Genomic DNA, 140,603 nt, shown 5'->3' on the forward strand with positions numbered 1-140,603 from the left:
GGAGCAAAGCTGAGAGCCCTGGGGCTGGAGCAGGCTCACAGGGGACCTGAGGGGACCTCAGAGGGGTGGGGGGCAAGAAGGTGCCAGGCTCTCTGTGGCAGCTGCTTGGCATCATCTGGGCCAGGAAGATCCAGGACAAGGTGGTGCTGGAGGAGCCAGAGGCTGCCATGCTCCAGGCCTGGCCCTGGATCTTAAGCCCCCTGGGGTACCAGCTGGACTTGATGCCCTCAGAGGACTTCTCCAGCCCCAGGAGCTGCCCTGCTCCAGGCCTGGCACTGGACCTTAAGCCCCCTGGGGTACCAACTGGACTTGATGCCCTCAGAGGACTTCTCCCTGCTCCCTGCTGCCCTGCTCCAGGCCTGGCACGGGGTGACCTTTCCAACCCATTCCAGGATTCCACACCAGGGATTTGTGTCTTCTTTGGCCTCATCTGGGCCAGGAAGATCCAGGACAAGGTGGTGCTGGAGGAGCCAGGACCCAAGGGCTGCCCTGCTCCAGGCCTGGCATGCTGGGGGCTGTGCCCAGGCTGTGCCAGCTCCCTGTGGAATGAGGGCTCTGGGATTTAAGGAAGAGCTTCTCCTCCTCTCTGCTCACCACCAAACTTCCCACCCCAGCACCTCCCTTCCCAGACCCCAGCAGCATCCTCCCCAGGCCCCTCTGGGCATCCCTTGGCTTTGGGCACCCTCCAGACTCCTGTGGGCATCCCCTGGCTTTGGGGACCCTCCAAGCCCCTCCAAGCATTTCCAGGTCCCTTTGGGCACCCCCTAGGCCCCTCTGGGCCCCCCCCCGGCTTTGGGCACCCCCCCAGGCCCAGATAAGGGAGCCTCTCCAGGCTCCTTCGTGCCCCTCCATGCCCTCCATGCCCCTTTGGGTGCCCCTCAGAGCTCCACCACTCCCCTCTCAGTGGCTTTTTGCACCCCCCCAGACCCTTCCTCCAATCTCCCACACCCCAGGGACAGCAGCTTTGGGTCCTGCCCATGGGGACAGTGCCCTCCCCGTGCCCCTCCACCCATCCCCCACCTCCTGAGGTCTCCTCGGCCTCCTTAAGGGCCCCTGGCCAGCGCTGGCACCGTGCCCAGCCCCTGATGGGCAGTGCCAGCTGCTTCTGCAATGGAGGAGAAGTGAGTGGCCCCTGGGTACCCCCAGCCCTACGCCCACCCTCCATGCCCTCCATGCCCCCCCAAGCCCCTCCATAGCCCCACCCTCATGCCCTTCCAAGTCCTTCTATGCCCCTCCATGCCCCCCACCCATGCCCCTTCATGCCCCTTTGGGCATCCCCTGGCTCTAGCTTGGGCACCCCCCAGACCCTTAGGGAGCCTCCTTGGGCCCTTCCATGCCCCTTTGGGTAGCCCCAGCCCTGTGTCCAACCTTCCATCTCCCCCCATGCCCCTCCATGCCCTTCCATGTCCCCCCCACATCCCCTCCATGCCCCCCATGCCCCTCAATGCCCTCCATACCCGTCCATGCCCCCCCATGCCCCTCAACATCATCCTATGCCCCCCCCATGTCCCCCCATGTCCTCAATGCCCCTCCCTGCCCCCACCCCCCCTCATGCCCCCCAACACCATCCTTTACCCCCCTCAAAGCCTCCCACGCCCTTCCATGCCCCTCAATGCCCTTCATACCCCTCTTATACCCCCCCCACATCCCCCCTCCTCCCTTCCCATGCCTGGTGCCCACCTGAAGCCCCCCTCCCCGCCGTTTTCCCCTGCCCCCAGGGTGCCCTCGGTGGCTGCCTACGAGGCTGCGCTGGTGCTGAGCGGGGTGGGCGATGCCCTGGGCTACCGGGGGGGGCTGTGGGAGTACTGCACCCAGGGCCCCCTGATCCATGCCCAGCTGGCAGAGCTGGGGGGGCTGGAGGCCATCAGCCTGGAGCCCCCCCAGTGGCCGGTGAGCGATGACACCGTCCTGCAGCTGGCCACGGCCGAGGGGCTGGCCACAGGTGGGGGAGGGGCTGGGGCGGGGCTGGAATTGGGGGGGACCCACCGGAACGGGGGGGGCGCGGGGGGGTGATTAAAGGGGGGGGGGCGATGGAATCGGAGGGGGATGGAAGGGGGGGGTAGGAATAGTAGGGTTGTAATGGGGAGGGGTGGAATGGGGGGGCTGGAATTAGGAAGGACCAGAATGGGGGGTGCTGGGGGCCTGGACTTAGGGGGGGGGGGGGGAGGCTGGAATGGGGGGGTGAAATCGGGGGGGTTAGAATCAGGGGGGACTGGAAGGGGGGTTTGAAATAGTGGGGTTGAAATGGGGGGCTGGAATTTGGGGGGGCCCACTGGAATGGGGGGCTGGGGGCCTGGATTTGGGGGGCCTGGATTTGGGAGACGAGGCTGGAAGTGGGGGGACTGGAATGGGAGGAGGGATATTGGAATGGGGAGGGTGAAATCGGGGGGGGATGGAATCAGGGTGGGCTGGAATGGGGGTGCTGGGGGTGCTGGATTTGGGGTGGAACTGGAAGTGGTGGGGCTGGAATGGGGACACTGGGGGGAGGTGAAATCGGGGGCTGGAATCGGGGGGGCTGGAAAGGGGGGGTTGGAATAGGGGAGGAGCTGCAATTGGGGGGCAATGAGGGGGAGAATGAGGAGGGGTGGAATGGGGGGCTGGAGTGAGGGGGTGGAATGAGGGGGGATGTAATCAGGGGGGCTGGAAGGGTGGGGAGTGGGATGGAATGGGGGGAGCTGGAAATGTGTGGGGGGGGTCCTTGTGTACCATTGGAACTGGGGGGTGCCTCAGCAGGTTTGGGGGGACCTTGTCTCCTGGGCTTTATGGGGGGTCCCTCAGGGGGCTTGGAGTGCTCAGGAGGGGTCCCCGTGGCTCTCGGCCCCCTTCCCCCCCCTGGAGTTTTGGAGTCCTTTTTGAGGGGGGGTCCCCTTTGCTCACCACTCCCTGGGTGGGGGTCCCTATGGAGCTGCATTCCCTTCCCTCACCCTTAGGGGGTGCTGCCGTGAGGTCACTTTTAGGGGGTCCCTGCCCGTGTGGGTATTTGAGGGGGGGTACTCTCACCCTCCCCCACTTTAGGGCTGGCAGGGGAACCCCTGCTGCAGGGCCTCACCGTGGGGGTGTCTTCCCTTTCCCCTTCCCCTTCCCCTTCCCCTTCCCCTTCCCCTTCCCCTTCCCCTTCCCCTTCCCCTTCCCCTTCCCCTTCCCCTTCCCCTTCCCCTTCCCCCCTCCCTTTCCCCTTCCTCTTCCCCTTCCCCCTCCCCTTCAATTTTGGGGGGGTCCCCACCGGTGTGGGTATTTGGGGGGGTCTTCACTAAACCCTCCCTCACTTTAAGGCTGGAGGAGGACCTCCTGCTGCAGGAGTTGGCTTGTCCTGGGAGGGGTCTTCCTCTTCTCCCTCCTCTTCCCCTTCCTCTTCACTTTTAGAGGTCCCTTCCACTTTTGGGGGGTGCCCTGCGGTGTGGGTATTTGAGGGGGGTCCTCACTGAGCCCCTCCCCAGGGCTGGAGGGGGAGCCCCTGCTGCAGGAGCTGGCTCGCCGCTACGTGGCTGCCATGGGAGACATGGAGGGTCGCAAGCCAGGACCTAGCAGCATCCTGGGTGAGTGGGGGGCTGTGGGGGCTCTGTGGAGGCTTGAAGGGAGGGGAGGTGTCTCAGAGGGGGTCTCACAACCCCGACCCCTCCCCCAGGCACCTCGCAGCTGCGTCCCGGGGAGCCCCAGGGCTATCGGATCCCCTTCAACCCCAGCGGCACCGGCTGCGGTGCGGCCATGCGCAGCCTGGCGATCGGCCTCCGGTGACTGCCGCGGGGCGACGAGGGGCGGGGGGGGACAGGAGGGGACAAGGAGCGGGGGAACGACGTGGGGATAAGGGGGGACAGAGCTGGGTGTGTGGGCACAGGATGGAGATGGGGACACGGAGGTGGCAGAGCTGGAGGGGACATGACCAGGGAGGGGACAGTGGTGGGGACGTGGTGGGGACGTGGTGGGGACGTGGTGGGGACAGAGCTGGAGGGGCCAGGGCCAAGAGGTGATTGGGGGAAGCATGGGGTTGGGGACATGGAAGTGGCAGAGCTGGAGGGGACAGGGATGGGGACAGGAGCTGGAGGGGATGGGGACAGGGCAGGACAGGGAGAGGAGAGGTCTGTGCTGCAGAGAAGGGGACAGGAGGTGATGTGGTGACAGCCAGGGACACCGCGGGGAGGTTGTGGCAGGGAAGGAGGAGGATGTGGCCAGGGCAGCCTGGGAGCTGGAGGGGACAGGGACACGGACTGGAGACATGGGGACATGGGGGGCTGGAGCTTGGGGACGTCTGAGCCGCAGGAGGGAGGACAGGGAGCGCCAGGGGACATGGGGACAGCAATAGGGAGGGGTCGGGGGAGGGACACAGAGATGGTGGGGCCAGGGGGATGGAGGGGACAAGGACAGCGGTGGGGTGGAGGTGGAGACAAGGCTGGGGACACAGGGATGGGGAGGGGACAGCAGGGCAGGGTGGGAGGAGGGGACAGAGGGGGACACGGAGGTGGCAGGGCCGGGGGGGACAAGGACAAAGAGGACAACGTTGGCGGAACGGAGCTGGGGACACAGGGACAGGGAGGGAGGAAGGGACACAGGGGTCGGGGGAGGACACGGCCGACAGGGACAAGGACAAGGGGGATGGCAGTGGTGGGGTGGAGGCGGGGACAAGGATGGGGACACAGGGACAGGGAGGGACCAGGGCAGAGGGCAGAGTGATGCCCCCACAGGTACCCACACGCCCGGGAGCTGCCCACGCTGATCCGGGTGAGCATCGAGAGCGGCCGCATGACTCATCACCACCCCACGGGTGGGTACCAGCCACGGGGGGGACACCGGGGGGGACACTGGAGCCACACACACACACACACACCACCCCCTGTCCCCTCAGGCTACCTCGGGGCGCTGGCTGTGGCCCTGTTCGCAGCACTGGGGGCCCGGGGGGAGCCCCCGGAGCGTTGGGGAGCAGAGCTGCTGAGGGTCCTGCCCCTGGCCTGGGAATACGTGGAGGGGACAGGAGTGGCCCTGGAGGACAACGCCAGCGCTTGGCCCTTCTTCCGCGATGCCTGGCAGCGGTGAGGGGGGCGGGGGGTGCCGGGAGGGGGACTGGGAGCACTGGGAGGGGCTGGAGAGGGCACTGGGGGGGGGTTATGTGGGGCACTGGGGTCACTGTGCCCTGCCAGGCTCTCTCCCAGTGCCTGGATGTCCCCAGTGTCCCCTGGCTGTCACTGCTGTCCCCAATGTCCCCACTGTCCCCATGCCCCATTGTCCCCATTGTCCCCAATGTCCCATGTCCCATTGTTCTCAATGTCCCCATTGTCCCCATGCCCCATTGTCCCCATTGTCCCCAATGTCCCATGTCCCATTGTTCTCAATGTCCCCATTGTCCCCATGCCCCATTGTCCCCATTGTCCCCAATGTCCCATGTCCCATTGTTCTCAATGTCCCCATTGTCCCCATGCACCATTGTCCCCATTGTCCCCAATGTCCCCATGTCCCATTGTCCCCAATGTCCCCATTGTCCCCATGCCCTGGTGTCCCCATTGTCCCCAGTGTCCCCATGCCCCATTTTCCCCATGCCCCCACTGTCCCCATGGTCCCCCTGACCCTGTTGTCCCCATTGTCCCCATGTCCTCACTGTCCCCCTGTCCCCTCAGGTACCTCTCCTCCCGGGGGCTGCTGTCAGGCCAGGGCCCCCCCCAGCTGCCTGCACTGAGCTCCGCAGCAGAGCGGGACGAGGCCTACAAAGCCTGGGCCCTGCAGGGCTGGGCCGGCCGCAGCGGCCACGACGCCCCCATGGTGGCCCTGGAGGCCTTGCTGGCGGCCGGCGGCTGCTGGGCCGAGCTGTGCGCCCGGGGGGTGCTGCACGGTGGCGACAGCGACTCCACCGGCGCCATCGCCGCCGGCTGCTGGGGGCTGCTGCACGGCCTGGACTCGGTGCCCCCCGGGCTGCACCGCAGCCTGGAGTATGGTGACCGCCTCTTAGCCGCCGCCCGCAGCCTGCACCGTCTGGCCTGGGGGGGGCGCTGAGCACCACCCGCAGCCTGCACCGTCTGGCCTGGGGGAGGCGCTGAGCACCACCCGCAGCCTGCACTGCCTGGCCTGGGGGCGGCGCTGAGCACCACCCGCAGCCTGCACCGTCTGGCCTGGGGGGGGCGCTGAGCACCACCCGCAGCCTGCACCACCTGGCCTGGGAGGGGCGCTGAGCACCACCCGCAGCCTGCACCGCCTGGCCTGGGGGGGGCCCTGAGCACCACCCGCACCCTGCACTGTCTGGCCTGGGGGGGGCGCTGAGCACCACCCACAGCCTGCACTGCCTGGCCTGGGGGGGGTGCTGAGCACCACCCGCAGCCTGCACCACCTGGCCTGGGAGGGATGCTGAGCACCACCCGCAGCCTGCACCGTCTGGCCTGGGAGGGGCGCTGAGCACCACCCGCAGACTGCAATGCCTGTCCTGGGGGGGGCGCTGAGCACCACCCGCAGCCTGCACCGTCTGGCCTGGGAGGGGCGCTGAGCACCACCCGCAGCCTGCACCGTCTGGCCTGGGAGGGATGCTGAGCACCACCCGCAGACTGCAATGCCTGTCCTGGGGGGGGCGCTGAGCACCACCCGCAGTCTGCACCGTCTGGCCTGGGGGGGGCGCTGAGCACCACCCGCAGCCTGCACCGCCTGGCCTGGGAGGGGCGCTGAGCACCACCCGCAGCCTGCACCGCCTGTCCTGGGGGGGGCGCTGAGCACCACCCGCAGCCTGCACCGCCTGGCCTGGGAGGGGCGCTGAGCACCACCCGCAGCCTGCACCGCCTGTCCTGGGGGGGGCGCTGAGCACCACCCGCAGCCTGCACCGTCTGGCCTGGGGGGGGCCCTGAGCACCACCCGCAGCCTGCACCGCCTGGCCTGGGTGGTTGAGCAATGCCCACGGGCATTACCTGCCACACCCAGGGGGCACCTGTGGGACCTCGAGGTGGCCTCACTGTCACCTGCTGAGCCCCAAGGTGTCACCTGCTGAGCCCCTGCCATGCCCTCACTGTCACCTGCTGTGCCCTCACTGTCACCTGCTGAGCCCCTGCCATGCCCTCACTGTCACCTGCCATGCCCTCACTGTCACCTGCCATGCCCTCACTGTCACCTGCTGTGCCCTCACTGTCACCTGCTGAGCCCCTGCCATGCCCTCACTGTCACCTGCCATGCCCTCACTGTCACCTGCTGTGCCCTCACTGTCACCTGCTGTGCCCCAAGGTGCCACCTGCTGAGCCCCTGCCATGCCCTCACTGTCACCTGCTGTGCCCCAAGGTGCCACCTGCTGAGCCCCTGCCATGCCCTCACTGTTACCTGCTGTGCCCTCACTGTCACCTGCTGCGCCCCAAGGTGCCACCTGCTGAGCCCCTGCCATGCCCTCACTGTCACCTGCTGTGCCCCAAGGTGCCACCTGCTGAGCCCCTGCCATGCCCTCACTGTCACCTGCTGTGCCCCAAGGTGCCACCTGCTGAGCCCCTCTGGTAGCTTTAGGCTCTGCCTTTAGCATCTTGCCAGTTTCTGAGCAGCAAATTGTCTCTCGGTGGCTGCTGGGTGAGGGAGTGGAGGACAGAGACAATTCTGAGGCATTCCATGGCAGAGAGCTCTGCTGCAAGGCTGCTGGCACCAAACCAATCTTCCCTCTTCTCATTTCTCCTCTGCTCCCTTCGTGCTCTGCAGGGAGACAGAGCTGCTCCTGCCTGGCTGTGCTGCTTTGAGCCTGGCCTGGAGTTTAAGAGCTCAGACGGTAGCAAAGGAGAATTCCTCCCCCAGCCTCTCTTCCCTGTCCCTGGTAAGGAAAGGGAGAGGGAAACCCCAAGGGGTAGGAGAAAGGGATGGAGGTGAATCTACAGAAAAGAAAGAAATTAATCTGGAGCTGGTGTGGAAGAAGTCAATTTTTTAACACTCCCTGCAGCTGTGTCGGGGGGTGGGGTGGGGGTGGGGTGGGTGTTGGTGTTGGTGTTGTGGCAAGGGTGAGGGATGAGGATAAATAGGGAAACAGACAAACCCAAGCCTGGATTTCCCTGGATGTGGATTTAGTCCTCTCGAGAGCCTGGGAGCAGCTTGGAGAGAATCACAGAACTGTCAGGGCTGGAAGGGACCTCAAGGCTCATCCAGTTCCAAGCCCCCTGCCATGGGCAGGGACACCTCACACCACAGCAGGTTGCTCACAGCCACATCCAGCCAGGCCTTAAACACCTCCAGGGATGAGGCTTCCACCACCTCCCTGGGCAACCTGTGCCAGGCTCTTACCACCCTCCTAGGGAACAACTTCTTCCTAACATCCAATCTCAATCTCCCCACTTCTAGGTTTGTTCCATCCCCCCCAGTCCTATCACTCCCTGACACACTAAAAAGTCCCTCCCCAGCTATCCTGGAGCCCCCTGCAGATCTTGGAAGGCCACAATTGGGATCCTTCTCCTCTCCAGACTGAAGAGTCCCACCTCCCTCAGTCTGTCCTCACAGCAGAGGAGCTCCAGCCCTCTGCTCATCCTCGTGGCCCTTCTCTAGACACCTTCTAGCAGCTCCAGATCCTTCCTGGCACAGAGGCTCCAGACTTTGCCCCTGGTCTTGTTGAACCTCATGAGGTTGTCCTGGGCTCAGCTCTGCAGCCTGTCCAGGTCCCTCTGGATGGATCAGCTACACCACGTGGAAGGATCAGGAGAGCTGCTGCAGCTTTGGAGCAGGCAAGGCAGGAGAAGAGCAATGCAGCAGAGTCCTCCTCTTGCTAGGCTTTGCTGGGCAGGAAGGGGGAGTGGAGGAGACCACTCCTGACCCACGGGACTCCTCCTCCTGGGATGGGGAAACCAAGCCCCTCTCTGCTCACCTGGATCAGGTTTTTTTTTGTCCTCCAGGGCTGGAGTGGGAGCAGGGCTCTCCCAGCCCTCCACCCAGGATGGCTGTGACCCAGCACACCCCTCTGACGTCCTCAGTGTCAGCTGCTGGATGCCAAGGTGTCACCTGCTGGGCCCCAAGGTGTCATCTGAGACCCTGAGGTGCCACCTGAGCCCCTGCCATGCCCTCGCTGTCCCCTGCTGGACTCCTGTGGTAGCTTTAGGCCATGCCTTTAAAATTTTGTCACAGATTTTGAGCAGAAAAGCAGAAAAATTGTCCCTCCATGACTGCTGGGTGAGAAAAAGGAGAACAGAGACAATTCTGAACCATTCCATGGGAGAGAGCTCTGCTGTAAGGCTGCTGGCACCAAACCAATCTTCCCTCTTCTCATCTCTCCTCTGCTCCCTTTGTGTTCTGCAGGGAGACAGAGCTGCTCCTGCCTGACCATGGCTGTGTTGGCTTGGGTGAAGTCTAAAAGCTGCTTTTTCCCTGCTCCTTTCTCCCTTTGGGACAGGAGTGGGGGGCAGAAGGAGAGCTTCCCTTGGTCCTCCTGACCAGGGGTCCTGGTGGTGGTTGTTAGTTGTAAATGTCTGTGGATGTTGTCAGTCCTGGAGATCTTGCACAGCTTGATCACAGGATCACAGGAGGTGAGGGGTTGGAAGGAACCTCCAGAGATCATCAAGTCCAAGCCCCCTGCCAGAGCAGGAACATAGAATCTGGCACAGGTGGCACAGGATCACAGGATCCAGGAGGTGAGGGGTGGGAAGGAACCTCCAGAGATCATCAAGTCCAAGCCCCCTGCCAGAGCAGGAACACAGAATCTGGCACAGGTGGCACAGGATCACAGGATCCAGGAGGTGAGGGGTGGGAAGGGACCCAAAAAGATCATGAAGTCCAAGCCCCCTGCCAGAGCAGGGCCAGATCTTCCTTGCGTTCCACTGGAGACTGGAGTCCTGCTGTGAATGCAGCTGCCATTGGCTGCCAGTGGAGCTGGGCTGGCAAAGGCAGTGGTGGGGGGAATCCAGCACACCACAAGGGGTCACGGAGGCATGGAGTTATGGAGTCATGGAGGGATGGAATTATGGAGTCATGGATTCATGGAACCATGGAATCAGGGAGGGATGGAGTCATGGAGGGATGGAGTAGATGAGGGATGGAATTTTGGAGTCATGGAGTCATGGAATTATGGAGTCATGGAGGGATGGAATCATGGGATCATGGATGGATGGAATTACAGAATAATGGAGTCATGGAATCATGGGGTGACAATGGAATGGAATTAAGGAGTCATGGAATCATGGAATTATGGAGGAATGGAATCATGGAGTCTTTGAATGATGGAGGGATAGAGTCATGGAATCATGGAGGGATGGAATTATGGAATCATGGAGGCATGGAGTCGTAGTTGGATGGAATTATGGAGTCATTGAATTATGGAATCATGGAGTCATAGATTCATAGTGGGATGGAATTATGGAGTCAAGGAGGTATGGAATATTGGAGTCATGGAGCCATGAATCCATGGGCTCAGGTCTTCCAGAACTTTATGGCCATGGCACCTGGGGACATGTTTTGGTAGCCATGGTTGGATTGAGGGTCGGACTGGATGACATTGGAGGCCTTTTCCATCCCAACCAATTCTCTGCTCCTCTGCCAGCAGCCATCAGAGATCCTTTTTCTTCCCCCACCCAGCCTTTTCCCAGACCCTGAGCTGCTGCCCACCCAACCCCAGGGCTGGCAGCACTCACAGCTCCCTGTGCCCATGGGGATTGAAGGCGGCAGCCTCTTCACTGCAGACCTCTCCAAGGTGTTGCTGCAGTACTTCTGTGGCTGCTGCCAGACCTCAGGCTCCATCTCTTGCTCCTGCAGCTCCTCCCGGTGGGGCTGAAGCCTTCTCCTGGCTGCTTGGTAGCAGCCAAAGCAGCGGCACTGCAGGAGGCAGCATCAGAGGCACCGCCGGAGATGGTCATGGAGCTGCACCTTGCAGCTGCTCCCTGCAGGGCAGGAGGGCTCCAAGGTCACCAAGCTTGGGCTGTGCAGATCCTGTGGCTGGGCATCTCCAGCAGCTCAGCACCCTCCCAGGGCTTGGAACCCTCTGCCCCAGCAGGGTGCCCACAGCAGGTGGAACTGTGGTTGGAAGCTCTCCAGAGGAGACTCCACAACCTCTCTGGGCAGCTGCTCCAGGGCTTGGAACCCTTCAAGCCAACCAGGTGCCCAGGAAGAGAGCAGCTGGACAGGGGCACAGGACAAAGGGCAGGGCATGAGCCAGGCTGGAGCAGAGCTGCTGAAGTCCAGCCAGGACAAGGATGCCACTGGTGAATCTCTTCCCCTCCTCCCTCCTGCACACCCCCTGCAAGATGAAGCCACTGGGCGAGGTCTGCACAGCAAAAGTTCCCCAGGAGGAAGCCCGAGGAAAACCTTCCTGCGAGGTTGGGATGAAGGCAAAGTGCCTGGGAGTGGCTGTCAGTGCACAGAACTACCGGCAGAGGGCGACACAAACCGTGGGATACTGACTGGAGGGCTGGGACCATGGGCAATGGATTCCAGCTGGAGGAGGGCAGTTGTGGGTTGGACAGGAGGGAGAAGCTCTTCCCCATCGTGGGGGGAGGCACTGGCAGGGGTTGCCCAGGGGGCTGTTGGAAGCCTCATCCCTGAAGCTCTCCAGGCCAGGCTGGATGTGGCTCTGAGCCAACCTCATGAAGTTCAATAAGAGCAAGTGCAGGGTCCTGCATCTGGGTCGAGGCAATCCCAGGCACAAATACAGGCTGGGCAGTGACTGGCTGGAAAGCAGCACTGAGGAGAGAGACTTGGGGGTGCTGGTGGACAAAAAGCTCAACAGGAGCTCTCAGTGTGCACTTGCAGCCCGCAAAGCCAATCAGATCCTGGGCTGTATCAGGAGAAGTGTGGCCAGCAGGTCGAGGGAGGTGATCCTCCCCCTCTACTCAGCCCTGGTGAGACCCCACCTGGAGTACTGTGTCCAGTTCTGGAGCCCCTATTACAAGAGGGATGTGGAGGTGCTGGAACGTGTCCAGAGAAGGGCCACGAGGATGAGCAGAGGGCTGGAGCACCTATCCTGTGAGGACAGACTGAAGGAGTTGGGGCTGTTCAGTCTGCAGAAGAGAAGGCTCCGAGGTGACCTCATTGTGGCCTTCCAGTATCTGAAGGGGGCCTACAGGAAGGCTGGGGAAGGACTTCTCAGGCTCTCAGGGAGTGATAGGACTAGGGGGAAGGGAAGGAAGCTGGAGGTGGGGAGATTCAGGCTAGATGTGAGGAGGAGGAAGTTCTTCACCATGAGAGTGGTGAAACCATGGAATGGGTTGTCCAGGGAGGTGGTCGAGGCCCCGTTCCTGGAGGTGTTTAAGCCCAGGCTGGATGAGGCTGTGGCCAGGCTGATCTAGTGTGGGGTGTCCCTGCCCATGGCAGGGGGGTTGGAACTAGATGATCCCTGTGGTCCCTTCCAACCCTGAATGATACTACGATACTATGATACTTAATGTATAAATTATATTTATGGTTTAAGGTTCAGCTTCTCTGTGACCGGTGCCTGGGATTCTTTTGGGTTACAAGATACAGAAATGTAACACTGAGCACTCTGCCAATTGAGATAAGGGAGTTTAAGATTCCAGTAGGTGAAAGAGTAATTTTTAGTGATGGCTGTGATCCAAAGGTGATTTATTTCATGTGTGTAATCGGGCTGCTGCTGACAGTGATTATATACTTGTTATATGCTCTGTACTGGGAGAAAAAGGTATCTAAGGCCTGTTTTGTTATTAAGCATAGATCAAAGAGAAGGAAGCACAGCTCTAACTCTACTCCAGAGGCTTCTAGTGATGAGGAGAATGGAGAATCTGTATCAGTTAAGGATAAAGCTATAAAGTCTATCGGATAGGCTGCTTTGAATGGTGGTGTTGGTGAGTCTGGCAATCAGCCAGGAACAGCGGCAGCTCCTAACATGGTGGCTCCCACAGCCTCAGCAGCCATTGAAGAGGCAAAGTAATTTCCTCATTCTTCCTTGGCAGGACCCGAAGTGTCCTCCACAGCAGCTGGTCCATCCCCAAACCTTTCAGCTTCTATTAAGGCAGCTGTAAATTCAAACACAGCTCCAATTAAGCAAGTAGCAGTTTTAATAACAAGAAGTGGAAAGCACAAAGCTGATCCAGGAGCTGATGGGGGAGAACAGCAAGATACTGATGACGGTGAGGGAACTTCTGATAGAAAAGAGCCTGCTGAGGAGGAAGAGAAGGTTTGTCTTAAAGATATAGCTGAGTTACTGAGATCATTACAGGATGGAGATGCAGGTCCTGCTAGGACAGCAGCTAGTGGTGGTGCTTCTCAACTTAAGGAGATCTTTAGAAGAGTGACAGAAAGATTATGGGGACAACAAGTTGAGGAAGAGGAGGCAGAGGAGGAAGAAGATGATATTCAGAGTTGTCCTTCACCCCGGGAAGAATTTTGAAATGTGCATAAGGATTACATCAGAGCAGATAAGGAGCCAGTTCTAGCTTGGCTTGGTAGATGTTACAATACAGGCACTCCAGCTCTAATGGTTGGAGACAAGTCATCAGCTCAGCTAGGAACTCTCTCAAAGGATAATGGAATGGATAGACATCTAGGCAAGGCTCTCAGTAAGGTTAATCTGTGGATACACCTTCTATTAGCAGCTCTCAAGAAATACCCTTCCCGAGATGATCTTCCATGGAATCCTAAACCCTGGACTGCCATAGATGAGGGAATTAAGCATCTGAGAGAATTTGCTGTTAGAGAGGTACTCCATGGTGGCCATGAAACTCTGAATCCTGATGACATTCCTGTAGGAACCGGCCTTGCTAAAAAGCTCATCAAACTTGCTCCTTCTAATTATGCAAATATCCTGGCAAGCAGAATTGTGGCAAGAAATTATGGTGGAGCTCCTCCTACAGTTGGCCAATTCACTGATCAAATGAGACAATTGGATGATAACATGACATGGCTGCATCAGGAGAAGTGTGGCTAGCAGGTCGAGGGAGGTGATCCTCCCCCTCTACTCAGCTCTGGGGAGACCCCACCTGGAGTACTGTGTCCAGTTCTGGAGCCCCTATTACAAGAGGGATGTGGAGGTGCTGGAACGTGTCCAGGGAAGGGCCACGAGGATGATCAGAGGGCTGGAGCACCTCTCCTATGAGGACAGACTGAAGGAGTTGGGACTGTTCAGTCTGCAGAAAAGAAGGCTCCGAGGAGACCTAATTGTCGCCTTCCAGTATCTGAAGGGGGCTACAGGAAGGCTGGGGAAGGACTTCTCAGGATCTCAGGTAGTGATAGGACTAGGGGGAATGGAATGAAGCTGGAGGTGGGGAGATTCAGGCTGGATGTGAGGAGGAGGTTCTTCACCATGAGAGTGGTGAAACCCTGGAATGGGTTGTCCAGGGAGGTGGTCGAGGCCCCGTCCCTGGGGGTGTTTAAGAGCAGGCTGGATGAGGCTCTGTCCAGCCTGATCTAGTGTGGGGTGTCCCTGCCCATGGCAGGGGGGTTGGAACTAGATGATCCTTGTGGTCCCTTCCAACCCTGAATGAAACTATGAAACTATGAAACTATGACATGTGTTTCTTTGGTTTCAGCCATTGAAACTCTGTCTGGTGAGATGAAGAATTGCATGAAAGAGCTAAAGGATGAATTTAAAAACACCATATCCCAATTGGCACCAAGGGATAATTCCAATTCTTCCTCCAGGTGGATACAAGTTTCATCTGTGAGGAATACACATCCTCCAAGGAGGTCATTCCAAAACAGATTAAACTAAAGCAGACCACCAAGGCAATCACGTAGGACTGTTTGGATAACTCTGCGTGATCAGTTTGGTGAGAACATGAACCGCTGGGATGGCCAACCAACTTCTAATCTTTTCAGGAGACTGAGGGAACTGCAAAGTGGCAGAACCCAAGGTAGCAATATGTTGCAGTTTGAGCTGGGTGCCCCCTGCTCTGTTCCTGTGTCCAGAAGTCCAGCCCAGAGGGGTGGACACAGGAAATGAAGTATTTCTTACCACAATTCTTTGCACCACTATAAGATCCAGTGCGGGGTCTGGCACTTCCTCTTTCTTCCTCCTCCTTCAGCCGGTAACTGGGGGTCTTGGGTGTACCCTCATGTGGGGATGGGATGCCTCTGGGTCTGTTTTGGGATCTTTGTCACTGTGCTTCTGGTTTTCTGTAAATGTTCACTGCTTTCTATTTAAACTTTCCATCACTTTTGCAATCCATTTGTCTGAGTTGTTTATTTCTGCTCTTTGTGGGGAGGGGGCTGCCTCAACCCAGCACACAATACCAGAAGGGTAGCTGTTACTTCCACAGTTTCTCAGAACAACTCTAAAAGCTCCAACAGTCGCTCCAGTACTAACACTGGACAGTGTGCTCATTGCACATGTGGGCATATTCCCCATAACTAGGGGTGCCCTGCCTCCTGCCAGGGGGAGGAAAGGGATAACAGAGATAACAGAATCTATTGGGATGTGTACATCCAGTGGCCTGGCACGTCACAATTTCGGAAGTACAGGGCCTTGGTTGACACAGGAGCTCAGTGCACCGTAATACCATCAAATTATCAGGGGTCAGAGTCTATAACTATTCTGGGAGTCACTGGTGGATCTCAATAGTTAACTAAAGTAGAGGTTGATATAAGTTTAACTGGTAAACAATGTAGGAAGCATTCAGTTGCGACCGGACCTGACACACCTTGTATTTTGGGAATTGATTTTCTGAGAGAAGGGCTTTTCAAAGACCCTGGAGGTTACAAATGGGCTTTTGGAGTAGCTTCTGTAGAAACTGAGGGACAAAAATTGAAGCTGTCTGCTAGACCTGAGCTTTCTGATGAATCTGCAGTTGTGGGACAACACATATGTGTATATATTCACTGCATTTCATCCTGCTTGTAAATATAGCGCATAATTCATCTTTTGCTCCTCTGACTGAGTTAGTTGTGGTTTCTTTGTGGAGGAGGGAGAACTGAACTTTCTCTCACCACCACAGGCATTTATTTCAGGATTTCTCCTCGAGATTGACCTGCCCCAAATCCAACCATTAACCAGTTTGGCAGAAAATAAATCGCCTTGTGCTCCAGCTTACCCTGAAATATCAGAGGGGCTGGGCTTAGATTCTGAGTGATGTCCAAGTCCATATAGTTACAACTTCAACATTTAATTAATGCACTCAGACAATAATCGTTTCCCAGTAAACAAAATACAAAACATCAAGGGTGCAGATCCTCAGAACCAACAGGGCCTCCAACCCCACAACCAAATAAATGGCTTTCTTCATACAACTTAAGTAATATTTTTTTTCCCCTTGTATTTTTGCATTTCACACAAAATTAACTTTTGGTACTCCTTTACACTCTCCAGTTTATCAGATTTATAGCACACAACTGACATTGTTATTGCTACCATAAATTATCACCCTCACAAATACTTGAGTCCCGGCAGTTGGGTGCTCCCCACTCGACCTTATGTCCCAGATGGTAAGACAATTACAAACACAGATCCTACAATCCTGCCCCCACAACCCTGCTGTGAAGACATTTGATGAGCTCTTTTGTTTCCCTGCACCCTGAGGCAACCCCCCCGCCTCCAACACTCCCCCTCTCCCTGCCACCAGCAAGGAGGGCTGCAGGCCCAAAGTCCTGCATTATTTCCAACTATTATTTCCTTAGTTATTTCTGGAAGAATGTGTAGATTGTGCCACAATCTTAACATTTTCCCTAGAGGACTTTTGGGGAGTATCCCAAGATCGTCATCCTGGCCTGGCTTCTGCCCTCCCGGCATCATTTCCATTATTACCACCCTCCCTGGATGTCTTCCCTTTTTACTCCCCAAAATTCCCATAGTACTCCCCTCTGAGATTTTCCTGTGGTCCTTTCCCTCGGGACCTTTTTAACAGACCTCCTTGGTCTGTCCTGCGGCTGTCCCACGGACCCCCCTGGTCCATTACTCATCTGTCTCCTGCATGGTTTCAGGTCTCCAATCAAGCCCTCAATGCCAGCAGCCACTGAAGGGAATTGATCACCGAATTCTGGTGAGGCTGCCATCAATTCCCTTCTCCATCTGCCACCCCTGACTGGTGTATAAGATCCCGGACGAGCCCCCAGTTGTTAGGAGAAATTCTCTCTACTTAGAAGTCCCTGTTCACAGGGGAGACAGAGGAGTTTAGTAAGCCTTTATTTGAATAAAGGGAGAGTCCACAGGACAATTCCTGGTGGGGTTTCTCAACTTGCTGGGAGTTGCAGCTTCCCTTTGATCCTAGATTCCCAGCTGCCAATTTCCCTCTCCCTTTCCCTACAGCTTCAGGTACTCAGGATTTACAGTCTTGCCCGAAACGCCTACTACATGTCCCTCTTCACATGCAACCCCCCTGTCGAGGGTTGGAGGGGAAGGCCAGGCCTTCTCCCCCCCCCCCATAAAGTGAAGGGAAAAGAAAATTGAAAGGAAAAAAACCCACAGCCGGATTAGCAAAGGGATTGTGTGCTGTATTTACAAAGCAGTTTAGGGAATGCAGGTTTATATACAGAATTTACAGTATTTGCAATATATACACGGAAATATGCAACAAAGTAACACAGAATGAGATTCCCTTCCCCCGTCTGGAGGAAGAGTTTCCCCCTGCACCCTCTTCTCTCCCCTTTTTCCCCAAAGAGGGTTAGAAAGAGAGAAAAAAGAGCAAATGTTAATTAAAAGCAGTTATGTGTTAGAAGAGGCCTTATCTGCTCCAAGGTCAGTCTGGCCGAAAGCCCAGAAGCTGTGAGCTGCGGGAAGGAGGGGGAAAAGTGCAAGACTGAGTGAGACAAGTCCCACTGGGTATCAAAACTCAAGGCAGTGCTTCTGCTTCTCCACCTATGAAATTAGTTTAGACCTGTCTTGTTTATAAAACATTCGGCCATGGTGTCCCTTTGTTAAAGGCACCGCCTCAAACGGTCACACGCCCCTACTACATACACTGTATGTTCATTTAAATTAGGTTCCTCACGACTTTGGGTGGAGAAGTTAATATTGAGTAGTCTATTAAGCCTGCACTCCGGTCTGTGTGCAGTGTCTTGTCATCCTCTGACAGACTCCTGCTGATTTACCTTGAGTTTAAGAGAAAGGTCTTTTGCAGCTGCTGCTTCGTTGTTTATACACATAGATAAGTGAAACTGTCTGGTTTTCCACCCTGCTTCGTCCAATCCCCGTTCAGACAATTCTTCCTTTGTCAAGACACTGCTTACTTTTAATCCCATCATTGTAGTCCCCTTCAGATACTGGAAAGTCACAATAAGGTCTCCTCGGAGCCTTCTCTTCTGCAGACTGAACAGCCCCAACCCTCTCAATCTGCCTCCACAGGAGAGAAGCTCCAGCCCTCTGCTCACCCTCATGGCCCTTCTCTGGACACCTTCCAGAACGTCCAGCACATCGTCCCTGTCACTGCTTCCCCCTCAGTGGGAGGACTTCTCACACTTCCCATGTGTTACAGGGTTCTCCAAACACCCTTCCCCCACCTCCATCAGTGGAGGTTTGATGGGGAAAGACAAAGGCACAAAATTATCTTCCCCTTCCCCTGTGGGACAGGTCAAAAGGCTCCATTCCTCCCGCAGGGAGATGAAGTCCCTTGGGGGATGCCTGTGCTCGGATTTGGAACTGTGGTGGGCTGGGCTCTTCATGCCCAGGATATATTGGCACTGGACACATTCTCTAGGAAAGGCTTAAACAGAGTAACCAGAACGTGGCCTGGGCTCTTTCATTTGGAGCTCTGATTTTGGCTCTCATTTTTGGTGCTCATTTTGGACTGGCTCTGCTCTCGCTCTGGATTTGTGGCAGAATTGGAGAGAGCAGCACTGGGACCTGGCTTATCCCCAGACCTGCCTGCCCTGGGGTCCTGCTTCCTGCCTGCTGTAGAGCTGCGTCTGTTGGCTTGCACAGGCCAGCACTGCGGCTGCTCTTGCACTGCTCAGGCACTGCTCAGGCAGTGCTACCCGCAGGAGTTTTGCCTCGTGGCAGCTGTGTCCAAGGACACTTTGATTTTGGCAGGTCCCTTTTCCTTTGGATTTGTGCCACATTATCCACACATTGGATTATAAACCTGCAGTTCTGGAGCTTGCCACTGAAGAGAGACCTGGGGACCATCTCCAAGTTCCTGGCCTGTCCTGGCAAGTACAGCCTGCACTCTCAGCTTTCCCTAGGGTCAATCCTGGCTTGCCTTTGTTTATCAGTGGGGTGAAGCTATTTTGTGGCTTAGCCTTTTCCATTTTCTGAATTCTCTGAATTGTACTAAAGTTGCCCAGAAGCATCCTGGTAGAATTCACAACCAAACAGAACCTGTAAAGAATTTAATCAGTTTTGTAGACCATTTTGGGGCAGGGTTTGGGGAAAATAAAAATAACTATATTTTTGTAATCCCCACCTCATTAATTTAATCCCAATCAAAACACCCAGCTCCAGTCCCTCCCATGGCAGATAGTCTCCATGAACTTCTCCAGCCTGAGTCCTTCCCACAGGCTGCAAGCTCTCCACGAGTTGCTCCAGTGTGGGTCCCTTCCACAGGGTATCACAGTATCACAGTATCACTTAGGTTGGAAAGGACCTCGAGGATCATCGAGTCCAATCTATCAACACAGACCCCATGACTAGACCATGGCACCAAGTGCCACGTCCTATTTCCCCTTGAATGCCTCAGGGTCGATGACTCAACCACCTCCCTGGGCAACCCTTTCCAATGACTAATGACTCGCTCGGTGAAGAACTTCCTCCTCACCTTGAGTCTAAACCTCCCCTGGTGCAGCTTGAGACTATGTCCCCTTGTTCTGGTGCTGGTTGCCTGGGAGAAGAGGCCAACCCCTTCCTGGCTACTACCACCTTTCAGGTAGTTGTAGAGGGCAATGAGGTCACCCCTGAGCCTCCTCTTCTCCAGGCTAAACAATCCCAGCTCCCTCAGCCTCTCCTCATAGGGCTTGTGTTCAAGGCCCCTCACCAGCTTTGTTGCCCTTCTCTGGACACGCTCAAGTGTTTTGATGTCCTTCTTAAACTGAGGGGCCCAGAACTGGACACAGTACTCAAGGTGCGGCCTAACCAAGGTGTAGTCCTTCAGGTACAGACTGCTCAGGTGTGGATTCCCTTCAGGATCATAAGTCCTGCTGGCAAACCTGCTCCAGTGGAGGCTTCTCTCTGTATGTCCACAGGTCCTGCCAGGAGCCTGCTCCAATACAGGCTTCCCATGGAGTCACAGCCTCCTTTGGGCACATCCACCTGCTCTAGCACCAGGGTCCTCCATGAGCGACAGGTGGATATCTGCCCCACCATGGACACCAATGGGCTGCAGGGGGACAGTCTGTGCCACAGGGTCTTCACCTTGGGCTGCAGGGCAACCTCTGCTCTGGTGCCAGGAGCATTTCCTCTCCCTCCTTCCTCACAGAGCTTGGTGCCTGCAGAGCTTTTTCTCTTAGACAGTCTCAAGGGCCTCCAGCATCTCAATCCACCCGCAAGTAGACTGGGAGCCACAAGAATTTGGGAGGAGATGCAGGCAGGACAGCTGTCTCCACATGGCCAGAGGGATATTCCATCCCATAGGTGTCATGCTCAGGATATAACCCAGGGGACAGCTGGCGCGGCCTGCTGCTCAGGAACTGAGTGGGCACTGGCCAGCAGGTGGTGAGCAGTTGCCACATGTGTCTTGTGCAGATTTGTCATGGGTTGAGGTGATGCCTCGTTAAAAAAGCACAGAGTTGAGTCCTCTAGGATGGAGTGGAAAATTGTGCCTTTGTTATTCAATGGCAGGATTCTGCTCTCTCTTTACAGCTGGCAGCAAGGCCAACTCGCTCTTGTTCTGCTTCCTGCCAGCTCTTTGGAGGGAGTCCTTATCTCCTGCTAACATGAAGGGCAGACCTGCAGAGGCCTGACTAATTTTCTCCTGTGCAATTATGGCCTGCTTAGGCCAGGGAGACAATGAGTGGGGGAGAAAAGGAGCAGCTGGGGTTTGTGGTTCAGTCTGCTTGGGGGATGGGGTTTGTGCATTTTCATGCATTCTGTATTTTTTCCTGTCTATTTTTGAATACAGTTTCTGTACTTATCTCCAGTTCCACAAGAGTGTCTTTGGTTTACTTCCATTGGGAGTAAAATGATCTCTGTCCACTCTTTAAACTAAGACAACATTCTAATTAGATTTGCATCATCATCATCATCATCATCATCATCATTATTACATCTCCCTTTCACTTTCTGTCCTATTAAACTGTCTTTATTTCAGCACACAAATTTGACTTTTTCCCCTCTGCTGGGCTCTGGCACATGGAGGATGATGTTAGCCCACTGTGCACCCTGTAAAGAGCTGGCTGCATCCAAAAGGGATTGTCTGAGGCAAGCACTAGCAGGTGGCCATTACTTGATAGCTCAGAAATAACAGCAGGATCAAGACAGCTTCTCCTGCGTTCATTGCTCCCAGCGTCCCTCAGATGGGAAGGGTGAGACAGGAGCTCACTGCTGAATTTTGAATACAACCAGTTTACTATAAAATAAAGGTAAAGAGTGCTGGGCACAGAGCAGATTCGCTAAGAGCATAACCACAGGAGCTGAGCTTCTACAGACGCCACACACACATCTCCATACACATCTCCAAAGATCCCTCTGCACGCTCCCACCCCCCTCCATCAGGGCTGGGACAAAACTTGCACTCTTGACCTGGCCAGGCTTCAGACATCTCCAGGCCTCACCTTGCTCTCCCAATACACCTCCCACACAACACAGACTACAAGCAGCCAATCAGCTTAAAGATGGAACCCCACGGTCCCCAGCAATTCCCCTTGCCAAAGCCAAATATCTCAATTTCTCACAGGAAGCATCCATGAGAAGTGTTTCTATATCAGCATCTCATCAAAGAGCTTCTCCATACCAAGTGCTGGCAGGAAATGTGTTCTGGAAATGGCTGCACCCATCTGTGTTTACACTGAGGCAGAAGAAGGGTCATTATTGCTGGTCCATATTCATGGCCTATGGAATCATTATTATTATGATGGGGTTATGAGAGGGGGTCTGTGCCCTCTGTGTGATTGTGGGGGGCATCTCTGGAGTTGTGGGTAGGCTGTGGGTAATTGTGGAGGGTCTGTGGGGTGAGGGGGTGGTCTGGGGAGTTATCACAGTATCACAGTATAACCAAGGTTGGAAGAGACCTCAAAGATCATCGAGTCCAACCTGTCACCACAGACCTCATGACTAGACCATGGCACCAAGTGCCACATCCAATCCCCTCTTCAACACCTCCAGGGATGGTGACTCCACCACCTCCCTGGACAGCACATTCCAATGGCTAACGACTGTGGTCCGTATGGTTGTGGGAGGGGCTATGGGGTTGCGGGCTTGCGGGGGTGGGAGGTGTGCAGGGCTGGAGGATGCTGCCTGTGCTGTCACGGGAGAGTTCTGCGCAGCTATGGAGCAGGGCTGTGGGGTTGGGGATGGTCTGTTGGGCTGGGGAGGGTCCTTGGTTTCAGGTGGGGTGCCTGTGGGGCTATGGTAGGGTCTGTAGAGTTATGGGGACCTATCTGTGGGGTCGGGGGTGGTCTGTGGAGTTGGGGGGGGGGGGGGGGGGGGGAAGGGGTCCGTGGGCTTGCGGGGTTCATTGTTCTGCTTTACTGCTAAATCCAGCTGCTAGGGGCAGTGCCAGGCCCTCTCTGGCTGCTGCTCTGTTAGAACATGGAGCCCCCCCCAAGCCCTCTGCCCCCATGCGCTGCTTCACAGGAGGCTCCAGAGTCCCTCTGGAGGGTTCTTCCCGGTAGCCGAGGGAGAACAGAGCGCAGTGGGATGGAGTCCCCGGGCCAGCCCCGCCCACTGCAGGGAAGGCTCTCTGCCGAGCGGCAGTGGAAGTCCCGCCCATGACTGGGCAGCGATAACCAATCAGAGCCACACCCCCCACTCCCCCGAGGCAAAACGAGGAACAGCCACATCCGGCCGCGGCTGCCAGCAGCAGCTGCAGAGCGCTGCGGAAGCTCCTGGGGGTGCTCAGTGCTTGCTGGAATTAGTGTTGGACAAACAGACCTTCGCCACCCTCCTGCGTAAGATCCTCCTAGAGAAGCTGTTGGCTTTTGAGCTGGATGAAGCATGAGGTGGTCATCAACCAACTGCACTTCAGCAAGTTGTCAGTGACACCAAAGTGGAAGGAGCAGCTGTGGTACCACCCAGGGTCCTGCTGCCACCCAGAGAAATGTCATAAGGCCAGAGAAGTGCACTAAGAGGAACCTCATGGGGTTCTACCAGGGCAAGTGCAAAGTCTGCCCCTGGGGTGGCACAGCCCCCAGCATCAGCACACAATGGCTCCGTAGAAAAGGCCTTGCTGAACCCCAAGTTGACCATGAAGCTTGAACCCTTGTGGCAAAGGCAGGTCATGATGGAGGGTGATGTTCCTTCACTTCTGTGATGGTGAGGTCACATCTGGAGGCTGAGCCCATTGCTGGGCTTCAAGCCCATGATGCTTTGCTCCAGCCAACACTTTCCTTTGGAAGCTGGAAGGACATAAGCAAGGGATGGAAGAGCAGCAGCAGATTCAACCCAACGCAACCCAGGATGCTTGGGTTTTGGTTTCCATCATCATGGACCTGTCCTTGATAAGCCAGATCCATTGGGATCTGGTGAGATTAACCTGACCAACTGGGACAACTGAGTCTTCACCAACAAGCTGGTCAGACCTCTGTGGAGAACTTGAAAACAGACTTAGGGAGATGCCACCAAGATGATGAAGACAGTGAAACGTCTCTTCTAGGAGAGGCGGGTTGACCTTGGCCTTTCCTGTTCCTGACCACCCATGGAGGCCAGTGTGGGAAGCTCAGGCCTTCAACTCCTCCACCACCATCTCTCTGAAGACCACATGAGCCCCATGGTAGCCCCTGGGAACCTATGGCACCATCCAGGTGCCCTCCACCACGATTTTGGGAACGACATGAAACTAAGATGGGACCAAATGATGTTTAATGGTGCAGCAAGGGTGAGGAGGGACCAGGTAGGACAGAAACCATCAATGATGGGCAGAGGGATGCACAGAAGCAGCTCTTGAGCAACACTGGGGTGGTAGAGAAGCTCCAGCTCCAGTTGGACAACTCAGGACAGGGGCAACAGTGCTGGGGATGTGGCCATGGGTGTGCTCTTCAGCTTCTTGCTGTGGCTTGCCAGGGTTGAAGGGATGAGGACACTTGAGGTCTCCCAGTGGTCACTGGTGGGTCCAGGTGAGAGCTTCTCACCCAGGTTCAGGAAGAAGAGAAGGATTTGGGGGGTTTGGAGGCTCAAGCTGTTCCAGGAGCCCACGTGCAGCTCATGTGTGGATGGTGGGATGTGGGGTAGATGTTTCCTCTCTGTCCACCAGTGAGGACAGGGTGAGAAGGAGACTAATGGCTGCCTTGGGCTGGTCTCTCCTGGCCATATGCAGGGAGATGGATCTGGCTGGTCCTGGCAGCTGTCCTCCAGACAGAGAGGATGTTCTTGACACGAATGTCTTGGCCCAAGGCATTCGTGAGGGTGTCCACAAAGTCATCAGAGACCTGATTGTCCTCCAGGAACCACCTGAAGGCATACTTCAACCTGGGGGTGAGACAGAGCAGGGGATGAGTGAGTCGAGGTGGGATGGATGTCCCATCATGCCCAGCCATCAGCCATAGCCAGTGTCAGCTCTTAGCTCTCTTGGTCAAGGCTGCTAGTCAATGGTGGCCAACATTGCTGGTCAGTGGTGGCCAACATTGCTGATAAATGTTGGCCAAGATTTCTAGCCAGTGGTGGCTCTCAGTGCTGGCCAACATTGCTGGTCAATGGTGGCTCTCAGTAGTGCCTCTCAATAGTGGCCAGCACTACTGGCCAGTGGTGGCTCTCAGTGGTGGCCATGGCTGATAGGCAGTAGTAGCCAACATTGCTGATCAGTGGTGGCTCTCCCAGGTGGCCAAGGTTGCTGGTCAAGGATGGCCACCACCTTGTGCTAGAGGCCACCCTGAGGTACCTCCAGTGGCATCAGAAGCCAACAAGGCAGCTGATACTTGGAGAAAGGAAAAACCTCTTCCCATCAGGGGTGATGCTACCATGGGACAGGCCCTTCCAAGATGAGCATCTCCAAAGATGTAGATCCACCAACAATGAACCAGATGAGGCCTTGAGGCCTTCTGCCTGGAGCAGAACCCTGAGCAGAGAACTCCAGAGGCCTCTCCCTAACCATATTCTCCTGAAATGCTCTGACTTCTGCCAGTGCTCTGACAGTCCTATGATATGACCTGGACTTACTCATGTTCAGGCTGCAGATTGGACAGTGCCACCATGATCATCTCATGCAGCTCAATGAGGAAGAGGTCGAGGTTGGTGTTGGACAAAGCCAAGGCCAGGTCCTTCACCTCTTTTGCATCCAGCTGACCTTGGAACTCCTCAGGGACCAGGTAGAAGGGATCCTGCAAAGACCAAGCAGCTTCATCATCAAGGACACCCCAGCACACCCCACCCAGATGGCTCCAGAGGTCACATCTGGTGGATGGAGAACCACAACCCTTCTTGGGTCTTTGATCCTCTTATCTGGGCCACCAGAGAGCTTCAAAGGCAGAAGCCAGGCATGAAAGTACCCAGGGAAGTGAATTCTCATTTGACTCAGGGAAGGGATGAGAAGAGGACATCGCAGTGCCACCTGGTTGTGATGTCCTATTTCCTTTCTCCTCTGGGCTGCCCAATCTCCTACCTCCCCTCCCCCTCCTTCATCTGCCTCACCTGGTTCATCTGCACCAACAGCATGGACTTGCGAGCTGCCAGGACCTTCCACAGAGACAAGATGTGCTTCAGCTGGGTGTTGGGCACCACCTGAGGAAGAGGGACAGAGAAGGACCTTAACTCCTGGAGGAGGACATGTTGGGCCACCAGCATCTCCTGATAGCTGCACCTTGACTGTTCAGTTCAAACATCCAGGTTAGCACATCTACAAACCATCACCAATGTCCCCCATGGAGGTGTCCCAGGCCATCTTCTGTGCCCAAGGTGTTCCCAGAGGTGGATATGGCATGAAGACATGCCAACATCTAGCCAAGCTTTTGAACCCTCTCAGGTGTCCAGGATCTTTTTGCTCTGAGCAGGAGACCCCCAACTCCCCATGGACTTGGGGACCTTGGAGCATGAGAAGGTGGTGGAAGACATGGGAGATGAAAAGCTTTGCCCAGAGAGGCAATAGGGTGATGAAGGCATGAAGGTCCTGCTTCCCACCCCACCCCTTGCCCCTTGCCCACCGGCAGGTCCTGGAAATGCTTGGCATTGGTGTCCATCCTCAGCTCCCGACGGACGTAGTTGGGCAGTGGCTGCTCTGGGTCACCACCTGTCACAGCCAGGAACTCAGCAGCCACCTTCAAGGTGGCCAAGGCCTTGGAGAGGGCATTGACCGAACGAGCTTCTTCCATGATGCGCTTCTGCTGGTTGATGCTGAGCGGCTCCTGGCATGAGAATATCAATGTTGGGACCCAACGAGGCCTGGGAGCGCCACAACATGATGTCCTGCCAGAGTCCTTGTCCCCCTGGAGCAGGAGAACTGGGTCCTACTACGTTTCCAACCCTCTACTTGAGTTGGGCTTTGGGATGTTCCTGCATGGCAGCCTGGTCTCCAAGGCCCCATTGTGTCATGGGATGTGAGGGGAGACCTCAGGGTCGGATGGAGAAGACCAGTGGCTTGCTTCTTACCTGGGGCAGCTGGTCCTTGATTTTCATCTTGGTGTCCTGGAGGGTCCTCACATTGTTGAGGTCAACAGATGGAGCTGTCTGGAAAGGATTTGAGACAGATGGTCATGAACCTGCCTGGGGTCACTTAACTGGGGCCAGCAGAGAAGCTCAGCTGGGCAGGTGTGGGTCCATGGGATGGCCCCAACGGTTCTGCAGGAAGTAGTTGATGGCATCCTGAGTATCCTGTGATACTCAGGAAGTCAGGGGAGGTCCCTGATGGCTGAGGTAGACATCTCCATGGAGACATCTTGCCTCTCCAGCAAGATGGTGGAGAAAGTCCTCTTGGAAACCATTTTGAAGACCAAAAGGGTCCAGCATGGGCTGATCTCCACCTTTAGGAGAACATGGACACTTGCTGGTGCAGGACAGCCTGGTTCTGGTGTCCTCATGTTCCCCTTTTTCATCATCTCCAGGCTTTAGTTTCAAAGGATGGAGACCAACAGCCCAACCAGGGATGTGCTCCATTAAGGTGGCTCAGAGTTGCACTTTGGACCCTCTTGAAGTTCTTGGAATAACTGCCAGCTCCTCAAAGAAACCAGGCAGACAGCTCCTTTCCAGAAGACAGGGATGGAGGTCCTCACCTTCCCTCTCTGGCCATCATTTCATGGCCAGAGAAGTGGTTTTCTGACTACAGAAGTCCTTCAAAACCCAAGGAGCAGAGACAGATGTAGAACAGGCATCTGTCAATGATTTTGCTTGAGTCTGATGGCTCCAGGGGAAGCTGGAAACAGACCTCAAGGCCACTTCTGGCCTGGGACAACCCAGCTTGGCCACTGCTGAGCTCACCTGGCTCTTGATGATGGGCTTCCCGCTGATGAAGCGTCGAACCACTTGGCGCTGCAGCAGCTGGAAGTCGAAGTAGGTCGTCTTGGTGCCATCCTCCTCTATCTCATACTGCAGGTTGGCCAGGGCCATGGTCAGCAGGTCACTCTTGGTGATGGCCAACACGGAGGAGGGCTTCACTTCTTCTGCTGAGATGGACCTGGGAGGGAGAAGGTTGCTCTGTGTGGTTGCAGCACCTCTCACCTGATCCTTCTCTGCCATCAAGGACCTGCTCTACTGAACACCAAGCCACCAAGACATTCCAGCATCACCATCTGGCCACCACAAGTCCCCTTCAGGTTGAACACCAGCTCTGGAAACCTCTCCTGGTGAGGGGAAGAGGTGGACAAGACACCAGCTGAGCAGATGAGGACCTACCGTTGCCTCTCCCTGGTGACCCGCGCGGCCGTGTCCACACAGCTGTTCTGCAGCTGAATGAGGAATGCGGTCACCAAGTGGCTGATGGAGAATTGGGTGGGGAGGAGGCTCAGGATGGTGGTGGTGCTGGTGTTGATCTCATGTGGCGAGAGGTCTGGCTTCACAGTGATGCCTGGAAGAGGGTGGGAAAGGTCTTCTCCTCACTATGGATCCATGAGGAAGTTCTCCCTATGTGGTGGTTGATAGCCTAAAACTACCATGATGCCCTGAGGGTGGCCACGTACCTGAGCTGGGTGGGTTCATCTTGATGTTGCTCCAGACTTTCTGGATGGTCTCTATGGCTCTGCTGAATGCCCAGCATTGGTCCTCTGTGGACACAGAGAGAGGAGAAAGGAGCCCCACCAAGGAGCCATGTCAGGTCTAAGGATGACTTCTGACAGACACAGTACTGCAGGTATCACCTTGGGTTTCAGGACCATGTGTGACATCAGCAGACACCATGAGTCTCAATGGGCTGCTCCTGGGCTGGCTCCACCACACAAACTACTGCGGCAGCTTCTCAGTGGAGCACCTGGGTGCTGTCCAACACCCACATCCCAGCCATGGTGGCATCCCATAACACACCTGAAAGTTCAGGTTGCTGCAGGAACTGCTGGACTGTGTAGTCTTCTCCTATGTGGCTGCTCTGGAAGAAGTGGATCAGGGCGTTCTGCAGGCGCAAGACATCAGGCAGATGTTGAACATGTTGGATGTTCTCAAGCTGGAAGGCAATATCCAGAGTGACTCAAGAGACAAGGACCCCACCTGGAGGAGGACCTCATCTTGCTTGGATGCTCCCAAGAAATGTGGAGTGGGGTGGATAATAGTTGTCCCAGTGCCACATGGACATCACCCAGACTGACTCTACCACGTTTTAGAGGGGAGGAGATGTTCCCACAGCCAACCTTGGAGAGGAGCTCCAGCAGGATGGGGTAAGGATTTCCAGTGCCTCCTCCATCTTCCTGCAGCAGGAAATGCATCAGGGTCTGGATGGTCATCTTCTGTTCAAACCTCCACATGCAGGCCTGGTTGATCAACCCCTCAGTTGGGAGGTCTTGGAAAGGTGGTGTCTGGCCATAAGCTATTTTCAGGAGAAGGCTGGAGCCATGGGGACCTTCACTCATCCTCTGCTCCTTGACAGAATTCAGGAGCTGCTTCAGTTCCTGCAAGAATGACCCAATGGTCATTAGAGGCCACCCCTTGTCACCCAAGCAGCCGGGGCATTCATGAGGTCTTAGGGTAAAGAAGAGCAACTAAGGCTCTGGAGAAGTTGGGGGCATGAGGAGAACTTGCCACCAAGGAGACAAGAACAGAACCACCCAAGGAGAAACCCACAGGTGGTATTCTCCAAGGGGGATCTGAATTGGCTTCTAAAGCCTCCAAGAAGCCAGTTCTCTGCAGGAGACCACACCAGGATGAAGTCCCAGCTCAAAACCGAGGGCACAAATCTCTTCTCTTCCAGGTGGGAACACCCAGAGCTCAGCAGATGTATCTGGACATGGACATAACCACCAGCAAAGGTTGGTCTACCTGGAAGAAGGGCTGAGCCAGGGCTTTGAAGGACATCTCCCATTCTTCTCGGTCCCTTTTTTCAAGCAGGATGTTCAGGGCTACACTGCTCTCTGCAGAAGACACAAAGGAGGACTCTGTAGAGCTCATGTTCTGACCAGAGCTTCCTTTGACTTCTTGACAGGGAGGAGTAAGAGGAGGTAGAAAGAGGACCCAAGAGCAGAAGGGATGCCACAGATTGAGCCAGCTGTCTCCCAAATTGCTTGTGCCCTCAAGCTGGTCTGGCCTAAGTGCTCAGGGTCCTCATGGTCCTGCTGGTGACCTCCTAGAACTTCCCAGCTTTGGTCACCATTCTCTACCTGCTGGGTTGTCTTTTCACCAGTTGCCCAGGGTGGGGACTGTCCTAGTGTTACGCTTTGAAGGTGGAACTTTAGCCTGGTTCCTAACTGCAGAGACTTAGAGTGAAACAAAGGTAAATGAATCCCCATTGGGTAGGGAATAATAACTAACAACTGCTAGGTGCAGATCCTTGCAGGCATTTGTTGAGCAGCTTCTGCTGCTTGCACACAGAGCTCCTCCTCCTTTCCACCTTCTGTGGCTCCTGCTTGCAGCTCCTCCCTCTCCCATGGCCTCGCCAGGACAATCACTGCTTTGACTGCTGAGGTACTGGGAAGGAGGGAGGGAGTGGGGGTGGAGGTGAAAGGTTCCCCTGGACCGTCCGGGGGGGGCTGGGATTTTCTGTGTACTTTATAACTTGTAACTCTATATAACAATGTACCTCTGCTGTGGTTTGTACATATCCATTGCATTTCATACCTCTAGACTTTGGGTTTATTGTAAATAGAGCTTCAGCTGCTTCCAACCCAACTGAGCTGCTCTGGTGATTGATCCTGGGGCTAGTTCCCAAAATCTATTGGGGGGTAATTTAAACCCACCACACCTAGGAAGGAGGAGGCCATGACCCTGCTCTTGGCTGAGGCCCAGCCACCATGAGCCTGCTGGTATCACAGTATCACAGTATACCCAAGGTTGGAAGAGACCTCAAAGGTCACCAAGTCCAACCTATCAACACAGACCTCATGAATAGACCATGGCACCAAGTGCCACGTCCAATCCCCTCTTGAACACCTCCAGGGATGGTGACTCCATCTCTCCCTGGGCAGCACATCACAATGGTGAACGACTCAGTGAAGAACTTTCTCCTCATCTCGAGCCTAAACTGGCTCAGCTTGAGACTGTGTCCTCCTATTCTGGTGCTGGTTGCTTGAGAGAAGAGACCAACTCTTTCCTGGCTACAACCACCTTTCAGGGAGTTGTAGACAGTACTAAGGTCTCCCCTGAGCCTCCTCTTCTCCAGGCTAAGCAACCCCAGCTCCCTCAGCCTCTCCTCATAGGGCTTGTGTTCAAGGCCTCTCCCCAGCCTTGTTGCCCTTCTCTGGACACGTTCAAGTGTCTCAATGTCCTTCTTAAACTGAGGGGCCCAGAACTGGACACAGGACTCAAGGTGTGGCCTAAGCAGTGCAGAGTACAGGGGCACAATGACTTCCCTGCTCCTGCTGGCTACGCTATTCCTGATGCAGGCCAGGATGCCATTGGCTTGCTTGGCCACCTGGGCACACTGCAGGCTCATGTTCAGCCAGATGTCAACCAGTATCCCCAGGTCCCTCTCTGTTTGGGAGCTCTCCAGCCACTCTGACTCCAGCCTGTAGCATTGCCTGGCATTGTTGTGGCCAAAGTGCAGCACCAGGCACTTGGATGTGTTGAATGCCATCCTGTTGGACTCTGCCCATTTGCCCAGCCTGTCAAAGTCCCTCTGTAGAGCTCTCCTACCCTCTAACAGATCAACATCTGCTCCCAACTTGGGGTCATCTGCAAACTTGCTGATGACTCAACCCCCTCATCCAGATCATCAATGAAAATGTTAAAGAGCATGGGGCCCAGCACGGATCCCTGGGGGACACCACTAGTGACTGGCCACCAGCTGGATGTAGCACCATTTACCATCACACTCTGGGCTTGGCCCTCCAGCCAGTTCCTAACCCAGCACAGAGTGTTGCTGTCCAAGCCATGGGATGACAGCTTAGTGTGGTGGTTTAGGCTGGGGGCTGGCCCGGATGCCACTGCACAGAACACACCTGGGAGGTCCCAAGGGGTGGGCCCAGCCCAGGGGGTGGTCACAGGAAACCAGGTATTTCATTCCCATAATGCCCTGCTCCCCCATAAAATATCCATGTGGGGTCTTCACTTCCTCTTTTGTCCCCAGCTGCTGCCTAGGCAAAATGGAGTGAGCCACCTCCCTTGGGCCTGCCCAGGCCCAAGGCTGGGTTGGGGGGGAGGAAAGAGCCCTGGGGGTTTGGGTGTACCCCAGGTGGGTATGGGATGTTTTTGGGTATGTTGTGGGGTTTCTCTCTTTTGTCACAGTGCTTGTGGTTCTCTGTAAAGCTTTCATTGGTGTTTGTTGTTAAATTGTTTCTCTTTTTAAACTTCCCATCACTTTTGCAATCTGTTTGTCTGAGTTGTTATTCCTGCCCGTGGTGGGGAGAGGATTTGCCCCAACCCATTATACTTAGCCAGCAGTTTGCTATGGGGGACAGTGTCAAAGGCCTAGGTGACCTCCTAGAACTTCCCAGCGTCTCCCTACCTGTTGGGTCATTATTCTCTACCTGCTGTCTTCTCACCAGTTTCCCAGGATGGAGACTGTCCCACTCTCCATGGAAGGAGGAAGCCATGACGCTGGTCTTGGTAAGAAGCCAACCACCATGAACCTGCTGGTTCCTCCCTGAGCGTCTCCCTACCTGCTGGCTTGTGCTTGCTGAGCTGCTGCAGAAAGAGGTGGACAATCAACAGAGTATCCTCTGTGTTCCTGCTGAGAGCTTCTGCCAGGCACTCCATGTCCTTCTGAAGATGGCCCCAGAAGAAGGCCTCCACATCCTCTGGTTTCTCCTTCATCAGGTCTAGAACTGCCTGGAAGATGTGACAGGCTCCACCATGAAGCTCTCCAGAATGCCTCCCTCCAAGCACAGCTGAAGTCTCCCCATGGCCTGCTGTTGGTTGCTCACCTGTCTGTCAGTGGATGTCCCCAGCAGAAGGGTGGAGTGGAGCAGAGCTCGTGCGAGCCCGACACAGGCAGGTGACAGGGACCTCTCCAGATCATTTCTCCTCGTGCTGGGGCTCGCCAGGATGTAGCCCTTCTCCGTCTGATCTCCAGTGCTACAGACCGAAGGAGCCATCACCCACTGCCTCTTTGGCTAGGCCCCACAGGACGTAGAGACCTTTGCTTGGGCCAGCCTCAGGTCCTCTACTGGAGGGTTGGGTGAATGGGTGAAGACCTCTGGGACAGTTGACTTACATCATCTTCTCCTCAAAGCCTTCTGCAGGATTGTGCCTGATGCCCCCAACAGCAGCTCCACACTTGCATCGCTTCACTTCCGTGGGACGCCCACACTGCAGGTGGACAGGAGAAGGTGGAGTGAGAGAGAAGCTTGGATGCCCAGCCAGGTGCTGGAGGCATCCAGCAAAAGCTGAGGGCACCTATGGAGTTTCCACATCCTCCACTTAGCTTTCTGTCCTGGAAGAGGCATTAACAAACCAGCTGAACCTGTTTGGCCACTGCCCTCTCACCTCCCTCCCCCACGCAGGGTCCAGGGTGTCCTGGAGGAGCCAACAGGCAGGTGCTGCTCAGGCTGCCTGGGGGAGTACAACCTGAGCCCTGATATCTATTAAATCATGCTCAGATTTCATCATATTTCTGGCTTGTAATTTTGCTCATAAACTACAACACTTCCTACGTGGGGTCACTGTAATGGCTAACAAGAAGACAGGAGGAGATGGAAACATCTCCAGACCAACCAGGTCCTTCTTACAGCCAGCAGCATGTGGGTAGGCATCAGCTTGGGGTTGAGACTAACCAAACCTGGAATCACCTGCTTGGCTCTACTGCTGCCATGAAGGGACACAAATCCCAGCTCCATTTAGGTCAGTGCCTCACTGGGAGAAGAACCCAAATGGCTTGGAGAAGAGCCCACCTGGCTTGGAGAAGAGCCTACTTGTTTGCAGAAGAACCTACCTAGCTTGGAGGATGACCCAGCTGGCCTAGGGGAGAATGTAGCTGGCTTGGAGAAAAACTCAGCTGGCTTGAAGAGGAGCTCAGCTGGCTTGAAGAGGAGCACAGCTGGTTTGGAAGAGAACCCAACTAGTTTAGAGGAGAACCCACCTAGTTTAGAGGAGAACCCAAGTGGCTTTGAAGCCTTGCAGCTGCTCTTGCACCTGAAGGACCCTCTGGGAGTCAAAAGAAGACCTAAGCAGCTCATTCCAAGATTGGTGGAGATTGCAGAGATGCAATAAGAAGCAAGAGACAGAGCTACAAAGCTCCCCCCCCAGAGACACTTACCTTGGTGACAACCCAGAAGGAGCCACACCGACAAGCTAGGTGTGCAAGAGGACATGGTTAGTCAGTCATCTCCCACCAGGATGGGAATGTGGCCAGCTCACCAAGAAGGTGCCAGGCCTGACTCCCACCTCCTGCCTTCCAGCCCCACCATGTGCCTCCCACAGACCAAAGGGGCCCAAAGTTGCTCCAGCAAGGTAGAGATCATGGATGACTCAGCTGAAGGGGAGAGATGGCCCTCAGAAGTCTTTCATCCCTTCCCTCCATCCCATGCTCCATCTCAAGTAGCTTCTGGTGGATTCTCGGCGTGCACCAGAGCAAGGAGGCCCCCCAGTACTTACTCCAGATCTTGTCTGTAGCACCAATTTTCCAGTTCTTCTCATCAAAGAGAAGGTCTCCAGGCATGGTGGGAAGGTAGGACGCCTTGGAAAGGAAAGTGAGAGGTGGAGTAACCATCTGCCAAACTCTTTCCCACCTAGTTGAGGAACAATTCTGCTTCTCAAGCAATAAGAGGGAAGAAGAGTTCTCCTTGATGGCCACTGTCATCAGGGAGAAACTTCTGGTGAAGGAATGAGGACTAAGTGAGGTCCATCAGACTGGGAGATGTCAAGCTGGAGTGACCAGGCATGAGCAAAGTCTCCCAGAGAACCAATTATTGATGAATTTTGACTGTGGGCCTCAAGTGCTGTGGGCCAGAAGTTGCCTTGATGGGAAGACCTAGAGGTGGCTGATGTCTCCATTCCAAGAGAAGCAGCAGGACCTCCTGGTTGGCTCCACAAGTAGCAGGAACAAGTACTGCATGGACAGGCCCCTGGGGAAGCCCAGCTCAGGAATGAGCATCTCCACCACCATCTGAGTGGTGAAAGACTTTTGGTAGAAGAAGGCTGCTCAAACTGGGCTTGAAACAACCTAATCTTCACCAACTAAGCTCTACTAGGCCCCCAGCTCCCCTTGAGCAGAGAGATGGACATCTCCCATGGACCATCCAGCCCATCCCCATTTGAAGTAGAACAGGATGGAAGGTCACAGTTACTTCCCAGCTCAAGGAAGGAGAGGAACAACAACCCACAAAGCAACGAGCTGAGCAGCACACAACCTGTCTGCTGGGACACCTTGGGCCAGAACAGTGGCCTGGGGAGATCTGTGTCCCTCAACCTCATAACTCACCTTCACCACATCAGGCTTGAAGCAGATGTTCTTCAGGAGGTAAGTGATGGGGCTGGAGGACAAGGCCAGGGTGAGTGCGGTGTGGAAGACCACCTCCAGCAGGCCTGGGTCTTCTTTGTCACCCAGCGCATCCATGATCTTCTTCAGTTTGTCTTCCAGCAGCTCCTCTGGGACTGGTGGCAGCTGGAGGATGTTCTCCATTTGTCTCATGACAGCCTAGAGAGGTTGAACCAGACACAAGGGAAGGCAACCAACAAGTGAACTCCCCAGGAAGGGTCTTCTGACTTCACCACTGAGGTTCAGGGGTCATGAGATCCTCATTTGTGTCTCCTGGCAGCAGGAAGCCCCCACAGCTTTTCGCCAACACAGATGGAGACCTCCTGCTTCCAGGAAGGTGCAGACCAACAAATAGTTCCAGAGCAACCAACAGTCCCAGAGCAACCAACTGTTCCAGACCAAGCAGTGGTTCCAAACCAAGCAACGCTCCCAAATCCCCCAATGCTCTCAGATCAATGAATGGTTCCAGGCCAACCCCCAAGGAATCCTCCACAGATACTCACTGCCAAGCTCTGGTTTTCTGGGGACTCTTTGTTCTTCAGCAGGTTTTGCACTCTGTCCAGCACCGAGAACATCAGCATGGTGTTTGACCAGGCACTTCTGTCCTGAAAGCCACAGAGGGACATTGTCTCCCTCATGCACAAGTGAAAGGGCTCGAAGAGGAGGCTGGCATCACCCTTTGAGGACCCACCTCAGCTCTTCTTTAGCTCAGCCCACCTCACAACAACTCACCTGGGAAATGTCCACCCCTTGGGGTAAAATCCACTTCTCCACCTGAAGGATCTTCCACATGGAGGTGAGTCCATAGATGTCACAGAGGTTTCTGATGAGGAACACCTGAGGCCATGGAGTTGGAGCCTTAGCAACCAGCTTCTTCATAGCATCCACCAGGTCTTGGTCTTTCTGCTTCTCCTGGGCAGAGGGTGAGCTGGGATCTGCAGTGGGGTAGGAGGTTTCTCAGGCTCCACAGGTGGCACCTCACAGGTGTCCTTCACCAACAGCTTTTAAGGCTGCAGAAGGACCATATTTGGTTTGGCTGAGCTGAAGTTAATTCTCCTCACAGCATCCTTCTAGTGCTGTGTTTTGCAGCAGCAGTTGATAACACAGCAGTGCTTTGGCTACTGCTGAATAAGTCTCCAGGCTGTGTCCTTTCAACATTTCCCTGCCCCAAGAGTACACTGAGGGGTGGGCAAGATCTTGCGAGGGGACAAGGCTGAGCCAGCTGACCCAGACTGGCCAAAGGGGTGTTCCATGCCATGTGAGGTCAGCTCAGATATGAGAATGAAGTGAAAGAAGGAAGGGGGGGATTGGTCCATGGTGTTTATCCTTCTAAGGAACCACCAAGCTTGGAGAGCCATGCTGCCTGAGACCAACCATGGTCCTGCTGGTGGAAATTAGAGACCAACATCTCTCTCTCTCTGCTTTCACTTCCACACAGCTTGTTGCCTTTGCTCATTATTGTTATTAAATTGCTTCTATGTTATTCCTGGCTTTTGTTATATTTTTTCCCCTCTCACCTGGGAGAGGGAGTGATAGAGCAGCTTTGATGGGCATCTGGCCTCCAGGCCAGGGCCAAAACACCACAAGAACGTAGGATGTAGTAGTACCTAGGTTGCAGTAGGACCTAGGCTGTAATAGGACCTAGGCTGCAGCAGGATCTAGGTTGCAGTAGGACCTAGGCTGCAGTAGGATCTAGGTTGTGACAGGACTTAGGCTGTAGTAGGATCTAGACTGTAGAAGGGCCTAGGCTGAAGTAGAACCTAGGCTGTAGTAGCACCTAGGTTGTAGCAGGACTTCAAAGGCCCTCCAGTTCTCCACAGCCTCCCTGAGGACTTGGAGACCTTCAGTCTGGAGACCAAAGAGCTGGGAAGTTTCTCCAACCCAAATTCCATTTTCATGGAAATTCCTTTTTTTTTGTTCCAGCAGAACCCTCCAGGTTGAACCTTGTTTTTGTGGTGGGACTTGCCCAAGACCTTCTGGTGTGAGCCCAGGCTGAAGGACTCACTGGAGAGCAGCTGCCTGCCCAGTGTGGTGGCCACGTGGCTGATGGAGAGGCGCAGTTGGGCAATGGACTGGAGGGTGTTAATCCTGGAGACCTCGGCTTGGCAGAAGGTGGAGAGGTCCATGGTGGAGAGGCAGCTCTGGGCAAGCTCTCTGACACCTTCTTCATCAGAAGGATGCATAAAATCCTGTTCAAAGAGGCAGCTTTAAGAGCATGAAGGTGGGTTCTGACCTTGGATCACAAGATCACAGTGTATCAGAGGCTGGAAGGGACCTCCAGAGATCATCCAGTCCAACTCCCCTGCCAAATCAGGATCACTTAGGGTAGTCTGCACAGGAATGCATCCAGGTGGGTCTTGAAAGTCTCCAGAGAAGGAAACTCCACAACCTCCCATGGCAGCCTGCTCCAGGGCTCTGTCACCCTGTGACCGTTTGAGGCTGTCCCCTTTAAGAAAGGGAATATTGTGGTCGGATGTTTGTAAACGAAAGACGGATCTAAACTAATTTCATTGGTAGATTGGGAGGAAGCACCTTCTGAACTGGGAGTGCAGCAGAGTATCCTGGGCATTCCTGCACTTTCCTGGTCAGTCTTGCTTTTCCCCCTTTGCAGCTCACAGCGTTCTGGGCTTTCGGCCAAGGCCTGACCTTGAAACTGATAAGCTGCAAGGCCTGTATTAACTGCCTTCCAATTAACACATAACTGCTTTTCATTTTTTTGTCTTTTCTCTCTTTCTAACCCTCTCTGGGGAAAGGGGGAGAGAAGGGGGAGCAGAGGTGGGGAACCCCCTCAGCAGAGGGGGGAACTCTCATTTCTGTGCTACTTTATTGTATATTTCTGTATATATGGTAAATTCTGTATATTCCCCTGTGTTTCCCTGCTTTGTAAATATGCAGCACCCACTGCTTTGCTAATTCAGCTGTGAGGGTTTTTTTTCCCTTCACTTTCCCTTCCAACCCTACGACACACCCTCACTGTAATGAAGTTTCTCCTCATGTTGAGCTGAAACCTTCTCTGTTCAAGTCCTGTTGTTCCTTGGCTTCTTGCTGTGCACCCCCCAAAAGAGCTTGGCCTCCTCCCCTTGCCCCCCAGCCCTCAGCTATTGATAGACTATGATCAGATCCCTCTCAGCCTTCTCCTCTCCAGACTAAACAGTCCCAGGGCTCTCAGTCTCTCTACAGAGGGGAGATGCTCAATTCTCCAAATCCTCCTCGTGGCTCTCCCTTGGACTCTCTCCAGCAGTTCTCTCTCTCTTGAACTGGGGAGCCCAGAACTGGACACAGGAGTCCAGGTGTGGTCTCAGCAGGGCAGAGTAGAGAGGTAGAAGAACCTGTCTAGCCCTGCTGGACACCCTTCTTGGTGCATCCCATTTGCTGTCTTGCCCACAAGGACACATTGTTGTCCCATGCAGAACTTGCTGCCCACCAGCACCCCAAGGTCTTTCTCCGTGGAGCTGCTCTTCAGCAGGGCAGCCTCTAACCTGTCCTGGTGCCTGCTCTTACTCTTCCACAGGTGCAGGGCCCTGCACTGGGCCTTATTGACCTTCATGAGGTTTGCCTGCAGCCAGCTCTCAGCCTGTCCAGGTCACACTGGATGGCAGCACAGCCTGAGGGGTGTCAGCCAACCTCCCCAGATGTGTATCATCAGGAACTTGCTGAGGGTGCTCTCAATCTCCTCATCCAGGTTGTTGCTAAAGGTATTGAACACAGCTGGGCCCAGTACTGATCCCTGGGGAGCACCACTGGCCACAGGCCTCCAAGTTGACTCTGTGCCACTGATGACAACCCTCTGACCTCTGCTGTCAGCCAGTTTTCAATCCATCTCCCAGGCCAGCTGTCTGTGCCACATCTCCTGAGCTTTTCTACAAGGATGTTATGGGAGAGAGTAACAAAAGCTTTGCTGAAGTCAAGATCTGTGATGTCCTCTGCTCTGCTCTTCCCTCATCCAGCCAGCTGGGCATCATTTCACAGAAGGCTATCAGATTGGTCAGACAGGATGTCCCCTTGGTGCATCCATGGTGGCTACTCCTGACAACTTTCTTGCCTTTCATGTGGTTAGAGATGACCTTGTTGCTCCTTCTTCCTTGTGTCTTCTCCTCACCTTCAAGGTGAGGCCTTCCTTGAGAGTAAGAGGTTTTAGTTGGGCTGAGGGCTCCAAGTGATGATGCCTGTTGGGATTCCCGTGAAGTTCAGTAGGAACCCAATGAACATTCATTCAGAACTTCATGAAGCTCAGCTAGGGAAAGTGGAGAGTACTTCATCTGGGGAGGAGCATCCCCATGGACCAGTACAAGTGAGAGGTTGACCTGCTGGGAAGTAGATCCATGGAGAAGGACCTGGGAGTGCTGCCAGTTCACCATGAACTGAAAACATGGCCGAGAAGGCAAATGGTCTCCTGAGGGGCATGAAGAAGTGGACAGAACATGAGTGAAGTTCTGCTGCCCTTCTGCTCTGCCCAAGTGAGGACACAGCTGGAGTGAAGGGACCAGTTCAGGCCTCCTCAGTTCAAGAGGGACAAGGAGCTACTGGGGAGGGTCTTTGAAGGTGATGAGGGGACTGGAGCATCTCTGGGGATGCTGGTGGGGATGAGGCTGGAAAAGAGCAGCCTGAGAAGGACCTTCTCAATGCTCAGCAACATCTAAAGGTCCATGAATGGGGCCAGACGCTTCTCAGTGGTGGCCAGGGACAGAACAAAAGGCAACTGGCACCAGCTGGAACTCAGGAGGTTCCATCAGGAGAAACTTCTGGGCTTTGAGGAGATCAGAGCCTTGGAGCAGGCTGCCCAGAAAGGTTGTGAAGTCTCCTTCTCCAGAGAGATTCCAAACCCACCTGCTCTAGATGGCCCTGCTTTAGCAAGGAGGTTGGACTGGGTGATGGGCAGAATCCAATGGGATGTCATTTAACAAGTCCAAGTGCCGAGTGCTGCACTTTGGCTACGGCAATCCCATGCAGAGCTACAGGCTGGGGTCAGAGTGGCTGAGAGCTCCCAAACAGAGAGGGACCTGGGTGTGCTGATCGACAGCCGCCTGAATATGAGCCAGCAGTGTGCCCAGGTGGCCAAGAGGGCCAGTGGCATCCTGGCCTGCATTAGGAATAGTGTGGCCAGCAGGAGCAGGGAAGTCATTGTGCCCCTGTACTCTGCTTAGGCACTGCTTAGGCCACACCTTGAGTCCTGTGTCCAGTTCTGGGCCCCTCAGTTTAACAAGGACATCGAAACACTTGAAGGTGTCCAGAGAAGGGCAACAAGCCTGGTGAGAGGCCTTGAACACAAGCCCTATGAGGAGAGGCTGAGGGAGCTGGGATTGTTTAGCCTGGAGAAGAGAAGGCTCAGGGGAGACCTCATTGCCCTCTACAACTACCTGAAAGGTGGTTGTAGCCAGGAGGGGGTTGGCCTCTTCTCCCAGGCAACCAGCACCAGAACAAGAGGACACAGCTCAGGCTGCACCAGGGGCAGTTTAGACTCGAGGTGAGGAGAAAGTTCTTCACCAAGCACGTCATTCGTCATTGGAATGGGTTGCCCAGGGAGGTGGTGGAGTCACTGTCCCTGGAGGCGTTCAAGAGGAGATTGGACGTGGCACTTGGTGCCATGGTCTAGTCATGGGGTGTGTGTTGATAGGTTGGACTCGATGATCCTCAAGGTCTCTTCCAACCTTAGTTATACTGTGATACTGTGATCTCCAGAGGTCTCTTCCAACCCAAGCATGCTGGGATTTGGGCACTCACCTCCAGACAGTGGATCACCATGAAGTAGAAATGGTCTCTGCTACTTTGGTTGGACATCTTCTCCTCCATCTGGGACAGGTACTCTTCCAAGTGAACCTTGACACTGTTGAACCTAGGGCAGAAGAAAGAAAGAAGCATCAGCACCCAGGTCACCAAGGGGGCTCAGCAGCAGGGTTTGGGGGCAAGCTGGAGGCTGACCTGCATCTCAGCAGCAGCTTCAGGAGGGAGGACTGGATTGTGGGACTGGTGTCCATGCACTCCTCGAAGGGTGACAACTCTCTCTTGGGCTTGTAGACTGGGCAGGAAGGATGAGCTGTGTCAGATGACCTCCAGGAGCATGAGGTCAGAGCTGGGTGGGGTAGGACCAAGCTCTCTTACCTCTTTTCCCTGCTTGCTGCTCAGGGTTGGGTTTGCAAGCCACAAACTGGATCAACTGTTGGATGATGTGGGCTGATGGAGCTGCTTGGTCTCCCAAGAAGTAGACAGTGAGGAACTCCAGGAAGAAGGAATTGCACTTCCTCCGGAACTTGTTGTGACAGGCAACAGCTTCCCTGGAAGCCAGAAGGAAACCAAGGCCCATGGTCAATGTCCAACCAAGAAAAGGTCATCACTGCCACTCTCTCTCTGCAGGACCCAAATCAAGGAGATGAGATGGTTGCTGGTTGAGGCAGTTTCATCTTCTGTGAGACCCCCACCTGGAGAACTATGTCCAGCTCTGGGGTTTGCAACATAAGGACATGGACTTGTTGGAGTAGGTCCAAATGAGGCCATGAGGATGATGAAGGGGCTGAAACACCTCCCCTGTGTGGACAGGCTAGGAGAGCTGGGGTTGTTCAGCCTGCAGAAGGCTCTGAGGGGACCTTCAATGGTCTACCAGTACTTAAAGGGACCTTCAGGAAAATGAGGACCCTTCATGAACGATGAGGAGGGACCTTCATCAGGAAGTGTAGTGACAGGACAAGGGGTAACAGTGTTAGGTTGAAAGAGGAGAGCTTTAGATTAGATAAGAAGTCCTTCACCATAGTGGTGGTGAGACACTGCCCCAGCTTGCCCAGAAAGGTGGTGGAAGCCTCATCCCTGGAACCATTCAAGGTCAGGCTGGATGCAGCTTTGAGCAACCTTCTCTAGCTGAAGGTTGGCTGAGCCCATGGCTGGCAGCCAGCTCTTGATGTTCTCCCTTCCAACCCAGACCCAATGCTCAATATGAAGACACTGGAGACAGGCCAGATGTTGGCCAACACCAAGGCACCTCGTGGCCTCAGAAGCCTTGGGTGTGTAGTCCTCTGGGAAGTGCTCCTTGCAGATCTTGCACTGCTGGTTGGGCCACTCCAGGATACAGGGGGTGCAGAAGATGTGGCCGCAGGGCAGCTCTGCTGGCTCCGTGATCTCCCGCAGGCAGCTCTTGCAGTCCTTCACCCCCTTCCTGAGGGACACCACCGAGAGAAAAAGTTGATTTGAGGAGGAGCACGAGGTTGGGTGCTGCCTGATGTGCACCCTGGGGTGGGGGGTGAAGCTGGCTGGACATTTTTACTCAGCCTGCTTAGCAGAGAACCACAGTAACCACTTCAAGAACCAGCAGCTTCTAAGCTGCCTGAGGACCATCCCACCCTCGTTGTGTGGTGAGGATGGGTGGGTGAAGGGGGTGGAGAACCTGAGTGCTCAGAGGAGCTGGCTTCTTGGGCACCACACCTGAGAGAAGTTACTCCAGAGATGAGGCAGCCATGATCTCCAAGAGAGGTTCACCACTTCAAAACCCAGCAGCTTCTAAGGTTGGTTGTGTGGTGAAGATGGTTGGGTGAAGGGCATGGAGAACCTGGGTGCTCCAGACCTAAGAAAAGGTCCTCCAGAGACAGTCCAGCCATCATCTCCAAGACAGGTTCTCACCCCTTGACCCAATGAGGTTCACCCCCACCCTTAAGAAATGTCACATGGATGGAGGAAGACCTCAAAGTCAACTCTTTGCAGGTTGGACTTACACCAGGTAGACAACATCAGCGTTCTTGTTGCATTGCTTCAGCACTTTGGTCACCAAATCAAAAGTCTTCTCCGGCTCAAATCTTGGCATTTTGTGGAGCCGCTGGGAAAGCCAAACACATGGGGCAAGCTCAGCAGAAACATCTCCACACTCCATGGAGGACACCCATTAGGGGATGTCAGTGCTGCAGGGACATGGGGTGAGAGCAGAACTCAGCAGATCCCTGCTGGGATGTCTCTGTGTCGACCTCTGAGGGTAAGAGACCTGGCTCAAGCCTTTAAGCCCTCAAAGAAGCCTCCCTTGATTCCAAATCCTCCCTTTGGGTCCTGAATCCAAAGTGCTTCTCTCTTGGATGGTGTGTCCAACCCTTTCCCACCTCCCTACAGCTGGGACCAGAGGTCTCCTGGATGGGAAGAGCCCTCCCAAACTTCACAGCCAGCAGCTGCCCCAGGACCTACATTCCAGAGGAAGATGAACTGCTTCACCACGAGCTTCAGGAGCTTCTCCTCTATCTGCGTCTCGTTGTGCAGCAGATGGTCAATCAACATGTAGACAATGTTGGTGCAGGTCCAATCATGTCTATAAAACACACCCCAGAGGGTCCCACTTAGGCTGGACTTCCAAGATCTCCTGAGGTTCCTTTCCCACTGGTACATCTGTGACCATCCCAGGTAGCCTGTAGCCACTTGAGGACTTGATGACCTTTAAAGGTCCCTTCCAACCCAAACCACTCTGAGTCTATGACCCATGACCTTCTGAGATGGCATTGGAGGGAAGAAGACATGGCATGGTCTTCTCTAGGCAGCTCGTTTCACCAACTCTTGGGTCATACTGAAACCACCAGCCCATTTCTAGGGGAGAGTGTCTATGGAGAGACCTCCTTGACCCACCCCAGAAAACATTTTGGCACCATCAAGCATGAAATGAAGTTGCACCAGAACTAAGCAACTGGATCATGGAGAAACACCCACCAGAGGTTTTCGGTTTTGTGGGGCCACTTTGCCACCATCTTGTGCTACTGAGTGAACAGATGGAGGAGTTATGAATCCAGAAAAAGGTGACATCCCCTTAAGCCCTCAAGAAGTTTCCTCACACAACTGTCAACAGAGGAGTGACTCAACTTACAACACAGTCTCCAGGAGCTGCTGCTGCTTCTGGGGCAAGTGAAGCTGATTGTTGTCCAAACTGACCCATTCCACCCAGGGCTTGATGGATTTGACACTTTTGAGCCAGGCTACACAAGCATCAAAGGGCAAAAGTCCATCTTGAGTGGGCTGCAGCTTCCTCAGGAGAATGTTCAAGGCATCAAGAGTGATAAACTGGAACGAGATTGGCAAAGAGCCCAGGTCAAGGTCACCCACACTGCTGGGTGGCACAGAGGGAGGAGACACCACGAGGCCTGCTGGGACAGGGCAAGGGGTGATGGCTTGGAACTAAAAGATGGAGATTCAGATCTATGGAAGATGTTCTTCACAATGAGGAGTTTCAAAGCCACAGAGATGTGGTGCTGAGGGACGTGTTTTAGTGGTGACCTGGCAGTGGGGGTCAACAGTTGGCCTTGATGATCTGAAAGGTCTCTTCCAACCAAAACCATTCCATGATTCTAAGACAGACATGGACCTGTTGGAGCACATCCAGAGGAGAGGCACAAAAATGATCAGAGATTGAACCCCGTCTGCTCTGAGGCCAGGCTGAGACAGTTGGGGTTGTCCAGCCTGGAGAAGAGAAGGCTTCTGGTGACCTCTCAGTGCTTAAAGTGGCCAAGCAGAAGACTGAGAGAGACCTTCAACCAAACTGTGTAGTGACAGGACAAGGGACAATGGGAAGAGGGGGCATTGAGATCAGACACAAGGAGGAAACAGTTCATGGGGAGGTGGTGAGAGCTGGCCCAGGTTGGCCAGAGAGGTGGGAGATGCCCATCCTGGGACCATGGCAGGTCAGGTTGGTTTGGGCTCTGAGCAACCTGCTCTGGTCCATGCTGACTGCAAGGAGGTTGGAATAGATGGAAGGTCCCTTCCCACCCAAACCATTCCATGACTGTGGGTAGATGAGCATAGGCAAGGCCAAGCTGAAAAGAAATGGACTCTGAAAACCAGGAAGGGCTTGGATGAGTCTAAGCATGCCTTGGAGAAAGAATCATGGAGTTGGTGAGGTTGAATGTGACCTCCAAGATGATCAAGTCCAATCACTGACCCACCACTGCCAGGTCACCATTAAACCATGTTCCTCAGCACCCCATCTCCATGGCTTTGAAATCCTGCCAGGGTTGGGGACCAGGATGGGGACTCCACCACTGCCCTGGGAATCCTGGGCCAAGCCTTGACAACCCTTTAGGTGAGGACATTTCTCCTCATGTCCAACCTAAACCTCCCCTGGAGCAACTTGAGACTGTTTCGTGTTGTCCTATCTCTTGTTCCTTTGGAAAGGACATCATCTCCCACCTAGCTCCAGCCTCCTTTCAGGGAGCTGTAGAGAGCCAGAAGGTCTCCCTCCAGCCTCCTTTTCTCCAGGCTGAACATCCCCAGGTGCCTCCACCGCTCGAGAAGAATCATGGAGTCACTGTGTGGGGTTCTCTTCAAGCCTTGACTTGCTGCTCTAAGCAAAAAGCTTAGGGGTGTGAACATCTCCATGTGGCTTTGACAAGATGAGGAGCTGAAGCACAAGCCACCCACCTCTAGGGTCAAAGTGTCTAAGGCGATGTCAACATGACCCCCCAGAGTGACACCATCACAAGGATGTCACACTGTGGTGGTTTAGGCTTAGTGCTGGCCTGGATGCTGCTGCACAGACCACACATGGGAGGTCCCAAGGGGTGGGCCCAGCCCAAGGGGTGGTCACAGGAAACCAGGTATTCCATTCCCATAATGCCCTGCTCCCCCATAAAATCTCCATGCGGGGTCTTCACTTCCTCTTTCGTCCCCAGCTGCTGCCTAGGTAAAATGGCATGAGCTGCCTCCCTTGGGCCTGCCCAGGCCCAAGGCTGGGTTGGGGGGGGGGAGGAAAGAGCCCTGGGGGTTTGGGTGTACCCCCAGGTGGGTATGGGATGTTTTTGGGTATGTTGTGGGAGTTCTCTTTAGTCACGGTGCTTGTGGTTCTCTGTAAAGCTTTCATTGGTGTTTGTTTTCCTATTTAAACTTTCCATCACTTTTGCAATCCCTTTGTCTGAGTTGTTATTTCTGCCTGTGGTGGGGAGGGGATCTGCCCCAACCCATTACACACCCTAATGACACAGTCTGTCATGAAACCGTTGAGGCTGTGAAGACCGTCAAGATCCAAAGCCCTAGGAGAAGGGTTAGGAGACAAACCCAACCCTCTGCTCACCATTCCTGATGGGTCCTTCTCATACATGGCCTGCAGCTCACTCACAACAGTGTCATTGCCCTTGGCTATGTCAACGAAGAGCTGGTAGTCATCTTGGCGGTAGAAGTGCTCCATGTGAAGCCAGATTGGAGAGTCCATCTTCCCCTTGCTCAGGGAGGAGCAGAGTTGGTCAGCATTAGCCAAGCAGACTTTGGAGAGGATCTGAAACAAAGAAAGTATCATTCCTGCTCACAGCAAAGCCAAGAGGACTATGCTGGCACACTCAGCCCTGCTGTGGTGTCCACCACACGATGCTTCCTCACCAAGAAATGGTGAATCAAGACTGAATGTTCATAGCAGTGGAAAGCAGCCCCAGAAGGTTGATCAAAACATCAGATCTGGACAGGAAGGGTAGGACTAGGGTCAACTGTCCAGGGTCTGTTGAAGACAATGCTCTAGCCAAGCCTACTCACCTCGTAGACAGCCAGGTCCTGCCCAGGAAAAGCCATCCTGAGGAAGTCGTTGGCGTAGCAGCGCAGGACCTCTGGCTTGCTGCCACCTGGCATCAAGTTGCTCTTGATGAAGCTTTGGTAGAACCTGACTACATCCTCTGTTGGCTTCTGGGGTTGACCTAGAAAGGACAAGGACGAGCGCTATGGCCACTTAGGAGCAAATGGTCCTCCTTAAGATTGAGTTGGACATGGGGCAAAGTGCAAGCTGTGGGTGAAAGAGGCTTGATGCCTCCAGTGGAAGGGGAAGTATGAGGCAGAAGAGATGAACAAGGACGTTCTGGGTCAGCTGAGTGAATGCTGTGGTTCCTCTTCCTAACTGGACGTGGATTTGGGGCAGCTCTGCTGGGACAAAGCTCCCTCTGGAAAGTCTTGATGTTACCTTTCATGTGATAGACCTTCTCCCACACGTTGTCCAGGTAGGCCTTCACAACCCAACTGAATGGGAACTGGCAGGAGAGGGAGACGTTGGGGTCTTTGGTCATTGACAGCACGGAGATCTTTGCATCTAATCTCCTGGAAGTCAACAGAAAGAAGCATTAAATTGTGCAGCAGACCACAGGTGTCCAGAGATGGACCACCTCTAAGAAGTTCCCAGGTCCCACTGATGTCTTTAAGGAAGGTCAGAAGCCTGGGGAAAAAAATGTAGTTGGGAAGTGAGGGAAAACTTGGTAAGAGAAGGGAAGGACCTAATTTGCCCAAACATCTTAAAGCAACAGAGAAGTTCTGGTGCCAGCAGGTTGACACCCAAGACCTTCCATGACTAAAAACATCTGCACTTCCAGCAGGAGCTTCTGGTTGACTGTGGACAACAGCTTCTACTGTCCTAAGGGAAACCACCACACTGACCACTCACAGCCCAACTCTTACTTCCAGGAGTATTTAATTTTGAGGAAGGTTTCCTCTTGGAACATCTGGAGCCAGAGGTCTGCTAGGGGAGAAGCTTGACAGATGTGATTCAGGTTGTTGTTGGCATCCACCACAGCGAGAATTTGGGCGAAGATGTTGGCTACGATGGCTTCCAGGTGCATCCAGAGGGCTTGTCTGCAAGAGGAGATGATGTGGTTTATCTCATGAAACCCACCAAGAAACCCACCTCTGACCAGGAGACACTATGGCTCTGGAAGACCCAGAAGACAACCCAAACAACCCAACCACTTCTGAAGACTACCATTGTTGGACATCCAGGCCTGACAGGGTGAGATGCTGCAATGGGTTGTCCAGAGAGGTTTGGATGTCCCATCCCTGGGAGTGTTCAAGGCCAGGTTGGATGGAGCTTTGAGCAACCTGGGCTAGTGGAAGGTTGCTCAAACTCATGGCAGGAGGGCTGAGACTGGATGACCTTTAAGGTCCCTGTTGACCTAAACTATTCTATGATCAGTTTGCTCAGAGCCCCAGAAAACCTGACCTGGAATGGCTCCAGGGATGGGACATCTCCCACCTCTCTGGGCAACTTGGGCCAGTGTCCCATCACCCTCACAGTGAAGAACATCTTCCTTAGACCTGCTCTAAATCTTCATCTTTTAGAATGGAATAGAATAGAATAGAATAGAATAGAATAGAATAGAATAGAATAGAATAGAATAGAATAGAATAGACCAGACCAGACCAGACCAGGTTGGAAGAGACCTTCAAGATCACCAAGTCCAACCCATCATCCAACACCACCTAATCAACTAAACCATGCAACCAAGCACCCTATCAAGTCTCCTCCTAAATACCACCTCCCTGGGTAGCACATTCCAATGGGCAATCACTCTCTCTGTGTAGAATTTCTTCCTAACATCCAGTCTGAACCTCCCTGGCACAGCTTGAGACTGTGTCCTCTTGTTCTGGTGCTGGGTGCCTGGGAGAAGAGACCAGCCCCCACCTGGCTACAATCTCTCTTAAGGTAGAGAGCAATACGGTCTCCCCTGAGCCTCCTCTTCTCCAGGCTAAGCAACCCCAGCTCCCTCAGCCTTTCCTGACAGGGATGTGCTCCAGACCCCTCCCCAGCCTCATTGCCCTTCTCTGGACACCTTCCAGCATCTCAACATCCTTCCTAAACTGAGGAGCCCAGAACTGGACACAGGACTCAAGGTGTGGCCTAAGCAGTGCTGAGTTGTTGCAGTTTGAGCTGGGTGCCCCCCTGCAATGTTTACTTCCTGTGTCCAGAAGTCCAGCCCAGAGGGGTGGACACAGGAAATTATGTAGTATTTCCTACCACAATTCTTTGCACCACTATAAGATCCAGTGTGGAGTCTAGCACCTCTCCTCCTCCTCCTCCTCCGTCAGCCGGTAACTGGGGGAGATGCCTCCTGGCTTTGGGCCTGGCTAGGCCCAAGGCCAGGAGGGGATGGGCAGTCTCAGACCTGGCCAGCTGAGACTAGCCTAGTAGTGGGGGGGGGAAGAAGGAGCCCTGGGGGTTTTGGGTGTACCCTCAGGTGAGGATTGGATCTCTCTGGGTCTGTTTTGGGATTTTTCTTTGTCACTGCACTTTTGCTTTTCTGTAAAAGTTCACTGCTTTCTGTTTAAACTTTCCATCACTTCTGCAATCCGTTTGTCTGAGTGTTTATTGTTGCCAGTGGTGGGGAAGGGGGCTGCCTCAACCCAGCACATGAGTACAGGGGCACAATGACTTCCCTGATCCTGCTGGCCATGCTATTCCTGATGCAGGCCAGGACGCCATTGGCCCTCTTGGCTGCCTGGACACACTGCTGGCTCATGTTCAGCCTACCATTGACCAGTACCCCCAGGTCCCTCTCTGCCTGACTGCTTTCCAGCCACTCTGACCCCAGCCTGTAGCACTGCATGCGGTTGCTGTGGTCAATGTGCAGAACCCGGCGCTTGGATGTGTTCAATCTCATGCTGTTGGACTCTGCCCGTCTGTCCAGCCTGTTGAGGTCCCTCTGCAGAGCCTCTCTACCCTCCAGCAGATCAACTCCTGCCCCCAGCTTGGTGTCATCTGCAAATTTATTGATGATGGATTCAATGTCCTCATCCAGATCATCAATAAAGATGTTAAAGAGCACAGGGCCCAGCACTGATCCTTGGGGGACACCACTGGTGACTGGCCACCAGCTTGATGTGGCACCATTCACCACCACTCTCCAGGCTTGGCTTTCCAGCCAGTTCCTAACCCAGCTCAGAGAGCTGCTGTCCAAGCCAGGGGCTGACAGCTTGGCCAGCAGTTTGCTATGGGGGATGGTGTCAAAGGCCTTGCTGAGGTCCAGGTAGACTACATCCACAGCCTGCCCCACATCCACCAGGCAGTCACCTGATCATAGAAGGAGATCAGGTTGGTCAGGCAGGACCTGCCCTTCCTAAATCCATGCTGGCTGGGCCTGATCCCTTGGCCATCCTGTAAGTGTTGTGTGATTGCACTCAGGATGACCTGTTCCATAATCCTGCCTGGCACTGAGGTCAGGCTGACAGGCCTGGAATTCCCTGGCTTGTCCAACCAGGCCTGCTTGTGGATGGGCATCAAACCGTCACCCCATGTCCTGTCCCAACAGGCCCTGCTGAAGGTGCCACTCCACCTTTTCTTTAGCCACCTTGAAGTACTGAAAGACCTCTAGAAGGTCTCCCTGGAGCCTTCTCTTCAGGCAGAACAACCCCAACTCTCTCAGCCTGGCCTCACAGCAGAGGGCTTCCACCCTCTGGCCATCTGTGGTGGGTTAACACCCATCCTGAAAAAAACAGGGTGGAGGGCTTGCGGGTGCTTTGCCCTCCCTGCAGGGCTTTTTCCCCCTGGGAACCTGAGTCTGTTCCACTCCCCCCTCCCTGCCCAGCTAGGGTATAAAAGGCAGGATATTGCAGCCATTAGGTTTCCTTTTTGGCTCCTGCCTCTCCTGCACGAGAGCTACTGCAGCTTCCCTCCTGCTCCTCTGCCACATGGTCGGGCCTGATCCTTCTCCTTGCTGCCTCTGTGCCTCTTCAGAGAGACTGGTTTTGTATTCTTGTTTTTTTCCCCCCCTCCCATCCATCCTTGTTCCTTGCCCTTGTGAACCTTACCTGTTACTGTTTTATCTATATATATATATATATGTATATATTGTTTAAAGAGAACTCTTTACCTCTCTACTTCCAAGCCAGCTCCAAATTACTTCTTGGTGGATTTGCTCCTTCCCTTTCCTTTCTTTTTTCCCTCTCTGTTGATAGGGAGGAGGGGGGAGCAGGGGAGAGATTCTCAGCCTTGCCCCCATCTGAGCTCTTAACTCCCAGTTAAGGCTCAAACCTCTACACCATATCTGAACCTTCTCTAACAGCTCCCTGAGTCTCCTGTGCTGAGGACTCCAGAGCTGGACCCAGCAGTGTGGGTAGGGTCCCACCAAGAGCAGAGCAGAGGGGCAGAATCCACTCCCTTCACCTGCTGCCCATGCTGCTGAGGATCAGCCCAGGAGCTACTTGGCTTTCTGAGTCACCTCATGTCCCCTTTTTCACCCACCAGCACCCCCAAGTCTTCTCCACAGATCTGCTCTCCAGCCTAATTGACACTCATGGTTGCCCCAATGCACCTTCCAAACCATGTAGAACCTCATGAGGTTCTCATGGAACCACTTCTGCAGCCTGTCCAGCTCCCTCTGGATGAATCACATCCCTCAAACATGTCAACTGCACCAGTTAGCTTGATGTCATCTACAAACCCTCTGAGGTCACTTGGTCTCACTGTGTCCTTGATGAAGATATGGAAGAGAATGGAGTATATGGACCCAGCCTGGACCCACATGGAAGATTATGGAAGATATGGTGCCAGAATGGACCTCTGAGTGACATCACTTGGTCTGGGCTTGGTCTTCAAGCAAGGTGCCTCACTCTTCACACAGCAAAACAAGGTGAGATGAGGAAGGTAGCCTACAGCCAACCCTACCTGAAGGAGGTGTCCTCCAGGATGAACTTCATGGAGAGCGCCTCGCGGAAAATCCACCTCTGAGGCTCCTGGGTTCTTTTCTCTCGCTCGTGGAGGAGGACACAAATCCTCTTCTTCAGGATGGTCAGAAAGAGGCTGGAAGCTAAGCAGAGGACAGTGCTGGTTAAACCTCTCCTGGTCTTCATTTCCAAGTAGGAGATGGGCTGGAAGGAACCTTCAAAGGTCATCCAGTCCAACCCCACTGCAGTCAGCAGGGACATCCACAACTAGAGCAGGCTGCTCAGAGCACCAAACAACCTGACCTGGAATGGTTCCAGGGATGGGGCATCTCTCTGGGCAACCTGGACCAAGGTCTCACCACCCTAATGTTGAAAGACCATCTTCCTTAGATCTGGTCTAAATCTTCATCTTTTAGTTTCAAACCATCACCCCTTGTCCTATCACCACACTTTCCTGATGAAGGTCCTACCCCATCTTTCCGATAGCCACCTTGAAGTACAGAAAACCCTCAAGAAGGTCTCCTGGAGCCTTCTCTTCTCCAGGCTGAACAACCCCAACTCACTCAGCCTGGCCTCACAGTAGAAGGCTTCCACCCTTTGATCATCCCCATGGCTTCCTCTGACCCTGTTCCAACAGGTTCATGTCTCTCCTGTGCCGAGAAGCCTTCAAGGCATTTTGGTTGCCACAACCTTCCACCCAACCACCACCCACCCAGGATCTTTTTGTCAGTCCTAAGCAGAAATCAGCTTCAGTTGGGAAGGGACATCCAGCTGGGATCATCCACCAAGGTCTGCAGCAGAGCTTTATGGCTTAGCACAGATTCTCACCACATCTCAGGAACTGTGCTGGGAGGTGAAGGAGACCAAATCCAACCTCACCCTCTGGCTCTTGAGTACTTCTCCATCCACCACAGCTTTGATGGACACCAGAACTGACTCTTAATCTCTTGGTGGTCTTCCTCCAACCACAAAACGAGCAAGAAAGAGCTACTTTTAGGTCTTTCCCCTCACACCTATGTCACAGTAGGGTCAAACAGGCCCAGCACAAATCCAGACAGGCTCTGATGTGTCTAGACATGGGACATGGTCCCACTCTCCCCCCTCCCTCCTGCAGAAATCAAAGTTACATGGGAAAAGGGACAAATGAAAGGCCCCAATGTGTCTGGGTAAACAAGTTTCCTTCTGGGGTAAGGGAAGTGTTCTGGACACTGCTTCTCCCCAACCAGGCCTACAGTTCTGCCTTTTGTGGCCACAGCTGGCAGAGTCCCTTCTCATTGGGTAACTGTGTGCTGGCTTCAGTTACCCTATTGGCTCAATCAAATCCCAGGCAAGATTTATATACAGGCTGATTTTTAGTCTCCTTGCCTTGCCGCTGCCGTGCCTGCAGCTGCCTTGCCTGAAGCTGCCTTGGCTCGAGCTGCCTGGTCCAGAGCCTGGGATGGAAGCCAGGAACCTCCTCACTGCAAGCTAGAGAAGCCTCAAGCCTTAGGAGCTGGAGCCAAGCCTCGCTTCCCCTTGCAACTAGAATCCGAGCCGTGCCTCAGTTTCCCCTGGAAGATGCAGGAGGCTGTGGCAGTAACAGCCTGGTGGCACCACTGTCCTGCTGAAGCCAGAGCAGCCTGGAGACCACGTGGCAGTCCTGCCGGCACCCAGCCGTGCTTGGCGCACGACAGCGCCCCCAAAAGCCTGGATGGCTAATACCCAGCAGCAGCACTGCCTGCTTGGGTGGAATCAACTGTGAGTAATTAATTAATTGCCTCTTTGGCTTAATGGCTCTGACTGAGTCTCCTGCCCTGTGGTTGAGAGCCATATTGCTCCTGGGCATTCTCTCTTTCCCTGTTACTCCTCCTGGTTTGCTTAACATTGTTAAAATTGCTGTATTTGCCTAAACTTTGTACATTCCCACTGTCAATGTCTGTTCCAGCCCTGCAGGGAGCCTGCTGAATACATCCTGGGCAATTTTTCACAGGAATGAAAGGTTATTAATATTTTTATTAACAGTCATATTGCCATATTTATTTCATAAATCCATAACAACCTACCAGCGTTCCCTGGGCAGCAGAGCAAGTTGTGAAGGATCTGGATCCTCTCTGTTGGGCGCTGGCTGTTGTCCTTCTTGTCCTCCAGCTGGATCACAGCCTTCTGGATGCTCCCTTTGATCATTGCATCCATGTTGAGGAACTGTGGCTGGAAAGCACCTGGAGGTCACTTGTTTGCTCCATGCTACTTTGCTCTCATTTGCCTGGGGATGCTTGTCCAGGGACATCATCTCCTCCAGAGCTCAGCATGGTGGTCACCAAGGTCTGTACCATCTCACCATCCCTTGGCCTTGCTTAAGTCAGACCCTGGAGCAAGGACAGGGTCTGGGAATTGTCTTTGTGCAAATTGCTCACATTTGGGTTAGGAGACCACCACCCTACTTCAGTCTCTCAATGTGACCCAGGAAGACCTGGAGCAAGGTACCAACCCCAGCAAGGACCTCCAAAAGTTGGTCCCAAAAGTCCTCTTGATGCCCAAGATCCTCCTCTTGATGAGGAGCAACCCCACTAAAATGAGGAGAAAACAAGAATAAAAAGTCCTACATTTTCCTGGGGGTGAAGTCCTGACTCGGTGAGACTCCCCATGGAGGCATCATCTGGAGAACCTGAAACCACAACCAACCACACAGCTCAGCCTCCAAAACCCCAGCAAGAGACACATCCACCTGCAGGAGATGTTGGGAGCACCCTGACCATCAACAAGGGAGAAATCAGATAGGGCTGGAGTGGAAACCAACCCAACAGTTTCTTGATGACATGAGAGCCTCAGGAGCAGCTGGTTGAAGAACTCTAAGGGACAAGATGGAGGCAAGGAGACACCCAGGGCTGGCCTGCAGTGATGGATCACAGTACATTAGAGGTTGGAAGGGACCTCGAGAGATCATCAGGTCCAACCCCCTGCCAAAGCAGGACCACTTAGGGGATCAAACCATTTCTGGTTCAACTTAACCATCTAGTTGAAGAATGGGGGGCTCGGTGTGGAGGTCTTCAGCAGCACAGCTCCCCAGTTGCTGCTCCACCACCACAGTTGCCCCATCAAGAGGCAAAAGCTGAGGTGCTATGAAGACCTCAGAAGCAGCAAGTGTTCCTGGGACCTACAGCTTGGGACCTGCTGGATCCAGGAGCATAATTCTCCATGGGTGGGAGGATAGGGGGTGGGACAGTGAGTTTCTGGAAGGGACAGCAGTGGGGGGTGGGGGGTGACTTTTTGTTGAGAAGCTTCTTACCTGTTGGGAGCTGCTGAGAGCTGCTGGCAAAGATTTCAGCAATGGTCATTTTGGAGAGCTGGCCAAGGTTGGCCTTAAAGTTCTCTGGAGGCATCAGGACATCCAAGTGGATAGACTTCCACTCACCTGGAGAGGCAAGAGGGTGGATCAGAACATCTGTTGTCTTTTGGGACATCAGTCACTAAGCTTGGCTACTCAGATTGATGATGGAAGAGATCCACCAGCACGAGATGGAAGATCCACCACTTCAAATGCCTTCCCTGTAGGTGTTTGTCTTCTCCTCCCACCCTTTTCCTGACCCAAAGGATCAAGAGTGACCTTACCACTGTCAAAAGCCAGGTAGCTGCAGCCACCCAGGACTCGTGGGACTTTGGTGATCAGCACCACATGCAGGAGATGGGCATTGGTTGACCTCCTTCGCTCATCCGTGATGCAGTACCTGGAGGCACCACCAGAAGATCAAAGTTGGTTCCTTCCAGATTCAGTCATAGAATTATGGATTAGTTTAGGTTGGAGAAGACCTCTATGGTCATTGAGGCAAATGGTTAACCCAGTACTACCAGGTGACTACTAAACCATAGCCCTCAGCACCACATTTCTATGGCTTAGAAACTACTCCAGGGATGGAGAGTCCATCACTGACCTGGACAGCCTGGGCCAGGCCTGGACAAATCTTTGGGTGAGGACATTTCTCTTCATGTTCAACCTGAACCTCCCCTGAACCAACTTGAGGTCATTTCCTCTTGTCCCATCACTTGGTCTATGACCCCCACCTGGCTCCAGCCAAAAGTCTCCCTTCATCCTCCTTTTCTCCAAGACTGAACAACCCCAGGTCCCTCAGCCACTCCTCAGAACTTCTCTAGATGTTTTTCCTTCACCAGCTTTGTTGGCCTTCTCTGGACCTGCTCAAGCCCCTAAATGTCCTTCTTGCAGTGAGGAACCAAAAACTGAACCCAGGACTCAAGATGTGGCCTCACCAGTGCCCACTACAGGGAGGCAATCTCTGCCCTTGTCCTGCTTGCCACACCATTTCTGATACAACCCAGGGGGCTGTTGGCCTTCTTGGCCACATGGTCACACATTAGTTCGTCTCCAGCTACTGTTGACCAACAACTTCAAGGTGGACACCATCAGGGTCCATGTTCCAAGGGTTCCTCTCCCTTCCCACCCATGGCTGCAGTCATCTCAGACTGCTTTCCTGGTGGTTCCCAAGTCTTCATCCCAAGAAGACTTTCCTCTGGTCACTGTTGTTACCACCTGCTGCAACCACAGGGGCAAAGGAGGCAGTGGAAACCAGATTGAGTTTCATGGGGGAAAGAAAGACTGAAAGGCAGCAGAAGTTTCTGATAAGGACCTGAAAGGAGGGAGAGGGCAAGAGGAAGAAGAAAGAAAAGGAGGAGGATGGAGAAGTGAGAGGAGGAACACAAAGAAGGGAAAAGGAGGATGAAGGAGAAGGGGAAGGAAGAGAAAGGAGGATGGAGGAAAAAGGATGAAGAAGAAGGAGAGGTGAAGAGGATGGAAGAGGCAAGAAGAATAAAGAGAAGGCTGAAGGAGGAACAAGGAGGGAAGAAGAAGGAGGATGGTGGAGGAAGAAGAGAGGAGGTGGGAGAAAGGAGAAGGAGAAAAGAGGCAAAAAGGATAAAGGAGGAGTAGAAGGGAAGGAGGAAGAACAAGAAAGAAGGATGAGGAAAGAGAAGGAAGAAGAAGGAGGAAGAAGAAGGAATAGAAAGGAGCAGGAAATAGAGATAAAGAAGGAGGAGGAGGGAGGAGAAAGGAGGAGGAAGAATAAGGAAGGAGGAGGAAAGAAAAGGAAGGAGGAGACAGGAGAGGAAGAAGGAGGAGAAGGAAGGAAGGGGATGTGGAGGAAGAAGGAACAAGGAGAATGGAGGAGGAGAAAGCAGGACAAAGAAGAGAGAAGGACAACAATGGATGAAGGACAAGGAAGGAGGAAGAAAAGATGAGGAAGAGGAGGGGATGAAGGCCACCCGCTTACTTAGCACAGGCCAGGAGCCGTTTGCTGCTCTGTGGCTCATCAAAGTGAAACTGCACGAGGAGCAACCGCTGGTCCTGGGGCTCTCTGAAGAAATCTCTGCAATGAAACAGCCTCCTCAGCGTCTCCTCCTGGGTAGGCCTCACCCCACCCAAAGCCCTCAGAGAAGTGGAAACCACCCAGGAGGTTCAAGAACTGAACTTCTGTAGCCCACCTGAGATCCTGGCGGAAAGCATGCTCAGTATCAAACTGGCTGAGGAAGAGGCAGTGGATGGTGTCTGGGAGGTTGAGGGTCTTCTTCAGAACTTCTAGGTCCTTTTGGTTGAGCAGCCTGGCATGGGTGGAGACCTGCAGTAGAAAGGAGACCTCAAAACTGGTTGTCCTGATGCCTCAAATGGGTGAGATTTTGCAGGGCATCTCCACTGGAGCTTGAGGCTCATCTCCAGGCAACCAGAAAGTGCCTTGAGGACCTCGGTTTGAGAAAGAGCTGAGCAGGTCCCCTCTGCCTCTGGAGGAAGGTCAGAGTCTACCCCAGCTGCAGATGACCACGAAGGGAAAGGTGGTGGACACAAGCTTATCATTAATTGTTGGTTGCTTATCTGGCCAGGTTGGATCGATGGGTGAGGTCAATGGGATGAGAGTCACCAAGGCCATGCGCTGGTCCTGCAAGCCTTCATGGGCCTCAGGTTTAGGGCAGAGTGCCTGGAAACTGCCTGCTGGAAAAGGACCTTGTGGCAGTTTTAGGCTGTGCCTAGGAAATGTTCTACAAATCTGGAACAGAAGGTACTAGAATGTAAATAAATTCCCATTGGCTATGAAGGGAAAATAACAATGAGGTCAAAACAATCTCTCTGGCTTGGAGCCGAGCATCAAGTGAGTTGTGTGCACCTGTGACAGTTTAGGCTGTGCCTTTAAGCTAGGAGCTACAGTTGGTGTAAAAAGGAAAACAAAAGATTGTTCTAAACCAGAGGAGGAGAAATGTTAGAGGGCTTTTTAGTGAGCTGAAAGCCTCCTTAAGAAGTCAGTATGCTTATCTCCAGGTCGTTAGGGGATAAGAGGTCTCTGTGTCCAGGAGCAGCATCACAGTATCACAGTATAACTAAGGTTGGAAAGGACCTCGAGGATCATCGAGTCCAACCTATCAACACAGACCCCACGACTAGACCATGGCACCAAGTGCCACGTCCAATCTCCTCTTGAACGCCTCCAGGGTCGATGACTCAACCACCTCCCTGGGCAGCCCGTTCCAATGACGAATGACTCGCTCGGTGAAGAACTTCCTCCTCACCTCGAGTTAAACCTCCCCTGGCACAGCTTGAGACTGTGTCCCCTTGTTCTGGTGCTGGTTGCCTGGGAGAAGAGGCCAACCCCTTCCTGGCTACAACCACCTCTCAGGTAGTTGTAGAGGGCAATGAGGTCACCCCTGAGCCTCCTCTTCTCCAGGCTAAACAATCCCAGCTCCCTCAGCCTCTCCTCATAGGGCTTGTGTTCAAGGCCTCTCACCAGCACGTATGCCAGCAGAAAAAGACAGAGTGAGAGAAGAATGTGGGATATTGCTAGGGTACATCTCACATCTGACCAATGAAATTCGTTTAGAACAATCTTTTGTTTTCCTTATATGCACCAACTGTAGCTCCTGGCTTAAAGGCATAGCCTAAACTGTCACAATACCGAGCCCTGCGCTTCGCTTCCTGCACTCAGGCAGGGACTGCCTGCTGCTTCTGCTGCCCTGCTGGTCTTGGATGCATGCCCTGTCTTGTGGCTGAGTACTAGCAAGTGACTCTGCTTCTCTCCTTTCTTCTCTTGTCCTGTGTACAGGGGGAAGTGGGGGTGGAGGCAGAAGCTGTTGGTACCCCCCTGGTTTTGTCCAGGGGGGTTCTTGTGTTGCTTATCAATTGTAAATATATCTCAATATTGTATATTTTGTACATATTCTTTGCATTCCCTATTTTAGATTGTGGCTTTGCTTGTAACTACAGCTTCATTTGCTTTCCAACTGACCTGGTCTGGCAATTTTATGTTGGGGGGAAAATTCAACCCACCACAGATGTGGAGATGGTGGCAAACAGTAGCTGGAGATGAGCCAGCATGTAACCATAGAATCATAGAATCAATAAGGTTGGAAAAGACCTCAGAGATCATCAAGTCCAACCTATCACCCAACAGCTCCTCATGATTACTAATCAATTGCTCCAAGTGCCACATCCAATCCCCTCTTGAACGCCTCCAGGGACTGTGACTCCATCTCTCCCTGGGCAGCATATTCCAATGGCGAATGAATGTGAAGGACTTTCTCCTAACCTCCAGCCTACAGTTCCCCTGGCACAGCTTGAGAATGTGTCCTCTTGGTCTGGTGATGGTTGCCTGGGAGAAGAGACCAACCCCCACCTGGCTACAACCTCCCTTCAGGTTGTTGTAGAGAGCAAGAAGGTCTCCCCTGAGCCTCCTCTTCTCCAGGCTAAGCAACCCCAGCTCCCTCAGCCTCTCCTCACAGGGCTGTGCTCCAGACCCCTCCCCAGCCTCATTGCCCTTCTCTGGACACCTTCAAGTCTCTCAATGTCCTTCTTAAACTGAGGAGTCCAGAACTGGACACAGGACTCAAGGTGTGGCCTAACCAGTGCTGAGTACATGAGCAGAATGACTTCCCTGCTCCTGCTGGCCACACTGCTCCTGATGCAGGCCAGGATGCCATTGGCCCTCTTGGCTGCCTGGGCACACTGCAGCCTCATGTTCAGCCTACCATCAACCAGTACCTCCAGGTCCCTCTCTGCCTGGCCTCTCTCCAGCCACTCTGACCCCAGCCTGTAGCACTGCCTGGGGTTGTTGAGGCCAAAGTGCAGAACCTGGCACTTGGACTTGTTGAATGCCATCATGTTGGACTCTACCTATCTCTCCAGCTTGTCAAGGTCCCTCTGCAGATCTCTCCTGTCCTCTAACAGATCAACTCCTGCCCCCATCTTGTGTCATCTGCAAATTTACTGATGATGGACTCAATGACCTCATCCAGATCATCAATAAAGATATTGAACAGGATGGGGCCCAGCACTGATCCCTGGGGGACACCACTAGTGTCTGGCTGCTAGCTGGATGTGGCACCATTCACCACCACTCTCTGGGCTCAGCCTCCAGCCAGTTCCTAACCCAGCTCAGAGTGCTGCTGTCCAAGCCAGGGGCTGACAGTTTGGCCAGCAGTTTGCTGTGGGGGACAGTGTTAAAGACCTTGCTGAAATCCAGGCAGACTACATCCATAGCCTGCCCCACCTCCACCAGGCAGTCACCTGGGCATAGAAGGAGATCGGGTTGGTCAGGCAGGACCTGCCCTTCCTAAATCCATGCTGGCTGGGCCTCATCCCTTGGCCATCCTGCAGGTGCACAGTTGTTGCCCTCAAGATGACCTGCTCCATAATCTTGCCTGGCACTGAGGTCAGGCTGACAGGCCTGGAATTCCCTGACTCATCCAACCGGCCCTGCTTGTGGATGGGCATCACATTGGCAGCTTCCAGTCCTCTGGGACATCTCCAGTGAGCCAGGACTGGTGGAAAATGATGGAGAGAGGCTTGGCCAGCTCATCTGCAAGCTCTCTCAGCACCCTAGGATGGATCCCAACCAGTCCCATGGACTTGAGAGGATCCAAGTAGCTCAGCAATTCTCTAACTGCTTCCTCATGGATTTCAGGAGCACTACACTGCTCCCTGACCCCAGTTCAGGAGGCCACTTGTCCTGAAGCCCTCCTGCCTTACTGTTGAATATGGAGGCAAAGAAAGTATTTAATACCTCAGCCTTTTCCTCATCTTTAGTTACTGTGTTCCCCTCTAGGTCCAACAAAGAGTGGAGGTTCTTCTTGCCCTCTTTTTATCATTAATATAGTTATAAAAATGCTTTTCATTGTCCTCCACAGCAGTGTTCAGCTTAAGTTCTAACGGGCCTTTTGCCTCTCTCATTTTTCTCCTACATGTTCTAACAACATCCTTAAATGTATCTCAACTTGCCTCCTCCCTTTCCAAAGAAGATATTTCCTCTTTTTCCCCTTAATCCCTTCAAGAGCTTCTTGCCCATCCAGGCCCAGAGCCTTCCCCTCGGCTCATCTCTTGGCACATTGGGACAGCTGTTCCTGTGCCTTCAGGAGCTCCTTTTTGAAGCAGGTCCAACCGTCCTGGACCCCTTTGTTCTTAAGGGCTGCTCCCCAGGGGACTCTCTGGATTAGTTGCTCTAATAAGCTGAAGTCTGCCCTCTGGAAGTCCAAGGTCAGGGTTCTGCTATTGCTTCTCCTTACTTCCCTGCATAGTGAAAACTCTACTGTCTCATGGTCGCTGCACCCTAGACAACCTCGTACCATCACATCTCTCACCAGCAGGTCAATCAGGTCTTGACCCCTGGTAGGCTCACTTAACAGCTGCATCAGGAATCTGTCCTCCCTACACTCTAGAAACCTTCTGGACTGTCTCCTCTCTGCTGAGTTAAGTTCCCAGCAGATGTCTGGCAGGTTAATGTTGCCCACAAGGACAAAGCGGCTACCAGCACTGTGACTTGTACCAGCAATAATGTGGCCAGCAGAACCAGGGCAGCAATTGCCCCCGTGTAGTGGGCACTGGTGAGGACCTTGAGTCCTGGGTTCAGTTTTCGGTTACTCACTCCAAGGAGAACACTGAGGAGCAGGTTGCAGAGAAGGACACTGTGAAGGTTTGGGAGGAGGAGGAGGAGGAGAATGAGAAGGAAGGAGAAAGAAGAAGAAGAAAGAAGGAGAAGGAGAAAGGAGAAGAGCAAGATAAGAACATGAAAAACAAGAACAAAGAGAAGGTTCTAGAGAACTTGTGAGAAGTAGGTGAGGCACCTGGGGCTGTTCAGCCTACAGAAAATGAGGCTGAGGGAAGACCTCATTGCTTTAAACAACTGCCTGAAAAGAGGCTGGACCAAGGCGGAGGGGTCAAAGTCTTCTCCCAAGGAACAATGACAGGACAAGAGGGAATGACCTCAAGTTGCACCAGGGGAGGTTTAGTTTGGACATGACACCCAGAGGGTTGTCAAGGCCTGGCCCAGGCTGCCCAGGGCAAAGGCAGAGTCCCTCTCCCTGGAGGGGTTTCAAAGCGGTGTAAATGTGGTGCTGAGGGACATGGTCTGGTGGTGAGCTGGCAGTGCTGGGTCAATGGTTGGACTTGATGACCTTGAAGGTCTCTTCCAACCAAACTGATTCTGTGAGGTCGAGGGAGGACATTAACCCATCATTGTCCTGCCTTAACCAAGACCATGGGGCCACCACGCTTGCAAACAGCATCCCTGGGTGCTCTACAGCCAAGCACCAGTACCTGCAGGCACATCCCGGTGGTGGTGGTCTCCTTGTGCTGCTGGTTCATTGCCTCCTGTAGGAGGCTGGCCAGGCTGTTGTGCTTCTGTTTGAAGAAGTAGAGGTCCTGGATCTCCTCAGTGTTCTCCAGCGCAGAGTACCTCAGGCGCAGGATGGAGTCAGGAGTGGCACAGGCCACCAGTTTGCTGGTGGCAGTGGACAGGACCATGTCTCCACAGCACTCGTAGACCACAGAGCAGATGTTCTGGGAGCACTCCAGCACAATGGCAGCTGAGGTGTCATCGCTGAAGCCAATGAAGACGTCGTGTTCCTTGGGAACCGGAGCACGGGACTGGGTCACCAACACATCAGGCTTCTCCATATGGACAAACGACCCAGCCCATCTCTCCAGGTCCCTCTTCAGGTCTTGCTGCTGCCAGCTGAGGATGGTGTTCATGTCCAAACAATGCTTCTCCAGCCTGCTCAGCAGTGGGGTGGGGAACTGGCTGTAGACTACTTTCTTCTCCTCGATGACGATCAACCGGAACTCCTCCTTCACGCGACTCTTCACCCGATGGGTTCCAAGGCCAAGGTCAACATAGTAATTGCCCCCCAGGCTGACAAAGCATTGGTTGAGGGCATCGTAGAGGCTCTCATACAGGTTCTGGATGTTGAGGAGGACAACAGGTCGGCCAATCTCCATGCAGATCTTCACCCGGTTGACAGAGCGGCACACCTGGGAATAATCCTGATCCCGTGGGAAGCCGGAGCCAAAGATGATGTCACAGTTGCCAGGGTCGATGAGCCTCATCATCTGGATGATCTGGAAGGCAGCGTTGTTGGTGGTCAGCAGCAGCAGGTACCTGGACATGAAGCCTGGCTGCTGTGTCCCCAGGTTCTCCTGCAGCAGACGGATGCAGCTGGTTCTCGCCACATTGGTGAGACGAATGTCACTGATGCAGCCCTGGAAGATCTCCAGAGGGTCAATGTCTCCTGAACCTCCAAAGTTTCTCTGGATGGCCTTGACCAGAAGCTCCTCTTGGGTGCTGTGTTTCACGTCCCGCATGTAGGACACGACCATTTTGATCAAGCTGTAGAAGTCCCGAAGCCCAAAGAACTCTGTCTTCTGCCTGGCCAGGACATTGCAGTAGAAGCTGGCCAGGATGGGGAACAAATACTCGATTCTGTGCAGGTGAGGTTGGTCAGCACAGATGCCCTTGGCTGTCTTCACCAGCTCTTCTCTGCTGGGTTCATTCCTGAAGACCAGAAGACCCCTGTTCATTTTGGCAGGGTCCAAGGCCCAGTTGGAGATGCCCACAAAGCCAACTTTCATGTAAGCCTCTGGTTGCTCATCATCAACACATCCGTCCTCCAGAAGAGGGTGGAGAGTCTTCAAGGGCATGTCAGGCGAGTCTTCAGCCAGACCAACCTCATCCAGTAGGACCACAGACACAAACTCATCCAGGTTCCTGTCCTTCTGGAACTGAGCGCATTGCCGGAAGGTGGAGATGATGCCTTCAGGTTTGGAATAGGGGCTGCACTGGAAGGAGACCAGCTGGACCACTTTGCATCTTTTAAGCAAGGGGCTTCTGGCTGATGACATCCCTCCCATGGCGTCGACGGCAATGGTCTTGGAGAGAGACTTGGAGCTGCCTGGCTTCCCAACCAGGAAGAGTGGAACCCGGAGGTCCATGCAGACAACCATCATGAAGACATTCTCCCGCAGAGCGCTGTTGCAGGCGGTGGCCTTCGGGACGGACAAGTTATCAAGGAAGACCTCTTGGCACAACTCAATCTCTTGCTGTAGCCAAGCCGCAGGGACTGGGAAGCATTTGGCCACCTCCTCCAGGTACTGCTGCCGGCTCTCCAGAGACACGTAATAGCAGGTCCCCACGGAGAGGACCAAAGACCTTTGTGCAGGGTCTAAGGTTGGTTGCTTTTCCCCCCCGCTGTGCCTCTTCCGATCCATCTGCTGGAAGAGCAGGTCCCGCAAGCCATAGAACCAGAGCATGATCTTCATGCAGCGGTCGATGTCTCGAAGGCTGGCGACCCTGCACTCGTCCTTCCTCTCTCTCAGGAACTTCTGGGAGGTTGAAATGACACTGGTGAAGACCTCCAAGTTTCCAGCCAGGATCTCCTTCCCCACAGCGGACCTCACGATCTCCCTGATGTACAGGTTTTGAGTCTTCTCGTTCAGTTCCCCAAAGTCCCAGACCAGGGGGACCAAGCTGGGGGGGAGGGGATGCACCCGATAGACCAACTGCCTCAGAGGGATGTACCCCAGCTTCTCCGGGGTGTCTTCACTCCGGACTCTGTAGCCCAAACCAGCTTTCTCCAGTTTCTCAATGGTCTCTTGGCTGTGTCTTTTGTAGGGGTTGCAAGCGGCCACCACTTTCAAGCAGCTGGTAGTGATCTGCTCTCCGTTGACACTGCGGTCACAAAGGACTTCCTTGATGGCAAAGATGGCTTCCGAGGTGTTGGCTTCGTCAAAGAAGAGCACAGTGTCCACTTTGTGCTTTGTCTTGTTGTCATGTGCCAGCTTCATGGCCTGTCTGACCTTCTCCTGGACAGTCTTGGGGGTGGTGCCACCGTGAACACGCACCACTAGCATGTTCTGAACCTTCTTGCCTGCCTTTTGCAGGTTGCACAGGAACTCCACCAGCTTTGTCTTGCCACAGCCTGTTTCACCCATGATGATGACGGGGATGCCACACTGGAACCGGAGGTAGATGGCCAACATCTTCATGGTGTTGTCCAAAGTCAGCTGGTAGGAAGGATCTGGATCATTCTGGCATTCCACACCAAAGACCCTGCAGAGGGTCTCCAGCTGCTCCTTTCGAGATAAGGTCTCAAATTTCCTATTGAAAGGAACCTTCTGGAGGACTAAGTTCCTGTACAAACTTGGGCTCATCACCTTGGTCTCCAGAACAGCCTGGGAGTAAGCATCAATGGCATCAAAGTTCTGGTTGATGTGGAACCCCAAGAACTCCATGGAATGACCTCCAGCGTGGAAGACGACATAAGGATGAGAATCCTGCTCCCACCTGCGTCTCAACTGGTACCCGCTCAGGACATTGTCCACCACCCTGCTCTGCTGCCTCGGCACACTCTCATCAGACATGTTGAGGGAAGGCATGGCAAAGTCCTTGGACATAGTGACCATGAACTTGACGACGAAGGATTTGAAGCCACGCAGCTGTTTTAGGACCAGCTTGCTGCAGAAGACTGATTCCTCACACTTCATTAGCTGGAAGTTCAAGAAGTGGCTGAAGTTGCTGAGCTCGGTCCAGGAGGGGTCACTTCTCCCACAGAATTCCATCAAGCACCCCAAGCATTCCTTGTCTGTCCCTTGGACACTTCCAGAGACAAATGTGAAGTGGTCAAGGTCTCCCTTCTCTTTGTATCTTCTCAGGTATTGGTAGGACCTTTGGAAGGCTTCACTCTTGAGCTTATTGCAGTCAAAATATTCCTCCCTCAGTTCCTCAGAAGGGACAGAGCTGGGACGTCCCAGAGTGGTGAGAACCCGCAGTGGTGACACACATTCCACAGTGGGAAAAAGATCCAGGAATTTCTCTTCCATTTCAATGGACATCTACAAGCAAGAGGACACAAGTCACCACCAGGACCATTCCCCAACCTCCCACATTCACCCACATCTTCAAGCTCCCTTTTTTGCCTTTCCTCCTGGTCACAAATGTTTGGTCAGTATGGGGAGGGGAAAAAACAGGTGGAAACATCATAATTTCTCCAAGAATATTCCTAAAAGCAGGAAGCTCTGTCTTGGCCAACATCCTGTCTTGGTTTGGGTGATCTTCTTATTGTCTCAAACGCCTTCTCCTGCTCCACTAAATCCTTTTGGAGATGGAAGGACCTGATCCAAGTCAATAGTCAAGGTGTGGTGAGGAACTACAGGTGGTGATCAACCACTAATGAATCTGGGGGTTCATTTCCCACCTTGGGTGACCCCAATGCATGGCTCAGGTGCAAATTTGCCTTCAAGATGTGTGTAAGGTGGAAGCTACAGCAAAACTGGGATGAAAAAGGTTCCTTTTCCCACCAAAACTCTTGCATAGAGGCCCCTGAGCTCTCAACAGAGACATGCTTGACCTGCTTGCTTCTACCTAGGTGAGACACTGTCCCACCAGAGAGAGAATACTCTAAACCCTCCAGTGCTATGGTGGATGTGACCGTTTGAGGCTGTCCCTTTAAGGAAGGGGACATTGGGGTGGAATGTTTGTAAACGAAAGACGGATCTAAACTAATTTCATTGGTAGACTGGGAGAAAGCACCTTTTGAACTGGGAGTACAGCAGCTTTCTGGTCAGTCTTGCTTTCTCCCCTTTGCAGCTCACAGCTTTCTGGGCTTTCGGCCAGGCTTGACCTTCAAGCGGATAAAGCGTGAGGCCTCTTCTAACATTCTAACACATAACTGCTTTTTAATTAACAGTTTCTCTTTTCCTCTCTTTCTAACCCTCTCTGGGGAAAGGGGGAGAGAAGGGGGAGCAGGGGTGGGGAACCCCCCTCAGCAGGGAGGGAACCCTCATTTCTGTGTGACTTTGTTGTATATTTCTGTATATATTGTAAATACTGTAAATTCTGTATATATTTCCCTGTGTTCCCTAAACTGCTTTGTAAATATAGCACATTCCCTTTGCTAATCCAGCTCTGAGGTTTTTTTTTCCCTTTCAACTTTCTTTCCCTTTACTTACCGGGGGGGAAGAAGGCTTTGCAGCCTTACCCCCAACCCTGCGACAGTGGAGACCTCAGAGTTGAGCTGCTTGATTCATGCTCAACCTTGAGGGTTCCTCCAGACCCCAACAAAGTACCTCCTGCTTCTTCGTGCTGCTGACACCGCTCCCTCTTGCCAGGTACTCAATCAAGTAGAGGTGAGAAGGTTGACACTTCCAGACCATGCCATCAGGCCTCTGGATGTGCTGCAGGATGCAAAGGTCAACCAGAAGCCGGTAGAGACCCTTTGATACCTGCCAGGGTGGAAAAAACAACCCAAAGCCACCCACATGAAAATGGATTCAAGGTCCACCAAACCACACTCATTGCTCTGGTTGGGTTGGACTCGAGGTTCCACCTCCTTCTTGCCCCCACTCTGTGGTCACCTCTGTTCCAGCACCGCTAGTCCACTTGAAGCACTCACCACTGGAGACACGTCAATGTGGAAGATGCTGGGCTGAGATTCAGTGGTGGATTCTCTGATGGAGAAGAGCTCCTCCACCAGGAACTGGAAATCAATGTCTGACTCCATCAGTCTAATGGTCTTGTGAAGTGGTAGCGTGCCACCCAACTTGGCATGGACCTTCTTGATGGTGGTCTCCACAAAGAGAGACTTCCCTGGGGACGCGAAGAGATGATCATGAGTCTACCCTGAACCATGAGCCAGCAAGGTGCCATCATGGCCAAGAAGGCAAATGGTCTCCTGGAGGGCACAAAGAAGAATGTGGGCAGCAGGTCAAGCCTGGGGAGGTTCTCTTGCCCCTCTGTCCTGCCCTGGTGAGGACACAGCTGGGGACCTGGGACCAGTTCTGGGCTTCTCATTTCAAGAGGGACAGGGAACTACTGGGGAGGGTCTCCAAAGGTGATGAGGGGACTGGAGCATCCCTGGGGGTGCTGATAGGGATGAGTCTGGAGAAGAGCAGCCTGAGAGGGACCTTCTCAATGCTCAGCAACATCTAAAGATTAATGAATGGGGTCAGACTCTTCTCAGTGGTGGCCAGGAACAGGACAAAGGGCAACTGGCACAAACTGGAACGCAGGAGGTTCCATCAGGAGAAACTTCTGGACTTTGAGGAGCCCCGAGGTCTCCTTGTCTGGAGAGATTCTAAAACCACCTGGATGTGATCCTGGACCCTGCTGGAGCAGGTGGGTTAGATTGGATGATCTCCAGAGGTCCCTTCCAACCCAGCAGGTTGGGATTTAGTGATTCTACATTTGGATGCAATCCAAACCACAGACATCTCTCTCCAAGGTGTCCTACTCTAAAACCCTAATTAAAGAGGAGGTATGCAAGGTGGACAGGCACATTCTAACTGTCAGTAGTTCATACTGTGAGACAGCTGCCTGCAAGATGTCAACCTGTCAGCTGAGAAATGTCCTTCGAAAGAGCCACTCTCCATTACCCAACAAATCAAAAACCATCCTGTGGTCCACACAGCACAGCTGACAGCCTTCACCTTCACCAGCTCCTGGTCCTCAGCCTTTGAGAGAATTCCTTTGTATGCTACCACTGAATGAGCTAGGAGAAGCAAACTTCAGCCTGTTTAAATAAAAGGCTTTCTTCTTCCCTACCAAAAGAAGAATTACTTCCCATCAAATCCAGTGAATGTTGGGGATTTCTGGATCTCAGATTCAGCACAGCAGCAATATAATTGTGGCCTTCCAGTATCTGAAGGGGGCCTACAGGAAGGCTGGGGAGGGAATTCTCAGGATATCAGGTAGTGATAGGACTAGGGGGAATGGAATGAAGCTGGAGGTGGGGAGATTTAGGCTGGATGTGAGGAGGAAGTTCTTCCCTATGAGAGTGGTGAAACCCTGGAACGGGTTGTCCAGGGAGGTGGTTGAGGCCCTGTCCCTGGAGGTGTTTAAGCCCAGGCTGGATGAGGCTCTGGCCAGGCTGATCTAGTGTGGGGTGTTCCTGCCCATGGCAGGGGGGTTGGAACTAGATGATCCTTGTGGTCCCTTCCAACCCTGACTGATACCACTATACTATGATACGTCGCCTTCTTGCTTTGAGGGCCTACTCAGAACACTCCTCTCCAAACACTCACCCATTCCTGCTTGCTCTGAGAAGACAAACTTGATGTTCTGCTGATGAGGTTCCTCAAAGGCTTGGGCGACAGGGGCTGTCCCACTTGGCACTTTGAGATGCATCTTCAGGTAGCTTTGGATTTCCAGCTTGTTGTAGCATGGGAAGGTCACCTTGTAGGCATCAAAGGCCGTGGTGACATAGGAGCTGTGGGCTTTGGCATTGCAGAAGATGAGGAACCTGTAGCTGGGGATGCTGGAGGATTGCACCAGGCGGAAGAAGTGGAACTCGAGTCGCTCAGAGACTTTGTAGACCAACTTATCAGCCCCCAGCAAGCAGAAGATCTTCTGGTCTTGAGAGCCTGGGGAAAGAGCTCTCCTGAGGAGCAGCTCCACCTCCTCCTCCTCCGTGTCGGGAGTGCACACCAGGACCTCATCGTAGGATGGGAGAGGAGCCGCCTCTGTGTGCCTGTAGACCGACAACATGCTGGGTAACATCTCCTCCTCCTTACACATGATGAGAAGAGGCTTCCCCTCTTCCAAGCCAACAGGCAAACTCCTTTCCACATGGGTGGTCTCCAGAGCCACAAGCTTCTTCAAGGTCTCCCCCAAAACATCCACCCCAATGTATTTGTCAGACACCAGGCCAGAGAACTTCTTGCAGTAGGCATCCCAGAGCAAGGTGACCTTGTCCGAGATGGATGGCAAGCTCTCAAAGGAGGCAGCCACCTCGTCCTGAGCCAAGGTGCTGAAGAACACCTGGCCAGCACCACTGTGCTCTGTCTTGAACTTCCGTCTCTTCTGCAGGAAGGCTTCTCTGGCCTCCTCGTATGAGGTGCTGAGCTCTTCCACCAGCTCCTGGTTGTCTCCTTGCTCAAAGGCAAACTCCATCAGCATCTCCTCTGTGATGGGCGAGTTGCCCAAGCAGCTCTGCAAGGCTGCCTTGGCCACCACCTCATCATAGCCTGATTCAGCCAAGCTCTTGATCAGCTGGGGGAAGCAGATGATGTAATCATGCCAGGTGACCAACTCCTCCTCTCCTGCCAACGTCTCCACAGACTCCAAAGGGGTCATCAAGGCATCCTCCAGGGCTTGTCTGACATGTTCTGCTTTGATGTCACGCTTGATGGAGGAGAGCATGATGAGGACCTGAGGCTCCACGATGCCTTTCTGGACCCTGGCCAGTTGGCTGCATAAATAGAAGAGCTGTTGAGCAGTGAAGAGGTTGAGATGATAGTAGCTGTCCCTCTGAGTCTCCAGGTACTTCTTCCACTCTCTCAAGCAGTGCTCCATTGCTTTAGAGAGGCTGTCCAGCTCCTCCAGGAGGGGTTTGGTGCTCTGCACAAGGATCCCAGCAATGCCAAACTCAGTGTAGACCTTCACAGGCTGCTCAGGGTTGCAGTAGATCTCAGCCTTCCAGCCACTGAAGAGGACATTGCCAACACTGAGAAGCTCCAGGTACAACTTCCCGATCATTTTGACTTTTTCCAGTATCTGTCACAAGCCAAAGACACAAGAGGGAGATGGATCATGTTCTGCAGCATCTTCTCAAGGTCAAACTGTCCCCAGAAAGCTCTGCAGTTGCAGGCTCCTCAGTACAAGAGACATGGACAGGCTGGGGAGGGACAATGGCAAAGCAAAGGGAGCTTCATCCAGCTGTGTGGTTGGTGACAGATTCAGGGTCTAGGCTTCTGAAATCATGGACCTGCCTCAATGAAGAAATTTGATCTACCTTTGAGAAGCCAACCCTTGAAAAGTTGACAAGAAGCTGCATCTAACCTTGGGAAGTTGTTTGCTGTATAGCCTTGGGAAGATGGATCTGCCCTTGAGAGGGCAAGAAGGTCTTTGCAAGAAGCTGCCCAGACCTAAAGAGAGATTTAACCTCGACTCAGGAGGGCAAGGGACTAGAGTTTTGACCCATGGAAGAAGAACCAGGAGCTGCTGGTGGTAGGTTGGGAAACATCCATGAAACATCATGCTCTAAAAGGCTTTAGATTGGAAGGTCACCAGTCCTCAGCAGCCAGGTCAAGAGAGGAAACATTGTGGTTGGTGCTTTCTGGAGGATGCCTGATCATGAGGAACCTCTGGATGAAGCCTCCTGGCTTGGTGTTGAGGCTCACAGGCTCTGGACCTGCTGGAGGAGTTCAATGCCACCAATGTCTGCTGGAAAAGCAGCACAGCAAGATGGAAGAAGTGCAGAAAACTCCTTGAGAGAGTCAAGGATCCTTTCTTCACCCAGGTGAAGGTCTGGAGGAGAAGCATTTCTGGACCTGTTGCTCACCAACATGGATGGACTAATGAAGGAGGTCAAGATTGGTGCAACCCAGGCTGCAGAGCTCATGGCATGGTGGAACTCACCATCTCGAGGGCCACTGGCCAAGAGAAGAGGAGAGTCAGGAGCTGAGATTTTAGGAGATGGATGGAACCTCCTGGGACACTGGTCTGAGGGGTGAAGGAGCTGGATGGAGCTGGCAGATCTTTGAGAGTAGGGATGGGGTCAAGAAGGCCAAGGCGTGGCTGGGACTGGAGGAATGAAGTCCCTCTGAGTGTAGAAGACCAGGCACAAGGTCCCCAGAAGAACCTGAATGGACTGAAGTTGCTGTCTACAACTACCTGAAGGGAGGTTGTAGCCAGGTGGGATTTGGTGTCTTCTCCCAGGCAACCAGCACCAGAACAAAAGGACACAGTCTCAAGCTGTGCAGAGGGAAATTTAGGCTTGGAATTAGAAAGAAGTTCTTCACAGAACTTGGGATGGGCTGCTCAGGGAGGGCGGGGGGTTCGACCTCCCTGGAGGTGTGTAGGAAAAGCCTGGATGAGGCACTTAGTGCCATGGTCTGGTTGATTAGTTAGAGTCGGGTGATTGGTTGGACTTGATGATCTTGGAGGTCTCTTCCAACCTGGTTGATTCTGTGATTCTTTAAGCCCATGAGACTCTGCTCTGCTCAAATGAGGCCCCAGCTGGAGCAATGTGTCCAGCTCTGGGGTCCCCAGAACAAGAACATGAAGCATGGTGGCCACCAGCATCCTGGCTTGGATCAGCAATAGTGTGGCCAGCAGGACTAGGGCAGGAATTGTCCCCCTGTAGTGGGCACTGGTGAGGCCACACCTTGAGTCTTGGGTTCAGTTTTGGACTTCTCCAGCTGGAGCAGGTCCAGAGATGGACAACAAAGCTGGGGAAGGGTCTGGAGAACTTCTGAGGACCTGGCATTGTTCAGTCTGGAAGAAAGGAGGCTGAGGGGAGACCTTCTAGCTCTCTACAACTCTCTGAGAGGAGGCTGTGCAGGGGGGGGGGGTCAAAGTCTTCTCCTAAACGATGGGAAAAGAGGAAACAACCTCAAGACACTCCAGGGGAGGTTTAGGGTGGACATGAGAAGAAATGTCCTCATCAAAAGGGTGTCCAGGCCTGGCCTGGTCTGCCCAGGGCAGTGGTAGAATCCCCATCCCTGTGGTGATGAGGGACATGTTTTGGTGGTGACCTGGCAGTGGGGGTCAACAGTTGGCCTTGATGATCTGAAAGGTCTCTTCCAACCAAAACCATTCCATGATTCTTAGACAGACATGGACCTGTTGGAGCACATCCAGAGGAGAGGCACAAAAATGATCAGAGATTGAACCCCGTCTGGTCTGAGGCCAGGCTGAGACAGTTGGGGTTGTCCAGCCTGGAGAAGAGAAGGCTTCTGGTGACCTCTCAGTGCTTAAAGTGGCCAAGCAGAAGACTGAGAGAGACCTTCAACCAAACTGTGTAGTGACAGGACAAGGGACAATGGGAAGAGGGGGCATTGAGATCAGACATAAGGAGGAAATAGTTCACGGGGAGGTGGTGAGACCCTGGCCCAGGTTGCCCAGGGAGGTGGGGGATGCCCATCCTGGGGCCATGGCAGATCACGTTGGTTGGGGCTGCTCTGGTTGCGATGTCCCTGCTCACTGCAGGGGGTTGGACTGGATGAGCTTTAAGACAGCCTCCAACCCAAACCATTCTATGATTCCTTGTAGAGGACAAAGGTCTTGGATGGGCCACTGGGCACCACAGGTGAGGAACAATGTCCAAGGAAGCAAATCCCACTCCTTGGGAAGTGGACATAATCTAGCAGCAACACCTCTGCTCATGGAAGGTCAAAGCTGCAGGTTATGGATGAGCCTTCTGGAAATCATCCCATCCTATCCCACCCTATGCCATCCCCATCCCACCCTATGCCATCCCCATCCCACCCCCATCCCATCCCATCCCATCCCATCCCATCCCATCCCATCCCATCCCATCCCATCCCATCCCATCCCAAGCCCTACAGCTGCTGTTCTCCCAGGGGATGTTGGTGCTGCACCATGCTCTACCTCCAGGAACCGGTTGGCCTCCGCTCTGCCCTCCTCAACCTTGGTAGCAATCAACATGAGCTTGTTCTGCAGCTCTGTGAGCTGAGACAATTTGTACATCCTGAGCCTGTGCTCAGCTGGAGACTTGCAGTCCTCACTGCCACCCTGCAGCTTCAAGGAGACACAATCCTCAAGCGCAGCCTGGAAAGGAGAGCAGAAGACCACCATCAGCACATGGACCCTCTGGGTCGATTGGAGTTGAAGTGCTGCACCTTGGGACACCTCTGTGGCTTCCTCAGAGGGAAGGAGAAGCCCATTTGCAGCTGAAGATGGCCCAAGTACAGTGGGAATTTGGTGGCACCAGCTGCAAAGTTAACTGGAGATCTCCTGGCCCCCTGCCAAGCTCATCAGGAGCTGAGGTCAAGACAGATCTCTTCTCCTAGCAGCATTGAAACCCCAAGTGGACAAGAAATGAGGTCTTGGAGAACATCTACCTTGAACTTTGGAGGTGCTGAGATGGTGAACACTCCCTTTCCATTGATGCTTCTGGCTTGAGAGATGGAGGAACGTTCCACAGAGCCATGGACTTCATGGACTGCCTGGATCCACTCCCGGTTGTCACAGGAGTCTTTCTGCAGAAGGAGGACCCAAGGGAAACCCAGTGACCAGCTGGAAGGATGCTGAGCACCATTCACCCACCCCAAATCTGACTTGTCACCAAAAAGCTCCATGAAGTTCATTCTTGGAGCAGGGCTTGGAGGATTTGACCTCAAAACCACTCACGGTTGTCACAAGAACCTTCTGCAGAAGGATCTGAAGGAAACCCAGTGACCAGCTGGGAAGACACTGAGCATCACTCCCTCACCCAAGGGTGCTGCAGGCGGGGTTGCTATGGTCCTGAGGAGACCCAGCCCCACAGCTGGACCTATCTAACACCCCAGAGCATTGTTTCCTGGTGAACCTCTTCACCTCTTCTCTGGTTTTGGTGGACATAAGGTCTCCTGGGACCTCCTGGAGCACAACCACAAGAGAGTCTGTTCTGTCCAGTTCTGAACCAGGTTCTGGAGTCTTCCATCCTTGGAGATGCTTAAAACCCAGGTGGACCATGAGCTTCCTGCCCCCCTTGAACTCGTTTTAAGCAGGAGATGACCTCCAGATGTCCCTTCCAACCTTAACTGATCTGTAGACTCTAGAAGCCATTTCCTCCTATCCTGGACACCTCCTGCATCTCATCCAGTTGCCACAAGGTTGTGTAAGATCATTTGAGACATTCCACTAGGCTTCCACTTCAAAGAGAACCTTTGCCCAAGTCATGTGTCAGATTTGCCATGACCACCTGGATGTCCTGAGGACACCTTCCTCAGTGGCATCAGGCACCTAGACCTGAGCAGCTCCACCTCACAGCAGACGCTGTTGCTGTGTGCAGTGGAGGACATCTTTGGCAATGACCTGCAAGAAGGGACAGGGAAGACCCTTGGCCAGTTTGCTGAGGAAGCACAACTGGGAGGAGTGGGTGATGTACCAGAAGGTTGTACTGTCCTTCAGCAAGGCTGGCCCCAGGCTGGAGGAACCTCATGAAGTTAATCAGGCCAGGTGAAGGGTCCTGCACCTCCTCCTGCACCTGGGGAGGAACAAACTCATGGACCAGTAGAGGTGACCTGCTGGGAAAGCAGCTCCATGGAGAGGGACCTGGGAGTGCTGGTGCACACCATGCTGCCCATGAGCCAGCAAGGTGGCTGTGAAGACCAATCACATCCTGAGGGGCATGAAGAAGAGTGTGGGCAGCAAGTCCAAGGAGGTTCCCCTGCCCCTCTGCCCTGCCCTGGTGAGGACACAGCTGGAGAACTGGGACCAGTTCTGGGCTCCTCAGTTTGAGAGGGACAAGAAGCTACTGGGGAGGTCTCTGAAGGTGATGAGGGGACATGAGCATCTCTGGGGTGCTGGTGGGGCTAAGGCTGGAGAAGAGCAGCCTGAGAGGGACCTTCTCAATGCTCAGCAACTTCTAAAGTTTCGTGAATGGGGCCTGACTCTTCTCAGGACAAAGGGCAACTGGCAAAAGCTGGAACTCAGCAGGTTCCATCAGGAGAAACTTCTGGACTTTGAGGAGTCCAGAGCCCAGAGAGGTTGTGGGGGCCTCCTTCTCTGGAGAGCTTGCAAACTCACCTGGATGTCATCCTGAGGTCTGGGTGACCCTGCTGGAGCAGGTGGGTTGGGCTGGATGATGCCCAGAGGTTTCTTCCCACCTCCACCATGCCAAGAGTTAAGGTTTGTGTGACTTTGGGAGATGGGAGATGGAGACTCACCAGCTTCTTGGGAAGCTCGGGGTCTCTGGTGACAGCTTCTGTGACGAAGGCCACAGCTGCAATGAACTGCTGGAAGCCAGCAGTGGGACTCAGGTCGTAGACAATGGGGGCAGCGGCAGCCATGGCCTCACGGAAGGTCTTCACGCGGTCAATGTCCAGGTCGCTCTCCCCAGCTGAGATGGAGGCCAGCTCCACAAAGGCTGGGATCTCTGACTTGTCTGGGGCAGAAACCAAGGAAAAAGGGACAAAGACAGGACAAAAGTAGAGGAATTTCTCTGCTTGATGGGACCTTGGGTTGAGTGTGGGGATGGAGAAGGATGAAGTGGTCATCCTTCTCTCTGATGGCTTCCTCCCATCCTTCCAGCCCACCTTTTATGATGGTTTTAATCCAGGAGATAAACTCTTTCCTCATGCATTCCAGAAGTTCCTCCAAGAAGTCCAGGACTGGCTGGGGGATGCCACTCAAGCTTTGTTGAACGCTCATGAGGTCTTCGGTCATGCAGTCGAGTTGCTTCCTCTGGAATTCCTGCTCCTTCTGGACAACCAAACAGACAAAAGTCAATCTTGGGTCTGTTGAGAAGAAAACCATGGAACCATGGGATCATGGGGTGGGTTGGAAGGGACCTTCAAAGGTCATCTAGTCCAACACCCTGCAGTCAGAAGGAACATCTACTAGAGCAGGTTACTCAGAACTTCATCCAGTGTGACCTGGATTGGTTCCAACCTGGCCTTGAATGTGTCCAACCTGACCTGGAGGTTGGATCCAGGTGAGGATTGGTCTCTTCAAGGGACCAAGTGACTGGACAAGAGGAAATGGCCTACAGTTGCTCCAGGGGAGGTTTAGGTTGGACATGAGGAGAAATGTCCTCCACCCAAAGGATTCTCAAGGCCTGGACCAGGCTGCCCAGGGAATAGGTGGAGTCTCCATCCCTGGTGACATCTAAAAGCCACGGAGATGTGGAGCTGAGGGACACAGTTTGGTGGTGACCTAGCAGTGGTGTGTCAGTGGTTGGACCGGATGTCCTTGGAGGTCTTCTCCAACCTTAATGATTCCATGATTCCAAGAGGGCAAATCCAGAGCCCAAGATGTCTCCTACGTACATATCTCGTCAGGTCACTGAGAACCTGGAAGTCTCCCTCCAGCTGAAGCTTCTGCCGCAGAGCATCGATCACCTTGGCTGTGGTCACCACCTTGGAGAGGGTCAAGTAGTTCTCAATCCTCTTCACTGCCTCTGTGACCCAAGCAGCTCCTCCACCCTTCTGCCCTTCACTCTCCTCCATGACCATAAACTCCTTCAGCAGCTGATCCTTCTTGCCCAGCAGCTTCTCAAACTGGCTCTGCACCTCCCCAAGGGTGATGGAGAAGTCTCTGAGGGCCATGTAGGTCCTTTGGAAGTCGGTGATGGCTGGTTTATAGATCTTCTCCTGAACATCTTCTACAGAGAAGACTTGGTCTTCAGGGCTTGTGGCTTTGCATTGCTCTGCTCTCATCTTCCACAGCCTGAGGAAGCATTGGCTCCTCTCCACCACGGGAAGCTTCTGCATCATCTGGCTGTACTTGGAGAGGACATGGGAGCCCATCTTGCTCCTACCATCGATGGAGAACCTCTGCACCACCATCTGCTCCCTGAAACTTTCGCTGTCCCTGATGCTTTTCTCCACGGCGCTTCTGTCCACTAAACAAAGTGGGAACAAGGAGGAACCCATGGCATGGAGCCATCAGCAGAGACAAACCTTGAAGTCAAGAGGGTCCCACCCATGCTGAAAGCCTTTGCTTCAGGAGACATCTCCCCACTCCAGAAGCACAGAAGCAGCTCCATTACCCCAACCGCTACCTTTGATCAGATCCTCAATGCCATGGCACAGGTGGAGGAAGGAACATCTCTGCTGCTTCTGCTCCTCCAGCTGTTCAAACTCTTGTTGCCTGACCTCCAGCACTGTGGCCATTGACTTGCAGAAAGAGGGATCTGGAGAAAGAAAAAGACCAAGGAATGAAGAAGAAACCAAGAAAAAAATGAAGAAAGTTGATTCTTGGAGCAGACTTTAGAGGACCTGTCCCCAAAAAGCCACCCAAAAGATCCAGAAAGGTCATTCTTGGAGGACTTGTCCTAAACCCATCAAAAAGATCCAAAAAGTTCATTTTTGGAGCAGGGTTTGGAGGAGCAACCTGATCTAGTGGAGGATATCCCTGCTTACTGCAGGTGCTTGGACTAGATGCCCTCTGGAGGTCGTCCCAACCTGAACCATTCTAGGATTCTGTGAATTGCCCTCAAAACTACCAAAAATATCCATGAAGTTGATTCTTGAAGAAGTGGAAGGATTTGTCCTCAAAACCATCTAAAATATCCATAAAGTTCATGCTTGGAGGAGAATTTGGAGAGGATCCACCCAAAACCACAAAAATGATGGATGAAGTTTCTTCTTGGGCCAGAATGTGAAGGACTTGTCTCTAAAACCACCAAACCTGTAGATAAAGTTTTTTCCTGGAGGAGAATTTGGAGAAGATGCACCCAAACCCACCAAAAATATTGTTGAAGTTGGTTCTTGGAGGAGAACTTGGAGAACCTACCATCAAAACCACCCAAAATGCCCTTCAAGTTCATCCTCACAGCAGAATTTGGAGCCCCCCCTGCAAAGCCACCCAGCTCTCCAGCAGATGTATCTCCTGATGGCCAACTAGCTATGAAAACCCACCAGAGATGGAAGGTCTGCCCTTACCACAGGTGCACACCAGGTCCCTAAAGGACTCCTTCTGCTGTAAGATCTCACTGAGGATGCTGCAGGGAAGGTCCCCCAGGAGAACACGGTGTCCCACGAAGCTGGAGAGCTTGAACACCTGCGACAGGAGGAGCTTGGCGGCGTCACCGATCTGAACTCTGCATATCACCTCCCACTCGTCTGGAAAACAGACCAAGGTTGGTGAAGAAGAGCCAGGAGTGTCCTGCTCCTGTCCTTCTCCTGAAGGCCGAACCTGGGGAAGAGCCAGTTGGTGAAGACCTGCAGCCCCACCAGCATGGAGCACAGATGAGTGGTGGCTTTCTACCTCAAACATCCAAAGCAGCATCTTGGAGAGCATCCAAATTTCCTTTGGGAAACTCGGGTATCTCCTCCTGCCTGAAACAAACCATGGAGACCACCTGGGGAAGTAGGGAAATAACCTAGAAAACCAAGGAGACCATGTAAGAAACCATGGGGACATCTAAGAAAGTACAGGGACCACCTAGGAAATCTTGGAGACCACTTAGGAAAACATGGAGACCAACTAGGAAGTCATGAAGAGCAGCTGGAACACCATGGGTGCCACGTAAGAAGGCATGGAGACCACCAAAGAAAGCATGGAGACCATGAGGTGAAAGCAAGATGTTCTCCATCCACACTAAGATGTTAGAATCATATAATCATAGAATCAATAAGGTTGGAAAAGACCTCAGAGATCATCAAGTCCAGCCTATCACCCCAGCTCCTCATGACTACTAAAACATGGCTCCAAGTGCCACGTCCAATCCCCTCTTGAACACTTCCAGAGATGTTGACTCCACCACCTCCCTGGGCAGCACATTCCAACAGCTAACAACTCTCTCTGTGAAGAACTTTCTCCTCGCTTCCAGCCTAAACCTCCCCTGGTGCAGCTTGAGAATGTGTCCTCTGGTGCTGGTTGCCTGGGAGAAGAGACCAACCTCCACCTGGCTACAACCTCCCTTCAGGTAGTTGTAGACAGCAATGAGGTCTCCCCTGAGCCTCCTCTTCTCCAGGCTAAGCAACCCCAGCTCCCTCAGCCTCTCCTCACAGGGCTGTGCTCCAGACCCCTCCCCAGCCTCATTGCCCTTCTCTGGACACCTTCCAGCACCTCAACATCTTTCCTAACCTGAGGAGCCCAGAACTGGACACAGGACTCAAGGTGTGGCCTAACCAGTGCAGAGTACAGGGGCACAATGACTTCCCTGCTCCTGCTGGCCACACTGCTCCTGATGCAGGCCAGGATGCCATTGGCCCTCTCGCATGCCTGGGCACACTTCTGGCTCATGTTCAGCCTACCATCAACCAGTACCTCCAGGTCCCTCTCTGCCTGGCCTCTCTCCAGCCACTCTGACCCTAGCCTGTAGCACTGCCTGGAGTTGTTGAGGCCAAAGTGCAGAACCTGGCACTTGGACTTGTTGAATGCCATCACGTTGGACTCTGCCTATCTCTCCAGCTTGTCAAGGTCCCTCTGCAGAGGTCTTCTACCCTCTAACAGATCAACATCTGCTCCCAACATGGGGTCATCTGCAAATTTATTGATGATGGACTCAATGTCCTCATCCAGATCATCAATAAAGATATTGAACAGGATGGGGCCCAGCACTGATCCCTGGGGGACACCACTAGTGTCTGGCTGCTAGCTGGATGTGGCACCATTCACCACCACTCTCTGGGCTCAGCCTCCAGCCAGTTCCTAACCCAGTGCTGCTGTCCAAGCCAGGGGCTGACAGCTTGGCCAGCAGTTTGCTGTGGGGGATGATGTCAAAGGCCTTGCTGAAATCCAGGCAGACTACATCCACAGCCTGCCCCACCTCCACCAGGAAGTCACCTGGGCATAGAAGGAGATCAGGTTGGTCAGGCAGGACCTGCCCTTCCTAAACCCATGCTGGCTGGGCCTCATCCCTTGGCCATCCTGCAGGTGCACAGTTGTTGCCCTCAAGATGACCTGCTCCATAATCTTGCCTGGCACTGAGGTCAGGCTGACAGGCCTGGAATTCCCTGACTCATCCAACCGGCCCTGCTTGTGGATGGGCATCACATTGGCAGCTTCCAGTCCTCTGGGACATCTCCAGTGAGCCTAGACTGGTGGAAAATGATGGAGAGAGGCTTGGCCAGCTCATCTGCAAGCTCTCTCAGCACCCTAGGATGGATCCCAACCAGTCCCATGGACTTGAGAGGATCCGAGTGGCTCAGCAATTCTCTAACTGCTTCCTCATGGATTTCAGGAGCACTACACTGCTCCCTGACCCCATTTCAGGAGGCCACTTGTCCTGAAGCCCTCCTGCCTTACTGTTGAATATGGAGACAAAGAAAGTATTTAATACCTCAGCCTTTTCCTCATCTTTAGTTACTGTGTTCCCCTCTAGGTCCAACAAAGAGTGGAGGTTCTTCTTGTCCTCTTTTTATCATTATTGTTGTTATAAAAATGCTTTTCATTGTCCTCCACAGCAGTGTTCAGCTTAAGTTCTAACGGGCCTTTTGCCTCTCTCATTTTTCTCCTACATGTTCTAACAACATCCTTAAATGTATCTCAAGTTGCCTCCTCCCTTTCCAAAGAAGATATTTCCTCTTTTTCCCCTTAATCCCTTCAAGAGCTTCTTGCCCATCCAGGCCCAGAGCCTTCCCCTCGGCTCATCTCTTGGCACATTGGGACAGCTGTTCCTGTGCCTTCAGGAGCTCCTTTTTGAAGCAGGTCCAACCGTCCTGGACCCCCTTGTTCTTAAGGGCTGCTCCCCAGGGGACTCTCTGGATTAGTTGCTCTAATAAGCTGAAGTCTGCCCTCTGGAAGTTTAAGGTCAGGGTTCTGCTATTACTTCTCTTTACTTCCCTGCATAATGAAAACTCCACTGTCTCATGGTCACTGCACCCTAGGCAGCCTCCTACCATCACATCTCCCACCAGCCCTTCTCTATTTGAGAGCAGCAGGTCAAGCAGGTTCTGACCCCTAGGAGGCTCTCTCAACAGCTGCATCAGGAAGCTGTCCTCCATACACTCTAGGAACCTTTCCATCCCATGTTCTCCACCCCTGCAATGAAACCTCCTTTTCCTACCATTTTGGACCAAGAAGATAATTGTTTCCCCCTCTCAACTCACGTGCCTAAGAAAACCAGAAGGTCCCTGGGCCCAGACCAAGAGCTTCTCCAAGAAGAGTACCCAGAGGACACTCACGGACAGCAGAGATGAGGTCGCAGACCCTGATGCTCAGCAGGTTTGCAAGGACAGGGCCGGTGGTGTCATCAAAGCTTTCCACACTCCTCAGCTTCTTCACCTCCTGGCACATCTTCTCCACCAGGACAGAGAGTACTGAGACTGCCTTTGGTTTCCAGATCTTGGAGAAGGTGAAGATGAAGGTTTTGAGCAGGGCTTCCTGGAAGGAGGAGAACTGTTTGTGGACACCTGGCTCCTTCAAGAATACCTTTCCCACTTCTCCTAACTCATCCTCTATTGGGACAGGTTGGTTAAGTGAGACTTCGAAGCCTCCAGCAGCCCAAGGGTTGGTGGTGGTTCTCCTACCTCAGGTTTGACAAGGTCTCTGATCCACTGGATGACGTGGCTGGTGAAGCACTTCTCCAGCTCTGTGTCATGATGGTTCTCCTCCTTCAGGAAAGCTTGGTAGAACTCCACCAGCTGCCTCTCAGGGATCTACAGCAAACAGCAGCTACTTTCTAGGTCCTCACCAACCTGCTTGAGTTCCACCACCACTACCAAAATGGTGACCGGGGCAAAAGCCAGCACGGCAAAGACCAGGAGCATCATCTCCCACCACCTGCAGGGTCTCCAGGACTCACCTTCTGCAGCCAGCTCTCAAACATCTTCAGGATCAAGACCCTCCAATCCCTGGTCCACTCCATGGAGAGAATCTTCACCACAAGCAGCTGCTGCCATTGCTGTGGAGGAATAGTCCAACCTTGAGCTGACCTTGAGGCACACCAAGGGTTGTCAGCTAGAGTTGGACTCTGGGGCTCATCACTCACATCAGTGTTGTTCAGGAAGGCTTTCTTCTCTGTGGGCACTTTCTGGAAGGACTTCTCAAGCCATGGCTTGGTGACGCAGGACAGCTGGGAGAAGCTTTCTCCTCTGTTCTGCTCCTGGAACTTCTGGAGAAACACCAGAAACACCCAGTCCCCAACTGGTGGGGTTGGAAGGGACCTCTGGAGATCATCCAGTCCAAACCACCTGCTCCAGCAGGGTCACCCAGAGCTGGTTGTCCAGGATCACAATGTCCTGGTGAGTTTGGAAGCTCTCCAGAGAAGGAGATCCCACAAACTTTGTGGGTGCCTCAAAGTCCAGTTTCTCCTGATGGAACTCTCTGGAGACAACCTGAACCCTCAGGAGAACCTCAAAGGCAGGAGAGGCCTGGTGGTGACCTCAACACTGTGACCAGGGCTGATGGTGATCACCCACTGGTAGGGTTGGAAAGGACCTCTGGAGACCATCTGCTCCAGCTCCACCTGCGCCAGCAGGGTCACCCAGACCTCAGGGTCTCAGGTGGGTTTGGAAGCTGTCCAGAGAAGGAGACCCCAGAACCTCTCTGGGCTCCTCAAACTCTAGAAGTGGAACCTCCTGGGTTCCATTTTCTGCCCATTGCTCCTTCTCCTGGCCCTGGCCATCACTGGCTACATCCTCTTGGACCTTCAGATGTTGCTGAGCATTGAGAAGGTCCTTCTCAGGCTGCTCTTCTCTAGCCTCAGCCCCACCAGGGATGCTCCAATCCCCTCATCGCCTTCAGGGACCATCCCCAGCAGCTCCTTGTCCCTCTTGAACTGAGGAGCCCAGAACTGGTCCCAGGTCTCCAGCTGTGTTCTCACCAGGGCAGAGCAGAGGGGCAGGAGAACCTCCTTGGCCCTGACCTGTTGGCCACACTCTTCTTCATGCCCCCCAGGAGACCATTGGCCTTCTGGGCCATGAGGACACCTTGCTGGCTCATGGTCAGCTTGGTGTCCACCAGCTGCTTCTCCGTGGAGCTGCTTCACTGCAGGTCAACTCCAAACCTCTACCAGTCCATGGGGTGGTTCCTCTCCATGTGCAGGACCCTCCACTTGTCCTGCTTGAACCTCTTGAGGTTCCTCTCCACCCAACCCTCCAGGCTGCCCAAGGTCTCTGAGATGAGGTCATAGAGGAGGAAAGTCTCCAGGTCTTGCTGAAGAGCAGCAGGACCTTCTGGTGGACCAACCACTCCTCTCAGTTCTGGATCAGCAGCAAACTGGCCAAGGCTCCACCCTGTCCCTTTGTCAGGGTTGTTGCTGAAGATGTCAACCAGGTCTGGCCCCAGTCCTGACCCCTAAGGATCATCACAAGCTCCAGGCCTCCAGCTAGATCCTGTCCCACTGGTCACAACCCTCTCAGCTCTGTCCTTCAGCCACTTCTCAGGCCACCTCATGTCCACTCCTCTGACCACCCTCCCTAAGTTTTCCCAGCAGGACCTTATGGGACCAAGGCAGACAAGAGTGACCCAGAAGCTCTTGGCTCTCCTCAGCTACAAGCAGGAGATGACAGAAGCCACCAAGCTCATTCTCACCTTACTGGCTGGCAGGATGTCCTCTTGGCCATTAAATAACTCAAGCATCTTCAGCATGGTCTTGATGGTGTGGAAAGAACTCTGGTCCTTCAAGAATCGTATCAGCAAGACATGGATCAAGTTCAGACAGTGCAAGATCTCATCCTCCATTGTGGGACTCAGTGGTGGCTTTGGAGACCTCGATGGGCAGCTGTGGACATGAAGAAGGATTCAACAACTTCTTGTGGTTCCTTTTACAGTTGCCACCTGTCCACATCTGCTGTCTGCAGCTGGGAGATGTGGGCAAGTCTGCAGGACCTTGTGGCTCTCCATGCTCTCCAGCCATGGTGGGGTTAAAGACATCCCAATAGGCAAAGCAAGACAGCTACCTTCTTCCTGCTCCACCCACCCCTTCCCAGACCCTTCATGGAGCTGTCTCCTCTCAAGAAGCTCCAACTCACAAGCTCCTCAGCCAGGTGTCCATCCTGGAGACAATGTTCTCCAAAGCCAGGTTCAAATGCTTCTCCTGCAATAGAGGAGAGGAAGACGGTGAGGAGCCTTCTGCTCTGACAGCAGAGGAGCTTCCACACTTGAAGTCTTCTGGCACATTCAAGAGGTGTCCTCTTGTCTGGTCCCAGAATTCAGCTCTGACCCCAGGTTCCTACCATGACATACTTCAGCCCTGCTGAACATCTCTGAAGGAACCCAATCCCTGTCTTGATGCATGGTTAAAGAGCCCCACCACACCCTGCAGAGCAGAAGACCTCCCACCGACCAACTGTCCTTACAGGCACTTGCAAGGAGCCTGCTTTGCTGCCTATGATGTGTGTGTGCAAGGCCTCCAGGAGGAGTTTGAGTGGAAGGAGAACGCCAGGCAAAGCACCCTTGGAAAGATTCTTCATCTTGACCATCAGCAGCACCTTCTGAGCCAGTGGAGGACATCTTTCAATCAAGGTCTTGTGAGCAACTATCATCATCTGGATTTTTCTAGGAGAACAGGTCAAGAACATCAGGTAGACTTTGTAGGACCAAGAAAGATATGTTGGTGGTGTTTGAGATAACACCATGAGTGCCAGGGTGGCTGAGGGCTGGGAAGAGGAGGTCAGGTTGGACAAGGCTTTGAGGAATTTGATGTAGCAGAAGATCACAGAATGGGTTGGGTTGAGGTGAATTGGGTTGGGATGGGTTGAGTTAGGCTGAATTTGGTTGAGAGAGACCTTCAAAGATCATCTGGTCCAGATCCCTGCCATTTTTTGTGGTGGGCAGGCTGGACAGGGCTTTGAGGGATATGACCTAGTGGAAGATCACAAAATGGATTGGACTGGGTTGGGCTGAGTTGGGCTGAGTTGAGTTGGGTTGGATTTGGTTGGTTGGGGTTGGGTTGTGCTGGGTTTGGGTTGGCTGGAGTTGAGTTGGCTGAATTGAGTTGAGTTGGGTTGGGCTTGGCTACATTGCATTGGGCTGGGTTGAGCTAGATTGGGTTGAAAGTGGCCTTCAAAGACCATCTTGTTCAACCCCCAGGGCAGGGGACACACAATGACAGGGACAAGGGGCTTGGGAAGCCACTAAGCAGAAGGAATGAAGAGTTGATGACCCTGATCCTACCCCAGCCTTTCAGACCCACCTTTGTTTCTCTTTGTCTTGCCTGAGGTGGATGAAGACTTGTTGTGGAATGTCCTTTAGGGGGAGGGGGTCCTCTCCTGTCTCCTCCTTCATGGCATAGAGCAGTGGGACCAACCAGATCCACAAGGTGCCCTGAGTGGTGCTGTGACACATCTTCCTCAGAGCTGGAAAGTACTTGCTGAAAAAAGAAAGGTGCAGAAAAGTCCAACCAACCTCTGGGATGCTGGTGGGACACACGTCCCAACATGGCATGGAGTCTTCTGCAAGAGTTCACAGCAGGGTTCATCCTGCCTAGAAAGAGCTTGGATGGACCCCTCCATGGGCCAGCCAGTATCACAGGTGTTGGATGCTCTTCGAGGTGCCCAGAGAACTCAAGATGGAGTCACCAGGTTGGAAACCACCACCTTGGAGTTAGGAAGCTTTGAGGACCCCTTGGGACAGCACATAGCACCCAAAGTGCTGTGTGGGGACAACCAAGCTGAGGCCTGGACCTCTAATGGTGTTGTTGCTCCAGGAGAGAAGGTGGAGGCAGAGGATGAGGGTCACCAAGATAAAGTGCTGAGTCCTGCACTTGGGTCAGACCAGCTCCCCATGCGTGGGGCAGACTGGCTGGAAAGTATCTGGCATGAAGAGCCTTGGCCACCATCATCCTGGCTTGCACCTGTCACAGTGTGGCCAGACAGCCAGAACTGTCCACCTGTACTGGGCATTGGTGAGGCCACACCTTGAGTACTGGGTTCAGTTTTGGGCCAGATTGGATGAGGCCTTCAGCAACCTGATCTGATGGGAGGTGGCCATGGCCATGGCAGGGGCTTGGCACTGGATGGTCTTTAAGGTCCTTTCCAACCCAAACCATTCTGTGAATCTATGAAAGTTCTAGAGAACTTCTGAGGAGAAGCTAAAGAGACCTGGGGTTGTTTGGGCTGGAGAAAAGGTGGCTGGGGGGAGACCTTCTGGCTTTCTACCTCTCCTAGAAAGGAGGCTGGAGCTGGGGAGTCAAAGTCTTCTCCCAAGTGATGGGACAACAGGAAATGGCCTCAAGTTGCCTCAGGAGAGGTTTAGGTTGGACATGAGGAGAAATGTCCTCACCCAAAGGTTGGTCAGGCCAGGCCCAGGCTGCCCAGGGCAGTGGCAGAATCTCCATCCCTGGAGGGCTTTCAAAACCATGGAGATGTGGTGCTGAGGGCCATGGTTTGGTGGTGACCAGGCAGTGCTGAGTCAGGTGGCCTTGGAGGAGTTCTTCAGCACAATCCATTCCATGCCAGCTCTAAGTTACCTTTTTTCTCTCAGTTCCTTGTATTTGTCCTCAGTGAAGCTGAGGGCCTGGAGGCCATCTTCAGCCTCAGCGATGGAAGCTGGTGAGAGGCTGATCTCAAAGCCAATGGAGACGTGGAAGGCAAACAGGATCCTGAGAAGTTCTTGCTCCTTCCACTTGGGACATTTGATGATCCCTTGTAGCAAGTTCCTGATACTGTTCCTCACCTAGAGGAGAAGGAGGAGGAGAGGACACTTCACCAGGTCAAGAAGGAGTTTGTTGGCTTGAGCTTGACCATCGAGGTCAACCTCCAAACCAACAGCTGAGTTTGGACTCATCCAGCCAGCCTGGTGGGAGAAGCTGTTGGTCCTGGTGCCTTGTGGCCATCCAGCAAGGTCCTACATGGCTTCATCCCTCCAACATCCAAGTCATCCCCAAAACCCTGGAATGCTTTTGGTGGGAGAAGGCCTTTGAGGTCATTGAGGCCAAGAGTTGTCCCAGCACTGCCAGGTCACCACCAAGTCCCCAGCATCTCTAGGCCAGTCACTTGAGAGCAGCCTGGAGGAGAACTTGGAGGGGTCAGCTGATGACAACCTGGTCTAGCAGGAGGTGTCCCTGCTCATGGCAGGGAGTTGGAACTGGATGACCTTCAAGGTCCCTTCCAACCCAGCCCATTCTGTGAATCTATGAAACTAGGTGTTGCAGTTTGGGCTGGGTGCCCTCTGCTACGTGAAGTGCTTCCTGTGTCCACAGGTCCAGCCCAGTGGGCGGACACAGGAAACTGGGTATTTCCTACCATAATTCCCTGCACCACTATAAAATCCACTGCAGGGTCTGGCACTTCCTCTTTCTTTCCTCTCTGCCACCCAGTAACTGGGGGAGATGTCTCCCCGCCATGGGCCTGGCTAGGCCCAAGGCCACAGGGGGATGGGCAGTCTCAGATCTGGCCAGCTGAAGTCTTGCATTGTATCACAGTATCACAGTATCACTTAGGTTGGAAAGGACCTCGAGGATCATCGAGTCCAACCTGACACCGCAGACCCCATGCCTAGACCATGGCACCAAGGGCCACGTCCAATCTCCCCTTGAACGCCTCCAGGGTCGATGACTCAACCACCTCCCTGGGCAACCCGTTCCAATGACGAACGACTCGCTCGGTGAAGAACTTCTTCCTCACCTCGAGTCTGAACCTCCCCTGGCGCAGCTTGAGACTGTGTCCCCTTGTTCTGGTGCTGGTTGCCTGGGAGAAGAGGCCAACTCCCTCCTGGCTACAACCACCCTTCAGGTAGTTGTAGAGGGCAATAAGGTCACCCCTGAGCCTCCTCTTCTCCAGGCTAAACAATCCCAGCTCCCTCAGCCTCTCCTCATAGGGCTTGTGTTCAAGGCCTCTCACCAGCCTTGTTGCCCTTCTCTGGACACGCTCAAGTGTCTCAATGTCCTTCTTAAACTGAGGAGCCCAGAACTGGACACAGTACTCAAGGTGCGGCCTAACCAAAGCAGAGTACAGGGGCACAATGACCTCCCTGCTCCTGCTGGCCACACTATTCCTAATGCAGGCCAGAATGCTATTGGCCCTCCTGGCCACCTGAGCACACTGCTGGCTCATATTCAGGTGGCTGTCGATCAGCACACCCAGGTCCCTCTCTGTCTGGGAGCTCTCCAGCCACTCCGACCCCAGCCTATAGCTCTGCATGGGATTGCCATAGCCAAAGTGCAGCACTCGGCACTTGGACTTGTTGAAAGCCATCCCATTGGACTCTGCCCATCTTTTCCATCTGAGACTAACCTAGCAGAGTTGGGGGGGGGGGGGGGGGGGGAAGGAGGAGCCCTGGGGATCTTGGGTGCACCCTCAGGTGGGGATGGGATGTTTCTGGGTCTGTTTTGGGGTTTCTTTTCTCACTGTGCTTCTGGCTCTATGTACACACTCACTGTTTTCTATTTAAACTTTCCATCACTTTTGCAATCCGTTTGTCTGAGTCATTATTATATCATGGGGAGGCCTGTGGATGTAGTCTACCTGGACCTCAGCAAGGCCTTTGACACCGTCCCCCATAGCAAACTCCTGGCCAAGCTGTCAGCTCATGGCTTGGATGGGAGCACACTTCACTGGCTTAGGAACTGGCTGGAGGGCCTAACCCAGAGAGTGGTGGTGAATGGTGCCACAGCCAGCTGGTGGCCAGTCACTAGTGGTGTGCCCCAGGGATCAGTGCTGGGCCCTGTGCTCTTTAACATCCTCATTGATGATCTGGATGAGGGCATTGAGTCCATCATCAGTAAATTTGCTGATGACACCAAGCTGGGGGCAGGAGTTGATCTGCTGGAGGGTAGAGAGGCTCTGCAGAGGGACCTCGACAAGCTGGACAGATGGGCAGAGTCCAAGGGCATGAGATTGAACATATAAAAGTGCCAGGTTCTGCACATTGGCCACAGCAACCCCATGCAGTGCTACAGGCTGGGGTCAGAGTGGCTGGAGAGTGGCCAGGTAGAGAGGGACCCGGGGGTGCTGGTTGATGGTAGGCTGAACATGAGGCTGCAGTGTGCCCAGGCAGCCAAGGGGGCCAATGGCATCCTGGCCTGCATCAGGAACAGTGTGGCCAGCAGGAGCAGGGAGGTCATTCTCTCCCTGTATGCTGCACTGGTTAGGCCACACCTCGAGTACTGTGTCCAGTTCTGGGCCCCTCAGTTTAGGAAGGAGGTTGACTTGCTGGAAGGTGTCCAGAGAAGGGCAACGAAGTTGGTGAGGGGTTTGGAACACAGCCCTGCGAGGAGAGGCAGAGGGAGCTGGGGCTGCTTAGCCTGAAGAGGAGGAGACTCAGGGGTGACCTTATTGCTCTCTACAGCTACCTGAAGGGAGGTTGTAGACAGGCAGAGGTTGGTCTCTTCTCCCAGGCAGCCAGCACCAGAACAAGAGGACACAGTCTCAGGCTGCACCAGGGGAGGTTTAGGCTGGATGTTAGGAAGAAGTTCTATACAGAGAGAGTGATTGCCCATTGGAATGGGCTGCCTGGGGAGGTGGTGGTGGAGTCACCATCTCTGGAGGTGTTCAAGAGGAGACTTGATGGGGTGCTTGGTGCCATGGGTTAGTTGTTTAGGTGGGTTGGATTGGTTGATGGCTTGGACATGATGAGCTTGAAGGTCTCTTCCAACCTGGTCTATTCTATTCTATTCTGTTCTATTCTATTCTATTCTATTCCATTCTATTCATGCCCCAACCCATTACACCAGGTTCCTCAGCACCACATCCCCACAGCTTTGAAACCCCTCCAGGGGTGGTTTCCACCACTGCCTTAGGCAGCCTAGGCCCAGCCTGCACAACCCTTTGGGTGAGGACATTTCTCCTCATGTGCAACCTAAACCTCTCCTGAGGCAACCTGAGAACATTTCCTCTTGTCCCATCACTTGGGAGAAGGCTTTGACCCCTGCCTAGCTCCATCCTCCTTCCTAGGAGAGGTGGAAAGCCAGAAGGTCTCCCCTCAGCCAACTTTTCTCCAGCCCAGACAAGCCCAGGTCCCTCAGCTGCACCTCAGAAGCTCTGTAGAACCACCATCTTCTCCTTCTTCTCCTCCTCCTTTTTGCCCTTCTTTGGACATCCTCTACCATCTCAATATTATTCCTGGAGCACAGGACCACCCTTAGCCACTTCTCTAAAGGTTTTGGTGGTCTCTCACCTCCTCCATGCTGTGGTTGAACTCAGTTTTTTCTCCTCTGTCCATGTCCCAGAGACAGATCCTGGTGCTGGCCCTGAAACCCTCAAGTCTCCTCTCCAGCTCCTCAAGGGAGCTCCAGGAGATGGGGCGAGCCAAGAACTCATGCTCCAGATACTCCATCTGGGCCTTGTAACTTGAGACCTTGGATGGCAAGAAGGTCTCAAGTAAGGTGAAGCTGCTGCTGGCAAAGCTGCTGCTGGCAAAGCTGCACTCAATGTGCTCAAAGAAGGTCCAGGTTCCTGAGGGCAAAAAAGGGACTTTAGGGACAAAGTGGAGACACCAACGCTAGAGAACCTCAAAATAAACCAGGGTTGAACATGGATCAGCCTCCCACTAGCAGTGATGGTCCACTCTGGTCCCACATCTTCATCAGTGACCTGGATGATGGGGCTGAGTGGACTCTGGGCCAGTTTGTTGATGACATCAAACTGGGAGGAGTGGTGGGTCCACTAGAGACATCCCTCCTCTATGACCTCATCTCAGAGACCTTGGGCAGACTGAAGGATTGGGTGGAGAGGAACATCAAGAGGCCAGACCTGGTCGACATCTTCAGCAACAACCCTGACAAAGGGACAGGGTGGAGCCTTGGCCAGTTTGCTACTGATCCAAAACTGGGAGGAGTGGTTGATCCACCAGAAGGTCCTGCTGCTCTTCAGCAAGACCTGGAGACTTCCCTCCTCTATGATCTCATCTCAGAGACCTTGGGCAGACTGAAGGGTTGGGTGGAGAGGAACCTCAAGAGGTTCAAGCAGGACAAGTGGAGGGTCCTGCACATGGGGAGGGACCACCCCATGGACTGGTAGAGGTTTGGGGTTGATCTCCATGGAGAAGCAGCTGGTGGACACCAAGCTGACCATGAGCCAGCAAGGTGTCCTCATGGCCAAGAAGGCCAATGGTCTCCTGGGGGGCGTGAAGAAGAGTGTGGCCAACAGGTCAGGGCCAAAGAGATTCTCCTGCCTCTCTGCCCTGCCCTGGTGAGGACACATTTCTGGGACCAGTTCTGGGCTCCTCAGTTCAAGAGGGACAAGGAACTGCTGGGGAGGGTCTCTGAAGGTGATGAGGGGACTGGAGCATCTCTGGTGGGACTGAGGCTGGAGAAGAGCAGCCTGAGAAGGACCTTCTCAATGCTCAGCAACATCTGAAGGTCCAAGAGGATGTGGCCAGTGATGGCCAGGGCCAGTAGAAGGAGCAATGGGCAGAAAATGGAACCCAGGAGGTTCCACTTCTAGAGTTTGAGGAGCCCAGAGAGGTTCTTGGGTCTCCTTCTCTGGACAGCTTCCAAACCCACCTGAGACCCTGAGGTCTGGGTGACCCTGCTGGCGCAGGTGGAGCTGGAGCAGATGGTCTCCAGAGGTCCTTTCCAACCCTACCAGTGGGTGATCACCATCAGCCCTGGTCACGGTGTTGAGGTCACCACCAGGCCTTACCATCTCTTTTGATCTCTGCTGGGGGTACTGCCATGACACGATAGAAAGGACCTCTCCTGCTCTTGAGGTTCTCCTGAGGGTTCAGGTTGTCTCCAGAAAGTTCCTCCAGTTGGCAGCTTCTCTCCTGGCCGTGGAGGTCCCTGAGGTTGACGATAGCATATCTGTAGAGGATGGGAGGTCCCTGCAGCTCAGCCAAGGGGATCCTGGCGCTGCCCAGCATCACTTTGTCTCTGGAAGGAGAAGAGAAGAAGCTTTGTTGAGGCTGACCACCAAAATCAACCTTCAATCCATTTCTCAAAGTGTTCTTCAAAACCTCAAGGAGATAATCTCCAGCTGCGTCCAACAACCAGAGGGATTACCAAAACCTCATCACTTGGAAGATCCACCACCATGCTCTCCAACTCCTCCAGGACATCTCCATTTGGAGGTTCACCTCCAGGAGGACCTCCAAGAGAGGTTCCTCAGCCCAAAGCTGAAGATCCCCAAGGACAACCCCAACAGCAACATCCCACCAGGGTTGGGGTTACTTTTTCTCCTTCATCCTGGCAAACTCCTGGCAGGACCCAGGTCCCTTGTAGACGACAACACAGATCTCGGAGCCTGCCTCCAGGCTGGGAGCTTTTGAGAGGACAGCCACAAACTCCAGGGTCATTGTGGCTTGGGCTGGTTGAGGTCCACCAAAGAGGTAGGGGTTGGGCTGGCAGCTGTTGGAAGAAGAGGTGGTGAGTCTCCATTGTGTCCTTCTGCCACCAACCCCACCAGCAGCTGCCCCCCCACTCACAGCCATTCCAGGGGAGTCCTGGCCGTGGTTGCCACCAGCCATGTGTCACTTGGTGCCCTGTGGAGGACCTCTTGGTTACTCTGAGGTGTTTGGAGAAGACATCAGAGCCAGCAGCCACCAATCAGTGGTGGAGAGAAGATGGGGAAGGACCTCCTGGAGGTCTCAGCACCAGCCAGGTGTGGGTGGGGGGGGAAGAAGAGACCTAATGATGTCCAAGGTGCTTCTCCTCCCACAACAGCCACTTCCCCCAGGAAGCTGCTGGAGCTCCAGCCCTCCAGGTCCAACCCCAAAAGCCTCCAGAGATGACCACCCACCATGCAACCAACCTGGTGGAAGGTCCTGGGCCTCCTCTGCCGTGGTCATCTGCAAGCAAGGAGAAAGCCTGGGTCAGCACCTCCAGAGAAGGTGGCAAACCAAGGTAGAAATGGAGGGCCACCACGGAGAGGGAGGTTCCTTGCAGCTTGGCCATGGTCTTCTTGGGAGAAGAACTTCAACCCCCACCAAGACTGAGGCCTTTAGTGCCCTCCCATGCTCTACCAGTGCTCTGGGGACAGGGATGGAGCAGCCAGACCAGCTGGTGGCAGGGTCCTGTGGTAGTTTCAGCCTGTGCCTAGAAAATTTTCCACAGATCTCAAACAGAAGGTAGTAGAATGTAAATATATCTCCTTTGGATGTAAAAAGGAAAATAAAGAGAAGGTCTAAATCATCCCTTGGGACAGATCACCACCAGCAGCTGGTTGTGGACACTAAGTTTCTCTTTTTCACTTCCTTCACTCTAGCAGATCTTAACTTCCAGCTTCTGCTTGGCTCTGCTGACCTTGGCTGCATTGCTTTCTTGTGGCTAAGTACTAACAAACCACTCTCTGCCCTTTCTCTTCTCCCATGTGCAAGGGGGAGGGAAGGAAGCATGGCAGGGGAAGCTGTTGGTAGCTGCCTGGTTTGTCCAGGGGGGGCTCTTGTGTTGTTTGTAAGTTGTCAGTGGATGTCACTATTGGCTGTTGGCTATTGGATGTCTTGCACACATTCACTGCATTTCACAGTTTGTGGCTTTGCTTGCAGCTCTGCTTTCGACTGAGCTGCTCTGGCAAGGTTATGTTGGGAGTAATTTCAACCCTCCACAGGTCCATTGTGTCTTTTTCTCCCTGGGCAGGTCCGAGGGGAAGCCCAGGAGGCCTCTGGGTATGGTGTCACCAAGAGCTTCTACCTCCCAACCAGCCCTGGGCACTCAACACGACTCATGGGCAGAGAAGACCAAGGAAAAGCCCTCTCAGGTACCTGTGTGGGTGAGGTTCTCCTGGCTGGTCATCTCCACCCTCCAGATGTGACCTGGGACCTTCTCCTGGAGAAAGGGAAGGTGGCAAGAGATGAAGGTCAGAGGGTGAGAGGACCAGAGAGCCAAAGGGCTGGGCAAAGTTCTTCTGCCCCTTCCCACCCATAGAGCATGGAGCTCTAGACTCCAGCCCACCAACATTCACCTGCCATGGAAACCTCAACCCTTGCCCTCCAAGAGCTGGGGCCATGGACTTCAAGCACCAAAGTCCTCTGAGGCTTCTGCTTCTAGGTGGCCTAAGGTCCTGGGTGGACATCAGTGTCCAGGGCTTCTGGAGACCCTTTGGAGCCACCTCCAAATGGTTTTGATGTGGCCAGGAGGAGGAGGAGCTCCCAGTACAGCCCCAGTGCTCCCAGTTCTGCTCTCTGGGTTCTCCCAGTGTTCACAGAGCTCCCAGTGCCAGTGTATTGCTGTTCCACTCTCTGGTTACACCCAGTATTCCCAGTATGGCCCCAGTGCTCCCAGTACGACTCTCATGGTCCTCCCAGTGCTTCCAGAAGTGTCCCAGTGTCACCAAGGCCACTCCCTGCATCTGTCCAGTGCTCCCAGTGGGGGAGGCTCCCTGGCTTCAGGATCATTTGGGGCTCAAACAACCAATGTGGGGACATTTGGGGCTCAAAAACACCAATTCAGGGAACATTTGGACTAACCTCCCCCACATTTAAGAACCTTTTGGGCTCAGAGATTCCTCTTAGGGACTTTTGGGGTCAGAAACCTCAGTTTAGGGAACTTGGGCGCAAAAGGAAAAGAAACTAAACAACCAATTTGGGGAAGACTTGGGCTCAGAAATCCCTTAGAGACTCAAACACAGTTCAGTCCTGTTTGAACTGGTTAAGGCACCCTCACACCCAGCTCAATCCCACTTAGCCCAGTTCAGTCCCCCTCCACCCCAGTTCAGTCCCCCTCCACCCCAGTTCAATCCCCCTCCATCCCAGTTCAGCCCCAGTTAGTCCCCTGGTGCCACTCACCTGAAGCCACCAGCTGGGAATGGACCTTGAGGTTTCCCTACTGCCTCTTCCCAGACAAGCTCCAGTGCATCCCCAGGCTGGGAGCAATTTAGCCGCCCTCAGGGAGCACTATCCCAGTCCCACCCCTTGCCCCCCCGTGCTCCATTCCCCTTTTTTGAGCATTTCTGGGAAGAACGATCAGAAAGTGAAAGTGAAAGGGGTGGGGGGTGGGGGGGGCGGGGCAATGTCTGGCATGGTCCAAACCATGCACTGGGCGCACTGGGGTGGCACTGGGAGTGCTGAAAGGAGACAAGAAGAGATATGGGAGCATGGGGGAGGAGGGGGGGAGAGGAACTGGGAGTGCTGGGGGAAGCCAAGGAGTCATAATGGGAGCACTGAGCTGGCACCGGGAGCACTGGCAGTGGTGGGGACGTTTGGGCTGAAAAGCAGTAACTTAGGAACACTTTGGGCACAGACCACCAAGCTGGGGACCTTTAGGGATCACAACCACCAATTCAGGGAACTTTTGGACTAACCTCCCCCACATCTGTTTACTATTGGGGTAATATTTATAATTAGCTCTGGGCTTGCATTCAGCCAATAGCCAAACTTGGTAAACATCAGTAGCCGATAGCAAAGCTCATGGCTAGAGCTCTGCCCAAACTTGGAAGGAGCAGAAGCACAGCACAAGCATCCCACAAGGTGAGCTGGGATCTTGTTTCCCCCAAATAAGGCAGGCTGAGTTGTTTGTCCTGGCTTGGTGGCACCTGGCCCTTTGCTTACCCAGCTCTGGCTGAGTACCCACTCCAGGAAGGAGGGGGAGTTGGAGGAGGGCTGGACAAAACCTGTAGGGATAGGTTTGGGCAGCATTTGGAGCATAATTCTGGGCATAGGCAGCATTCACCACAAGACCTCTGCCTAATTCACTGCTGTTTTGCTCATCACATTGACCTCCTCAGTATCAGAAGGAGACAAACACAGCCTCTGATAAACCTCTGTGACTGTCACTCAACTCACAGCCCCTGCTAAGCATCTGTGATTGTCACTCAACTCACAGCCCCTGCTAAGCCTCTCTGACTGTCACTCGACTCTGCACCCAAGTCATGCCAACTGTCACCTCCAGCAGGGACAGCCAGGGTTAGGGGCACAGAAATGGCAAGGGGAACATCTCTGGGGCCAGAGTGTGGACTGAGCAGAGACAAGGACAGGCAGGTGGCTGTGCTGCTCTTCCTCCAGCCCAGCCAGGAGGCATTCTTGGTCAGAATTGTGCCTTCAACACAGGGCTGAACTTTTGGGGCATTTCTGTTCCATTTTTCAACACAGGGCTGAACTTTTGGGGCATTTCTGTTCCATTTTTCAACACAGGGCTGAACTTTTGGGGCATTTCTGTTCCATTTTTCAACACAGGGCTGAACTTTTGGGGCATTTCTGTTCCATTTTGGTGCTCTTGCAGAGATTTGTGTTGGATGTGAGATGCAAGTGACTGACTGGAGCTCAATCACCCACAGCCACCTGATCAGCAGCCATCCCCTATCTGTTGTGTCTGTCCCTCTGATGGATTTAAACTATGAATTCTTTTAACTTTCTGAACCTGTGTCAGTGCAAATCTTTCCTGGGGCTCTAAGGAAAAAAAGAGACCAATGGAAATCTCAGAGAATCCTGGAATCCCAGCATGGGTTCCCAGAAGGAACTCTGGAGAACATCCAGTCCAATCCTCCTGCTCCAGCAGGGTCACCCACAGCAGCTCACCCAGGACTACAATGTCCAAGCTTGTTTGGAGTTTCTACAGAGGAGACTCCACAACCTGCCTGGGCAGACTGCTCCAGGGCTCTGCCACCCTCACAGTAAAAAAAATCTTCCTTATGTTTTCTCTGCTCTAGTTTGTGCCTTTTGTCCCTTGTCCTGTCACTGGGCACCACTGACCAGAGCCCAGCCCTATCCTCTTGCCCCCCACCCTTTAGATCTTGCTGAGCAGTGAGCAGATCCCCTCTCAGCTGCTCTTCTCCAGGCTCAACACCCCAGGGCTGTAACAGCCTTTGCTCCTCACAGAGATTCTCCAGGCTCCTTAGCATCTTCAGAAAGTTGGAATCTCTCCAGTTGCTCCTTGCCACTCTTGAACTGGGGAGCCCAGAAGGAATAGAATAGAATAGAATAGAATAGAATAGAATAGAATAGAATAGAATAGAATAGAATAGAATAGAATAGAATAGAAGTGAATAGAAGTGAATAGAATAGAATAGAATAGAACAGAATAGAATAGAATAGAATAGAATAGAATAGAATAGAATAGAATAGAATAGAATAGAATAGAATAGAATAGAATTAACCAGGTTGGAAAAGACCTCAAAGGTCATCAAGTCCAACCTATCAGCCAACACCATCTAATCAACTAAACCATGGCAACAAGTGCCTCATCCAGGCTCTTCCTAAACACCTCCAGGGATGGTGACTCCACCACCTCCCTGGGCAGCACATCCCAATGGCCAATCTCTCTTTCTATGAAGAATTTCATCCTAACATCCAGCCTAGACTGTGTCCTCTTGTTCTGGTGCTGGTTGCCTGGGACAAGAGACCAACCCCCACCTGGCTGCAACATCCCTTCGGGGAGTTGCAGAGAGCAATCAGGTTTCCCCTGAGCCTCCTCTTCTCCAGGCTAAGCAACCCCAGCTCCCTCAGCCTCTCCTCACAGGGCTGTGCTCCAGACCCCTCCCCAGCTTTGTTGCCCTTCTCTGGACACCTTCAAGAATCTCAGCATCTGTCTTGAACTGAGGAGCCCAGAACTGGACACAGGACACAAGGTGTGGCCTAGCCAGTGCAGTGTACAGGGGCAGAATGCCTTACCTGCTCCTGCTGGCCACACTATTCTTGATGCAGGCCAGGATGCCATTGGCCTCCTTGGCCACCTGGGCGTACTGCTGGCTCTTGCTCAGCCTACTATCAACTACTATCAACCACTACCCCCAGGTCCCTCTGCCTGGCTGCTCTCCAGTCACCCAGACCCCAGCCTGTAGCACTGCCAGGGGTTGTTGTGGCCAAAGTGTAGAACCTGGCACTTGGATGTGTTCAATCTCATGCCCTTGGATTCTGCCCATCTCTCCAGCCTGGCAAGGTGCCTCTGCAGATCTCTCCTGTCCTCTAACAGGTCAACTCCTACCCCCATCTTGTGTCATCTGCAAATTTACTGATGCTGGACTCAATGCCCTCATCCAGATCATCAATAAAGATGTTAAAGAGGATGGGGCCCAGCACTGATCCCTGGGGCACACCACTGATGCCTGGCTGCCAGCTGACTGTGGCACCATTCACCACCACTCTCTGGGCTCAGTACTCCAGCCAGTTCCTAACCCAGCTCAGAGAGCTGCTGTCCAAGCCAGGGGCTGATAGCTTGGCCAGGAGTTTGCTGTGGGGGATAGTGTCAAAGGCCTTGCTGAAGTCCAGGCAGACTCCATCCACAGCCTGCCCCACATCCACCAGGCAGTCACCTGGGCATAGATCAGGTTGGTCAGGCAGGACCTGCCCTTCCTAAATCCATGCTGGCTGGGCCTCATCCCTTGGCCATCCTGTAAGTGCTGTGTGATTGCACTCAGGATGACCTGTTCCATGATCTTGCCTGGCACTGAGGTCAGGCTGACAGGGCTATAATTCCCTGGCTCATCCAACCGGCCCTTCTTGTGGATGGGCACAACGTTGGCCAGCTTCCAGTCCTCTGGGACCACTCCAGTGAGCCAGGACTGGTGGAAAATGATGGAGAGAGGCTTGGCCAGCTCCTCTGCCAGCTCTCTCAGCACCCTAGGATGGATCCCATCCGGTCCCATGGACTTGTGGGGATCCAAGTGGCTAAGGAGGTCTCTAACAACTTTGACCTGGATCACAGGGGAATCTATACTGCTGCCTGGCTCCATCTGCCAGCTCTGCAGGCCAGCTGTCTGGAATACATTCTGTCCTGCTATTGAAAATTGAGGCAAAGAAGGTGTTAAGTACCTCTGCCTTTTCCTCATCCTTTGTTACAACATTCCCCTCCGTGTCTACCAAGGAGTGGAGGTTGTCCTTGCCCTTCCTCTTGCTTTTACTGTATTTATAGAAGGACTTTTTGTTGTCCTTCACAGCAGTGCCAGGCTAAGCTCTAAATGGACTTTTGCCTCTCTATTTTTTTTTCCTATATGACCTAGCAACATCCTTATGTGGCAATGCCAGTGACAAGCAGTGTGAGCAATCTGGCAGTGCAGGCCTAGAGCCTGACATGATGGTAGGCCATGCTCAGCATAAATGCAGAGCCAGCTAGCAGTGGAGCAAAACAGTGCTGTGCCTGCAGCATGTAACTAAAACAAGACACTGGTAGCTATAAACATGGACAGTTATCTTGGGACAACAGGACATGCACCTGCATCAACAACCTCGTTGTGTCATTAGTAGTTGGACCAATAATCTGTAACAGTGCAATGTGTGGTCACTCAGAGGGAACCAATGGAGCTATGCCAACGAGGCTCTCCGAGTCTATGTAAGTTGTAGCAGTTGCCTTGCTATGCACTTCTGCCTTTCCTGTCTCCTGTTTCTTCTTCACTTTACAGTGCTATACTTGCACTACAGGCCTGCTCCATCGGCCTGCATCATAGGCCTGCAACACTGGAACAATAAAGGAACAATACTTGATCATATTGGTCAGTCGTATTGATTCCTATCTCTGTCGCTGATAACCATATCCTTAAACATTCTATGGGTTACCTCACCTTCCTTCCAAAGATGATACACCCTCTTTTTCCCCCTTAATTCACTCTGAAGTTCATTGGCCATCCAGGCCGTCAGCCCCAGGGCTCATCTCTGGCACACTGGCACAGCTTGCTCTGAGCCTTCAAGAATTCTTTTCCAGCCCTCCTTTGCTTTTAAGGGCTGTTTCCCAAGGTACCTTCTGAGTTAATTCCTTGAGAAACCTCAAGTCTGCCCTCCAGAAATCCAGAGTGGAAGTTTTGTTGCTGCTCCTCTTAGCTTGGCTGCATATTGAACACTCAATTATCTCATGGTCACTGGACCCCAGACAGCCTCTAACCACCACATCTCCCACCAGTCCTTCTCTGTTGGTAAAAAGAAGGTCAAGCAAAGCCTTACCCCTGGTAGGCTCACACAGCAGCTGGGATAAGAAACTGTCCTCCATACACTCTACAAACTCTAGACAGCCTCCCTGCTGTGTTAAGTTCCCAGCAGATATCAGTCAGGCTAAAGTTGCCCGTAAGAACAAGGTCTGGTGATCTTGAGACAGCTTCTAGCTGCCTATAGAATGATTCATCAACTTCTTCATCCTGGTTGGGTGGTCTATAACAGACTCAACCAGGATGACGGCCTTGTTGGCCTTCCCTCTAATCCTCACCTGCAGGCACTCAACCTGATTGTCCTTGATCTCCAGTTCCATGGTATCTAGAGCATCCCTGATTTACAGGGCCACCCCTTATCTCAGTCCGGAGAGGGAAAGAGACTCAAGTTCTTTTAGAACATTCCCGTGATGTGAAATTAGAGGCACAAACGAGGCCAAAATATCAACAGCTGGACTATTTATTACATAAATAAAGTGGACATAAGAAGGGGAAAGGGAGCGAGCCTGCACAGGAACGGGAGCCTGACGTCAGCCGCGGGAGTTTTAAATCCCGCCCGGGCTGTGCGCGCGGTGCCAGTTTGGTTCAGTAGCTGCCTAGCGGCTGGTTGACAAAAAAGACCCCAAAAAAAACAACAAAAAAAACCCCTCAAACGTTCCACCATGGTCGTCACTCGGATGAAGGGTAGAAAAGCAGCATCTGCCCAGACAGAGCTGTTTTACCAGCATGCTGGAGCCCAGGCTGCCAGCTGCAGAGAGTGCTTCAGCCTGGCACTTAGAATAGCACAGGAGGGAGAGGACATCTGTGTCAGGTGTGACCAGGTGAATTTTCTCCTCAGCCTGGTGGCAGAGCTAAAGGACGAAGTGGCCGAGCTGAAGGAGGAGGTATCTAGGCTAAGGACAATAAGGGAAAGTGAAAGGGAGTTAGATTTGTGGGAGAAGGCTCTGCAGATCTCCCCTGCTGAGGGAGGGTCCATGGAAACAGAGAGGGATGGATACAGGTCCCTGCCAGGGGTTGCAAGAGAAATCCACCCCGACCCTCTCCTCCTCCTCCGCTGCCCTTGCATAATAAGTATGAGGCCCTGCAGGCTGAGGGCAGTGGGGATGAGAGGGCTGAGGCTGAGAAGCAGGCATCCAGAGGGGAGCCTAAGGCCAAGCGGTCCCCACAGGCTATAACGACCAGCTCCACAAAGAAAAGGAGAAGGTTTATAGTTGTTGGGGACTCTCTCCTGGGAGGTACTGAGGGACCCATATGTCATCCCGACCCATCCCACAGGGAGGTCTGCTCCCTACCAGGGACACAGGTTAGGGACGTTGCAAGGAGACTCCCTAAATTGATCCAGCCCACTGACTATTACACACTGCTGGTGATACAGGCTGGGAGTGATGAGATTGACAGGAAGGGCACCAGGGTGATTAAGAAGGAATTCAGAGCCCTTGGACAACTGATTGATGGGGCAGGAGCTCAAGTGGTGTTCTGCTCAGTTCCCTCAGTGGCAAGGGTGTACGCTGAGAGGAATGGAAGAACCCACACCATCAACAATTGGCTCAGGGGATGATGCCAGCGGCATAGTGTCACAATGCCAGAGGGTCACAGTGCCAGAGTGTCACAATGCAGAGTGTCACAATGCCAGAGTGTCACAATGCAGAGTGTCACATTGCCAGAGTGCCACAAAGTCAAAATGTCACAGTACCAGAGTGTAACAGTACCAGAGTGTCACACTGCGAGAGTGTCACCGTACCAGAGTGTCACAGTCCCAGAGTTTCATAGTGCCAGAGTGTCACAATGCCAGAGTGCCACAATGCAGAGTGCCAAAAGGACAGATTGTCACAGCACCAGAGTGTCACAGTACTAGAGTGTTGCAGCACCAGAGTGTCATAGTGCCAGAGTGTCACAAAGCCAGAGTGCCACAATGCCAGTGTCATAGTGCCAGAGTGTCAAAATGCAGAGCGTCACAGCACCAGAGTGACACAGTGCCAGAGTGCCACAATGCCAGAGTGCCACAATGCCAGAGTGTCAGAGGGCCAGAACATCACAATGCAGAGTGCCACAATGCAGACAGTCACAGTGACAAAGTGTCACAATGCCAGAATGTCACAATGCAGAGTGTCACAATGTCAGTGTCACAGTGCCACAATGACACAATGCCAGAGTGTCACAGTGCCAGAGTGTAAAAGTGCCAGAGTGTCGCAGTGCAGAGTGACACAAAGCCAGAGTGTCACACTACAAGAATATCACAATGCAGAGTGTCACAATTCCAGAGTGCCACAGTGCCAGAGTGCCACAATGAAGGGTGTCACAATACCACAGTGTCACAATGCGAGAGTGCAAAAGTGCCAGAGTGTCATGATGCAGAGTGTCACAATGCCAGAGTGTCACAATGCCAGAGTGTCATGATGCAGAGTGTCACAATGCCAGAGTGTTACAGTGCCAGAGTGTTACAGTGCCAGAGTGTTACAGTGACAGAGTGCAACATTGCCAGAATGTCACAATGCAGAGTGTCACAATGCCAGAGTGTCACAATGCAGAGTGCCACAATGCCAGAGTGTCACATTGCCAGAGTGTCACAGTGCCAGAGTGCCACAATGCCAGAGTGTCACAATGCCACAGTGTCACAGTGTCAGAGTGCCACAATGCCAGAGTGTCACAGTGCCAGAGCATCACAGAGTGTCACAGTTCCAGAGTGTCACAGAGCCAGAGTGTCACAGTTCCAGAGTGTCATAATGCCAGAGTGCCACAATGCAGTGTCACAGTGCAGAGTGTCACACTGCCAGAGTGTCACAATACCAGAGTGTCACAATGCTAGAATGTCACAATGTCACAGTTTCAAAAGGCAAGAATGTCACAGGAACAGAGTTTCACAGTGCCAGAGTGTCACAATGCCAGTGTCAGAATGCAGAGTACAACACTGCCAGAGTGTCTCAATAACAGAGTGTCACAGTGCCGGAGTCTCACAGTGCCAGAGTGTCACAATGGAGAGTGGCACAGTGCCAGTGTGCCAGAATGAGGAGTGCCACAATGCAGAGTTGCACAGTACAGAGTGTCACAATGGAGAATGTCACAATGCCAGAGTGTCACAATGTTAGAGTGTCACAATGGAGAGTGGCACAGTGCTAGAGTGTCACAATGCAGTGTCACAATGTAGAGTGACACAGTGCCAGAGTATCACATTGCCAGAGTGTCACAATGCCAGAATGTCACAAGTCGGATTGCCACATTGCCAGAGTGTCACAATGCCAGAATGTCAGAGTACAGAGTGTCACAATGCCAGAGTGTCACAATGCAGTGTCGCAATGCAGAGTGCCACAGTGCCAGAGTGCCACAATGCAGAGTGCCGCAATGCAGAGTGTCACAATACCAGAGTGTCACAGTGCCAGAGTGTCACAATGCCAGAATGTCACGAGGCAGATTGCCACAATACCAGAGTGTCACAGTGCCAGAGTGTCACAGTGCAGAGTGACACAATGCCAGAGTGTCACAATAACAGAGTGTCACAGTGCTGGAGCGTCACAGTGCCAGAGTGTCACAAAGCCAGAGTGTCACAATGTCACAGTGTCAAAAGGCAAGAATGTCTACAATAACAGGGTGCCACAGTGCCAGAGTGTCACAATGCAGTGTCACAATGCAGAGTGACACAGTCCCAGAGTGTCACAATGAAGTGTCACAATGTAGAGTGACACAGTGCCAGAGTATCACAATGCCAGAGTGTCACAATGCAGTGTCGCAATGCAGAGTGTCACAGTGCAGAGTGTCACAATGCCAGAGTGTCACAATAACAGAGTGTCACAGTGCTGGAGCGTCACAGTGCCAGAGTGTCACAATGCCAGAGTGTCACAATGTCACAGTGTCAAAAGGCAAGATTGTCTACAATAACGGGGTGCCATAGTGACAGAGTGTCACAATGCAGCGTCACAATGTAGAGTGTCACAGTGCCAGAGTGTCACAATGCCAGCGTGTCAGAGTGCAGAGTGTCACAATGCCAAAGTGTCACAATGCAGTGTCACAATGCAGAGTATCACAGCGCCAGAGTGTAACAATGCCAGAGTGTCACAATGCCAGAATGTCACATGCCAGAGTGTCACAATGCCAGAGTGGCACAGTGCCAGAGCAGCACAGTGCAGGGTGTCAAAATGCAGAGTATCACAGTGACAGAGTGCCACAATGCCAGTGTCACAATGCCAGAGTGTCACAATGCCAGTGCCACAATGCCAGAGTGTCACAATGCAGAGTGTCACAGTGCTAGAGTGTCACAATGCACAGCGTCACAATGCCAGAGTGTCACATTGCAGAGTGTCACAATGCCACAGTACCACACTGCCAGAGTGTCACAATGCCAGCGTGTCACAATGCTAGAGCGTCACAATGTCACAGTTTCAAAAGGCAAGAATGTTACAATAACAGGGTATCACAGTGCCAGAGTGTCACAATGCCAGTGTCAGAATGCAGAGTACCACACTGCCAGAGTGTCACAATAACAGAGTGTCACAGTGCCGGAGTCTCACAGTGCCAGAGTGTCACAATGCAGAGTGTCACAATGCCAGAGTGTCACAATGGAGTGTCACAATGCAGAGTGACACAGTTCCAGAGTGTCACAATGGAGAGTGTCACAATGCCAGAGTGTCACAGTGCCGGAGAATCACAATGCAGAGTGTCACAATTCAGAGTGTCACAATGCCAGAGTGTAAAAGTGCCAGAGTGTCACACTGCCAGAGTGTCACAATGCCAGAGTGTCACAATGTCACAGTGTCAAAAGGCAAGAATGTCTACAATAACAGGGTGCCACAGTGCCAGAGTGTCACAATACCAGAGTGTCACAATGTAGAGTGTCACAATGCCAAAGTGTCACAATGCAGAGTGTCACAGTGCCAGAGTGTCACAATGCCAGAGTGTCACAATGCAGTGTCACAATGCAGAGTGTCACAGTGCCAGAGTGTCACAATGCCAGAGTGTCACAATGCAGTGTCACAATGCAGAGTGACACAGTTCCAGAGTGTCACAATGGAAAGTGTCACAATGCCAGAGTGTCACAGTGCCAGAGAATCACAATGCAGAGTGCCAAAATGCAGAGTGTCACAATGCCAGAGTGTAAAATGCCAGAGTGTCACAATGCCAAAGTGTCACAAGGCAGAGTGTGACAATGCAGAGTGTCACAATGCCAGAGTGTCACAATGCAGAGTCACATTGCCAGAGTGTAAAAGTGCGAGAGTGTCACAATGCAGTGTCACAGTGCCAGTGTCATAATGTAGAGTGTCACAATGCAGAGTGTCACAATGCAGTGTCTCAATGCAGAGTGTCACAACACCAGAGTGTCACAATGCCAGAGTGTCACAATGCCAGAGTGTCACAGTACCAGAGTGACACAGTGCCAGGTTGTCACAATGCAAAGTGTCACAGTGCCAGAGTGTCACAATGCCAGTGTCACACTGCCAGAGTGTCACAATGCCAGAGTGTCACAGTGCCAGAGTGTCACAATGCCAGCGTGTCAGAATGCAGAGTGTCACAATTTCAGAGTGTCACAATGCAGTGTCACAATGCAGAGTGTCACAGTGACAGAGTGTCACAATGCCAGAGTGTCACACTGCCAGAGTGTCACAATGCCAGAGTGTCACAATGCCAGTGTCAGAATGCAGAGTACCACACTTCCAGAGTGTCACAATAACAGAGTGTCACAGTGCCGGAGTCTCACAGTGCCAGAGTGTCACAATGCAGAGTGTCACAATGCCAGAGTGTCACAGTGCCAGAGTGTCACAATGCCAGTGTCAGAATGCAGAGTACCACACTGCCAGAGTGTCACAATAACAGAGTGTCACAGTGCCGGAGTCTCACAGTGCCAGAGTGTCACAATGCCAGAGTGTCACAGTGCAGAGTGGCACAGTGCCAGTGTGCCACAATGCGGAGTGCCACAATGCAGAGTGTCACAGTACAGAGTGTCACAATGGAGAATTTCACAATGCCAGAGTGTCATAACGCCAGAGTGTCACAATGGAGAGTGGCACAGTGCCAGAGTGTCACAATACAGTGTCACAATGCCAGAGTGTCACAGTTCCAGTGTGTCACAATGGAGAGTGTCACAATGCCAGATCGTCACAGTGCCAGAGAATCACAATGCAGAGTGTCACAATGCATAGTGTCACAATGCCAGAGTGTAAAAGTGCCAGAGTGTCACAATGCCAGTGTCACAAGGCAGAGTGTCACAATGCAGTGTCACAGTGCCAGTGTCATAATGCCAGAGTGTCACAAAGCCAGAGTGTCACAATGCAGTGTCTCAATGCAGAGTGTCACAACACCAGAGTGTCACAATGCCAGAGTGTCACAATGCCAGAGTGTCACAGTACCAGAGTGACACAGTGCCAGGTTGTCAAATGCAAAGTGTCACAGGGCCAGAGTGTCACAATGAAAGAGTGCCACAGTGCCAGAGTGTCACAATGCCAGAATGTCACAAGGCAGATTGTGACAATGCCAGAGTGTCACAGTGCCAGAGTATCACAATGGAGAGTGTCACAGTGCATGAGTGTCACAATGGAGAGTGTCACAGTGCCAGAATGTCACAATGCAGAGTATTACAGTGCCAGAGCATCACAATGCAGAGTGTCACAGTGCCAGAGTAACACAGTTCCAGAGTGTCACAGAGCAGAGTGACACAATGCAGACTGTCACAGTGCCAGAATGTAACAATGGAGAATGTCACAATGCAGAGTGTCACAGTGCCAGAGCGTCACAGAGTGTCACAGTTCCAGAGTGTCATAATGCCAGAGTGCCACAATGCAGTGTCACAGTGCAGAGTGTCACATTGACAGAGTGTCACAATGCCAGAGTGTCAAAATGCTAGAATGTCACAATGTCACAGTTTCAAAAGGCAAGAATGTCACAGGAACAGAGTTTCACAGTGCCAGAGTGTCACAATGCCAGTGTCAGAATGTAGAGTACAACACTGCCAGAGTGTCTCAATAACAGAGTGTCACAGTGCCGGAGTCTCACAGTGCCACAGTGTCACAATGGAGAGTGGCACAGTGCTAGAGTGTCACAATGCAGTGTCACAATGTAGAGTGACACAGTGCCAGAGTATCACAATGCCAGAGTGTCACAATGCCAGAATGTCACAAGTCGGATTGCCACATTGCCAGAGTGTCACAATGCCAGAATGTCAGAGTACAGAGTGCCACAATGCCAGAGTGTCACAATGCAGAGTCACATTGCCAGAGTGTAAAAGTGTGAGAGTGTCACAATGCAGTGTCACAGTGCCAGTGTCATAAAGCCAGAGTGTCACAATGCAGAGTGTCACAATGCTAGAGTGCCACAATGTCACAGTGTCAAAAGGCAAGAATGTCTACAATAAGAGGGTGCCACAGTGACAGAGTGACACAATGCCAGAGTGTCACAATGAGAGTGCCACAATGCCAGAGTGTCACAATGCAGTGTCACAATGCAGAGTGTCACAGTGCCAGAGTGTCACAATGCCAGAGTGTCACAATGCAGTGTCACAATGCAGAGTGACACAGTTCCAGAGTGTCACAATGGAAAGTGTCACAATGCCAGAGTGTCACAGTGCCAGAGAATCACAATGCAGAGTGTCACAATGCAGAGTGTCACAATGCCAGAGTGTCACAATGCCAGAGTGTCACAGTACCAGAGTGACACAGTGCCAGGTTGTTACAATGCAAAGTGTCACAGGGCCAGAGTGTCACAATGACAGAGTGCCACAGTGCCAGAGTGTCACATTGTCAGAATGTCACGAGGCAGATTGTGACAATGCCAGAGTGTCACAGTGCCAGAGTGTCACAATGCAGAGTATTACAGTGGCAGAGCATCACAATGCAGAGTGTCACAGTGCCAGTGTAACACAGTTCCAGAGTGTCACAGAGCAGAGTGACACAATGCAGAGTGTCACAGTGCCAGAATGTAACAATGCAGAATGTCACAATGCAGAGTGTCACAGTGCCAGAGCGTCACAGAGTGTCACAGTTCCAGAGTGACACAGAGCCAGAGTGTCACAGTGCAGAGTGTCACACTGCCAGAGTGTCACAAGGCCAGAGTGTCACAATGCTAGAATGTCACAATATCACAGTTTCAAAAGGCAAGAATGTCACAGGAACAGAGTTTCACAGTGCCAGAGTGTCACAATGCCAGTGTCAGAATGCAGAGTACAACACTGCCAGAGTGTCTCAATAACAGAGTGTCACAGTGCCGGAGTCTCACAGTGCCAGAGTGTCACAATGGAGAGTGGCACAGTGCCAGTGTGCCAGAATGAGGAGTGCCACAATGCAGAGTTGCACAGTACAGAGTGTCACAATGAAGAATGTCACAGTGCCAGAGTGTCACAATGGAGAGTGGCACAGTGCCAGTGTGCCAGAATGAGGAGTGCCACAATGCAGAGTTGCACAGTACAGAGTGTCACAATGGAGAATGTCACAATGCCAGAGTGTCACAATGCCAGACTGTCACTATGGAGAGTGGCACAGTGCTAGAGTGTCACAATGCAGTGTCACAATGTAGAGTGACACAGTGCCAGAGTATCACATTGCCAGAGTGTCACAATGCCAGAATGTCAGAGTACAGAGTGTCACAATGCAGTGTCGCAATGCAGAGTGTCACAGTGCCAGAGTGCCACAATGCAGAGAGCCGCAATGCAGAGTGTCACAATACCAGAGTGTCACAGTGCCAGAGTGTCACAATGCCAGAACGTCACGAGGCAGATTGCCACAATACCAGAGTGTCACAGTGCCAGATTGTCACAGTGCAGAGTGACACAATGCCAGAGTGTCACAATGCGAGAATGTCACAATGCAGAGTGCCACAATGTCAGTGTCACAGTGCCACAATGACACAATGCCAGAGTGTCACAGTGCCAGAGTGTAAAAGTGCCAGAGTGTCGCAGTGCAGAGTGACACAAAGCCAGAGTGTCACAGAGCCAGAGTGTCACAGTACAAGAATATCACAATGCCGGGTGTCACAATACCATAGTATCACAATTCCAGAGTGTCACAGTGCCAGAGTTTCACATGCCAGAGTGTCACAATGCCTGAGTGTTACAGTGCCAGAGTGTTACAGTGACAGAGTGCAACATTGCCAGAATGTCACAATGCAGAGTGCCACAATGCAGAGTGTCACAATGCAAGAGTGTCACAGTGATAGAGTGTCACATTGCCAGAGTGTCACAGTGCCAGAGTGCCACAATGCCAGAGTGTCAGAATGCCAGAGTGTCACATTGCCAGAGTATCACAGTGCCAGAGTGTCACAGTGCCAGAGTGTCACAGTGCCAGAGTGTCACAATGCCAGAGTGTCACAGTGCCAGAGTGTCACAATGCCAGAGTGTCAGAGGGCCAGAGCATCATAATGCAGAGTGTCTCAATGAAGAGCGTCACAGCACCAGAGTGACACAGTGCCAGAGTGCCACAATGCCAGAGGGTCACAATGCCAGAGTGTCACAATGCCAGGGTGTCACAGTGCCAGAGTGTGAGAGGGCCAGAGCATCACAATGCAGAGTGTCATAATGCAGAGCGTCACCGCACCAGAGTGACACAGTGCCAGAGTGCCACAATGCCAGAGTGTCACAATGCCAGAGTGTCAGAGGTCCAGAACATCACAATGCAGAATGTCACAATGCAGAGTGCCACAATGCAGTGTCACAATGCCAGAGTTCACAATGCAGAGTGTCACAGTGCCAGAATGTCACAAAGCAGAGTGTCACAGTGCCAGAGTGTCACAATGCATAGTGTCACAATGCAGAGTGTCACTGAGCCAGAATGTCACAAAGCAGAGTGTCAAAATGCCAGAATGTCACAATGCAGAGTGTCACAACGACAGAGTGTCACAATGCCAGAATGTCACAGTGCCACAGTGGCACAATGGAGAGTGTCACAATGCAGAGTGTCAGAATGCAGAGTGTCACAATGACAGAGTGTCACAATGCCAGAGTGTTACAGTGCAGAGTGTCACAATGTCAGATTGTCACAAAGGAGAGTGTCAGAATGCAGAGTGTCACAGTGCCAGAATGTCACTGTGCCAGAGTGTCACAATGGAGAGTGTCACCATGCAGAGTGTAACAATGCAGATTGTATCATAACAGATTGTCAAAATGCAGAGTGTCACAATGCCTGAGTGTCACATTCCAGAGTGTCACAATGCAGTGTCACAATGCAGAGTGACACAGTTCCAGTGTGTCACAATGGAGAGTGTCACAATGCCAGATTGTCACAGTGCCAGAGAATCACAATGCATAGCGTCACAATGCCAGCGTGTAAAAGTGCCAGAGTGTCACAATGCCAGAGTGTCACAAGGCAGAGTGTCACAATGCAGCATCACAATGTAGAGTGTCACAGTGCCAGAGTGTCACAATGCCAGAGTGTCAGAGTGCAGAGTGTCACAATGTAAAAGTGTCACAATACAGAGTGTCACAGTGCCAGAGTGTCACAATGCCAGAGTGTCGCAATGCAGTGTCACAATGCAGAGTGACACAGTTCCAGAGTGTCACAATGGAGAGTGTCACAATGCCAGAGTGTCACAGTGCCAGAGAATCACAATGCAGCATGCCAAAATGCCATAGTGTCACAATGCAGAGTGTCACAGTGCCAGAGTGTAAAAGTGCGAGAGTGTCACAATGAAGTGTCAGAGTGCCAGTGTCATAATGTAGAGTGTCAAAATGCCAGTGTCACAATGCAGTGTCTCAAAGCAGAGTGTCACAACACCAGAGTGTCACAGTGCCAGAGTGTCACAATGCCAGAGTGTCACAATGGAGAGTGGCACAGTGCCAGAGTGTCACAATACAGTGTCACAATGCCAGAGTGTCACAATGCCAGTGTGTCACAATGCAGTGTCACAATGCAGAGTGTCACAGTGCCAGAGTGTCACAATGCAGTGTCACAATGCAGAATGTCACAGTGCCAGAGTGTCACAATGCCAGAGTGTCGCAATGCAGTGTCACAATGCAGAGTGACACAGTTCCAGAGTGTCACAATGGACAGTGTCACAATGCCAGAGTGTCACAGTGCCAGAGAATCACAATGCAGAGTGTCAAAATACCAGAGTGTCACAATGCAGAGTGTCACAATGCCAGAGTGTCACAATGCCAGAGTGTCACAATGCAGTGTCACATTGCCAGAGTGTCACAATGCCAGAGTGTCACAAGGCAGAGTGTCACAGTGCCAGAGTGTCACAATGCCAGAGTGTCACAATGCCAGAGTGTCACAATGCAGTGTCACATTGCCAGAGTGTCACAATGCCAGAGTGTCACAAGGCAGAGTGTCACAGTGCCAGAGTGTCACAATGCCAGAGTGTGACAATGCAGAGTGTCACAATGCCAGAGTGTCACAATGCAGTGTCACAATGCAGAGTGACACAGTTCCAGTGTGTCACAATGGAGAGTGTCACAATGCCAGATTGTCACAGTGCCAGAGAATCACAATGCAGAGTGTCACAATGCCAGAGTGTCAGAGTGCAGAGTGTCACAGTGCCAGAGTGTCACAATGCCAGAGTGTCAGAGTGCAGAGTGTCACAGTGCCAGAGTGTCACAATGCCAGAGTGTCAGAGTGCAGAGTGTCACAGTGCCAGAGTGTCACAATGCCAGAGTGTCGCAATGCAGTGTCACAATGCAGACTGACACAGTTCCAGAGTGTTACAATGGACAGTGTCACAATGCCAGAGTGTCACAGTGCCAGAGTGTCACAATGCCAGAGTGTCAGAGGGCCAGAGCATCATAATGCAGAGTGTCTCAATGAAGAGCGTCACAGCACCAGAGTGACACAGTGCCAGAGTGCCACAATGCCAGAGTGTCACAATGCCAGAGTGTCACAATGCCAGGGTGTCACAGTGCCAGAGTGTGAGAGGGCCAGAGCATCACAATGCAGAGTGTCATAATGCAGAGCGTCACCGCACCAGAGTGACACAGTGCCAGAGTGCCACAATGCAGAGTGTCACAATGCCAGAGTGTCAGAGGTCCAGAACATCACAATGCAGAATGTCACAATGCAGAGTGCCACAATGCAGTGTCACAATGCCAGAGTTCACAATGCAGAGTGTCACAGTGCCAGAATGTCACAAAGCAGAGTGTCACAGTGCCAGAGTGTCACAATGCATAGTGTCACAATGCAGAGTGTCACTGAGCCAGAATGTCACAAAGCAGAGTGTCAAAATGCCAGAATGTCACAATGCAGAGTGTCACAACGACAGAGTGTCACAATGCCAGAATGTCACAGTGCCACAGTGGCACAATGGAGAGTGTCACAATGCAGAGTGTCAGAATGCAGAGTGTCACAATGACAGAGTGTCACAATGCCAGAGTGTCAGAGTGCAGAGTGTCACAATGTAAAAGTGTCACAATACAGAGTGTCACAGTGCCAGAGTGTCACAATGCCAGAGTGTCGCAATGCAGTGTCACAATGCAGAGTGACACAGTTCCAGAGTGTCACAATGGAGAGTGTCACAATGCCAGAGTGTCACAGTGCCAGAGAATCACAATGCAGCATGCCAAAATGCCATAGTGTCACAATGCAGAGTGTCACAGTGCCAGAGTGTAAAAGTGCGAGAGTGTCACAATGCCAGAGTGTCACAATGCCAGAGTGTCACAATGCCAGTGTGTCACAATGCAGTGTCACAATGCAGAGTGTCACAACACCAGAGTGTCACAGTGCCAGAGTGTCACAATGCCAGAGTGTCACAATGCCAGAGTGTCACAATGCCAGTGTGTCACAATGCAGTGTCTCAAAGCAGAGTGTCACAACACCAGAGTGTCACAGTGCCAGAGTGTCACAATGCCAGAGTGTCACAATGCCAGAGTGTCACAATGCCAGTGTGTCACAATGCAGTGTCACAATGCAGAGTGTCACAGTGCCAGAGTGTCACAATGCAGTGTCACAATGCAGAATGTCACAGTGCCAGAGTGTCACAATGCCAGAGTGTCGCAATGCAGTGTCACAATGCAGAGTGACACAGTTCCAGAGTGTCACAATGGACAGTGTCACAATGCCAGAGTGTCACAGTGCCAGAGAATCACAATGCAGAGTGTCAAAATACCAGAGTGTCACAATGCAGAGTGTCACAATGCCAGAGTGTCACAATGCCAGAGTGTCACAATGCAGTGTCACATTGCCAGAGTGTCACAATGCCAGAGTGTCACAAGGCAGAGTGTCACAGTGCCAGAGTGTCACAATGCCAGAGTGTGACAATGCAGAGTGTCACAATGCCAGAGTGTCACAATGCAGTGTCACAATGCAGAGTGACACAGTTCCAGTGTGTCACCATGGAGAGTGTCACAATGCCAGATTGTCACAGTGCCAGAGAATCACAATGCAGAGTGTCACAATGCCAGAGTGTCAGAGTGCAGAGTGTCACAGTGCCAGAGTGTCACAATGCCAGAGTGTCAGAGTGCAGAGTGTCACAGTGCCAGAGTGTCACAATGCCAGAGTGTCACAGTGCCAGAGTGTCACAATGCCAGAGTGTCAGAGGGCCAGAGCATCATAATGCAGAGTGTCTCAATGAAGAGCGTCACAGCACCAGAGTGACACAGTGCCAGAGTGCCACAATGCCAGAGTGTCACAATGCCAGAGTGTCACAATGCCAGGGTGTCACAGTGCCAGAGTGTGAGAGGGCCAGAGCATCACAATGCAGAGTGTCATAATGCAGAGCGTCACCGCACCAGAGTGACACAGTGCCAGAGTGCCACAATGCCAGAGTGTCACAATGCCAGAGTGTCAGAGGTCCAGAACATCACAATGCAGAATGTCACAATGCAGAGTGCCACAATGCAGAGTGTCACAATGCCAGAGTTCACAATGCAGTGTCACAGTGCCAGAATGTCACAAAGCAGAGTGTCACAGTGCCAGAGTGTCACAATGCCAGAACGTCACGAGGCAGATTGCCACAATACCAGAGTGTCACAGTACCAGATTGTCACAGTGCAGAGTGACACAATGCCAGAGTGTCACAATGCGAGAATGTCACAATGCAGAGTGTCACAGTGCCAGAGTGTCACAATGCAGTGTCACAATGCAGAATGTCACAGTGCCAGAGTGTCACAATGCCAGAGTGTCGCAATGCAGTGTCACAATGCAGAGTGACACAGTTCCAGAGTGTCACAATGGACAGTGTCACAATGCCAGAGTGTCACAGTGCCAGAGAATCACAATGCAGAGTGTCAAAATACCAGAGTGTCACAATGCAGAGTGTCACAATGCCAGAGTGTCACAATGCCAGAGTGTCACAATGCAGTGTCACATTGCCAGAGTGTCACAATGCCAGAGTGTCACAAGGCAGAGTGTCACAGTGCCAGAGTGTCACAATGCCAGAGTGTGACAATGCAGAGTGTCACAATGCCAGAGTGTCACAATGCAGTGTCACAATGCAGAGTGACACAGTTCCAGAGTGTCACAATGGACAGTGTCACAATGCCAGAGTGTCACAGTGCCAGAGTGTAAAAGTGCCAGAGTGTCGCAGTGCAGAGTGACACAAAGCCAGAGTGTCACAGAGCCAGAGTGTCACAGTACAAGAATATCACAATGCCGGGTGTCACAATACCACAGTGTCACAATTCCAGAGTGTCACAGTGCCAGAGTTTCACATGCCAGAGTGTCACAATGCCTGAGTGTTACAGTGCCAGAGTGTTACAGTGACAGAGTGCAACATTGCCAGAATGTCACAATGCAGAGTGCCACAATGCAGAGTGTCACAATGCAAGAGTGCCACAGTGCCAGAGTGCCACAATGCCAGAGTGTCACAGTGATAGAGTGTCACATTGCCAGAGTGTCACAGTGCCAGAGTGCCACAATGCCAGAGTGTCAGAATGCCAGAGTGTCACATTGCCAGAGTATCACAGTGCCAGAGTGTCACAGTGCCAGAGTGTCACAGTGCCAGAGTGCCACAATGCCAGAGTGTCACAATGCCAGAGTGTCAGAGGTCCAGAGCATCATAATGCAGAGTGTCTCAATGAAGAGCGTCACAGCACCAGAGTGACACAATGCCAGAGTGCCACAATGCCAGAGTTTCAGAGGGCCAGAACATCACAATGTAGAGTGACAAAATGCAGATAGTCACAATGCAGACTGTCACAGAGCCAGAGTGTCACAATGCAGAGTGTCACAATGCCAGAGTGTCACATTGCCAGAGTGTCACAGTGCCAGAGTGTCACAATGCCAGAGTGTCAGAGGGCCAGAGCATCATAATGCAGAGTGTCTCAATGAAGAGCGTCACAGCACCAGAGTGACACAGTGCCAGAGTGCCACAATGCCAGAGTGTCACAATGCCAGAGTGTCACAATGCCAGGGTGTCACAGTGCCAGAGTGTGAGAGGGCCAGAGCATCACAATGCAGAGTGTCATAATGCAGAGCGTCACCGCACCAGAGTGACACAGTGCCAGAATGCCACAATGCCAGAGTGTCACAATGCCAGAGTGTCACAATGCCAGAGTGTCAGAGGTCCAGAACATCACAATGCAGAATGTCACAATGCAGAGTGCCACAATGCAGAGTGTCACAATGCCAGAGTTCACAATGCAGAGTGTCACAGTGCCAGAATGTCACAAAGCAGAGTGTCACAGTGCCAGAGTGTCACAATGCATAGTGTCACAATGCAGAGTGTCACTGAGCCAGAATGTCACAAAGCAGAGTGTCAAAATGCCAGAATGTCACAATGCAGAGTGTCACAACGACAGAGTGTCACAATGCCAGAATGTCACAGTGCCACAGTGGCACAATGGAGAGTGTCACAATGCAGAGTGTCAGAATGCAGAGTGTCACAATGACAGAGTGTCACAATGCCAGAGTGTTACAGTGCAGAGTGTCACAATGTCAGATTGTCACAAAGGAGAGTGTCAGAATGCAGAGTGTCACAGTGCCAGAATGTCACAGTGCCAGAGTGTCACAATGGAGAGTGTCACCATGCAGAGTGTAACAATGCAGAGTGTATCATAACAGAGTGTCAAAATGCAGAGTGTCACAATGCCTGAGTGTCACAATGCCAGAGTGTCAGAGGGCCAGAGCATCATAATGCAGAGTGTCACAATGCAGAGAGTCACTGTGACAGAGTGTCACAATGCCAGAGTGTCACAATGCAGTGTCACAATGCAGAGTGACACAGTTCCAGTGTGTCACAATGGAGAGTGTCACAATGCCAGATTGTCACAGTGCCAGAGGATCACAATGCAGAGTGTCACAATGCATAGTGTCACAATGCCAGAGTGTAAAAGTGCCAGAGTGCCACAATGCCAGAGTGTCACAATACAGAGTGTCACATTGCCAGAGTGTAAAAGTGCGTGAGTGTCACAATGCAGTGTCACAGTGCCAGTGTCATAATGCCAGAGTGTCACAATGCCAGAGTGTCACAATGCTAGAGTGTCACAATGTCACAGTGTCAAAAGGCAAGAATGTCTACAATAAGAGGGTGCCACAGTGCCAGAGTGTCACAATGCCAGAGTGTCACAATGGAGAGTGGCACAGCGCCAGAGTGTCACAATGCAGTGTCACAATGTAGAGTGTCACAGTGCCAGAGTGTAACAATGCCAGCGTGTCAGAGTGCAGAGTGTCACAGTGCCAGAGTGTCGCAATGCAGAGTGTCACAGTGCCAGAGTGTCACATTGCCATAGTGTCCGATTGCCAGAGTGTAACAGTGCCAGAGTGCCACAATGCCAGTGTCATAATGCAGTGTCACAATGCAGTGTCACAGTGCCACAGTGTCACAGTGCCAAAGTGTCACAGTGCCAGAGTATCACAATGCAGAGTGTCACAGTGCCAGAGTGCCACAGTGCCAGAGTGTCACAGTGCCAGAGTGCCACAATGACAGAGTGTCACAATGCAGAGTGTCACAATGCAGAGTGTCACAGTGCCACAGTGTCCCAGTGCAGTGTCACAGTGCCAGAGTGTCACATTGCCAGAGCATCACAATGCAGAGTGTCAAAATCTCAGAGTGTCACAATGCAGAGTGTCAGAATGCCAGAATATCACAATGCCAGAGTGTCACAGTGCCAGAGTGTCACAATGCCAGAGTGTAACAGTGCCAGAGTGCCACAATGACAGTGTCACACTGCCAGAGTGTAAAAGTGCGAGAGTGTCACAATGCAGAGTGTCACAATGCAGAGTGTCACAGTGCCAGCGTGTCACAATGCAGAGTGTCACAGTGCCAGAGTGTCACAGTGCCAGAGTGTCACATTGCAGAGTGGCACAATGCAGCATGTCAAAGGGCAGAGTATTCACAATGCCAGAGTGTTACAGTGTCTGAGTGTTACAATGCAGTGTCACAACGCCCAAGTGTCACAGTGCAGAGTGTCACAGTGCCAGAATATCACAGTGCCAGAGTGTAACAATGCCAGAGTGTCACAGTGCCAGAGTGTCGCAGTGCCAGATTTTAACAATGCAGAGTGTCACAATGCAGAGTGTCACAGTGCCAGAGTGTCACAGTCCAGAGTGTCACACTGCAGAGAGTCACAGTGCCAGAGTATCACAATGCCAGAGTGTCACAGTGGCAGAGTGTCACAATGCTGAGTGTCACACTGCAGTGTGTCACAGTGCCAGAGTGTCACAGTGCCAGAGTGTCCCAGTGCAGAGTGTCACAATGCAGAGCGTCACAGTGCAATGTGCTACAGTACCAGTGTGTCACGTTACCACAGTGTCACGATGCCAGAGTATCACAATGCCAGACTGTCACATGCAGATTGTCACAGTTACAGAGTGTCACAGTGCCAGACTGTCACAGGGGCAGAGAGTAAGAGTGGCGGAGTGTCACAATGCAGAGTGTTCACAATGCAGAGTGTCACAGTGCAGAGCATCACAATACTGTGTGTCACAGTGCAGAGTGTCACAATACCGAGTGTCACAGTGCAGAGTGTCACAGTGCAGTGTCAGAGTGCAGAGTGTCAGAGTGCAGAGTGTCACAGTGCAGAGCATCACAATACTGAGTGTCACAGTGCGGAGTCTCACAGTGCAGTGTCAGAGTGCAGAGTGTCACAGTGCAGTGTCACAGTGCCACAGTGTCACAGTGCCGTAGTGTGACAATGCAGAGTGTCACAGTGGCAAATTGCAACAATGCAGAGTGTCACAATGCCAGAGTGTCAAAATGCAATCGTGTCACAATGCCAGAGAGTCACAATGCAGAGTGTCACACGGCAGAGGGTCACAATGCCACAGTGCCAGAGTGCATAGTGTCACAATGCTGAGTATCACACTCAATAGTGCAACAATGCCAGTGTCACAACGCAGAGTGTCACAATGCAGAGTGTCACAATGCCAGAGTGTCAAAATGCAATCGTGTCACAATGCCAGAGAGTCACAATGCAGAGTGTCACACGGCAGAGGGTCACAATGCCACAGTGCCAGAGTGCATAGTGTCACAATGCTGAGTATCACACTCAATAGTGCAACAATGCCAGTGTCACAACGCAGAGTGTCACAACGCAGAGTGTCACAACGCAGAGTGTCACAGTGCAGAGTGTCACAGTGCAGTGTCACAGTGCCAGAGTGTTAGAATGCATGGTGTCACAATGCCAGTGTCACTATGCCCGAGTGTTGCAGTGCAGAGTTTCACAATGCCAGACTGTCACTGTGCCAGTGTCCCACTGCAGAGTGTCACAATCCCACAGTGTCACTATGCAGTTTCACAATGCCCGGGTGTCACAATCCTACAGTTTCATAATGCCAGAGAGTCACAATGCAGATTGCCAGAGTGCAGTGTCACAATGCCAGAGTGTCACAATACCAGAGTGTCACAATGCCAGAGTGTCACAATGCCAGAGTGTCATAGTGCAGAGTGCAACAATGCCTGAGTGTCACAATGCCATAGTGGTACAGTGCAGAGTGGCAGAGTGCAGTGTCAGCAGTGTCACAATGCCGCAGTGTCGCAATGCCAGAATGTCACAATGCAGAGTGTCAAAATGCCAGAGTGCCACAATGCCAGAGTGTGACAGTGCAGAGTGTGACAGTGCCAGAGTGTCACAAAGCTAAGTGTCAGAGTGCAGAGCGTCACAGTGCAGAGTGTCACAGTGCCAGAGTGTCACAGTGCAGAGTGTCACAATGCTGAGTGTCACAGTGCCAGAGTGTCACAATGCTGAGTGTCACAATGCCAGAGTGTCACAGTGCCAGAGTGTCACAATGCTGAGTGTCACAGTGCCAGAGTGTCACAGTGCCAGAGTGTCACAATGCTGAGTGTCACAATGCCAGAGTGTCTGGCCAGCAGCCTCACAGCTGTACTCACCAGCAGCTTTCTCCTCCAGCTGACTCACCACCAGCCCACCAGATTTGCCCTCTGACTCCACCTTGAACTTCTTGCTGGCAGTGATCAGCTTCCCCTCCTTGGGCCATTTCACCTCAGCCTTCTCCTGGGCCACCTCCCAGCTCAGGGTGCCATGTTCTGGCAGGGCAGCTTTCACCTCTTTCTGCACTTTCTCCTTTTTGATGAAAGCATCTTCTGCTTCTGGAGAGTGGGAGAAGCAATTTAAACCCCACACACTGTGCAAGGTGCTCAAGCCCCAATGGAACCTCTGACAACCTCCACAGCCCTGCCAGTTTAGGACAGTCCCACTCACACAAAGATGCACTCAGAGAGGACATCATCCTCTGCACACCCTGAGGAGCACAGATCAGCCACTTCTGAGCCAAAGGATCCAGGGCCTCAGGGGTTAAGGTTCTTCTCACCTCCACAAGAAAGCCAACTTCTTGTCCCACAACACAACACACCAACCACCTCCCAGTTTCCTTTGCTACTGGGACCCCTAGGTAAGCTTTGTCCAATCTAAGTGCTTCTGGAAGAGTTCACTTTTCCTACTCTTTCCAGATGTGTTGTCCTACACACTTGGGGCTGATCCTACCTTGATCCCTGCCCAGCATGAGTTAAGCTGCCTGGGTTTTGCTTACTGGGAGAGCAGGAAACCACAAGGCTGCCTGAGTGGGATTCATCTCACAGGTGAAGGCCACTAACCACAGGTCTCTGCACGACATTGGTGTCACACAAGCTCATTGCTTGACCAGCTTGTCTCCTCAGTGAAGATCTAAGCTACACAGCCCCTGGAGCCTAGAGCATGATTCAGTTTGCTCTGTATCAAAGGGAACTCATGGACCTTTATGTCATGAGAACCAAAATGTATCTCCCACCTGTGACAGCAACCTTGAAGGTCAGCTTCTGGCCAGCAGCCTCACAGCTGTACTCACCAGCAGCTTTCTTCTCCAGCTGACTCACCACCAGCCTACCAGATTTGCTCTCTGACTCCACCTTGAACTTCTTGCTGGCAGTGATCAGCTTCCCTTCCTTGGACCATTTCACCTCAGGCTTCTCCTGGGACACCTCCCAGCTCAGGGTGCCATGTTCTGGCAGGGCAGCTTTCACCTCTTTCTGCACTTTCTCCTTTTTGATGAAAGCATCTTCTGCTTCTGGAGAGTGGGAGAAGCAATTTAAACCCCACACACTGTGCAAGGTGCTCAAGCCCCAATGGAACCTCTGACAACCTCCACAGCCCTGTCAGTGTAGGACAGTCCCACTCACACAAAGATGCACTCAGAGAGGACATCATCCTCTGCACACCCTGAGGAGCACAGATCAGCCACTTCTGAGCCAAAGGATCCAGGGCCTCAGGGGTTAAGGTTCTTCTCACCTCCACAAGAAAGCCAACTTCTTGTCCCACAACACAACACACCAACCACCTCCCAGTTTCCTTTGCTACTGGGACCCCTAGGTAAGCTTTGTCCAATCTAAGTGCTTCTGGAAGAGTTCACTTTTCCTACTCTTTCCAGATGTGTTGTCCTACACACTTGGGGCTGATCCTACCTTGATCCCTGCCCAGCATGAGTTAAGCTGCCTGGGTTTTGCTTACTGGGAGAGCAGAAAACCACAAGGCTGCCTGAGGGGGATTCATCTCACAGGTGAAGGCCACTAACCACAGGTCTCTGCACGACATTGGTGTCACACAAGCTCGTTGCTTGACCAGCTTGTCTCCTCAGTGAAGATCTAAGCTACACAGCCCCTGGAGCCTAGAGCATGATTCAGTTTGCTCTGTATCAAAGGGAACTCATGGACCTTTATGTCATGAGAACCAAAATGTATCTCCCACCTGTGACAGCAACCTTGAAGGTCAGCTTCTGGCCAGCAGCCTCACAGCTGTACTCACCAGCAGCTTTCTTCTCCAGCTGACTCACCACCAGCCTACCAGATTTGCTCTCTGACTCCACCTTGAACTTCTTGCTGGCAGTCATCAGCTTCCCTTCCTTGGACCATTTCACCTCAGGCTTCTCCTGGGCCCCCTCCCAGCCCAGGCTGGCATTTTGTGTCAGTGCAGCTTTCACCTCCTTCTGTACCTTCTCCTTCTTTGGAAACATCTCTTCTGTCTCTGGAAGCAAACCACAGCACTCATGCTTGAGGGTCTTTGCAGTTGTCTTCTCCAGTTCTTAACCAAGTCTCTCCTATTGCACTGTGCTTGCCCTTGCCAGGTGGCATCATGAGCAGAGGGCTGCAGCACCTCTCCTGTGAGGACAGACTGAGGGAGTTGGGACTGTGCAGTCTGCAGAAGAGAAGGCTCCCAGCAGACCTAATTGTGGCCTTCCAGTACCTGCAGGGGGCTACAGGAAAGCTGGGGAGGGACTTTGGAGGGTGTCAGGGAGGGATAGGACTGGGGGGGATGGAACAAAACTAGACATGGGGAGATTCAGCTTGGATGTTAGGAAGAAGTTCTTCCCCAGGAGGGTGGTGAGAGCCTGGCACAGGTTGCCCAGGGAGGGGGTGGAAGCCTCATCCCTGGAGGTTTTGAAGGCCAGGCTGGAGGTGGCTGTGAGCAAGCTGCTGTAGTGTGAGGTGTCCCTGCCCATGGCAGGGGGGTTGGAACTGGCTGAGCCTTGAGCTCCCTTCCAGCCCTGACAACTCTGTGATTCTATGATCATGGTAGCCCATTCAAGACAAGAAAACTCTTTCCCCTCCATCTGACTGACAGTGCAGAAGTGCATGGGAATTCTGGGATAAAGGGTAAAAAAAGTCATCATTGGAGCCCAGATTTGGACCTGGCTCTTAGAGCATCACCAGGCACTCCCTGAACCCTCCTCCCTCTTGTTCCCAAGCTTCCAGTCAATGAAGCTTCAGTCTTCAGTCAGTCTTCCTCTCCAGGAACTGTTCCCCTTCTTTGATTAGGATCACTGCAGTTCAGCTCTTCTCCATCTCATCAGAGCTCTCTCAGCACCTCCTCCTGGCCTTGTCTCTATCCTTGCACCTCTGCTATGGCCTCACACTATGATTCTGCAGGAGCTTCTCTACAGGCACAGCAGAGAGCCGAGAGAGATGCACAACTGAGCAGCCTTGCCCTCAAATTGTTATGGTTCCATGGCAGCCAAAGTGCACCTTGAGAAGGTTGATAGGGCAGCTGGCCAGAAATGAAGTCCTCCAGCTGAAATCCTTCCCCCCAGAGAGGCTGTGAGGTGATCCTCCAAACGTCAGAGCCCAGCCAAAAGGGAAGGTTTCTTTAGTTTGGGCCTTCCCAGCATTTTCTCACCTCTGACTTTGACTTGGAATGTTGTGCTGTCATCCTTTGTGTCACAGCTGTAGCTCCCTTGGGCTGCTTGTGTCACCTGCTTGCCCCTGAGCTTGTGCTGCGTCCCCTGGGAGCTGACTGCTGTCCTCTGGGCCTGCTTCACCTCCCTGTGATCCTTCTGCCACAGCACAGCTCCACTGGTGGCTGAGACCTCCCTCCCCAGCTCCAGGCTGTGAGAAGGAGTGCCTGAGACCTCTGGAGGCGTTTTGGGCTTGTTGACAAAGTTAACAGCTTCATCTGGAAAGAGAAAGCAGCTCATGGCTTGGGCTGAGGAGAGGGGAGGGAAGAGGGGAGGGGAGAGGGGAAGGGAGAGGGGAGGGGAGAGGGGAGGGAAGAGGGGAGGGGAGAGGGGAAGGGAGAGGGGAGGGGAGAGGGGAGGGGAGAGGGGAGGGGAGAGGGGAGGGGAGAGGGGAGGAGAGGGGAGAGGAGAGACCAGACCAGACCAGGTTGGAAGAGACCTTTGAGATCACCCAGTCCAACCTAGCACCCAGCACCATCTCATCAACTAAGCCATGGCACCAAGAGCCTCATCCAGGCTCTTCCTAAACACCTCCAGGGATGGGGACTCCACCACCTCCCTGGGCAGCACATCCCCAGGGCCAATCTCTCTGGCTGGGAAGAATTTCTTCCTAGCACCCAGCCTAACCCTCCCCTGGCACAGCTTGCAGACAGCAGTCACAGCTGTGGCAATCAGCTGTGGATGGCAGTCAGAACAGTCCTGAGTTTCTAACAGACTCTGCTCCAACCTGTGCATCCCAGACTCACCTCAGACTTTCCAATCACAAGGCAGAGTGTCACCTCCTATGCTGCACAGCTATGGTCCTTCATCTTCTGCTGTCACAGCTGCAGCCACAAGCTTCTGCAGCTTTACTTTCTCTCCCACCGTGAATTCCTTGCTGGCTGTGATCTCTTTGCCATCTTTGTACCACTGAACCCTGAGGTTGGCCTCAGAGGTCTCAGAAAGCAATTCAGCCTGCTTGCCAGGGCTGGCCCTGACAGCTCCTCCACTTTCCTCTTTGTGCTGAAACAGGACCCAGACACACAGTGGTGCTCAGGAATGGCCTGGCCAGCAGGAAATGCATGCACTGAGCCCTAAGTAGCTGCATCTTCCCTCTGGCACAGGCTGGCCAGAGAGCTGGGGGATGCCCCAGCCCTAGCAACATTCCAGGCCAGGCTGGATGGGTCTTTGAGCAGCCTTGTCTAGCTGAGGCTACCCCTGCTCACCTCTAAAGGTTCCTTCCTACCCAACCCCTGCTGTGATTTGATGACCTACAGGAGGTATTAATTTATCCTAAGACCAAACACTCATGCTTCATTATGGATCTAATCCCTAGATGCTAATGCACAAGCAGACTAACTTCCAGCCTTGATAAACCATAGGCTAAGTACCAGGTCATCAGGAGGGAAGGGACTGCCATGAGGGCAAGAACACCCAAAGGAGGCAGCTATGAAACAGTACTGGTTCCAATCTAGCAACCACTGAGACAAAAGAGCCTTTAGCTGTTTCTCTGTGCAGCCTTCTGTCTGAACACCCTGCACCCAGCAGGCCAGCTGCTGTGCCTTGGGAAAATCTGTTTTATGCCTCAGGGGATTGACAGAAACCAAACCCAAACCAAACCCAAGGGGGAAAAACCAAATCACAGGAATCAAAGCAAAGCCCAAAACTCCCTGCACAGCCTCTGGAGCACTCTCTGTCCATCCCTTGCTGACTCTGCTGGCTTAGAGTCCCTAAAGCAGAGCAGCCCAGACAGTCACACACCTTTCACTGCCAGCTGATCCCCTGCACAGGTGCACTCAGGAACTCCAGCAGCCTCTGCTGCAGGGTGGAGGATTTGCAGGCTATGCTTCTTCCCCCCACTTTGAAGCTCATATTTGTCACTGCCCTTGCGCTCTTTCCCATCCTTCATCCACCTCACAGCAACTTCTGTGTCTGAGAGCTCAGCCAGAAGTTTGGCTTCCCCCCTGCAGCCTGGCACAGACCTTCTCTCCATCTCTGCTCTGGTTGGCAAACCTCACTGCAGCACCTGGCAGGAGCAAAGGGTTTGTTATTGCAAGCTCTATCAAGATAGCCCTGAGATGAGTCTGCTGGAGAGGCTGGGATCTCTGACAGAGTATTAGGTCCTGTTCCTGCTCTCACACTCCTGGCAATAATGAGCTGCTTCTCTGCTTGGGATTTTTTGTCCCACTTTGGCCACACCAACGCCAGGCAGTGCTGCAGGCTGGGGTCAGAGTGGCTGAGAGCAGCAGGCAGAAAGAGGTCTGGGGCTGAACAGGAGCCAGCAGTGCACCCAGGGGGCCAAGAAGGCCAAGGGCATCCTGGCCTGCAGCAGGAAGAGTGTGGCCAGCAGGAGCAGGGAAGTCCTTGTGCCCTGTGCTCAGCACTGCTGAGGCCACACCTTGAGTCCTGTGTCCAGTTCTGGGCCCCTCAGGTTAGGAAAGAGGTTGAGGTGCTGGAAGGTGCCCAGGGAAGGGCAACAAAGCTGGGGAGGGGTCTGGAGCACAGCCCTGGGAGGAGAGGCTGAGGGAGCTGGGGTTGCTAAGCCTGGAGAAGAGGAGGCTCAGGGGAGACCTCATTGCTGTCTACAGCTCTCTGAAAGGAGGTTGGAGCCAGGTGGGGGTTGGGCTCTTCTCCCAGGCACCCAGCACCAGAACAAGAGGACACAGTCTCAAGCTGCGCCAGGGGAGGGTTAGGCTGGAGGTGAGGAAGAAGTTCTTCCCAGCCAGAGAGATTGGCCCTGGGGATGTGCTGCCCAGGGAGGTGGTGGAGTCCCCATCCCTGGAGGGGTTCAAAAAAGGATTGGATGTGGCACTTGGAGCCATGGTTCAGGTGTCAGGAGGTGTTAGGGATTAGGCTAGAGGTTGAGCTTCATCTCTGAGGTCTTTTCCTACTTCATTGACTCTCTGAGGTTTTGTGCTCACCAAGCTGCTCCCTGGGAACTCCAAGCAGGGCTCTGCCCTAGGTGCTGCCAGCAGACACTGAACTGCTAGTCAGCCTCCTCTGGCAGGCTGCTCCCCGTGAGCTCAGGGGCAGGGCCAGCAGCCTCCTGGCGCCTCACCCAGCTGGAGCCAGGCAGCTTCTTGCGCTCCAGGCCGCAGCCGGCGCCGGCAATGGGAGGCTCTGGCTTCGGGGGGACCAGGCTGCCCTCACTGAGGCTTCTGCTTTATTTGTCACCACAGGGGCAGCTGGGGCTTTGGGGGGTGGCTGTTGGGGAGCTGCACAGGGGAAAAGAAAGAACAGAGCAAGAGGTTTATGTTTGGCAGCAGCTCACAGGCTCCTCCCAGCCACACAGTTCTTGAATGCCTCCAGGGCTGGGGACTCCACCACCTCCCTGGGCAGCCTGTGCCAGGCTCTCACCGCCCTCCTGGGGAAGAACTGCTTCCTAACAGCCAAGCTGAATCTACCCATTTCTAGCTTTGCTCCATCCCTCCCTGTCCTATCCCTCCCTGACACCCTCAGCAGTCCCTCCCCAGCTTTCTTGGAGCCCCCTGCAGCTCCTGGAAGGCCACAATTAGGTCTCCTTGGAGCCTTCTCTTCTCCAGACTGAACAGCCCCAACTCCCTCAGCCCTCAGAGGAGAGGTGCTCCAGCCCTCTGCTCATCCTCCTGGCCCTTCCTGGCAGACATCAAAACCTGCTGCATTCTCTGGCCAACAAACTTCCCAGGATGGTACTCAAACAGCAGCCCTGCCCCTGGAGCATAGAGTCGTGGAATCAATAAGCTTGGAAAAGACCTCAGAGATCATCAAGCCCAACCTGGCACCCAAGGCCTCAGGACTACTAAACCATGGCTTCAAGTGCCACATCCAATCCCTTTCTGAACCCCTCCAGGGCTGGGGACTCCACCACCTCCCTGGGCAGCACATCCCAGTGGCCAACAGCTCTCTCTGGGAAGAACTTTCTCCTCCCCTCCAGCCTGAACCTCCCCTGGCGCAGTACCTGCGTGCTGGGGGTGACACAGCACCCCAGGCCCAAGAGAAGTGCAGCTCGCTGCTCCCAGTGCCCTGGGTGGCAGTCTTGCTCTGCTCAGCCAGGAGGGCAATCTCAGCAGCATCTCCCATCTCCCACTCTCGGCTGGCCACGCTGTGCCGCTCGCCGCAGCGCGCGCTGGAGCTCCGGCCCCCGGCTCTCACCTCTGCCTTGCTCTGCAGCCAGGGCACTCCTGGCACTCGCTCTCCAGCTCCACCAGAAGATGCCTGTGTCCTTCACAGAGACTGCAGTCTCCTGGGGCAGCTTCTTAGTGATGGTGCCTGGCAAGGAGAGACCAAGGGTGGTCAGCAAACAGAGCAGCAGAGGTTGAAGTCTCTGGCAGCAAAGGACCTCCCAGCCTGCCCCAGGAGCAGCCAACAGCTCTCCTGGAGTCACAGAGAGGCTGGAAAAGACCTCTGAGCCCATGGAGTCCAGCCTGTGGCCTATCACCACCACAGCAGCTAAACCATGCCACCCAGTGCCACATCCAAGCTTTGCTCCCAGCCCTTTAGTGATGGTGACTCCACCACCCCCTGGACAGTCCCTCCCAGTGCCTACTCAGCTCTTCTGTGAGGAAGTGCTTCCTGGGTCAGAACAAGAGGACACAGTCTCAAGCTGTGCCAGGGGAGGGTTAGGCTGGAGCTCAGGAAGAAGTTTTCCCAGACAGAGAGACTGGCCACTGGGATGTGCTGCCCAGGGAGGTGGTGGAGTCCCCAGCCCTGGAGGTGCTTAGGAAGAGCCTGGATGGGCTGCTTGGTGCCATGGTTTAGTTGATTAGTGTTGGGTAATAGCTTGGACTGGATGATCTCAAAGGTCTCTTCCAACCTGCTTCATTCTACTCTATTCTAATATCCAACCTCAGTCTCCCCTGGCACAGCTTCATCCCATGCCCTCTTGTCCTGTCACTGCTCCCCTGGGAGCAGAGCCTGACCCCCACCTGACTACAGCTTCCTTGTAGGTAGTTGGAGAGTGATAAGGTCCTCTCTAAGTCTCCTCTGCTCCAGGCTGATCACCCCCAGCTCCCTCAGCCTTTCCTCACAGGACTTTCCCTCCAGCCCCAGTCTCGTCTCCACCTACAGGCTGGGCAGTGACTGGCTGGAAAGCAGCCCTGAGGAGAGAGACTTGGGGGTGCTGGTGGACAAAAAGATCACCAGGAGCTCTCAGTGTGCACTTGCAGCCCGCAAAGCCAATCAGATCCTGGGCTGCAGCAGGAGAAGTGTGGCCAGCAGGGCAAGGGAGGTGATCCTCCCCCTCTGCTCAGCTCTGGTGAGACCCCACCTGGAGTACTGTGTCCAGTTCTGGAGCCCCTATTACAAGAGGGATGTGGAGGTGCTGGAAGGTGTCCAGAGAAGGGCCACGAGGATGATCAGAGGTCTGGAGCTGCTCTGCTGTGAGGACAGACTGAAGGAGTTGGGGCTGTTCAGTCTGGAGAAGAGAAGGCTCCGAGGTGACCTCATTGTGGCCTTCCAGTATCTGAAGGGGGCTACAGGAAGGCTGGGGAAGGACTTCTCAGGATCTCAGGTAGTGATAGGACTAGGGGGAATGGAATGAAGCTGGAGGTGGGGAGATTCAGGCTGGAGGGGAGGAGGAAGTTCTTCCCCATGAGAGTGGTGAAGCCCTGGAATGGGTTGTCCAGGGAGATGGTCGAGGCCCCGTCCCTGGGGGTGTTTAAGAGCAGGCTGGATGAGGCTCTGGCCAGGCTGATCTAGTGTGGGGTGTCCCTGCCCATGGCAGGGGGGTTGGAACTAGATGATCCTTGTGGTCCCTTCCAACCCTGAATGAAACTATGAAACTAACCCAAACCTTGTGGACACTGTGCAGACATCCCTTCCTGTGCCAGGGGAGGGTTAGGCTGGAGCTTAGGAAGAAATTTGCCCAGACAGAGAGATTGGCCACTGGGATGTGCTGCCCAGGGAGCTGGTGGAGTCACCATCACTAAAGTGAGTCCTCAGGGGCTGCAGCCAGGGGCTGCAGGCTGGCCTAACCTGCACAGGTACTGTGATAAATGGGGGGGCATCAGGAGCTCTTGAAGGCACAGGAACTGGCGGTTCCCACGTGCCGGAAGGCGAGCCGGCGGGGAAGGCGACCGGCCGGGAGGAGCAAGCAGCTCCTGGAGGATGTAAGGGGGAAGAAGAGGCTGTATCACCTTTGGAAGGAGGGGAAGGCTTCTCCAGGTATGTTCAAGGAAGCTGTTAGATTATGTAGGAATAAAAATAGGGAGGCAAAGGCCCAGCTGGAACTGAAGCTGAACAGCTCTGTCAAAGGTAATAAAAAGCATTGTTACAAATACATTAACCACAAGAAGAAGGGCAGGAAGGACCTGCACTCCCTGTTGGACCTGGAGGGGAACATGGTGACTGAAGACAAGGAAGAGGCTGAGGTCCTGAACACCTTCTGTGCCTCAATGTTTAACAGCAAGGCAGGAGGAGCTCAGGAGGAGTGGCCTCCGGAGCTGGGCGATGGGGTCGGGGAGCAGTGTGGTGCCCCGGAAATCCACGAGGAGTTAATTCAGGACCTGCTGAGCCACTTGGACACTCACAAGTCCATGGGGCTGGATGGGATCCATCCTAGGGTGCTGAGAGAGCTGGCAGATGAGCTGGCCAAGCCACTCTCCATCATTTTCCTCCAGTCCTGGCTCACAGGTGAGGTCCCAGGTGACTGAAACTGGCCAAGGTGGTCCCCATCCACAAGAAGGGTCGGATGGAGGAACCTGGAAACTCCAGGCCTGGCAGCCTGACCTCAGTGCCAGGGAAAGTGATGGAGCAGATTATCCTGGCTGCAATAACTGCACACCTGAAGGATGGCCAAGGGCTCAGGTCCAGCCAGCATGGATTCAGGAAGGGCAGGTCCTGCCTCTCCAACCTGATCTCCTTCTATGCCCAGGTGACTGCCTGGTGGATGTGGGGCAGGCTGTGGATGTGGTCTGCCTGGACTTCAGCAAGGCCTTTGACACTGTCCCCCACAGCAAACTGCTGGCTAAGCTGTCAGCCCGTGGCTTGGACCATTACACTCTGTGCTGGGTTAGGAACTGGCTGGAGGCTGAGCCCAGAGAGTGGTAGTGAATGGTGCCACAGCCAGCTGGCACCCAGGCACCAGTGTCATCCCCCAGGGATCAGTGCTGGGCCCTGTGCTCTTCAACATCTTCATCGATGATCTGGATGAGGGGGTCGAGTCAGTCATCAGCAAGTTTGCAGATGACACCAAGTTAGGGGCAGATGTTGGTCAGTTAGAGGGCAGAAAGGCTCTGCAGAGGGACCTCGACAGACTGGACAGATGGGCAGAGTCCAATGGGATGGCATCCAAGAAGTCCAAGTGCCAGGGGCTGCACTTTGGCTACGGCAATCCCATGCAGAGCTATAGGCTGGGGTCGGAGTGGCTGAGAGCTCCCAGACAGAGAGGGACCTGGGGGTGCTGATCGACAGCCACCTGAATATGAGCCAGCAGTGTGCCCAGGTGGCCAAGAGGGCCAATAGCATCCTGGCCTGCATTAGGAATAGTGTGGCCAGCAGGAGCAGGGAGGTCATAGTGCCCCTGTACTCTGCTTTGGTTAGGCCACACCTTGAGTCCTGTGTCCAGTTCTGGGCCCCTCAGTTTAAGAAGGACATTGAGACACTTGAGCATGTCCAGAGAAGGGCAACAAGGCTGGGGAGAGGCCTTGAGCACAAGCCCTATGAGGAGAGGCTGAGGGAGCTGGGGTTGCTTAGCCTGGAGAAGAGGAGGCTCAGGGGAGACCTCATTGCTCTCCACAACTACCTGAAGGGAGGTTGTAGCCAGGTGGGGGTTGGTCTCTTCTCCCAGGCACCCAGCACCAGAACAAGAGGACACAGTCTCAAGCTGTGCCAGGGGAGGTTTAGGCTGGAGGTGAGGACAAAGTTCTTCCCAGAGAGAGTTGTTAGCCCTTGGGATGTGCTGCCCAGGGAGGTGGTGGAGTCACCGTCCCTGGAGGCGTTCAAGAGGAGATTGGACGTGGCCCTTGGTGCCATGGTCTAGTCATGGGGTCTGTGTTGATAGGTTGGACTCAATGATCCTCGAGGTCTCTTCCAACCTCAGTGATACTGTGAGACTGTGATCTGCTTGCTCAGCACTGTCCTGATGCTGAGCTGTGTAGGAGCTCCTGTGGCCACTGCCAGACCAGCAGTGAGATGCAAAGGCCAAGAACTGAGTGGCAGAGAAGCTGCTCTCCACACCTTAGGAGGATGCTGATGGCTGTAAGAGCTCTCCAGCCCTGTTGTTTGCTGTGGGGGATGCTTTGTTTTGCTTGCTTCTGCCAAAGCTCTCAAGTTTCATATAGTGGACAATAAGGAACAGATAGTTAGGGATGTTGCTGCTGGGACACCATCCCTGGAGGTGTTCAAGAGGGGACTGGACATGGTCAGGAGGTGTTGGGTGACAGGTTGGACTTGATGATCTCTGAGGTCTTTCCCAACCTTATTGATTCTATGATTCTATCCCTGGAGCTGCTTAGGAAGAGCCTGGATGGGCTGCTTGGTGCCATGGTTTAGTTGATTAGTGTTGGGTAATAGCTTGGACTGGATGATCTCAAAGGTCTCTTCCAACCTGGTTCATTCTACTCTATTCTAATATCCAACCTCAGTCTCCCCTGGCACAGCTTCATCCCATGCCCTCTTGTCCTGTCACTGCTCCCCTGGGAGCAGAGCCTGACCCCCACCTGACTACAGCTTCCTTGTAGGTAGTTGGAGGGAGTGATAAGCTCCTCTCTAAGTCTCCTCTGCTCCAGGCTGATCACCCCCAGCTCCCTCAGCCTTTCCTCACAGGACTTTCCCTCCAGCCCCAGTCTCGTCTCCACCTAATCCAAACCTTGTGGACACTGTGCAGACATCCCTAAGCCAATTGCTGGGCTCCAAGTGACACAGAACAGACAATCCCAAGGACTCACTGTGCTCTTCACAGAGAGAAAAGCAGTCTTGTCTGGCTTGCAGTCACTCCTCTTTCTAGCCTACCATGGGGAGCCCCTTGTTAGGCACCCAGCAGCTAAGTGGCCTTGCCCAGAACAGATCTGACAGCAGTGCAGCTTCTGCTGCCCACAGCAGCTGGGGATTCACATCCAACCTTTGCTAAAGCAGGGCAGACTTAAACCAGGGAGGGCTCTGCTCTGCCTTTGGGATTTGACCTCCATCCCAGTTACCAGGAAGCAGCTGCTTACTTCTCAGGGATCCAGAGAATGGATCTGCTTTCCAATCTGCAACCAGAGTGGTGCTGACTGCACTTGCACCACACATTGGACCACAAACCACAACTCCTCCATCAGCTTCCCAGGGAGGTCAACACCACTCTTGGGCAGAATTCAGCCTTGTGCTCCCCAGGCCACAGACAAGACAAGTGTAAGGCAGTGGGAGGAGGCATATGTCCTGTTTGGGATCGTGTGAAGGGAATTCTGGAGTGCTGGGTTACAGCTCAAGGACTTGGCCTTCTAGGGAGCCCCTTGAAGCACAGCTCCCTACCAGGTGACACAGCTTGTGCAGCAACCCAATCTGTCCCTGCTCTTTGATCCTGTGGCCCAGGTACACCCTGGCAGGAGAGCCAGGGGCCCATGGGCTGCCCACAGGTGGCTCTCCTCTCACCCCCTGAGGGAAGCCTCTGCTCTGCACATGCCTGGGGTGAATGTTATTCACAAGGTCAAGCCTGGAGGCTCACCTGTGAATCACAGTCTTGGCAGGTGAGACTTGGCCAACCTTGTCTCTTCCCTGGGACAGACAACTCTGCCATGCTCCTGCTGCCTGCCTTCATCTCCCAGAGCAGACAGCATCACCGTCTGCAGTGAGGCCCTGGGCGCTGAGCCGGCCACCGCTGCCCTCTGCTTCCATGCTGCATTGCTTGCTCTGCCTGAGTTTGCTTTCCTCCTTGAGCCAAGCTGCCTCTGTGCTAGCAACAGGCACTGCACTGGAAGGTGGCAGATTCCTTCTCCCTCACTTCAAGGTCCCTCAGCTTTTCCTTGGAGGGTACTGAGGGCTCTTAAGAGGAGAGAAGCAGAAAGGAGAGAGCAGAGTTTAGGGAGGGCTGCAGTGGGAGGGGCAGGGAAATAAGTCACCAGAATCAAACTAAACTCAGTAGCAGCTCTCAGGAATGAGATTGGTTTGTCCTGAACTCTCATCCAAGCCCTACTGCAGGGAAGTGTTCTGCTGCCAGCTGAAAGCAATCCTGGATCCCAGCAGAAGAATGTTAAGGTCTTACCTAAAGATGAGCAAGCCCCAAGGGCAGTCCCTGCCCCACAGCAGCACACAGAGAAGTTTGCTCTAATCCCAAGCAGCCTGAGCAAGCTGCTGGAGCATCACCTTCATCAGTTCTGCCCTTGTGAACATCTCTGTGTTGGACCTCCTCCCTTAGTGGAGGCAGCAGAAGGAAGCCAACCAGCCTGACTCTCTAGACAGCAGCAGCCCCTTCCCATCCAAGTCATGACAGATGCTGCAGGTGAGTGAGGAGCAAACAAGCTGCTGACAGGGAGCAGGCACAGGGCAGATCCTAGGTGAGTGTGAGCAGCTGAGCTGGTCAGCTGGGACAGGCCTCTTCTAAAAGCCTTTCAGCAGAAGCCAGCTCAGCAAAGGGATCTGAAAATGCCCAGAGAGGTGAATCACAGACTGCTTTTGTTCAGGAGAGACCTTGAAGCTCAGCAGGTGCCAGCACTGCCAGGGCAGCACTAAACCACAGCCCTCAGCACAGCTACAGGAGGAGTGGTTGTGACCAGAGCTACAGATGTGGGGGGAAGCACAGAGGGGATGAAAGGAGGAGTTTTCTCTCCTCCTCCCCAGCTGCTCTCACTGGCAAGAAAAGAACTAAAGGCAGAGCCCAGCCAGCCCAACTGCCTCTGCTCTCCTCCAGGCACAGCCCTGCAGCGCTCCAGCTGAGAGAGAAACAAGAGAGGAGTCCAACCTGCAAGACAGCTGCAGGGAAGTGTGGGGAGACACTGCCAGTTTCATTCCAGCCACAGCTGGGCTGGGAAATCATCCCTGTACCTCTCCCCCCAGCTGGAGAAAGGGAAGCTGGACTGAGGGGGACAGCCAGTGCTCACAGCCACAGGACTGGTCCCACACTCAGGCCACAGCTCTGGATTAGCCAGTGCTGATTCACCACCACTTCTGCTTCAAGAGAGATCAGGTTTGGACCTGAACCTTCACCTTCTAACAACTCCTCAGCACCTCCCAGCCTCCATTCTCCCTCTCCCTGACCATTCACCCTCCCAGGCTGCTCATTCCCTGTGCTCACTAGCAGTGGGGAATGGAAGCTCTCAGACTGAAAGCCAAGCAGGATTAGGTTTGCCTTAGATTCCTAAACCCATGCCCACAGTGACACATCCCACTCAGTGCTCTGGAGGCTGGAGACACCAACTGAGGCCCTCCAACATCCCACACCCAAACTTTGATGGCCAGGAACCTCTATTCTGTACAGCTCAGAGCTTAGCCTCTGAGACTATCACCTCCTTCCCCACCACTAGGACAGGAGGATGCTGTCTTGGATCTGCTTTGCTCTTTTAGGAACTCAGGCCCTAGAAACTCAGGCCTTCAGTTCTGCAGCTCATTCATTCCAGCCCTGGCACAGCCCCACAGAAGTCCCCACAGACTGGAAAAGGGGAAACATTGCCCCCATCTTCAAAAAGGGCAAGAAGGAGGAACCAGGGAACTCCAGGCCAGTCAGTCTCACCTCTGTGCCTGGAAAGATCATGGAGCAGATCCTCCTGGAGTCACTACTCGCTCAAAAGAATAGTGAAGAGGTGATTGGGAACAGTCAGCATGGCTTTGCCAAGGGCAAATCCTGCCTGACCAACCTGGTGGCCTTCTATGAGCAGGTGACAAAATTAATAGATGAGGGGAGAGCAACTGATGTCGTTTACCTGGGGCTGAGCAAAGCCTTTGACTCTGTCCCACACCACATCCTGGTCTCCAAACTGGTGACACATGGGTTCGATTGGTGGACCACTAGATGGATAAGGAACTGGCTTGATGGCCGCACCCAAAGAGTGGCTGTCAATGGCTCCATGTCCCAGTGGAGGCCAGGGACAAGCAGAGTCCCTCAGGGATCAGTCCTGGGACCTGTCTTATTCAACATCTTTGTGGGTGCCATGGACAGTGGCATTGAGTGCACCCTCAGCAAGTTTGCTGATGACACCAAGCTGTGTGGTGCAGCAGACAGCTGGAGGGAAGGGATCCATCCAGAGGGACCTGGACAGGCTGGAGAGGTGGGCACAGGCCAACCTCATGAAGTTCAACAAGAGCAAGTGCAGGGTCCTGCAGCTGGGTCAAGGCAACCCCAGGCACAAATACAGGCTGGGCAGTGACTGGCTGGAGAGTAGCCCTGAAGAGAGAGACTTGGGGGTGCTGGTGGACAAAAAGCTCACCAGGAGCTCTCAGTGTGCACTTGCAGCCCGCAAAGCCAATCAGATCCTGGGCTGCAGCAGGAGAAGTGTGGCCAGCAGGGCAAGGGAGGTGATCCTCCCCCTCTGCTTAGCTCTGGTGAGACCCCACCTGGAGTACTGTGTCCAGTTCTGGAGCCCCTATTACAAGAGGGATGTGGAGGTGCTGGAAGGTGTCCAGAGAAGGGCCACAAGGATGATCAGAGGGCTGGAGCACCTCTCCTATGAGGACAGACTGAAGGAGTTGGGGCTGTTCAGTCTGCAGAAGAGAAGGCTCCGAGGTGACCTAATTGTCGCCTTCCAGTATCTGAAGGGGGCTACAGGAAGGCTGGGGAAGGACTTCTCAGGATCTCAGGTAGTGATAGGACTAGGGGGAATGGAATGAAGCTGGAGGTGGGGAGATTCAGGCTAGATGTGAGGAGGAGGTTCTTCACCATGAGAGTGGTGAAACCCTGGAATGGGTTGTCCAGGGAGGTGGTCGAGGCCCCGTCCCTGGGGGTGTTTAAGCCCAGGCTGGATGAGGCTCTGGGCAGCCTGATCTAGTGTGGGGTGTCCCTGCCCATGGCAGGGGGGTTGGAACTAGCTGATCCTTGTGGTCCCTTCCAATCCTGAATGAAACTATGAAACTATGAAACAGCCATGCTTGCAGCTGTCACCTAAACACCTCCAACCATTTCTGGCTGAGCACAGCCTGGATAGAGAGACCAGACTGTAAGGGGCTGCAGGGGGAGCAATGCTATCTACTGCTTTGGTTGGATCTCAGGAGTCAAACCTGCCTGGGAACCCATGCAATCCCTTCAGAAACAGGAAGGTCACTCTAGCTCACCACATCAACTTGGTGAGGACTTCATGCACCTCAACTCAAGGCCAAAACCTCCTGCCTTGAAGGGCTATGGTTACAGAGACCTGCTCTGCCCACACCCCACATGTCAAATATCCATTGTGCTTTAGCCAGCAGGCAACTCAGATTCTGCCTTGGAATTCCACAGAGGCTCAGAGAATTGCTTTAGCTGGAAAAGACCTCCAAGGGCATCAAGCCCAACTGGCAGCCTAACACCACCATGGCTCTCAAACCATGGCCCAAAGTGCCATGGCCACATGCTCTTTGAGCACCCCCAGGGATGCTTGACTCCACCACCTCCCTGGGCAGCCCACACCAATCTCTCCTCTGGAAGCAACTCATGTGGCCAGGGGGAGTGAAGCAGCTGCAATTCTCATGCCATGGAAACCAGCAAGAGGGCAAGAGCAAGAAAGCCTTCAGCAGAAGGCTGCCAGCCTTCAGGAGCTGGGTGCAGTCTTGCTGGGGGAGATAGGAAAGAGTCTTGAGAAGACACTAAGAACACATCCCAAAGGCCAGAAGGAAACAGGAGAGGCACCTGAGAAGCACAGCAGTGTCCTCCCAGCCTTGGAGCAGCTGGCCAGCTCACTGACCCTTCTCCCCTTACAGTCACCAAGCAGTGCCATAGAATCACAGCATCACAGTATCACTTAGGTTGGAAAGGACCTCGAGGATCATTGAGTCCAACCTATCAACACAGACCCCATGCCTAGACCATGGCACCAAGGGCCACGTCCAATCTCCCCTTGAACGCCTCCAGGGTCGATGACTCAACCACCTCCCTGGGCAGCCCGTTCCAATGATGAATGACTCGCTCGGTGAAGAACTTCCTCCTCACCTCGAGTCTGAACCTCCCCTGGCGCAGCTTGAGACTGTGTCCTCTTGTTCTGGTGCTGGTTGCCTGGGAGAAGAGGCCAACTCCCTCCTGGCTACAACCACCTTTCAGGTAGTTGTAGAGGGCAATAAGGTCACCCCTGAGCCTCCTCTTCTCCAGGCTAAACAATCCCAGCTCCCTCAGCCTCTCCTCATAGGGCTGTGCTCAAGGCCTCTCCCCAGCCTTGTTGCCCTTCTCTGGACACGCTCAAGTGTTTCAATGTCCTTCTTAAACTGAGGGGCCCAGAACTGGACACAGGACTCAAGGTGTGGCCTAACCAAAGCAGAGCACAGGGGCACTATGACCTCCCTGCTCCTGCTGGCCACACTATTCCTAATGCAGGCCAGGATGCTATTGGCCCTCCTGGCCACCTGGGCACACTGCTGGCTCATATTCAGGTGGCTGTCGATCAGCACCCCCAGGTCCCTCTCTGTCTGGGAGCTCTCAGCCACTCCGACCCCAGCCTGTAGCTCTGCATGGGATTGCCGTAGCCAAAGTGCAGCACTCGGCACTTGGACTTGTTGAAAGCCATCCCATTGGACTCTGCCCATCTGTCCAGTCGGTCGAGGTCCCTCTGCAGAGCCTTTCTACCCTCTAATTGACTAACATCTGCCCCTAACTTTGTGTCATCTGCAAACTTGCTGATGACTGACTCTACCCCTTCATCCAGATCATCGATGAAGATGTTGAAGAGGACAGGGCCCAGCACTGATCCCTGGGGGACACCACTGGTGCCTGGGTGCCAGCTGGATGCGGCACCGTTCACCACCACTCTCTGGGCTCAGCCTCCAGCCAGTTCCTAACCCAGCACAGAGTGTAATGGTCCAAGCCACGGGCTGACAGCTTAGCCAGCAGTTTGCTGTGGGGGACAGTGTCAAAGGCCTTGCTGAGGTCCAGGTAGACCACATCCACAGCCTGCCCCACATCCACCAGGCGGGTCACCTGACCATAGAAGGAGATCAGGTTGGAGAGGCAGGACCTGCCCTTCCTAAATCCATGTTGGCTGGACCTGAGCCCTTGGCCATCCTTCAGGTGCGCAGTTATTGCAGCCAGGATAATCTGCTCCATCACTTTCCCTGGCACTGAGGTCAGGCTGCCAGGCCTGGAGTTTCCAGGTTCCTCCATCCGACCCTTCTTGTGGATGGGGACCACCTTGGCCAGTTTCAGTCATCTGGTACCTCACCAGTGAGCCAGGACTGGAGGAAAATGATGGAGAGTGGCCTAAAATGATGGAGAGTGGCCTAAAATGATGGAGAGTGGCCTAAAATGATGGAGAGTGGCCTCTCACAACAATTTGCCTGTGGGGGAAAAAGGTGAGGCAGAAAGAGCAGAGCCCAAGCTTGAGGGAGCAGGGAGCAAGAGCAGCTCATGGAGTCAGGGGGAAGCTGCAGGAGCTCAGAGCAGACACCAAGTTGGCTGCTGGTCTTGGGGACAGATTTCCCCACGCCATCACAGGCATTTGGTTTGCTCCACACCAAGCAAAGCAGCAACAAGATGATGTTGTCTTTAAAAGCAGGCCCTGCTGACACAGCTTTGGCTGAGAACAGCTCCAGCCTGCAAAGAAGCCAAGGTTTGCTTCACCTCCTCCAGGCTTGGCCTGCTCTTCTCCCTCGCCTGCCTTTCCTCTGGCCTGGGCCTGGCCTTCTCCTGGCCTCTTCTCCTTGGTGATTCCAGAGGCAAGTTTTCCCTCTGCCTAACAAACAGGACCCAGTCAGACCAAGAGCATGGAGAATCCTTCCAAAGGGAGCTAGCTAGGAGTGCATGGACAAGCTCCCAGCACTTGCTGCCTTTGCACTTCCTCCTGGTTTCTGTGCTTTCCCTGCCTCCTCTCTTCCTCCACATCTCTCCTCTCTCAGTTCAGGTCTCAAGTGTCACTGCCATGGCAATGGTCATCTAAAATCCCTTCAGCTCAGAGGAATAAAGTGGCCTCAGCCCCACTCTGCTTTTCCAGCCTCTCTCCTCTCTGGCCTGCAACCTTTAACCTTTTCAGCCAGGATCTGATTGCTGCATTCAGGGACTGAGATGAACATTGCTTGGCCCGAGCCCCAGGATGGAGGCTTGTCCACTGCTCTCACCAGCTTTACACATGGCCTCAGGACATCTCCAAAGCCTTTAGGGATGTTAGGTTGGTTATTTGTGTTCCCCCCAGCCCCTCTGCTCTTTGCTTTGGGGGCAAAAAGGGCAAAACCAAGCAAGCCAAACCCCACAGCCAAGAACCAAACCAACAGGACTACAGAATCCTTTTGCTGGGCAGAGAGCTTTAAGATCATCAAGTCCAACCACTAAACCCATTAGCTCACCAGCTAAACCATGTCTCTCTCTGCCACACCTCCACAGCTGCCAACCCCCTCCAGGCATGGGGACTCCACCACTGCCCTGGGCAGCCTGGGCCAGGGCTTCACAGCCCTTTGGGGGAAGCAATTGCTCCTCATGCCCAGCCTAAAGCTCCCCTGGCAGACAGGTTTGCTCCTGGGGGGTGTCTCAGCACTTCTTTCACCCCTCAGGTTTCAGGGTGTGGCTTTGTCATTTCACCCTGCTCTGGACACTAGGATTCCCTCTGCCTGACCAAGAGGATTTCCAAAGCAGAGGAATCAGCTCCTGGCTTTCCTTAGCTGGGAGGGTGACATTCTGCCCTGCAGCTCCTCCTTTGAGACTGACATCTGATCCATTGCATCTCCTCGAGGGAGAGCTCCAAAATCTCTCTGTTTAGCTCAGGGACCTTTAAGGAATGAGCTCAGCAGAGGTCCTGTGTCCAGGCTCTAGGCTGACAGCAGCCAGGAGGCTTTCTAGAGGAGCTTTGACCTACACCCAGCTCTAGACCCTGAGAGGGAGCCAGAGCCACCTTGCTGACAAGAGGCTGGACCTGGCAGTCTTCATGAGTCCTACTTTGAGCAGACACACAGATATTGTCTGGGCTGCAGCAAAAGAAGTGAGCTCAAAGGAGATGATTCTGCCCCTCTGCTCTGCTCTTGTGAGACCCCACCTGCAGCACTGCATCCAGCTCTGGAGCCCCCAGCACAAGAAGGCCTTGGAACTGTTGGAGAAGGTCCAGAGGAAGAGCACCAAGAGAAGCAGAGGGCTGGAGCTCCTCCCTGGAGGGCACAGGCTGAGGGAGTTTGGGCTGTTCAGCCTGCAGAACTCTCCAGGGAGACCTCAGAGGAGCATTTCAGTAGCTGAAGGGGGCCTAGAGGACAGCTGGAAAAGGCCTGTTGAAATGGGCATGGGCTGCTAAGGACAAGGAGCCCCAAGGCAGCAGCAGCTGCTGCTCCTCTCCTAAGAGCAGAGGAGGAGAGCCAGGGCCGCTGCTGGCTCCTTCCCCCATCTGCCCTGGCCCCAGGGCACTGCTGGGGCACACACTCTGCTCCCCAGCCCAGAGGGCACCACCCTGCCTCTCCTCTCAGCACCACCCAGTGCCAGGCATCCCCAGGCTACCAGCTGCCTTTGCCCTGCAAGCAGCCCTGTGGCACGGAGCAGGCCCCTCCAGCACTCCCCAGGGGGGGTCCTGCAGGCCCAGACAGGGCCACAGGGGCAGGAGGCTTCTGCTCTCCCGGCCCCTGGGCCCCCAGGCTCAGTGGCAGCTCCAGGGAGCTGGGAGGCTGAAGGAGCCCACAGGGCACGGGGCTGGAGCCCAGCACAGCAGCATCCTCCTGCTGCTCCTGGCAGGGGCAGGGGCACAGAAGGGGCTGGGCTGAAAGGCACCTCCCAGGCTCCTCCAGCCCAAGCCCCCTGCACTCAGCAGGGACAGCTGCAACTGCAGCAGGCTGCTCAGCACCCCTGACAGCCTGGCCAGGCTCCAGGGAGGGGCATCTCTCACCTCCCTGGGCAGGCTCTCACCACCCTCAGAGGGAAAAATCTCTTCCTCTTCTCCAGCCTGAAGCTCCCTCTCTCAGTTCAAGCCATCCCCTCTCCCAACAGGCTCTGCTCAAAGCCTGGCCCCAGCTTGAAGCACTGAAAGGCCCCCAGGAGCTCTCCCTGGAGCCTTCTCCTCTCCAGGCTGAGCAGCCCCAACTCACTCAGCCTGGCCTCACAGCAGAGGGCTCCCAGGCCTCCCAGCATTGCTGTGGCCTCCTCCAGCCCAGACTCCAACAGGTCCCTGGCTGTGCTGAGGCCTCCAGAGCTGCCCCAGCACTGCAGGGGGGGCTCAGCAGAGCACAGCAGAGGGGCAGAGTCTCCTCCCAGCCCCTGCTGCCCACACTGCTGGGGAGCAGCCCAGGACACAGCTGCCTCTGGGCTGGCAGTGCACAACTCCTGACCATGGCCACAGCAGCAGCTCAAAAAGAGTTTGAGATCCCTGGCAGGAAGGCAGGAAACCAGAGGCAAGCCTGGGATGGCCTCAGCATCCTCAGGGGGGCCCAAAGCTGCTGCATCCACAACCAGCCCTGCTGGGGCTGCCAGAGCAGCTTTTCACCACCCTGAGCTCTCCTGCAGGGCAGCAGCCCAGAGCCCAGAGCACAAACTGCTCCCCAAGGAGCTGAAACTGCTGCCTGAGGCTGATGCTCAGGAAGGTTCCCATTTCCCTGCTTCCTGAGGCTCCCTTTGGCTGGGCTCCTGTGCTCAGCACCCCTGTAGGAGGG

General features: G+C 53.4%; 2 protein-coding genes across 2 annotated transcripts; one reads left to right on the top strand and one right to left on the bottom strand.

The window, feature by feature from the left end:
* The first annotated feature begins 1,094 nt into the window (after positions 1–1,094).
* LOC137456650 (ADP-ribosylhydrolase ARH1-like) lies at positions 1,095–6,660 on the top strand. The gene is made up of 7 exons (XM_068168221.1): positions 1,095–1,121; positions 1,719–1,942; positions 3,438–3,536; positions 3,626–3,731; positions 4,680–4,759; positions 4,841–5,024; positions 5,607–6,660. The coding sequence occupies exons 1-7, from the start codon at positions 1,111–1,113 to the stop codon at positions 5,977–5,979; spliced, it is 1,077 nt and encodes a 358-aa protein (XP_068024322.1). The 5' UTR covers positions 1,095–1,110; the 3' UTR covers positions 5,980–6,660.
* A 17,070-nt stretch (positions 6,661–23,730) lies between these two features.
* LOC137456625 (E3 ubiquitin-protein ligase rnf213-alpha-like) lies at positions 23,731–94,552 on the bottom strand. The gene is made up of 65 exons (XM_068168155.1): positions 94,442–94,552; positions 93,419–93,482; positions 92,470–92,506; positions 92,144–92,200; positions 91,890–92,066; positions 91,363–91,592; positions 89,897–90,174; positions 86,250–86,455; positions 84,975–85,151; positions 84,139–84,337; positions 83,812–83,876; positions 83,372–83,561; positions 81,828–81,950; positions 81,642–81,740; positions 81,367–81,495; positions 81,022–81,220; positions 77,833–78,012; positions 76,950–77,081; positions 76,216–76,790; positions 75,484–75,649; positions 75,115–75,332; positions 73,306–73,443; positions 72,833–73,012; positions 68,524–69,994; positions 66,897–67,090; positions 66,571–66,726; positions 61,768–65,337; positions 56,679–56,812; positions 56,468–56,563; positions 54,798–54,913; positions 54,475–54,600; positions 53,792–53,853; positions 53,252–53,396; positions 51,211–51,352; positions 47,232–47,405; positions 46,744–46,877; positions 46,326–46,483; positions 45,874–46,074; positions 43,678–43,871; positions 43,011–43,131; positions 42,554–42,654; positions 41,827–42,000; positions 40,956–41,128; positions 40,776–40,872; positions 40,578–40,689; positions 36,862–37,045; positions 35,589–35,791; positions 35,360–35,461; positions 34,800–35,015; positions 33,974–34,055; positions 33,636–33,670; positions 32,595–32,689; positions 32,305–32,455; positions 32,041–32,209; positions 29,267–29,358; positions 28,642–28,899; positions 28,322–28,457; positions 27,982–28,065; positions 27,698–27,869; positions 27,284–27,479; positions 26,459–26,536; positions 26,014–26,214; positions 25,505–25,594; positions 25,034–25,194; positions 23,731–24,346 (listed from the first exon to the last, which is right to left on the bottom strand). Exons 2-65 carry the CDS (start codon positions 93,447–93,449, stop codon positions 24,154–24,156), a joined length of 14,535 nt encoding a protein of 4,844 aa, XP_068024256.1. The 5' UTR covers positions 93,450–93,482; positions 94,442–94,552; the 3' UTR covers positions 23,731–24,153.
* Between the last annotated feature and the right edge of the window lie 46,051 nt (positions 94,553–140,603).

The sequence above is a fragment of the Melanerpes formicivorus genome, unplaced genomic scaffold (genome assembly GCF_026170545.1).
Source record: "Melanerpes formicivorus ecotype bairdi unplaced genomic scaffold, bMelFor1.0.p_v2 SCAF_134, whole genome shotgun sequence".
In the NCBI taxonomy this organism is placed as follows: Eukaryota; Metazoa; Chordata; class Aves; order Piciformes; family Picidae; genus Melanerpes; species Melanerpes formicivorus.

Coding starts and splice junctions, on each gene's coding strand:
- LOC137456650 (XM_068168221.1), top strand. Junction 4,760..4,840: donor GACTCATCACCACCCCACGG/GTGGGTACCAGC, acceptor CTGTCCCCTCAG/GCTACCTCGGGGCGCTGGCT. Junction 5,025..5,606: donor TTCCGCGATGCCTGGCAGCG/GTGAGGGGGGCG, acceptor CTGTCCCCTCAG/GTACCTCTCCTCCCGGGGGC.
- LOC137456625 (XM_068168155.1), bottom strand. CDS start 93,449: ATGACCAGCCAGGAGAACCTCACCCACACAG. Junction 28,066..28,321: donor GCAGCAACCTGAACTTTCAG/GTGTGTTATGGG, acceptor CTGTGTCCACAG/AGGACCAATGCTGGGCATTC. Junction 25,595..26,013: donor AGCATTTCCAGGACCTGCCG/GTGGGCAAGGGG, acceptor CCTCTTCCTCAG/GTGGTGCCCAACACCCAGCT.